Source organism: Eumetopias jubatus, unplaced genomic scaffold (genome assembly GCF_037043125.1).
Source record: "Eumetopias jubatus isolate StellerSeaLion01/CBP00866 unplaced genomic scaffold, mEumJub1_p1.0 scaffold_10, whole genome shotgun sequence".
Classification (NCBI taxonomy): domain Eukaryota; kingdom Metazoa; phylum Chordata; class Mammalia; order Carnivora; family Otariidae; genus Eumetopias; species Eumetopias jubatus.
In genome coordinates, this window is record NW_028274816.1 from 62,009,607 (window position 1) to 62,134,206 (window position 124,600).

Sequence of the window (124,600 nt, forward strand, 5' to 3'; positions counted from 1 at the left end):
CAGCGGCTGCTACGGACCCCGCACACACACGGACGCCCCGCCTCCTGTCCCCAGCTCCGCCGTCTGAGACCCCCCTCCTTTCCTCACGGCAGGCCTGCCCTCCTCCCACGTGTCAGGCCCTTACCACTCCCCTCACTACGGAAACACCAGGAGGTAGGACGGGGCCTAGAAAGGAGAACATGACCGGGAATGAAAGCCCGCCCCCTCCTCCGACCCAGCCCCACCCCCCCGTGCCGGCACCGGACTGAAGAGCTCCTACCATCCCAGTCCTGTTTCCAGAAAAGCCAAAACTCTAGGGTTTTTAAAAATGAATGACCCCAAATTTTACATGTTGGCAACTGGCTCAAATTTGTTTCAAAAGCACTGGGTAAGAGCTGAGCTCCAAGCCTGACAGGAGCCCTGGCCTCTGAGCCAGCTGACCGTTCCTGCCCAGCCCCAGGCTACTCAGGGACCAGGGGGACCTTGTCAGCCCTGGTTCGGGGCCACGGCTCCAGCTGGCCACGGCCCTGAAAGCCTTCCCCCCGCAACCCCCTGGCACCCCACCCCCACGGACGAGCACAGATGAACACGGAAGCGCTGCCCCCCCGCCCCCGCCAGGGACACAGTCACTGTGTGGCAACTTCACGACTTTTATTTGTGGTGCCTGTGCTTTGTCTCGAAAATATCTTCTCCCCCTGCCCCTGACAGTGGGCGGGGAGGGGGCAGCAAAAAATAGAGACATCCCTCCCTATTGCACACGGACCCTATATACAGGCCCACCTGGCCGAGGTGGGCGGGACTCTTGGCACATTCTCGGATCCCTGTTCAGGAACGGGAGGGGTGATGGGGGGTGGCATCACACGTGAGAGGGGGACCTCCGGCGGCCACTCTGGTCCTGGCTACTGGTCCTGGCACTTCCTGGTCCTCTGTTCCTCCCTGGTCCCACCTCCAGCCCCGAGCCCCCCCTCAGCAACATCTCCCTCCCTGGCTCGGGCTCTCGTCTCCCTCCCTGGCCTCAGGGGGCCCCCCTTGGCTCCTGGGGACTCTGTACTCCCCTCACAGTCTGGAGGCCCCGGAGGGAGGCTATGGCTTCTCCGAGCGCCCCTGGGAGCCCTGTCACTCGTGCTCGCACCGGGGAAGGGATGCGTGTGGCAGAAGCAGCTGTATAAATACGGGTACGGGGGAAGGTCCTCCTCCAGAGTCACTTAGAGAGTTTGCTGATGACACGGATCAGGGCTGCGTTCTCATCCTTGAGCCTCTGGTTGTCAGCCCGGAGGTCGGCCAGGGCCTGTGGGAGGGGAGGGGACGGGATGGGTCAGCCGGGCAGCCCTGGGCCCGTGGAAGCCCCTGCCCACAGCGCCCCCCTAAGTATTCACCTTGAGCTCCTCCTCGAGCTCGGCTGCCTTTCGCTCCAGGGCCCTGCGCTCCTGGAATGAATGGGAGATGTGAGGCCCAGGGGCTGGGGGCGGGGGGGGGGCGGGGGGGGCAGCAGTCATGTAAGGCTGGGAAGGGTGGGGGGAGGGCAGAGGGCCTTCTTCAGACCCACATGGGTATGTACGGCTGGGGACACATGGGCCCCCACCCCAGGCGCTCCTACTCACGAATCTCTCCAGCTCCAGAAGGGCTGGTCTCTCGGCAAAGCGCTCCTGTCTCTGGTGAGAACAAGAGGAAACACAAGGCTCAAACGCCCAAACCACAAAGACCAGGAGGGAGGACACCGGCACAGGGAGAGGGACAGCCGTCCAGGCCCTTGGGCCCTACCTCTCAGCATCCAGCCCCACCCCCACGGGTCCCAGCACGCCCCGCAGGCCCTGCCCCCCACCCCTGTTGCTCTCACCCCCCAGCCCAGCGGTCCTGAGCCCCCGCACAGGCACACCTGGGCCAGCGCGGGAAAACCTCCGGGGCCTCAGCACCTCACCTGCGTGGCGCGCTCTAGCTCCACCTTGAGCTGTGCCAAGCGCAGCGTGGTCTCGGTCAGGGCCTCCCGAAGCCTCTCATTCTCACTGCGCAGCTCTGAGTACAGCTGGGGGGCGGGGGGGGCAGGGGGAAGGGGGCACAGGGTCAGGCTTGCCAGCCACACGCAGCTCAGCGACCCACACGCAGCTCAGGGAGGCCGCCGGGAAGGGCGGGTGTGGGGATGCGGCAGGCGGAACCACAGACAGAGGGCGGAAGGGCAGGCGGACAGGCCGACTGCTGGTCAGCTGGATCGATGGTGGGGTGGAGCTGCGAACCTTCCTGAAGCCTCCATCAGGTTCATCCGATGCCGGCTCCGGGTCCCGCTGCCTGTGAGGTGAGGGGCCGCCCTCCGAAGTGCTGGGGTGGAGGCGGGCGGGGCGTCAGCGGGGCTCTCTGTGGCCCGGCAGACAAGCCCAAACCCTTCCCGGCCCACCCTGTACCTGGACTCTGGGCTGCGGTCGGCCAGCTCCGCCTCCTCCCCCTGCGGGCGGAGGTGGGGTTCAGCCTGATGCCGGGAGGGGAGTCTGGCCCACCACCCTGCCTCCAAGGCCCACCCATAGCCCAGCTCACCCCGCCCGGACCTGGAACCCACCCCTCACCTCCGCAAGCCCCCTCCACTCCTTGCCGACTCTGCGATGCTCCCTGGCGGCCTGTGGTCCCTGACCCTGCCCGTCAGGCGCCTCTGCTGGGGGGAGGGGCAGGAATCAGCCCAGAAACCTCGGGAGGGGGCCCTCCCTGCGGTGTCAGGACCCCTAGCCCAACCCCCAGGAAAACAGTGCAGCAGGAGAGATGGGGAGGCCAGAGCAGGAGGACCACGTCCCAGAGACCAGACCTCACCTCTCTGGGCAGGGCCATCAGAGTTCTCCACCCCAGGGATTCGGGGTCGCGCAGATGGGTCCTGGGGGAGAAGGGCAGGGAGGTCAGAGGGGTCAGAAGACACGGGCGTCTTATACCACCCACCACCTGCTCACCTGATCCCTCTCACCAGGCTCTGTAGGCTCGACTTCTCTGGCTCTGGGGCCTTCCCTGCTACCTTCTCTGCTTCCTTCAGGTCGGTCAGAGTCACACCCTGCAGCGCGGGGGCAGTGAGGGGTCCCCGAGCTCAGGGCCCAGCCCCTCAGGACTGAGTTCAAGCCCTCGGGCCCTCCTCCCTCAGACCCAGGAGTCCAGACCCCAGCCCCCTCCTCCCTCAGACCCAGGAGTCCAGGCCCCCAGCCTCTCCTCCCTCAGACCCAGGAGTCCAGGCCCCCAGCCCTCTCCTCCCCCAGACCCAGGAGTCAGGACCCTCAGCCCCTCCTCCCTCAGACCCAGGAGTCCAGACCCCAGGCCCTCCTCCCTCAGACCCAGGAGTCCAGGCCCCCAGCCCCCTCCTCCCTCAGACCCAGGAGTCCAGGCACCCAGCCTCTCCTTCCCAGACCCACAAGAGTTCGAGCCCCAACCCCCTTTTCCCAGGATCCAGGAGCCCAGGCCCCAGCCCACGCCCACACCTGTGTGGACCTCCGAGACTGGCGCATGAGGCGAGAGCGAGCTTTCCGCTGGGATTCAGATTCCTCATCCCGCACAGGCATCTGGTAGGACCTGAGTGAGAGGTCCCAACTTCAGGGAGGGTTCCTTTGAGCCCTGTTCCCGTTCCATGGCTGACACCCTTCAGGGAAGGTAAGTTCTGCCAGAGGACTGTCAACTCACAGCGGACCCTGGGACAAACTCCCCCCTAGGGAGTGCCTGCCGGGGGCCCTGAGGACCCAGACCTGGGCCATGTGGTTTTTCCCAGCTGGGGAGAAAGAGCTTCCCACCCCCTGCCTCTTCACCTCCGCCGTTCCCGGGAGTCAGCCGGGGGTACTGTAGAAGCTACAGGGACATTGGGCTTCACTGGGGATTCAGGCTCCGGAATCCTGGAGGGAGGAGTGGAGTTATCCAAGGGAGAGCGCCTGGAGATCTCAAACCTGTGTGAATTCATTCATCCAATTATTACTCAAGCTCGAGTTCCGTGGCAGGTGCTGGAGATGCAGCAGTGAGCAGAAAAAAATTATCTCTGCCCCGAAGAGTCAAGTATGAACAGAAAAGGTGCAGAACAAACAAGCGTAAAAAAAAATGTGTACACCACATAATGCACCAGAAGGCTAAAGGACTTTGAAAAGCAGAGCGCTGACAGGAGGTGGGAGGGTGTGCATGTGCAGACACTGCAGTAGCATGAGCAGGGGGTCAGAGTGGGCCTCACCCAGACGGTGACACACAGAGACCTGAGGAAGGGCAGGAGCATGCCTGTGTCAGAAAGGGGGGGTGGGAGGTGCAGACAGAGGCAACAGGAGGTAACGTCATTGTGACCTTTCGAGCTTAACTGTAAGCTTTTCCTGGACGCACCAGAAGGAAAATGGAGGCAAAGAGTGGTCGGGGCAGAGACCCCACAGTGCAAAGGGACTGAACAGGTTGTAACCCAGCCCTGCCTCCCAACCTGACAGGCCCAGGCCCTGGGTTGGTACTCACGGGGCAGAGGGCTCCGGCACCTTACGGGAGGGTGTAGGTGTAATTCTGGCAAGACGGGGCTCCTTGGCCTGTGCAGAGAGACAAATATCGGAGAGGACCTTCTCCTCGACTAGGCAGGGCCTGGTCCCCTGCCCCTCACCCCACTCACCTGAACAGACGTCCCTTCCAGCCGAGAGGAGGAAGCTGAGCGTTGCAGCCCAGCCCCAGGGGTGCTCGAGGCCTCCCGCCCGTCTGTGGGACCCAGGGCACCAGAGCTTCCCGTCTTCTGGAGGCCAAAGCGCCTGGAGAAAGGGGCCCCTTCTGGGGGCTGGGGAAGAGAAAGGTCTCAGTTACGGAGAAAGGATCCTTCCCATAGACTTCAAGTGTTACCCCAGAGGGACCACACAAACTGCAATTCCCATCAGCCCCTGGAGGGTGCGGCCAGAAAAAACAACTCAGCTGGTCCGGGGGACTCTGGAAACTGTAATCTTCATCCTACATACCCTGAAAAGGGGTTGCGGGCTCCTGGCATCCCTCCCTGCCCTCCCAAAACAGCATGACCGTCCAGGGCATCCAGACTCACCATGGGGCCCTGAGGGCTACGGGGAGGTGGGGAAGACACTCCATTGACAGTTCTGGATTCTGGAGGAGGTGGCTCTGTGGAGTAGGAAAAGGGAGACACCAGCTGCCTCTCAGAACCAGCCCCTCCTCCCTCAGACCCGGGAGCCCAGGCCCCCAGCCCCTCCTCCCTCAGACCCAGGAGTCCAGGCCCCAGCCCCTCCTCCCTCAGACCCAGGAGTCCAGGCCCCCAGCCCCCTCCTCCCTCAGACCCAGGAGTCCAGGCCCCCAGCCCCCTCCTCCCTCACACCCAGGAGTCCAGGCCCCCAACCCCCTCCTCCCTCAGACCCAGGAGTCCAGGCCCCAGCCCCTCCTCCCTCAGACCCAGGAGTCCAGGCCCCCAGCCCCCTCTTCCCTCAGACCCAGGAGTCCAGGCCCCCAGCCCCCTCCTCCCTCACACCCAGGAGTCCAGGCCCCCAACCCCCTCCTCCCTCAGACCCAGGAGTCCAGGCCCCCAGCCCCTCCTCCCTCAGACCCAGGAGTCCAGGCCCCAGCCCCTCCTCCCTCAGATCCAGGAGTCCAGGCCCCAGCCCCTCCTCCCTCAGACCCAGGAGTCCAGGCCCCCAGCCCCTCCTCCCTCAGATCCAGGAGTCCAGGCCCCAGCCCCTCCACCCTCAGACCCAGGAGTCCAGGCCCCCAGCCCCTCCTCCCTCAGATCCAGGAGTCCAGACCCCCAGCCCCCTCCACCCTCAGACCCAGGAGTCCAGGCCCCCCAGCCCCTCCTTCCCCAACTCCAGGAGTCCAGGCTCCAGCTTCCTCTTCCTAGATTCAGAAACCCAGACCTGGCCCCTCACCTGTGAGGCCTTCTTCTCCCTCATCCTCATCCTGTATTGGGGGCCCCCCTGCACCCCCAGGCCGGCGTTCCTTGGACAGGTCCTGGAGGGAGATCTTCTCCCGGCTGCTCAGACGACACACAGAGCTTCTGGTGGGAAGGGGCGGGTGTTGTGGTCCAAGCCCTGGGAGACTCCAGCCCACCCACCCATGTGCCCGCCTACTACCTTCGGTGTTTGCTGCTAGAAGGCACCTGGGGCTCCTGGCTTCTGCTCTGGGAGGCCTCCTTCTGGTTCCGCAGCTGCAAGGGAGAAAGCAGGCTGCTGCGAGGGCCCCACAGCCCTCCAGGGCCAGCACACACAGCTCTGCTCATCTAAGCTCGAGGATGCTCCAGCTGCAGTGCACTCCACTCCAGTGGTGGGCATGGAGGGTCTGCGGGCTCCTCGGAGCGAGTTGCAGATGGCTGTGCGGCATGTGGCCCCTCGAGCTCTCACATCCACCTCTGTTCTCATCCCCTCTTACCTCCCAGGGTGCCCTGCTCACCAGGGACACTGGCCTGGTGCTCAGACCCAGGAGCCCCTGCCTCCTCTCTACGGCTTGCCGGGCACTGGCCCAGCCTCTGCACAACAGTTCCTTCCTTAGAACAGCCAGTCATTCCCCGCCCCCACCTGGCCTATCCAGCAGGCCCCACGTGCGGGAGGATTCCCCTCCAGGATGGAGACGCACATACAGATCTTTCTCCTCCTCCCTGAGGGCTGTCTCACCCTCTACAAACCCCACTGTGGCCCCATCATGTTCACCTTCAGCCTCACGCTGCTCCTCAGCCTGACATTCAAGGTCCTTCGGGTGTGCCCGTCCCAGGGCCCCGCTGCCTCAGGCTCCCACCCCCCAGGCTTGGCACATGCTGTTCCCTCAAACCCGAGCACGTGCCCTGGGTCTGAGAAGCTGACCACCAAGCCAGAACCATGACCAACCTTTAAACAGAGGGATCTGTGTCCATCTACCTGCCACTCACGGGAAGCTCCAGGCTAGGGCCTGGCCCCCAGGACATGCTGCTTGCTACCAACAGGGCTTACCATCTGCCGAGCAGCGTTCTAAATGTCCTTGTTCAGTAACGTACATACTCCTCATAGGATAGCATATACCCACACAACTCCTCATAAAAGTGCACACACCATTATCCCCATTTTACAGATGAGGAAACGGAGGCTCAGAGGGATTAAGTGACCAGCCCGAGCTCACACAGCAAATCCATATGGCAAAGCCGGGATTCAGAGCCCAGATTCCAGGCCATTCATCCCTTCACTCTGCATTTTTCCAGCAACAAGGCCTGGCTCCATGCTGGTTGGGCTGCATCCCAGGGCTGATGAGGCACAGCCCGAGCCTGGGACAGATAATCGTCATCTGTATCCCAAGGCGCGACTGGGCCCCAGACCCCTTCCCCTCCGCTCAACTCCTCTTCCTGACTGTCGCCAGCTGGGGAGGAGCAAGGAGGCCTCCCTCGGCGGGCTGACAGGAGGGAGGGCGCCCCTGAGACTCACATCCTCCTGCTTCCGGGCCAGCTCCTCCAACAGACTCAGCACCTCTTCATCAGCCAGGTCACAGGGACGCTGCCCCTGACGGAGAGGAAGGAAGAGAGGGGGCAGAGGATGAAGGAGGTGAGGGGGCCCCCCACCCTCACTCTCCCCAGTCCCCAAGCAGCCTGGCCCTCACCGCGTGGGTCAGCGAATCCATGCCCCCACCGTGCTCAGCCAGCAGGCGGCAGGCGTCCTCCACACCCCAGTGGGCCGCTGCATGCAGGGGGGTCCAGCCGTCCCCATCCCGGAGCTCCGGGTCATAGCCAGCCTGGAGGAGCAGCCTGGGGGCCAGGAAGGCTTATAGTCAAGGACCAAGACAGGGGTTCTGCACCAAGGGCTGACACGGGCTCGCGGCGCTGTGACCCATGACAGCACTGAACCGGTCCCGGGCAGGTGGTGAAGAGCCCCTCCCCCGGCCAGCAGGTGGCCTCTAGAACCCTGCTCCTTGTACCTGCAGACCTACACTCTCTGGACTGTCACCCCCGGTTGTGGGACAGACAGCCCCAGAGCCTGTGAAAAACCTGAGGCCCCAGAAGGGGCAGCCTCGGGGCAGTACTGTTCCAGGAACCCGCCAGCTGAGGGTGCGGTTCTCAGCCAAGGCGATACGGCCCGCCAGGGCCATCTGGCAATGTCTGGAGACGTTGCTAGTTGTCACAACTTGGGGGTGCACGCCAGGGATGCTACCAACATCCTACAGTGCAGAGGATGGCCCCACAGCAAAGGTTGATCTGGTCCAGAACGCCACGAGTGGTGAGGCTGAGGAAGCCTGGCTTCGATGGGTCTACGATAACCAGCATCTCAGAGCACAGGTTTTGGGGGAAGGCAGGGTTACAGGCCCAGGGCAATTCTGCACAGCTGATATCAGGCTCTGTGTCAGTGGGAAAGAGCTAATGCAAGGTGAGAGGATGGAGAGAGAAGATATTTAATAAGGAGTCTTTTCAAATCAAAGCACTCCTGTGTGGCCCTGCTGACCTCGCCACTCACCTTCCCGGAGCTCACTTGCTGCAGCCACACTGGGTGCCCGCTATCTCCCCAAGGATGCCCCCCTTCTGTCTGGGGGTGGAGGCTCACGTGGTCGGTCACCAGCTGTCCCCAGGCCAGAGCTCATGCCATTCACTCCTCCCACCACCCTATTTATATCCTTCTAGGCCCGTGGTTTCAACCAGGGACCGTGCTGGCTGCCCGGGGGCACTCGGCGATGCCCAGATATGGCTGGTTGTCATGACTGTGGTGGGGGTGCTCCTGGCACCCAGCGTAGAGCCCAGGGATGCCGCTCAATGACGTACAATGAACCTGGAGTCATCCAGCCCCAGGTCACCAGCGTGGAGAATGGCAGACCCTCCATGCACTCAGGGCCCTCGGATCTGGCCTGCTTCCTTGCTCACCTGTCCCCCCAGCGAAGCCGGGGGCTGCACATGGGCGCAGACCTGTCCCATTGGCCAGTGCACCCCCCGCCCTAAAAGACGGCCTGGCATACAGCAGGTGCTCAGTAAGTCAGTGTTGAGTAAGTCACATCAAATAGCTGCACAGTGCTGTCATTCATCTCCAATGAGGAGAATATCAGTTACATTGTCTCCTAAAAATGCAGTTGATGGGTTTAGTTGTAAATAGAAGCCATTCTGAGGGGCAGTAATGAAATGAGACTCAAAGAATATGTCTGCATCGAAAGCATTTCAGTTCTGGGGCAGAGAGTGAGGCTGCCCCCAAACAGGGACTCTCCCCCTGTTAGTAACAATGTCGACTCTCGGCTGGCCACACTGTCACCTGACTGGAGAAATGTCCCATCTCCCTGGCAGCTGTGAGTGGCCAGGTGAGTAACTGGGATGGTGGTAATACCAGCTAAATGCCAGGTGGTCTGGCAAATGGGCTGTCAGCGTTAAGTGTGCATGTCCCTTCTGGACTGTTCTTCTAAAAGGAAACTGACATCTGCTCCTTTTGCCCTCGCCTCCTTCCTGCCGTCTGGGATACAGATGCGATGGCAGGAGGTGAAGCAGCCACCTGAGACGCAGGGGTGGAAGCCATAGGCAGAACAGGGAGGGGCTGAGCGCACGACCGGGCCTGCCCATTTACAGTATCCCATCCCCCTTGCCACAGGGACTAGCTCTGAGACGGGCAAGTGCCCGACGCGGTCCGCAAGCATCACATCAGATCTTCTGCTGCAAGTATGGAGGACAAAGCGTTGTACTTTCAGAGCAGGCGAGTAACTAGGACATGGGCCTGGAGCTACTCCTCACTAGAAGACCTGCCTAAAAGTCCAACACAGAAGTGAGCAGAGATGAGGGATTCATCTCTACTCCACTTTCAGACTAAAAATAAAGTATAAATCACAGAGAGAAGAGGGAGTCTGAGGATGACAACTGGAACCAACCACCCCAAAATAAGGGGGTGAGGCAGCCAAACACAGACGAGGCCCAGCTGAGGAGCATGCGCCGTTTGACGACGTGCAACGTGAAATACACACGTGCCAGAGAGCCTGGCCTGGAAATACGGGAACAGAGACTGCCGGAACTACAAGGGTGAACAAGCAAAATCCACAAGCCTAATGGGAAATTTTGGGAGATGCCGGCTGGCTCAGTCGTACAGCATGCGACTCAGTCTCAGGGTTGTAAATCTGAGCCCCACACTGGGTGCAGAGATTACTTAAAAATAAAATCTTAAAAAAAAAAAATTTTTTTTTTTACGCCTCCCGTAGTAACTGACAGAGCAGGCAGATGGAAAAAAACCCACTAAGCGTACAGAGGACTTAAATAGCACAACTACAAAGCTGGCCTAATAACCTATATAGAACGCTATACCTGACAGCACGGCTCTTTTCCAACTCACACACACTGGGGTATAAAGCAAACCTCAGAGGATTTCAGAAATCTGGAATCATACAGAACCCGCTGTCTAAGCACAGTGCGAGCAAGCCAGGAAACGAGTAATGAAACGATGACTAGAAAATCCCGTGCATCTGAAATTAACGACATACTCCCAGATAATCCATGGGTCACAGAGAAAAAAGACCACAAGCTGGAAATGTTTTAAACTGAATGACAGCGAAGAGCCTACACATCAGGACTTGTGGACGTGGCAAAGCTGTATGTAAAGGGAAATACTCAGCCTACATACGTAACTTAAACAATCCACAGTAAGGTGTGAGGCTGAGAGAAGGGACACACGGGCCCAAGGCAAAGAGCAGGGAAGAGGGAGGACCACGCCAGCCCAGCTCACCGCATCACTTCGATGTAGCCCTTAGCAGCGGCCACGTGCAGGGCAGAGGCCCCCGTTCGGGGGTGCCGGGCCTCTGGCATGGCGCCCCCGTTCAGCCAGCACCTGGTGTCATGAAGCAGTAATTCCTCCTCGGCCCGTTTGGCCGCCTCCACATCCACACCTGGGAGGACGAGAAGGGGCGTTAGGTAGGACGCGCACCTCCAGCTCCAGGAGGCACGGGGCCGGGGCCCTGCCCGGCTCCTCTGGGACTCGGAAGACCTGGATCTCCCCGCCTGGTTCCAGGTCGTCGCTGGAGGCGGGGACAATGGAGATGGCAGGCCTTCTCCCATTTCAACCCAAGTGCCACCTTTATCATTAAGTATAAAACCTCAAGTTTATAGAGCAAGCCCAGCGTCTGATGACATCTGACTCTCCCTAGCATCACCAGTAAAATCCTTAGCCCTGCATCTTCACGCACTTTGTCGCGACCATTTCTGTCACCCGTGAGTAGGGCAAACCAAGGCAGGAGCCACCAGAGGGTCTGTGTCACTGAGGCAACAGCTTCTTTCCTCCCCAGGAGCTGACTCCTGTTCACAGCTGTGCTGTCACCTAGGACAAGCTGGTGAGAGGCCAGCATGCTTCTTCATCAGTCATTTTGACCATTTCCTTTGGTTTCGTGGAAAAGTTGTACTGTATTTGTGGATGCAAAAGGCAAGTTATGACTTTGCATGTCAGTGGATTTTGGATCAAAACAGGCAGCCTTGTTGAAGCTGGAATAGTATCTGCTGACCATCACTGAGAACCCGCAGTGTGCACAGTATAAACCATTGAGACACGAGTCAAACAGGGTCATTTCCAGGGAATGTTTGATCTTTCTCCTGCAAGTTTACTGGTGTCTACTGCTTTTCCAACTGAGATATCTCACACTCAACGAAGTGCTGCATGGAGCTCAGCCATCCTGCTCAACAGCCGTCAGCCACACACAGCTACTGAGCACATGAACCGTAGCTAGTCCAAACTCAGATGTGTTATGAATGTAAAGCACACACTGGATTTCGATGTGTGTGGGGGGGAAAGAGTGTGCAACAACCCATGAATAGATTTTTCTTTTTTGTTTTTTAGAGCGCGAGCGAGGAGAGCGCAAGCCCAGTAGAGGGGCAGAGGGAGAGGGAGAAAGAGAATCTCAAGCAGGCTCCACACCTGGCACAGAGCCCACCATGGGGCTCGACCTCACAACCCCAAGATCAAGACCTGAGCCGACATCATGAGCTGGATGCTTAACCGACTGAGCCACCCAGGCGCCCCCTGAATAGTTTTCTTTATACTGATTAATGCTGATATGATAACATCTTGGGCATGTAGAGTTAAAGAAAATATATTATTAAAATTAATTTTACCTGTTTCTTTTTACTTTTTTAACTGCACCTACTTAAAAAATTTCATTTATGCTTGTGGCTTACACTGGCTTTCCACTGGACAACACTGGCAAAAAAACCCCAGGGTACCACCACTTGGGTTGAAAACGTTAAAATAGGACAGAGACAACACATACCCTTGTGTGCCCTCAGCAATCTCGCCTGCTCCCTGTGGCCCCCGAGGTCACCACCATCACAAACTTGCCCTCATGAACATGCATTTGGCTTTATCCTTACTATATACGCTGTAAACTTCTGCCCTAGGTCTACATACGGGATCCCAAAGGGCCCTCCCCCACTGCAGCAGGAAGCCATGGAGCTCTGGCGGCACGGCTGCGCCACCTGCTGGCTCCTGGGCACTCGGGCCTTACCTCCAATGCAGGCACCTCTGGGTTTGGCAGGGACTCGGCTGCCGTTCAAGGAATGTTTGGTTGGTGAGGGCCCACCTGGAGGCCTCCAGGCCGGGGTGGAGAGGCCAGGCGAGTGCTGGGCACTCAGGGACACTCCTCATCCCACAACTTCCTTAAAGGGAATCCCCTTCAATCCTATTATAGACACGTGTGCCTTACTTGGGCAGGGAAGGGTGGGGCTCGCTGACCTTTAACTCAACCGTTAGTATCCTTCAGCATGTTCATACACATCCTTCTGCAATTTGTCTTGGTGAGATCTGCCTGTGTTTTTTTTGTTTGTTTAAGATTTTATTTATTTATTTGAGAGAGAGAGAATGAGAGATAGAGAGCATGAGAGGGAAGAGGGTCAGAGGGAGAAGCAGACTCCCTGCTGAGCGGGGAGCCCGATGCGGGACTCGATCGCGGGACTCCAGGATCATGACCTGAGCCGAAGGCAGTCGCTTAACCAACTGAGCCACCCAGGCGCCCTGCCTGTGTTTATTGATGGAGCTCTTGACCAGGGTTGGCGAACCTGTTTGGTTTTTTACTTTGTTACAGCGATGGCAAGATAAAGGTAACATAAAACGGGCCAATTTTGCTATTTTAAACTGCAATTCAGTGGCATTTAGGAGATTCACAATGTGCAACCATCGACCCCCATCCATTTCCAGAACTTTCCCCTCATCCCAAGAGGAAACCTCGTACCTGCAAAGCAGTCATTCCCTGTACCTCCCACCCCCAGCCCCTGGCAACCACAGATCTACCTCCTGTCACTGAGATCTGCTGATTGTGGGGGCACCTGGGTGGCTCAGTCCGTTAGGCGGCTGCCTTCGGCTCAGGTCATGATCCTGGGGTCTTGGGACCGAACCCTACATCCAGCTCCCCGCTCAGCGGAGAGCCTGCTTCTCCCTCTCCATCTGCCTGCCACTCTGCCTACTTGTGCTCTCCCTCTCTCTGTCAAATAAATAAATAAAATCTTAAAAAAAAAATAAAGATCTGCTGATTGTGGAAGCCATCTGTGTTTATAAATAAAGTTTTAATGGAACACAGCCATGCCCACCACCTACATATCGTCCCTAGCTGTAGTGGGGAAAGCAGCCACGGGGGACAGTGGCAACACGATGGTACCTCCCACGATGTCTCAAATGTTTCCTGTGTGGTCCTTCACAGAAAAAGCTTGCCAGCCCTGCTCAGATCATGCATTTACCAATTAGTGATTTATTCATTCTTCCTTTGGTGCTGGCCCCCGCCTCTCACGCCTGCTAACAAGATTCTCATCCCAGAGCGGGAGGGCCTGCCAGACGCTCCCCTCCTGCCCAGTCCTGTGTCCCCGTGGGCAAAGTGGCCGGAGGGTGCTGTGTGCACAGGACACGGTGGCTGGACTGTGTCCCCGAGGCCTGGCCTGTGGCTGGGGGCAGCATCCGCAGCATGGCGGGGCTGCTGCTGGCCTTGCTGGTATCTACTCTCCCTGCTTTGTTACGTCTTCACTATCCTCACCCTGCGTCCACCCCACACAGCTCCAATGTGACTGCGCCCACGGCGGGGCTCCATAGGTGGCCACGTCACCAGACCTAACCACCCATCCCTCTTGCCCCAGTGACTGGCACAGGGCTGGCTCAGACCGAGGGTGGTGGCTCAGACAACTGAGGAGGCCTAGTTCTGGTTCAGCTGGAGTATCAGCCTGAGCTGTTGGAAGCTGTGCTACGTACCCAGTTGAGAGAATCTGCCTATGAGGTCAATGCAGAGTCCAGTGCAGTGATAGTTTTGACTTTGTACCCCTGGATCAAACCATGCCTGAAGCCAGCCTAATTCCTGGACTTCAGTTACATAGCCCATAAATTTTTTTTTTTTAAGATTTATTTATTTGAGAGAGCGAGAATGAGAGAGAGAGAGCACATGAGAGGGGGGGAGGGTCAGAGGGAGAAGGAGGCTCCTCACTGAGCAGGGAGCCCAATGCAGGACTCGATCCCGGGACTCCGGGATCATGACCTGAGCCGAAGGCAGTCGCTTAACCAACTGAGCCACCCAGGCACCCAATTCCTTTTTTTTTTGACCATGGTAAAAATACACATAGAAGTTACCATCTTAATCCCTCTTTAAATGCACAGTTCAGTGGTATTAAATATGTTCACATTGTTGTACAACCACCACCACCATCCTTCTCCAGAACACTTATCTAGCAAAACTGAAACTCAGTCCCCACTAAACAGCAACTCCCCATTTCCCCCTCCGCCAGCTCCTGGCACCCCCTGTTCTACTTTTTGTCTCTACAGATGTAACCGCTTTAGTCACATTCCTCACGTAAGTGGAATCATACGGGACTTGTACTTTTTGTGCCTGACTTACGTCACTGAGCATAATGTTCTGAAGGTTCGTTCACATTGTAGCATGTGTCAGAATCTCTTGCCTTTTTAAGGCTGAATACTATTCCACTGTATGCACATACCACAAATTGTTTATCCATTTGTCCGCTGATGGACACTTGGGCTGCATCCACCTTTTCGCTACTGTGAACAATGCTGCTGTGCACGCGGCCGTCCAAATGCCTCGTCAGCCTGAGCCAGGCTGCGGGGGCTCCCATAGCAGCCGTCACCAAGCACTGCCCTGCAGACTACTTCTAATCACAAAGGAAGGAAGATGCCTCCACAGTGGAGTCACCTGGCCAATGCCCCTCCATGGGGTTCAAGGCTAACGTCAACAGGAATGGGGCAGACACACAGCGCCTGTCTCCCGGAGTGACGCCCTGAGGAAGTTCCTGCCAAAAATGCAGACCTGAATCTCCTGGAGAAGCAGCTGCCCGGTGCAGGCTGAGGGACACGCTGTGTAAACGAGGCAGGGTGAGGAAGGCAAGGGGAAGCCCAGGGACATGAAGACCAAGGGCAGGCAGGGCATGGCTCCAGGAGAGCCCTGAATGGGAGGGGAGGCCACCAGTAGCAAGTAAGAGCACAGCCTCAAGGTCCCAAGGCCCACAGAGGAGTAACAATGTGACACCCCGCGTCCTTGTTGGAGGAGACACCAGCTCCCACGGCAGGATGGGGACACGTCTGCGACATGTTCTCAAGATGGCTGGGAAAGAAGAGGGAGGCAGCCAGGAAGGGAAGAAAACGGGAAGGGAGGAAGGGGGGGGAAGCTATTTATGTAGAGTGGGGGGAGGGGAAGAGGCAGAGCGACTGCAGATGTGCCAAAATGAGACAAACCGATCAATCTGTACCGCGTGATTCCATTTGTACGAAACACCCAAGACCGGCAAGCGCATGGGGACAGAGAGCTCAGTGGTCTTCCAGGGCCGGAGGGCAGTGGGGTGATGACTGAAACCCTCTAAAGCAACGTGCTGACGGACGCACCACACTGAACGTGCTGAAAGACCAGCGGACTGCACGCTTGCACAGAGAACCGTACGGGCTACGCTCATCTCCACAGAGCTGCTAAAACCCCCGGCGAAGCCCAGTGAGGGTCACGTGGGCACTCCCCAAAGACTGCCCCAACCTTTCTCCAAGTTTAAAGCTTTGGGATGCTCATCTCTGCCTCAGCTTTGCACACTCCCCTTCTAAGCAAAGCAGGGCACCCTGACCCCAGACGCCCACCCCACGGGGTGTTCCCTCAACCTGCCCAAGCCAAGCCAGGGATCTGGGCGTTACCTTCAACGCCCCAATGCCTGCCCTACAGCAGCCTCCCTGAACCTGCAACATGGCCGTCCAGACCCCCGGACCCTGCACTCAAGCCTCAAAGGCTGCCTCGCTGAACCTGGACCACACCCCACCACGTGTATTCTCTGCTTCCAGATCCATCAGGCCACAGCCTTCCCCATACACCCCACGCATCAGCTGGTCCCAGACGGCTGTTCTGGGGGGAGTACATTTGGTCACAAGCCCCTCTGAGAACATGCTAGAAACAACACATGTTCTCTCTAGAAATATGAACGTGGCCATATGCAGAGTTTCGGGGAGTCCTGGGCCCATATTAAAGACCACCGGGGTGCAGGGGGCACCTGGGTGGCTCAGATGGTTAAGCGTCTGCCTTCAGCTCGGGTCATGATCCCAGGGTCCTGGGATCGAGCCCCACATCGGGCTCCTGGCTCGGCGAGGAGCCTGCTTCTCCCTCTCCCTCTGCCTCTCTCCCTGCTCATGTTCTCTCTCTCTCTCTATCTTTGTGTCTCAAAGGAATAAATAAAATCTTAAAAAAAAAAAAAAAGACCACCGGGGTGCAGCGACCCTGTGCATGGGAAAACCAATTCCCCCAGGACCCCTGCACGCCTCCACTCCCCCTCAAGAAGACAATCTCACCTAAGGGACCCCTGGACAAACCTCACCTCATTTCCTCACCTACTCAAGGGGTAAAGTGACAACTGGGGTCACTAGCAGGTTGGGCTCTTATTCTGTGCCCAGCGGTGGCACAAACACTGTATATACTCACTCACTCATGCCCCAAGCCTGCGGACAGGACTCAGTACCACTGCACAGGAAACAGAAGCACAGACTCAGAGAATCCTAGCACACGGAGGGACCGGCCTCTGAGCCCCAGCTGTCTGCTCCCCGTGCCCACAGTCAGCACCCAGGGCCCACCTCGGTAGGCGATCTCTGCCTTCAGCAGCCCCTCCATGGCATCTGACTCGGCCAAGTCCAGGGGCAGGTCCCCATCGCTGTTGACAGCAGCAATGTTGGCCCCATGGCTCAGGAGGTACCTGGGGGCAGCGGTGGGGTAGGAAGGTCAGGGCGGAGGGGGCTGAGCTCCGGCCCCCATGGGATCCCACGTACCCACCCCTGCCTTACCTAGCGATGTCCAGATAACCACAGGAGGCAGCCACATGCAGGGGCGTCCAGCCCTCGTTGTCTGCCTGGTTCACCGTGGCACCCTGCTCCACCAGGAAGCGCACCACCTCCAGGTTCTCATCGATGCAGGCCTGGGGTGCAGAGGACACGGCAGTCAGCCCTTGCTTCACCCACACACCTTGTGCCCAGCAAGGCAGGACTCCCGTAGGGGCCATGAGACAGATTCAGGGGACAAGCAGTTGTGACACTCAATGGAAAGACCCTGATGTCCCTGGGACAGAGCCTGGAAAGCACCGGCCCTACCCCTGCAGGCACCTTCACCTACCCAGCTACTTATGACACCCCTGGCTTCCCAAAGGTTAGGTCGTCAGCTGGGCATCTGGAGCTCAGCAGAGACCATGACAACAGGACACCCAAATTCCTACAAACAGGAATTGGATAAAGAGAGGGGAACTTTTATCCAGGTGTAGAAATCCTGAATGGTGCTTTGTTAGATATGATATACCCCAGTCACCATCAACAGGACGGGGCTCCCAGTAATGGATCCCTCCGCCCTCAGACCCAGGAGTCCAGCCCCCAGCCCCTCCTCCCTCAGACCAGGAGTCCAGGCCCCAGCCCCTCCTCCCTCAGACCCAGGAGTCCAGCCCCCAGCCTCCTCCCTCAGACCAGGAGTCCAGGCCCCCAGCCCCTCCTCCCTCAGACCCGGGAGTCCAGCCCCCAGCCCCTCCTCCCTCAGACCCAGGAGTCCAGCCCCCAGCCCCTCCTCCCTCAGACCAGGAGTCCAGGCCCCCAGCCCCTCCTCCCTCAGACCCGGGAGTCCAGCCCCCAGCCCCTCCTCCCTCAGACCCAGGAGTCCAGGCCCCCAGCCCCTCCTCCCTCAGACCCAGGAGTCCAGGCCCCCAGCCCCTCCTCCCTCGGACCCAGGAGTCCAGGCCCCCAGTCCCCTCCTCCCTCAGACCCGGGAGTCCAGCCCCCAGCCCCTCCTCCCTCAGACCAGGAGTCCAGGCCCCAGCCCCTCCTCCCTCAGACCCAGGAGTCCAGCCCCCAGCCTCCTCCCTCAGACCAGGAGTCCAGGCCCCCAGCCCCTCCTCCCTCAGACCCGGGAGTCCAGCCCCCAGCCCCTCCTCCCTCAGACCCAGGAGTCCAGGCCCCCAGCCCCTCCTCCCTCAGACCCAGGAGTCCAGCCCCCAGCCCCTCCTCCCTCAGACCCAGGAGCCAGGCCCCCAGCCCCTCCTCCCTCAGACCCAGGGCTCTAGGCCCCCAGCCCCTCTTCCCTCAGACCCGGGAATCCAGGCCCCCAGCCCATTCTCCCTCAGACTCGGGAGTCCAGGCCCCCAACCCCCTCCTCCTCTCTCAGATGCGGGGCTCTAGGCCCCCAGCCCCTCTTCCCTCAGACCCAGGAGTCCAGACCCCCAGGCCCTCCTCCCTCAGACCCAGGAGCCCAGGGTCCCCGCACCTCCTCCCTCAGACCCAGGAGTCCAGGACCCCAGCCCCTCCTCCCTCAGACCCAGGAGCCAGGCCCCCAGCCCCTCCTCCCTCAGACCCAGGAGTCCAGGACCCCAGCCCATCCTTGCACAGGCCCTGGAGATACACTCCAGGAACTGACCATGGCGCTGACCTTCACCTTGAGGCGAGAGGCCAGGCCCCTGGGGCCCAAAGCTGTGCAGGGCTGGTAAAGTCACCAAGTCCCTGGGAAGGCGGGGCAGAATGAGGGTCCGGGACCAGACCCCTAAAGGGATAAGAGATGGCTGAGCTAGCATGTGCCTAGAGCCTGGGGCCCAAGACGCAGCTCCCACACACTGAGGGCCTACTATGCATGGAGTACTGTGCCAAAAGGTCCACACTTGGGAAGATCCTCCCTGATCTTCCTGCTGTCAGGGCTCCATAGAGCAGAGCAAGAAATCAGTCTCAGGGAGACAAGAGCCCTGGCCCAAATAGGCACAGCAAGTGGGGACAGAGAAGGGACTTACAGCCCAGGGCACATGCAAACACGGGGTGGGCGCTGGGACCTGCGCTAGGTCAAGGGAAGGGGTGGGCCTGGATTCCTGGGTTCTCAGGGTAAATTAACCCCCCAACTCCCTCATCTCTCCAAAACCGCCCATCTGGAGAAGGGGGAGGAGGCCATGAGGGCCAAGAGCATGAAGTCATGGAAACTCGGGCCATGAAAGGGGGGCCACACGTGCCCTGGGAACGGGATGAACTCGGCTCCGTTTATTTCCACCCGGTTGTCATGGTGATGGGGGGGGTTGTCGAGGAGGGAGATGGGCCTTTCCCTTTCAAGGACCTGGCCAGGCACAGGAATCCATGTGAAAGATGCCCGAGGCCTGGGCACCAGGGATTCAAGAATCCAGACGACACCCCCCCCAACCCAGACCCAGGAGTCCAACCCCCACCCCCACCCAGACCCAGGAGACCGAGCTTGTACCCTCCCTATTCAGACCTAAGAACTGTGGCTCCCAATCCCTTCTACTCCAGACCCCAGACCTAGCCACTAATTCACAAGGCAATTTTGTAGAGAGGGGAGAATCTATCAGCTTTACCAAGTGATTAACGAACCCACCTGAAGCAGGCACTGGGATTTGAGAACTCCTAGGCACACAACCAGGGCAGGGGCCTGATGCCTGGGGACCCACTCCAAGGAGGAGTCAGAAAGGAAACCACGGCCCCAGGACTCACCCAGACAAGGCCCAGGAGTCTGGGACAGGGGTTGCCTGAGACCTAGAACTTTCACTGCTAAAACCAGACCAGTCTCATGCGAACCACCATGAGTTGGTCACCCCATGTGAGGCCTGACCCAACCCCAGCTCTCCTGCTTGTTGGCCACATGACCTGAGGCGGGAACTTCCCCTCTCTGAACCTCCAAAGCCCTAACCCTTCACGCCTCCTGCAAAGTGAGTTTACCAAGTGCTTGCCTGGAGAGGCGAAAAGATTTCACCTGAAAAGGCAGCCTGATAGGCAAGGTCAGAGTGGCCTTTTGCAAGGGTCCAGGCCCAGGCGGATGCCGGAGAAGGGGGACTCAGCCTGAAGAGAGGACTAAGAGCCCCTGAGGGAAAGTCCAGGAGAGCCAAGGCGTGGATGATGGCGGAGGAAGGGGGACACGGGAGCCTGAGGCCTCTCTCCTGGGTTTGCCAAGTACTCTGAGAACTTAGAAGGCCTCGGGGAAGCAGGACCCTCGTCTGGGTGGAAGAAAAGTTCCCAGATAGCTCTAGGGACTCTTTAGGGGACGGGTCCGGGGATTGGGAAAGAGAAAAAGGGGAGGGTTGGCGCTTAGACCAGGTGGCAGGAACTCCCCAGCCAAACGCCTACTCTACTTCCTGAAGGGATTTCCACACATGCAATCTCCCTCCTTTGCAAGAGCCCTGCCAGGGAGGGGCAGACCACTAGCCCTGCTGCACAGAAAAGGAAACTGAGGCACAAAATGGGCGTGAACTCGAGGCCACAAAGCTGAGGAACTGGGATTAGACTTTAGGACTAATTCTGTTCTTCCTCAACTGCTGCCCTCCTCTTTGTGGAGACCCGAGAAGTGGACCTCTCCCAACATCCCTGCTTCCCCCACCAGCCTGTCCTTCCCAGGGTCTTCTCTTTCCATCAATTACCAAACCCTGTGGGTTCCGGCAGGGAGGGGAGGACTGCAGACTGACCCAGGAAGGAGATGGCCTCAGGGATGACACAAGGGGTGGAGACTCTTCCGTGGCCAGCCCTGTCCCTGGTGGTGCTACTGTGGGGGAACAGACAAATGCATCCAAAGCCAGGGAGAATCCTGGGGCACAGGTGGCCCCAGTCCTGGGGCACAGAAACACTGGCGGCAACAATCAGTGAGTCTTGGAAAGGCACGGGGGCCAGGCTGTGGGCAAGAGGACCAGCAGGGTTCTAGAAGCCTTGTGGAGGTGACATGTGAGCGCCAGAGATCACAGTGTGTGGGGGAGAAGCTGCTCAAATGCACAGGAGAAGGCACCAGGCAGAGAAAGCAAGATGACCAAGGACAGACAGGTGGGCGCTTCGAGCTTCCCCAGAAAAAGGACAAGGATGCGGGCCTGCCCAACGGAAGGGGCAGGAGGACGAGGAGGCGCCTGGAGAAGGGCGAAGACCCCCCACACCAGGCCCACTGTGGGAGACAAGAGGTGGAACGGCCTCCGGAGAGGAAATGCAGACGGTATCGGAGTGGAGATCGAAGGAGGTGACCCAGACAAGGAAACCCAGCCTAGAAGAAAGGGGCTCAAGAAACAGCATCCTCACCCAGCAACTGATGGCACTGCCCAAAGGTGGGAAGGAGCACGAGTCAGAGCGCGGCAACACGGAAGACCTGGGCCTAGCCAAAGAGGTGGCCCGGGGTAGGGACCAGGGGAGGAAGCCCCAGAGGCGCCAGAGAGGAGGATGCTGCTCAGTGACAGTGGTACCTGCCTGGAAAGGGGAAGGTCAGTGGCCTAGAGCGGGTAGACGAGACTAGCAAAGCGCGCTCAGGGTCGGGAGAAGGCGGCGCGACGTGACAACGACAAGGACCGGCGGCGTGCAGCAGACTGAGGCTGTCAGCAGTGGCTGGGGTCCAGAGAGTGGGCGGCGCAGGGTAGCAAAGACCAGGGCCGGTTGAAGAGACTCAAGACTGGAAGCGGGGAGCTCGAGGTGGGTGGAAGGGGAAGGGGGGGGCCCAGACCAGGACTGGCAACCGTGACTCAGGCTGGGACGATGCCCGAGCAGGCTCGGACCCAGGGCGGGCCAGGGGCCGGAAGGGGCCGGGGCGCTGACCTGGTGCAGGGCGCTGATGCCGTCGGCGTTGGTGGAGTCGAGCACGGCGCGGGCGGGCGGCGGGGCGGCGGGGTCGAGCTCGGCGCCGGGGCCGGGGTCCGCCGCACGCAGCATCAGGCGCGCCTCGTCCAGGTCGCCGCCCGCGCAGGCCGCCAGGAACTCGGCGGCGCGCTCGAAGCGCACGGTGCGGGCGCGCCGCTCCCCGGGGCCCGGCTCGGCGCCCGCCCGCGCCCCCCACTGCCGCAGCTGCTCCCGCCGCCGCTCGCGGGCCGCGGCCGCGGCCGCCCCCGGGCCCGCCCCCGGGCCGTCCTCGCCGGACATCGCGCCGCCCGCCCGCCCGGGGAGCGAGCGAGCGAGCGAGCGCCTAGCCCCGAGGAGCCGGAGCCGCCGCCGCCACCCCCGTCGCCGCCGCCGCCGCCGCCGCCCGCCAGGGGCCGCCGGGAACTGCCGCTGGCTCCGCGCCGCCCGAGGATCTGTCTGTCCCCGCCCAGCGCGCCTACGTCAATACGCTGCCCCAGGGCGCGCTGGGTAATGGAGTCCGCCAGCGGAAGTTGCTAATGGCAACTGGCCTCGCTGCGCCCCGAGGCGCACTGGGAAGTCAGCCGCTCGGAAGCGACGGCTGAAGGGTTGGAGTGGGGGCGCGCTGGGAAATGCAGTGCTCGGTTCCACGGGACCCGGGAGTCGGGACAGCTATAATGCTCATTTTCCCATGTCATTCTTTATTGTGCGCTCTTTGGTCTGCTCCCTTCAACTAGAAATACGCGGCCGGAGAACAAGGACGTTTGTCTTCTGCGCGCACTCCTTATTCCCAGCGCCCAGAATGCAACCAAATAGTGCGCGACCGAAGTGAGTTTTTGCAAGAATAAATGAATCAATGGATACCCGAGGTCACGGGAAACACCAGGGCGCCCCGCAGCCCAGAGATCCTTCAGGACAATTCAACACCCTGCTTCCCCGGGTGACCGCCCGGGTCATGATGGGAGACAAAGGGGGAAGAGGTCACGGCCTTCGGCCCACAGCCCCAACGCACGCCGGGAAATGTAGTCCTCAGGGCCGCGCCCCTAGAGGCACAGTAGGTCCTAGGCAGAACCCACAAGCACCCAAAAAATCCAGGCCCAAGGGCAAGGGAAGTCCAAAGTCCCTCACGGCAACCTCCTAGATCACATCGGTAAAAGTGCCCAAGGGGCGGGGTCCACAGTGGCAGCGCCCCCAGAACCCTCATGAGCCCGCCCTTCTCCCGCTCGCACCCTGGGACGTGGAGCCCGCTGGGAAATGTAGTCCAAGCTCTACATCCTCGCAAGTCTTGCTGGAATTTGTAGTCCTGGGTGAGGCGTTCCACGTAGCCTTTTAAAGCACGAAATGATCCTCTTTTTAAGTGTCCTGCACCTACATCCTGGCTAGGAGAGATACAGGCAGTTTGAGATCGGATCAAAGAGCGGGAAAAATAGTCAGGAAGGCGCTGAAATCTGGATAGAGGCAATAGCCTTTTTTCCCAAGGGCTGTTGGAGGGGCCTACCCACTCCAAAGTCCCTAGGCCTGTAGGAAGAAATAAACTACAAATCCCATGAGGCCGTGAGAACGCTGGCCATAGATATAAAGGGAATGGGCGCCCCTGTGGTTCTTGGGATGTGTAGTCCCTGAACCCCACGTTTCCCACGCCGGTCCACACCCAGCCTCCTTTACCAGAGAGCTTAAATGAAAATTAGTAGGTCATCCGTACGTTGTTACGTGTGGTTGTGTGTGTTTCAGTGCCTGTGCACAACTGTGACACCTTATAACAACCGTACTTGCGATCCGGGTGTATGCTATTTATAGGGGCTCGTGTTTATTACGTCTGTAAGTGTCGGTGTAAATATGTCCCTATGTCTTTGTGACTGTGTTTATCTCGGGTATCTGCTCAACCCACACAACAAAGTGTGAGACGCGTTCCCACCGTCAGCTCAATTAGCAATCTTTACACTGACTGCAGAATTTAGACTTTAGCCTCTATTTTAAAATTCTATTCTGCTGCAATGGTGAAGAATTCCAGATCTGATTTAAGCAGTCATGCGTTTGACACTTTGTTTCTGCCCACTTCGCTGCGGGGCCTCGGGCTACTCTCTGCCTCCTGGAGTTGTCCAGAGTGTACGTAAGGTATCTGATAGGCTGTATGCAGACATTTTCTTATACCACTCATTAAAACTCTCTTCTTCCCTTTGCTTTTCCATGGCGAACGTTTTTTCACTTCCCAGGCCTGTTTTCTCTCAGTGCTAACACTGGAATTGCAACACTTAACCTTAGAACAGCAGGCAGAGCAGCAAATGGTGGGCATTGCTTCGACACTGAGAGTGGATCCTCCTCCGTGTGCCACTTGACATTGTTTTGTTTGGGTTGGTTTTACATTTTAAAATTCAGATTGGATGGGGAGGGCACATTCTGCATGGAGCACTGGGTGTTATATGCAAACAATGAATCATGGAACACTACATCAAAAACTAATGATGTAATGTATGGTGATTAACATAATAAAAAATTTTAAAAAATAAAATTCAGATTTGATTCACACCAAAAAAAAAAAAAAAAAGCCTGTTTAAAGTGTATAGTTCAGGGGGTGCGTGGCAGGCTCTGTTGGTAGAGCATGCAACTCGATCTCAGGATTGTGAGTTCGAGCCCCAAGACGGGCGTAGAGATCACTTAAAAAATAAAAGCTTTTTTAAAAAGTGTACAGGGGGCGCCTGGATGGCTCAGTTGGTTAAGCGGCTGCGCTCAGCTCAGGTCACGATCCCAGGGTCCGGGGCTCGAGCCACCCTGATGGGTTCCCGGCTCAGCAGGGAGTCTGCCTCTCCCTCTGCCTGCCGCTCCCCCTGCTTGTGCTATCTCCCAAATAAATACAATCTTTTTTTTAAAAAAAGGGGGTACAGTTGAATGGCTTTTTATATTCACAAGGTTGCGCGTACCACCATCACTAGGAATTCCAAGCATTTTCAGCACCCCCATTCTGCCCTCCCCCAGCCCCTGGAAGCCACCGATCTCCTTCCTGCCTCCATGGATTTGCCCTCTGGACAATTCGCATACATGAAATCACACAATCTGTGGCCTTCTGTGTCTGGCTTCATTCAGCGAGCCCCATGATTCTTTGAGATTCGTGGACATCACAGCGCCTCGCCCCTTTTTATGGCGGAGGAACATCGCCTGGTATCCACCCGCCAGTTGGTGGACATTTGGGCTGTTTCCACCTTTTGGCTGCCTTGAGTAATGTTGCTGCCAACATCTGCACCCAGCGTGCATGTGGACTGACCTATGTTCTCACTTGTGGCAGGCAGATACGCGGGAGTGGAATTACCGGGCCCTACAGTAACTCTGCACTTAGCTTTTTGAGGAACTACCAGACTGGTTTCCAAAGTGGCCGCACCGTGTTGCGTTCCCTGCGGCGGAGGGTTCAACGTTACCTGCCACCGCAGTGACTATTAGGGCTCTCCAGGCACTAAGTCAGATGAAGCCCGGAGGCTAGTAGTAATGACCACCAGAGAACTTAGCAGGTGTCTGCAGGGGGCGCGTTTATTTCAACCACAGAGGGGACCCACACTCCAGCACCTCAGGGCACGCACAGCCCCAGGTCCTCACTTCCAGCGTCCTCCAACACGGCGCTTCCCTGCCCCCTTCCGGCTGTAGGAGAAGAGGGAGAGGGTGTCAGGAAGGAGGGGCTCCCCAACCTCTGAGATGGGACCTGCCCTCAATTCAGAAGTCCGCCCCCCTCCAAATTCCCCTTCGCCCTGCCCAGAAGAAGGGGCAGGCAAATGCGTCCTCTGTTGACCGGCTGGGATGGTGTGGTTGATGATCTGCGGCCAGCTCCCACCCATCTGTGGGAGCTGATGTTGGGAGGTGAGCTCAGGGTGTTCCCGTGGGTGCTGATGGACGTTTAGGAGGACGGGCTGGGGGGAAGGGAGGGATGGGTGACGGAGAGTGGGTAGCATGGAAGAGGGGCCAAGGCTGGGGTGAAAGAGGCGGAAAGTGGGAGACAGAGATAGATGAACAGCGAGCAGGAGAAAGGGAGCAGGGAGAGGCAGAGCAAGAAACAGAAGTGACGCGGGGTTCTCAGCCTGTTGACATTTGGGGCAGGGGCTGTCCTGGACACTGCACGGTGTGGAGGGGTGAGGGGAGCCACAGGGAAGGAGAGACAAACCCCAGAGTCAGAGGAGGAACACTTACAACTTCTGGGCGTGGCTGATGCGGTTGTACAGCACGTTGATCTGCGCGGGAAAGAGGGAGATGCTGGGAAGACAGCCACGGGGACACGCCCGCCCCTGCCCTGCGCCCGCCCCTGCCCTGCGCCGCCGTCCTCCCTGGGAGATGGGTCTCACCTCATACTTCTGCTGCTTCAGCTTCTCCATCAGGTCAAACTTCTCGGACTCCAGCTGGTGGATCCAGTCGGACAGTTCCTGGGCCTTCTCCCTGGTAGGGCAGACGGACTGTCAGGGAGGGGGCCGGCCTCCCTCAGCCCAGAGAGAACTGCCCAAAGCCATAGGGCCAGACTCGGAGTGGGGCATCACTGCTGCCATTTCATTAATATCCGAGGCCAAAATATTCAAAGTGAATGGAAGAAAAGGGTTTTTAATCTCTGCCCACTGTCTCCACATTCAAAATTCCTATGTCCCTAAGGGAGAACGATGTAATGGTTAAGGACCCACGCTCTGGAGTCAGGAAGCCCTGTTTCAAACCCCAGGTTTGCCATTCTCTGGTTTGTGACTTTTGCCAAGTAAGAGGATCCTGTCTCCCTCTCCGTAAAACTGTGGCTGCCTGCTCTATACCTCTTCTCCCGTTCTTCCTTAGAAACATTTTGTGATAGGCCCAGTTAAAAAGCCACTGCCGCAAATCTCCTGTGCAGGTAGGGTGGCCAATGGGATGAAAACAGGTCTCTGGGTAGGGCTTCCCAGAAAGCCTTTTGTGGCTCTTTCCATGCAACTTCTTCCTGCTTCTTGGATGTGTTGGCTGGAGCCCCAGCAGCCCTATTGGACCACGAGGTTATTTTGAGGATGGAAATATCGGGCTAAGTGTGGTGGAGCAGAGAAACAGGAGTCTGGGTCTCCATTGATTTTCTAGAGTTTCATACCAATTAGTCTCACATTTCTCCTCTGTGAGAAAATAAGCCTCTATATTTTAGGCTGCTATGGACAGGTGTCTTCACTAGAGGCCAAACTTAACTGATAAAAATCTATCACAAAACTGTTATAGGATGTATAATGTAACATAGTAAACACTAAAGTCAGTGTTACTGTTCACTTTATTATTATTAGCGTTGCTTTTTTGTCTTGCTAGCTACCAGCTTTCCACTGCCCTCTCTTCTGGGGCACATTTTTATTTGAAAAATGTTATAGACCCACATATGACCTTTACTAATGAATAAAATTGAGGTAACCGGACCTAAAAATTAGTGGACTCAAGTTACGGGTGGGTGTGTGGGGGAGAACAGAGAAATAAAAGGAAAAGGGGGGAATGAGCACCAGCCACATGTTACTTTATGCGGGGCCCTGTGATAACGTGCTCAGAAGGGGGAGCACATAGCGAGCTGGGGGCTAGAGCCTTGCAAACGCCTCCACAAGCTGACCCTGACTGTGTGCATCTTTTCTTGGGAGCAGCCTCTCACACTGGTAGTTTCAAATCCACATGGTGGGAATAGTTACATCATGGAAACTAGCAAATGCTACAGTCAGTTTTTCTGCCCCTGGAGAGTTGGCTGTTAAACATCTACCATCACACCTCTTTATAACACAGGCTGCTGCACCAGACTTCTCCAGGGTTCAAATCCCAGCTCTTACACTTGCAAAGTTGTGCAACCCTGGCAAGGTTACTTAACCTCTCTGTGCCTCAGGTCCCTCATCTTTAAGAGGAGGATAATCATAGTATCTACCTCACAGGGTTGTAAGCCCTCCATAGGGCACGGCTGCTGCAGCCGCCACCACCGCCACCACCGCCACCACCACCACCACCACCATCACCATCATCACCAACATCAGCATCACCATCAATTATCATCACCTCACTGACCTTTCACAGGAGTGTGAGGTAGACTTTGTTTTCATCATCATCATCACCTCCCTGACCTTTCACAGGTATGAGGTAGATTTTCTTTTCATTATCATCATCACCTCACTGACCTTTCACAGGTGTATGAGGTAGACTTTTGTTATCCCAGCCTCATCTTACCAGTAAGGAAAATGAGGCTCAGAAAAATTACATAACGTGCCTAAGATCACACAGCTGGTGGAGTGACGGAGCAGGCACTGAGCTTCGGTCCCCCTCACTGTGCTGCCTCTGGGGCAGTGGGGGTTTCTGACTTTATGAGTCATGCCCAGACCAGAGAACATCAAGCTACCAATGAGAACCCAGAAGGAAAAGCCCTCTGCACCCTTCCCTCTAGCAGCGTATCACAAGACATGGGCTGTCCTGTGAATGGGAGGTAAAGGGGCAGATAGAGTCCCATGGGGTAGAGACTTGGCTGGAAAGTTCTCACCAGCATGTCTGGCTTTAATTCACATAAAGATGGGGCCTTCCCGAGTTTCCAAGGGACATCAATAGGTCAACATAATCTCCTCACTTTTGGTGAGCCATCTTCTCTGGCTTCCCACCATATTACCTCCCAGACTCTGCAGGTCATGGTACCCACAAAAAGTGGGTCTTATATCAGTGACATGTTTCCCAGGGAAGACAACAGAGGCCCAGAGAGGGGGACACACTTGTCCAAAGTCACATAGCACCAGGGCTCAGACCTGGGCTTCTGCCCTCCCAGAGCTGGGTAAGAGTCCCCTTATCTCGCCGTCTTTCAACGGCCCCCTCCCACCCTGAGCCCCGATCCCACCTACCGGAGCTGGTCTTCTCCCATGTGGTCGATGTTCAGAGGCTTTTTACGCTCACTCAGGATGCGCACTTTCATCTCCCGACCTGTCTGGCGCTTACCGCGTTTTTGTTCTGCCTGAGGGTAGGGAAAGGGACACACTGAACTGTGGGCTAGATCAGAAGCCAGGGGGTTCCTCCCCACCTTGTCCCTACACCCAGGAGTCCAGACCCCAACCCCTCCTCCCTCAGACCCTGGAGTCCAGGCCCCCAGCCCCTCCTCCCTCAGACCCAGGAGCCCAGACCCCAGCCCCTCCTCCCTCAGACCCGGGAGTCCAGGCCCCCAGCCCCTCCTCCCTCAGACCCGGGAGTCCAGGCCCCCAGCCCCTCCTCCCTCAGACCCGGGAGTCCAGCCCCCAGCCCCTCCTCCCTCAGACCCGGGAGTCCAGCCCCCAGCCCCCACCTCCATCAGGAAACAGAAATCTAGGTCCTCTGTTGCTTCCTCCCTGGGAACATAGACCTTAGATCCCAGTGGGCTGAACTCACCTTGACCAGGTAACCCCCAAAATGGGCTCCCATATTGGATAGAACCTTCTTCTTTTTGGCATCATCCTCAGCCCGCTTCTTGGCCTCCTCTTCCTCCTTCCGCATCTTCTCCTCCTGAGGGAAGAAGGGTGTTAAACCCAAGGCCTGTCGCAGCCCTGCAGGGAAGGAGTCTGAGATGGGGATGTGGGAGCTGAGTGAAGCAGGGGTCTGTCGACCCGGTGCGTGAGACAAAGGTCATGTCCAAACAGGCAAAAACGCAGACATTCTGCTCCTGGCCCTTCCAGGCCTGGCTGTGTGACCACCTGCAAGCCCCTTCTCCTCCCTGAGCCTTAACATCCCCCAAGCAGAACTTTCAAAATGGGAAAGGGGTATTCCTGCTTTTTTCTGCATTCCTCTAATCTGAGTGGCCAATGCTGAGCGCTGCTGTGCGGCCTCAGTGCAGATACTCCCCCTCTCTGGGCCTTCGTCTGCTTTATTCTCATGTGACAATAACGGTGTCAGAGGATGCAGGAGGGTGACTGGCGATGGGGGTGGGGGCCTTGGAGCACTGAAGAGGCTGCTGGCCTTGAGTCTGAGGACGAGGTTCCAGATGTCTACTGAGGGCAGCCCCATGTTCCAGAAGCAGCGGCTTGTCCAGACCAACTCCTCTCCCCACCGAAAGGGCTGGTGAGGTGGGTATGACGGCTCTGGCATGTCCAGCATGCCCCATCTGAATTAATCTCCTGTCGCTGCTGAAATCTGCAAATTTAATGGCTTAAAACAGCACAAGTTCGGGGCGCCTGGGTGGCTCAGTTGGTTAAACATCTGCCTTCAGCTTGGGTCCTGATCCCACGGTCCTGGGATGGAGTCTCATGTTCAAGTCCCTGCTCAGCGGGAACCTGCTTCTCCCTCTCCCTCTGCCACTCCCCCCACTTGTGCTCTCTCTTTCTCTCTCAATCTGTGTCAAATAAATAAATAAATACATAAATAAATAAATACATAAATAAATAAATATCTTTAAAAAATAGCACAAGTTTATCGCCTTACAGTTCTGCAGGTCAGAAGTCTAAAATGGGTCTTCTGAGCTAAAATCAAGGAGTGACTAGGGCTGGTTCCTTGTGGAGGCTCTAGGAGAGAATTCACTCTCTTGCCCTCACTTCTAGGGGCTGCCTGCCTCCCTTGGCTCCTGGCCCCTTCCTCCCTCTTCTAAGCTAGCAGAAAAGTATCTTCAAACGTCTCTGACTCTGACCCTACAGCCTCCCTCTTGCAAGGACCCTTGTGATAACATGAGGTCCATCTGGATAATCCAGAATCATCTCCCACCTCATGATCCTTAACTTAATCACAGGCACCATCTTTTGCCATGCAAGGCACCATATTCATAGACTCTGGGAATTAGGATGTGAACATCTTTGGGAGACCAGTACGATGCCTACCATGTCACCCAACTCCTAATCTTTAAAAGTGATTCAAGTGTGGCACTCCTCGATGCCAAGGCAGATCTTGTTTCCAAAGCCTACACCAATGGGAGCATTCTCACGAATCTCCTACAGCTAGCCGGCAATTCGCTACAAGATGGACAGGTGACCAATCTGAACTCATCCTAGAATGATGTAGAAGACAGATAAAAGAGGAGTGATAGCCAGAGTTGCTGGTGGTCACTTGCCACCCCTGCCTGAGAAGAAGGTGTCCGGTAGGGTGACTGACCATCTGGTTCACCTGGGACTGATGAGATACAGCATTTTCAGGGCTCAGACCAGGAACATCCCGGGCAAGCTCCTGAGGACCTCATCACCCCAGTGTCCACAGAAAGATGGGCCCAGGGCTAGGAAGAGAAAAGCTGGGTCTTTGTAATCTTATTGGAGTTCCTTGATCCAGCCATACCTGAAGCAAGTCACACTCTACACTTTTTTAGTTATATGAGCACATAAAATGCTCTTTCTGCTGAATCCAGTTTGGGCTGGGGTTTCTGTCCCTTCCAACTGAGAGATCCTTGAATAATACAGCGCAAGTACTTTCTCAGGACCGCAGAAAAGATCATGAATGGGAAATAGAGCATCCCACTGAAGAAGAAACACTTGGTCTCTCAGGGCAGGGGAGGCACCCACCGCCAGTTTGGCCTGACGCTCGCGCTCCTTCTCGGTTCGGAAGCGCTGCTGTTCAGCTCTCTCAGCCCGGCGCCGCTCCTGCGGGGGTGAGGGGGGAGAGAAGAATGAGGAGGTGCAGGGACGCCCCCTCCCCAAGCAGGTCAAGAGCAGAGATGAGCAAGTTTGAGTGTGGTCACCGACTTGGACAAGTTCCCAAATGATTCAGCCTCAGGTCTGCACTGGACAGGAACCATTGCCAGACCCAGGACGGCACGGGGTGAGGGAGGAATCTGCAGAACCCCGCCTCCCTCCACTCACAATGCGCTCTTTCAGCGCAATGAGCTCCTCTTCCTCTTTCTTCCGCTGTTCAAAATGTACGTCAATGAGCGTCTGCAGCTCCAGCAGATCTTTCTCCATGCGCTTCCGGTGGATGTCCTGCAGGACCGAGGGTGGGGGCCGCGTCATTCGCAGGCGGTGCGGGGGACCAGGCCCCCACCTGTGAGCGCCTCTGAGACACGTCGTGGCAGGGCCCTTGACTGCAAAGACCGGCTTGGACCGTTTAGGGGACAGGGGCCACTGTTCGCGATGTTCCCAGCAGGTGGCACTAGCGGCCCATGCGGTCCATTTTAGGGTACTCCAAAAGAAGGGAGAAGCCAGGGGCACCTCTTCCTAATTTGCACGAAGGCACCTGGGGACTGGGTGTCCTTTACTTACATCGAAGTCCACACGTTCCCCTTCTGGGATCTTCGGGGGAATCAGAGGAGGGACCACAGGCCTGATGGGTGGAAAGGGGAAAAGACTGAGCAGCCTGAGCACCCTGATGGAGCGCTGTCCAGTGTGGCAGCCAGCTTCGGGCACCTGACAGGGGACTGGTCCGAATCGAGATTCTATGGGCTGTCTGTGAAACATGCTGGATTTCAAACCCTTGGTTCAAACAGAAAAATGTAATATATTTCACAAATAATGTCTCCTATCAATTACATGTTGAAATGGTGACATTTCAGATATAACGGGTTGAATTAAGAAAATGCTATGAAGATTAATTTTTACCTGTTTTGTTTTACTTTTTAAAGTGCAGCTTGTAAAAATACAGATATTTTTACATATGTGGCTTGCATGAAATTTGTATTGGGTGTTGCTGCCCTAGGGGTCGGCCTGCCGCCCACACCTATATTCGAATTCTCTGCTTTTTAAGACGGCACCGTCCATCGCCTGATTTGCTTCCGACTCCTCTGGCTGCCCCATCTCTGTCTCCTTGTCCCCAGAAAGCCCTTTAAAGAGTTTCGCCCTTTTATTCATGCATAGGAAACTCTCACGATCCACGTCATTCGCTCGGGTGACTTCGATTATCGTCAATTACCGAGGATTCACCACCTCTGTCTCCAGCCCAGACTCTCTCCGAGATCCCAGACTCAGGTTTACGGGTGCTTCCTGAACGTTTCCGGCATTCTCACACACCATGCCTCCACCGAGCCCATCAACTTCCCCAAGATGGAGTGGTGGCTGCACCACCCCTCGGGTTCTCAGCCCAGACCCTCACCTCCTCCCTCCCCTTGCCCCAACAGCAAGTCCTGGCCTCTTCACCTTGGCGTGTCCCCAGTCTGTTCCCCCTGTCCCACCCACGCCCCCTGCCCAGCTCAGGCCTCAGTCCCTCCCCTGTGAACCTTCATACCAGCCTCCTCCTGGCCTCCCAGACTCCAGCTGTCCACCTTCAGTTCATCTTCCTTCATGACTTTAGCTCAGAGCTCACCCTTAAGACAAAGTCCAAGCAACTCAGCATTCAAAGCCCTTCTCTATCTGGCCCCAGTCAACTCCTCCAGCAACTTCTCTCCTCCCTCACAGACACACACCACATCTCATGGTTCCCTGGCTATGCCATGTGCCTTTGCACCCCTGGGCCTTTGCATGCTGTTCCCTGGCCTGTAATGCCCTTCTCCTGATATACTGCATCCCCAGGGGCCTTGCCGCCTCCAACAAGCCTTCCCTGATCCCCCTTGCTCTCTCTCAGATCTGATCCAATGCCTCCTCTGCTCAAAACCCTGTGCGGACCTACCCCTTCTTCCACTCTATGCTCTAGCCACAATGAAATTGGCACCACTGCCCATATCAACCCACAGAACTCTGCTTCTAGGTTTTTTTCTCATGCTCACATTGCTGCCTCCTTGCCTCTTCAAGCTTTGGCCCCAGTGTCACCTCCTCCAGGACCCTCTGCCCCCGCAAGCTCTCATGGCCTCCACAGATCTGCCTAGTATAGGACCTCCATCATCAGAATGACCTGTGTCTGTATCTGCTCCCCGAAAGAGTGGTCTAGATCCAGCCACTGCACCGTGCGTGCTCTCCACAGCTTTCTCCTCTACACTATCCCTCCCACTTCCTTCAGCTAGTGAACTCCTCATCCCTCAGGACTCTGGCATCACCTCCCCTGGGAAGCCTTCTGTGACTGCCTAGGGCAAACATAGGGCCCTCTTGTGTGCTACCATCACTGTATCTGGGTCTGTTTCACCAACAGAGCAGATGGGATCTGACTCACCAAATGCCATGGAAAGTTCTGTGGACCATTTGCTGAAAGAAGAAATCACTGTCCTTTCCTGTTTCAAGTGCCCCACTCTGCTTTTCTGCCTTTCTCACACCCTATCTCTGGGGGTAGGGGATATATTTAGGAGGATGTGATTGGGACCCTCCCCCCAGCCCTCCAGGATCTTACCTTGGTTTGGGGCGCTCCTCTTCTAGTGGGGAGATACAAAGAGATAATTAGCAAGAGTTCATGGGGGTGGGCCTGACACACCCAGAGGAGGGAACCCCCCCTCCAAGCCACAGCCCCCAGGAGCAGCTCTGGGGGAGAGGCATGAGTGGGGGGAGAAGAGGGGAGAAGGGAAATCAGGTAGGCTGTAAAGGCGGAAGAGGGTCACACGCATCAGATATACATTCAGAGCTGGTGTGGGGATCCCCCTCCCACTTCTCTGGGAACCCAGGGGTCCAAACCCCCCAGACCTTCCTCTTTCTACATACCCAGAGCTCCTGCTCTTCTCCATTTACACCTAGCACTGCAGGGTGTCCCCAGCCCCTCCCCTCTGGGGACACAGGAATCCAGACCCTCAGGGAGAGCCCCTTCTGCAACTCAGGCCCCAACGTTTGAATGTATATGGAGGGAAAAAAATGACAGGGTCGGGGGCGAAGATGGGGGCGGGGTGCCTGTCCGCAAACATCCAACCCTTCTACAAGTATTCCTCCAGGTTGGGGAAGAAGGCTTGGGTGTCGGTCTCTTTAAGAAAGAAGGGAAAGGGTTAAAGCCTCAGCGAGGCGATTTCCCTTCGTGGACACCAGAGGGCGCGCGAGCTCTCCGGGGCTTAAAGGACCGGGCCTGGGCGGGTTGCGGGGGCGCAGGGGGTCCTCGCAGGGGTCAGTGCCGGTGGAAATCCAGCTCGAGAAGCGAAGCAGCCGCGGTTACCTGGCTCTGCCACCGGCTCCGGCTCCTCGGCGGCTGGGGAGGAGGAGGCAGGGGGAGAAGCGAGGATGGGGGAGCGAGGGGGAGCGGCCAGGCCGGGGTGTGGGGGGCAGAGAGGAAAGAGAGGGGAGAGGCTGTTAAAGGACCTGAAGCCGGAGCGGTCGGGAGCCCAGTGCCGGCCGGCCCCGCGCCCCCCCCGCCCCCCCGGCCCCGCGGTGCTGCGTCCGGCTGCAGACCTGCGGGGGTCAGGCCTCACCTTCCTCCTCCTCTTCCGCAGCCTCCTCTTCTGGAAAGGGGGGCGGGGGCAGAGAAGGCAGGGTGAGGAGCCCCGCGGGGGGGCCGCCGGCCGTGCGGAGAGCCCACGCAAAGGGCGCCGCAACCCCGGAGGGTGGGCGCGGGGGCGGCGGGTGACCCCGCTGTCCCCTCGCCTCCCGCGTGCGTGTCCCCAGGACGCCGAGCCCCGCCCACTGCCCACTCACCTTCGGGCTGCTCCCTGAGGGCAGGGGTGGGAAGGAAAGGGCGAGAGGCAGGGTTAGACGTGTTGGAGGTGGGAGAGTGTCCCCCCTCTCCACGCCCCCAGCCCTCCCGCCAGCGCCACTCACTCCTCATATTCCTGCTCTTCGGTGTCCGACATCCTGTGTGACCTGAGGACCAGAGAACACGCGAGTGAGGTGCGGTCCCGGTGGAGGAGGGGCTGGGGGCCAGAGTCCCGGGTCTGAGGGAGGAAGGACTGGGGTTTGGACTCCTGGGTCTGAGGGAGGAGGGGCTGGGGGCCTGGACTCCTGGGTCTGAGGGAGGAGGGGCTGGGGGCTGGGACTCCTGGGTCTGAGGGAGGAGGGGGCGGGGGGTCTGGACTCTTGGGTCTGAGGGAGGAGGGGCCAGGGTCTGGACTCCTGGGTCTGAGGGAGGAGGGGGCTGGGGGCCTGGACTCCTGGGTCTGAGGGAGGAGGGGGTTGGAGTCTGGACTCCTGGGTCTGAGGGAGGAGGGGCTGGGGTCTGGACTCCTGGGTCTGAGGGAGGAGGGGGTTGGGGTCTGGACTCCTGGGTCTGAGGGAGGAGGGGCTGGGGGCCCGGATTCCTGGGTCTGAGGGAGGAGGGGGTTGGGGTCTGGACCCCTGGGTCTGAGGGAGGAGGGGGCTGGGGGCCTGGACCCCTGGGTCTGAGGGAGGAGGTGGCTGGGGGCCTGGATTCCTGGGTCTGGGGGAGGAGGGGTTAGGGGAGGAGGGGCTGGGGGTCTGGACTCCTGGGTCTGAGGGAGGAGGGGGCTGGGGGCCTGGACCCCTGGGTCTGAGGGAGGAGGGGGCTGGGGGCCTGGACCCCTGGGTCTGAGGGAGGAGGTGGCTGGGGGCCTGGACTCCTGGGTCTGACGGAGGAGGGGGTTGGGGACCTGGACCCCTGGGTCTGAGGGAGGAGGGGCTGGGGTTCCTGGACTCCTGGGTCCGAGGGAGGAGGGGCTGGGGGCCCTGACAGGGAAGGGCTCTGGGAGGTGTGGGGGGGCACAGCCCCAAAGCTGCACTCCTGCCCCTCCACCACCACAGCTGTCCTCTTTTGTCTTATGACATGTACATGGGAACCTGATCTGAGTGGGGATTAGGAGAAGGTATTTGGGAAGGGACTGTGGCCTGAAGACAATAGCCGCCCCACCCCCCAAAGGCTATTTCGGGGGGGATGTCGTACATGGTGAAACAGAGGACATTTCCTAAGAAGGGATTCAAGGGGGGGAGGCTCCTGGGAGAATTAGTCACACCCGCTCCCTCTCACACACACTCCCCCCCCATTATCTTGCCATCTGTCCCCTCCTCGCCCCACCACCCACAGCCTTGGAGGAGGTTGGACTCATCAAGAGCAGCCCTGTCCATAGACCTCATCCTGACCCCTACATAGACAGCACCCCATCTTTGAGATCCCCCAGGACCCACAGTATCCAGGTTAAGAGCACCCCCAAATCCTGAGACCCCAGTTGATGATGCCCCTGGTTTCATGTCTCCAGATTCTGAGACCCCAGTTCCTGAGACTCCAGACTCTGGGCTGAGACATCCTCAGATCTTGATGCCCTAGGTCTTGACACCTACATTCTGAAGCCTCAAAATCTTGAGACCCCAAAACCAGATGCCCAAGCTCAGAGGTGCATTCACGATGCCCCAAATTTTGACACCTCCAGTCATAAGGCCTCAGACCTGGAGACCTCAATTCTCAAATCCCCAGAAGCTCCCTGTCCTGACCCCCAGACCATCAAACATCCAAACCCAGCAACCCCCAATTCCTGAGATTCCCTCAGATCTCACACCTCTTAGGTCTGAAGGTGTTATATTCTGGGACACCCCAATCTTGGCACCCCAGACTCTGTAACTCCCAAATCCTAATACCTCAGTCCTCAGTCCCCGTGAAGTCTGAGTTTCCCCGGAATTCAAGCCTTCATTTTGTGCCCTGTCCACCTCCATGGTCCTTCACACCCCTCCTGTCCTCTCCCCCAAGTACAAAGTCCCTGGGACCATTACCTAAGGCTGGGTCTGCAGAGTCAGCGAGCGGCGGGACAGAGCCTTGCGGACCGCGCTGAAGCACCCCCGAAGCACCCTGGGGTTTATAGCGGAGCCTCAGCCCCGCCCCCCAGGGGCGGGGAGGGCCAGAGAATTCCTTTCTCCAACCTAGAGTCCCAGCTCTGAGGCTGCCCTGCCCCAACTCTGGCTCCACATTCAGGATCCTGGCACCTCCTGGCTGCTTGGGGACCCCTCCACCCCATCAGCACTGCCTTGAACCCAGGCTGGGTCAGGTGACCTCCAACCTCTGGGCGCCCCACTCCCTTCCAGCAGGCTGCACTCTATGCTTTGAAGTCCCTGTGCTCCGCACACAGTAGGTCCTTGGAGAATATTTATTGACAGAAGGAGTAGAAGGGGTGCTTTCTCTTATATGGCTCTGGTTCCGGTCTCTCTGTCTCTCTGACACTGTCCTTCTTTCCTTTGTCTCTGACTTTCCATCTGTGTGTCTCTGTCTCCCCCCTCCCCACCCCCACCCCTTTGTCTGCCACCAGGATTCCACCCTGGTGACAACAGGCGCTAAAGCGGGGAAGCAGGTGTGGGTCGGGGGAGGGGAGAGGGTGTGGTGTCAGGCCTGCGCGACCTCACACTCCCCCACCTCCATCTGACACTGATCTGTTTTGGGATTCCTCCCCACCCTTTCCCTGCCACGCCATGACCTTGAACTCTAGCGGAGCCAGCCACCCCTCCTGCCTCTCTGTGTCTCTGTCTCTCACTGTCTGCCATCTCTGTGTCTATTTCTGGGCATTTCTCTGGGGGTTCTCTCTGGGTCTGTTTCAGGCTTTGTCTGCAACTCTCCACGTCTGTGTCTTTCACTCCCCTTGTCTCCCCGTGCATTTTTGTCTCTGCATTTCTGTGGGTGTCTCTGTGAATCGGCCCCTCTCAGTATGTATCGGTATCTGCCTGTGACCCCATTTCTGTCTCTCTTTGTCTCTGGATTCGTGTCTCTATCTTTCTAGCTCTTTCGAGGGCGTCCTTCCCCATGTCTCTGCCATTCTCCCTCTGGGTCCCTATTTCTTTCTTTCAGTGGTCTCTGGGCTTTGTGGTATACATCTGCTTCTCCATTGTCCCTTTCTTTGCACATCTTTCTAGGAATCTGTGTCTTTACTCCCTCTCTGTGGGTCTCTGGGTCTCTCTGTGTCTTTGGGCCTTGGTCTGAGCCTCTCTGCACCCCAGGTGCAGCAGAAGAGCTGAGAACGCACCAGCTCTGCTCCTGCGGTGTGGTGTGGCTTGGGGGGCCCTGCCCTCTGTCCCCTCGTCACCCTCACACCTCACCCCCCACCCCCCAGGCAGCAGACATGCAGCCACTCCTAGCTCAGAAAGAAGCTTTATTCCTCCGGGACACCTTCAGGGCTAGGGCAGGGGGCAGGCCGGCTCAGCCTTCAAACTTTTTCTTGCGGCCCTCCATTCCACTCAGCGCATCGATGTTCTTACGCCAGTCTCCCACCTCCCGGTTTTCCTGGAGGAATGGGGTGAAGGGTTAGGGTCTCTCCCTGGTCTACAGTCTCTCAAATATCCTCCGCCCACCCTCCAGCCTGCTGGGCCACTGTGTTTTGGATGTCCATCCCGGGATCTGGTTCTGGAACACTTCCCGTCCCCTCAGGCAATCCCGTCAAATTTGCCCCCATGCACATCCTGTCTAACACATGCACTGAGGGCCTCCTTGCTTACGTCTCTTCCTAGGAGCCTCTGCGTCTTCCCCTTCTTTTCTCCCCCATGCACTATTTTTCTCTCTCATGGACTTCCTGTAGACCTCACACACTCCCTGACTCCTTGCTACTTCCTTTCTCCCTCATGCACTTCCTGGCTTCCCCTTCCAGTTTCTGTCTTCCTCTTGCACTTCCTATGCCCCTGCTACAGTTCCCACTGAGGACCCCTTACCAGATTCTTCTCCCCATAACTCCAACTATCATCTGCCCTGAGTGTAGGCCCTAGGACTGTTGTGCCCCACACCCTCTCCTCTGAGCACCCCCTTCCCTGGCCCGAGCCACACTCACCTTCTCTGTGTCCTCCTTCTTCACCTGCTTGAGGTGGGCCCGCAGGTCTAAGGTCTCCTTAGCCCTGGCGCCCAGCAATGCCTGCATCATGGCATCCGCAGAGATCCTCACCCTCCGCAGGGTGGGCCGCTTAAATTTGCCCCGAAGGTCAAAGATCTTCTGGGTCAGATCTGCGATCTGGGAGCAGCCATAAGAGGAGGTGGAGACCTCCCCACTCCACCTCCTCCGGCCCCATGCTTTCACCCTACATTTCCCTCCTATCTCTCTCCAAGCCTATGTAGGCCTCATCCAGGCTCAGCTCCCACCGCCTTCGGGAAAAATTCCAAGGGCCTCATCCAATAACTCTAAGTCCCCCCCCCCCCGCGATCTGTCCAGTCTCCTCTTTGCAAAACACTGACACATCCCGGTGCAGCTGTGTGCATCCCACAATTCCCTGAGCCATGCCTGAGCTCACTCATCAACACTCGATGCTCCGGCTACACATTTCCACAGACACATCTTCGCTTTTTCATCTCCTGGCTTTTGCATGCTGTTCCGTCTGCCTGGAACAGCTTTCCCTAACCACTCTACACTCATTCTTCTGCCCCGTCCCTTCCAGCCCCACAGAGCTATCCTGGGTCTCCTGGCGTCTGCAACCACACACAGCTGCAAGGGGACAGGCACCAGACCCTACCCTGAAGAGACCGAGACTGCCCAATACTCCCCACCTCCGTGATGTTCTTGGTGACTTTCGCCTCCACGTCGTATCTCTCTTCATCCACTTTGTCCACGCGGGCGTGGAGTTGTCGGCACAAGTCCTGGTCAAGGAGTGGTGGTATATGTGGTGGGAGGGGGACCCCGAGTCCTGAGTCTGAAAGAGGAGGGGCTGGGGGTCTGGACATCTGGTCCTGGAGGAATAGTTTGAAGCTGGACTCTGGGGCAGCTCGAAGAAAGGGTGCTAGGAGCCAGGAGTCCAGAGAATCTGATGGAACTGGGACTAGAGAAATCAACCTCTGGATTTTGAGACTGTAGGCAGCTGCAGGCCATATTCCTGAACTCCTGAGGGTAAGGATTGGGAGACTGGACCCCAAGGTCCCCAGCAGAAGTGGGGCATAGTGACTAGACCCGTGAGTCCCAAGGATGCAAGACCGGACATTAGGAACCTTGGATCCCCAGCTGGGCAGGAGTCCCTCTGAGAGCGGGTACCTGCAGCTCCGCGAAGCCCAGCCCGGCCAGCTCCAGGGGCTGGCACCGCGTGCTCAGAGCGCGCCCCTTCTCTCCGCGCCGCTCCTCCGCCTCCCGCTCCAGCTCTTGCTTCGCAATCTGCAGCATCAGGGTCTGCGGAGGGGAGGCCAAGGGCCGCAGCCCTCCCCCGGGATAGCGGATGAGGGCCGCGCCGCACCGGGGAAGCCGCCCTGGCCGGGACAGCCCACTCTCTAGTCCCAGGCCCGGTCAGCGGTCCCGCAGAGACACTCCCCCTCAAGGTCGGGTCCATCGTTCCAAAGCGGCTTGCCACAAGCCCCGCCCGCTCGCCACGGAGGCCCCGCCCCCCATGCACCCAACCCCCAAGCTCTGCCCCCTGAGGACACCTAGGAGCCCCCTCCAGGCCCGTCGGCACCTTCAGCTGCAGTTTCCTCGAGGCGGAGATCTTGGACTTCTTCTGCCGGGGTGGAATGGAGCAAGGGACAATCAGGGCGGGGAATGGAAGACGGACGGTGCGGGGCGGGGGGGGGGGCTCACAGCCACTCCCTCACGCCTGGTCCAGCTTTGGGCCTGCCTCCAGCTCCAGCCACGACTCTACGGGAAGCCACGCCCCTCATCCCCATTCACCAATCCTGGCCCCTGACTGGTTAGGCACCGCCCTCTCTACCCTAAGCAGTCGCAGTTCCCACGGGCAACGGAACTCCGCCCATAGGCAGGTCTCACCAATCCGAGCCCTCCCTCTGCAAAACCCCGCCCTTGAAGCGCGGCATCCTCCTAGGCTCCGCCCGCGACCAAAGCCCCGCCCCATCTGAGGCTCTGGCCCCGCCCCCACCCCTAGGTGCCGCCCACCTCTGTGGACTCGGAACTGAGACCCGCGCAGCCCCGCCCTCACCTTGGCGTGCGGCTCCGTGGCGTACGCGCGGTAGTTGGCCGAGGACCGTCGTCGGATCGGGGTGGGAGCGGGGGGCGGGCACTCCGCCTGGGGTTGGGGGAACGGAGCCGCGTCACCGCCGGGCCCCCCCAGCCCCCCACCACGCGGTGTCCTGGGGTTGCAGACTCCTGCCCCAGGCCCCTTTCTGCTGCGCCCCCCCCCGTTGGTCGCCCCCGGCCGGTGCCCCCTCTCACCGCATCGCTGCTCCTGGAGGGAGAGACAGGGAGGGGGGATTAATGAGGGGGCTGTGTCCGTCCAGTCTAAGGGACTCCGGCCCACCAGCTCCCCCATCCTTGGGTCCTAGGGGGTCTGAGTCCCAAACTCTTCCCTCGTGCAGACACCCAGGGATCCCGTCCCCACCTCCCTTCTCAGGCCCTGTGTCCACCTCCCACCGCCTCAGGCCTCGGGAGTCCGAGTTACCCAGCTGCACTCACTCGTCCGCCATGCTGAGACTCAGGCCAGGGGTTGCAGGAGGCAGAGAAAGGGCAAGGGGCGCTTGGAGGGTCAGTGAGGGCACGTCCGGGCTGACCTTGAAGGCCCCTGGGGCTTCGTTCTCCTCCGGGCTGCTCAAACTTGACTGAGGACACTGAGACAAGTGGCGTGGACTGAGACTAAATATACTGCTGTCACCTCCTCCCCCTGCCCAGGATGCGAGATAACTGGGGCGCGTGAGGGATGGGGTGGGCCAGGCAGTGCTCCAGCTGGATCACCCTTCCACCTTGGCGGCCTGGGAACTCAGACCCAGGAGTCCAGGCCCCCAGCCCCCTCCTCCCTCAGACCCAGGAGTCCAGGCCCCCAGCCCCCTCCTCCCTCAGACCCAGGAGTCAGGACCCCCAGCCCCTCCTCCCTCAGACCCAGGAGTCCAGGCCCCAGGCCCTCCTCCCTCAAACCGAGGAGCCTAGGCCCCCAGCCGCTCCTCCCTCAGACCCAGGAGTCCAGGCCCCCAGGCCCTCCTCCCTCAGACCCAGGAGTCCAGGCCCCCAGCCCCCTCCTCCCTCCGACCCAGGAGTCCAGGCCCCCAGCCCCTCCTCTTTCAGACCCAGGAGTCCAGGCCCCCAGCCCCCTCCTCCCTCAGACCCAGGAGTCCAGGCCCCCAGCCCCCTCCTCCCTCAGACCCAGGAGTCAGGACCCCCAGCCCCTCCTCCCTCAGACCCAGGAGTCCAGGCCCCCGGCCCCTCCTCCCTCAGACCCAGGAGTCAGGACCCCCAGCCCCTCCTCCCTCAGACCCAGGAGTCCAGGCCCCAGGCCCTCCTCCCTCAAACCGAGGAGCCTAGGCCCCCAGCCGCTCCTCCCTCAGACCCAGGAGTCCAGGCCCCCAGGCCCTCCTCCCTCAGACCCAGGAGTCCAGGCCCCCAGCCCCCTCCTCCCTCAGACCCAGGAGTCCAGGCCCCCAGCCCCCTCCTCCCTCAGACCCAGGAGTCCAGGCCCCCAGCCCCCTCCTCCCTCAGACCCAGGAGTCCAGGCCCCCGGCCCCTCCTCCCTCAGACCCAGGAGTCCAGGCCCCCGGCCCCTCCTCCCTCAGACCCAGGAGTCCAGGCCCCCGGCCCCTCCTCCCTCAGACTCAGGAATCCAGGCCCCCGGCCCCATCCTCCTCCCTCAGACTCAGGAGTCCAGGAACCCCAGCCCCTTCTCCTCCCTCAGACCCAGGAGTCCAGCCCCCATTCCCCTCCTCCCTGAGACCCAGGAGTCTGGGCCTCATCCCCACACTAAACTGCAATCTTCATATGAACTATGGTCAGTTTCTGTATCCCAAACCTGTTAGCCACTCAATAAATTTTGTTGATTTATTTGAGGATCCACGTATGGCCCAGACTCTCAGGCAACAAAAGCATGGAGAAATCCACCTCTAGCTCACTAGGAACTAGGTCGCCTCTCTTGACCGCCCTAGCACAGCCCCTCTCCCAGCCCTGGAGACAAGACTGAAGCCTGGAAAGACACATGGGCACACGAAGAGGACCCTGCTCTCTTTACTGGGACAGTGTGGGTGTTGAGCGGCCGGGAGAGCAGATTCCCCCAATCCCCAGGAGGCCACACAGAGGGCCTAAGACTCAGGGCCGGATCTCTGTAGACGGTGTTTAGAGTCTCAAGAGTGGAACGCGTAACTCTGAAAGAACAATGTATTTTTTTTTAAAGATTTATTTATCTGAGAGAGCGAGAATGAGAGAGAGAGAGAGTACATGAGAGGGGAGAGGGTCAGAGGGAGAAGCAGGCTCCTCGCCGAGCAGGGAGCCCGATGCGGGACTCGATCCCAGGACTCCAGGATCATGACCTGAGCCGAAGGCAGTCGCTTAACCAACTGAGCCACCCAGGCGCCCTGAAAGAACAATCTAGAATTCTAGGAACAGAATATAGAATCCCAGGAAAGTAATCTGAAATTCTAGCAGCACCTCTGGAGCTGCCTAAGACTGCTGAGAATACAACTGAGTATTCTAGAGGTGGGCTCTAATTCCAGGACCTGACTTTACAAGTCAGCGATGGGGGACCGGGCATCTGGGGGTGTAGTCAGACTCTCTGGTGTTGGGGTCTGACTCTCTGTGGGTGGAGCTGGAGACTCTGAGGGCTGCTTGAGGAGCCCAGAGGGTGGGGTCCGGCGTTCCAGAGGCTGGCCCTGGTCCTCAAGGGGCGGGACCAGGACCTCAGGGGGCGGAGTCACGGAGCCCACAGCTGCATCAGGGCGGTGGCAAGCCGAGTCCGGGGCCTTGTAGAAGCGTGCGAAGGTCTCTGAGGGCCTGGCTTGGGGCCAGGGGGTGAACCCAGCCGCCCGAGCTAGCTCCCCGACCCGGGTGGCAAACCCCTGCAGCTGCTCCTGCCGCAGGTCCACCAGGTACCTGAAACCAGGAAGGGGCCCGTTAGAGGTCCCGGCTTTCAGCCCTCAGCCTGGACGTTCCCTGCTCTGCCCTCCGCTGGCTCACCGGGCTAACTCCACCACCAGGCGTCCTCCAGGGACCACGCAGGCCCCGAGATCTGGGCTGAGAAGATGCACCATCCTGTGCAGAGGAAAGGGAGGGCCAAGGCTGAGACTTTCAGGTCCTGAGGGAGGAGTGGGGCTAGGGGATCCAGACACTGATTAAGGAGGGGCTGGGGGCCAGGATTCCTGGGTGTCAGGGAGGAGGAGCTGGGGGAAGGAAGTCTGGGAACCTCTCTCTTACCCACAGGCCACATAGAGAAGCTGGAACCGTTCCTTGTAGCAGCTCCTGTGGTGAAGGGTCTGGGCAGAGCCCAGAGGTAGGAAGTGCACAGTGAAGAATTCCAGGGCAGGGACAGCTGGGGAAGAACTGGCAGAGTTAGGCAGACACACAAAGCTTGGAGAGAACACTCCTTGCCTGTCCTGAAGCCCTTTCTCGTAGATGGATTCCTGGAAAACTCTGGGAAGGTCAGCCCGGCAAGCAGAGACCCATTTTACAGACTAGGCAACTGAGACTCGAGAGAGGAAAAGAGGGGCGCCTGGGTGGCTCAGTCGTTAAGCGTCTGCCTTCGGCTCAGGTCGTGATCCCGGGCTCCCTGCTCCGCGGGAAGCCTGCTTCTCCCTCCCCCACTCCCCCTGCGTGTGTTCCCTCTCTCGCTGTTAAATACATACGTACATACATACATAAGGAGTGGGAGGCCCAGGGCCATACAGGGTATCCAGATACCCAGGAAGAGCCAGCTTGAGGGATGGTTACAAGTCAGGCACGACCAGAATGGGGGGCGGGGAGTCTCCCAAAAGTGAGCTGGGACCTAGCACCTTGCTAGAATGTTCTGTCTCTTAGACTTCTGCAGGTAGGATTAGAATTCTACTGTTGGACTTCAGAATGATAACATGGTGTCAGGATTTAGGAAAGGGAGAGAAATACAAAGAAACAAGAACACAACGTCAGGAACAGGAGACCACTTAGGCAGGCATTGGAAACCATACTGGTAAGCACTTGCACATTAAATACCTGAAGCCCAGGATGGGGGTCTGGGTCCCACTCTTCCCCAGAGGAGGATGTGCCCACTTCACCACCCAACTCCCATTTCAAGGGGGTGAGCTGACGCCGACGCTTACCCTCTGGGCTTCCATCCCCGTCTTGGTGCACCTCCTTGGGGTTTCCAAGGGTTTTTCTCGGGCGCCCCCAGGCGGCCACCTCTCGGAACAGCTCCGTCACGTTGTGCTGAGTGATCTCACCAGCGGTCTGGGGAGAGAAGGGGCGCAGCCAGGGTGACAAGGCAGGGCCTAGGGCAGGGCCTCCCCCCAATGCCCAGTGCTAGCTTGGATTTCCAGACTGGGTTTAGAAAGTACAGAGAGGCGGGACCTCCCCCAGGCCCAGCACCTCCAGTCACACACCTTGACTGGCTGTCCGTTGCTGGTCCGTAGGAGGCTGTCATCATCCGCTTCGATGCCAAATGCCACGAATGGCCCCGTGGCGATGTCCCCCCAGTACCCGCGCGCTGCGACACGCTCTCCGTGCTGGGAAAGCCGGGAGAGAAAAGGCAGGGGAGGTCAGTGTTGGAGACCCCGGTTCCTGTGTCCTTGGAAAGGACTGGCTAGGGCAGCGAGTGGACACGCACATGACTCAGAAGGCGACCAGACGCAAGGGTCCGGTTTGGCACATGGTAGGCGCTGGAGTCTCTGAGCTCAAAGGCGACGCCCGTGTCCCTCCATCGCCGGAACTCGCGAGTGTGGATGACTCGGGCCTGGGTAGGAGAAGGAATGGACAGAGATCTAAGCAAATCTGGTATATGGGCCCCCAGCCCCTCCTCCCTTAGTCCCAGGAGTCTGGGCCCCCAGCCCCTCTCCCAGGCCCCTCACCCCACGGTCGTGCAGCTTCATGTGCAAGTCCCAGTCGCTGACACCGCGCCGGGCGTCGTAACGGGAGCCCAGGTAGTGACGCAGCCTGGAGTCCCAGAGGCGGCTCATGGGGAAGGCCTCGGGCCCCTTCTCCCCGCCGGCCCAGAAGCGGAACATAGCTTCCAGGGCGTCGCGCTCGCGGAACTGCACGGCCAGCATGCGTGGGGACACAGCGAGGGAGAGAGGGCTGCAGGGAGAGCTGTTTCTCCCGCTTTACCCTCCCTTCCATCCCAGGGTGTGGGAACCATTCTCCCATTTCTCAGATGAAGAAACTGAAGTTCAGAGAGGAGAAGCCACCCCCTAGGTCACATCCCACACTGGGAGCCGGGGAGCTGGGGCTCGAACTCCATCAACGAACACCCTTTGGGGCTGCCCATTTCCATTCTTCCCGTGGCCATCCAGATCCTGGGCGGTGACGGCACCTTGAGGGCATCCAGGCTGAGCCAGGGCAGCTGCTCCGCCAGGCGGTCGGGCTCCGGGACCAGGTGCGCCAGGCGGTTGGCCTGGGCGCGTACGAAGGCGGCCACCTGGGGGCGCAGCAGCGCGTTCCCCCACACCTCCAGGAAGGTCTCGCTCCTCTCTGGGGGGGAAGGGGGATTAGTGGGGGGAGCAGAGGAAGGAACCCAGAAATGAGACCCGTGTGGATGACGCATACCCTCTTTATAGTAATCTTATTATGTCATAGTCATGGGAGCATTAGGGACCCCGGCCAGCTCCTCACCCATCCCTCAAACACAAAGAATAACTTATACCTAACCTAGGCCTCCTTCTAGTCTTCCCCACCCTCCAGATGAGCCCAATTCTGAATTTCAAGGTCAAATTTTCCTTGCCTTAAAAAAGAAAGAGTTATATATAGATACGGACGGAAATGGAGGTTGATGCGTGTTAAAATAGTACAGTGTTAAATTGTTCCATTTTAGTTAGGAATCTTACAAGAGAACTATATACCTTTAGTTGTATATACATATACATCTATATCGATGTATCTCTATCAATATGTAAATTGTTTCATTTAGTGGTTTAAGGATCGTATAGAGCTATATACCTTTAGTTAGACAGATCTAGTTGTTTCAGAGCCTTTTACAAGGTGCGCTGTGAAATGTGTGCAGCGTATTCCGAATGCTCTGGGCTATTAACGACAACTACCATCCATACTCGTGATAACAATAATCATCACTAAGAGGTACTGAGTCTGCATCACAATCCAGGAGCTATGCTTTTTTTTTTTTTTTAATTGAATCCTCTCAAGAACTCTATGGGAAAAGAACTTTTAGGATCTCCATTTTATCAATGTAAGAACAACATAGGCCCAGAAAGAGGCAGATACCAGCCCCAGGTCACTCAGCAAGCAGAGCCTGAATTTGAACAGACTGTCTCAGTCCAGACTTCGCTCGAGGCGTTAAGCCGAAGTCATTGTCACTGAGAAATCATCATCCCTGCGTCCCTGCCCAAATCCTCCTCCTCCTTCCAGGGCTGCCTCCTCCAGGCAGACTCTCTGGGATTCATGCCTCTAACTGAGGATACTCAGGCCTGTGGGGAGGCTCTGCAAAGGACTGAGTTCAGCTCAGCCAAACCCGCCCCACCTCTGGGGGACTCACTACCTCTTAAGAAGTCCTTTCATCTCTCTTGGCCCTCTGGTGTGGTAGGAGGCTTTGAATGCTTACCCTGTGGCATGCACTGGGCTGAGAATTTATGTGGATTTTCTCCTGGGATTCTCTCAATGGCTCTAGGAGATAGTATATTTTTGTACAGGTGGGAACAATGACCAAAACGTTTCATTGTACCATTGAAATGCCAGAATCCCTCCTACCACACCAGAGGGCCAAAAGAGATGAAAGGACTTCTTAAGAGGTAGTGAGTCCCCCAGAGGTGGGGAGGGTTTGGCTGAGCTGAACTCAGTCCTTTGCAGAGCCTCCCCACAGGCCTGAGTATCCTCAGTTAGAGGCATGAATCCCAGAGAGTCTGCCTGGAGGAGGCAGCCCTGGAAGGAGGAGGAGGATTTGGGCAGGGACGCAGGGATGATGATTTCTCAGTGACAATGACTTCGGCTTAACGCCTCGAGCGAAGTCTGGACTGAGACAGTCTGTTCAAATTCAGGCTCTGCTTGCTGAGTGACCTGGGGCTGGTATCTGCCTCTTTCTGGGCCTACGTAGGGGGAAGAGGCTGGGGGCCAGAATGTCTGGGTCCTTGCAACTGACCTTGCAACCCCATCTTCTCAGGTTCCTCCAAAGCTAGGCTGAAGATCAGCATATGTCGGGCCACAGCTTCCAGATTATTCTCTAGCACATAGAACTGGAAGGACAGACAGAGCAAAACGATTCTGAGATTTGTGTCCCTGGCTCCTAGGAGACCCAGGAAAGGAAGACCTCAGCCTCCAACCCACAGGATCCAGGCATCCTGTACACCGGACCCCTTCCTTCAAACACGGGAGTCTGGGCACTCAGAACCCTCCTCCCCACCGTCACTCAGGAGACGCAGTCTTTAGGCTCTCCCTCCCACTTGAACCCAAGAGTCCCCAGCCCAGGAGTTTGGGTTCCCAGCTTCTACCTCCCTCGGACCTAGCAGTCCAGGCCTCCAGCTCCCTTCTCCCTCAAGGACTTAGGAATCTGGGCTCTCCTCCTCATCCTCCTCCCTCCACGACCCCAGAATCCCAGCTCACATGCAACCTCTTGCGAGGCCAGAGCGCCGCCCGGGCCAGGGTCCGAAGCAGGTGCCGCCCATCCACGGAGCCCAGCAGCAGTACATCTAGCTCGGGGGTCCTGGGCTCTGTACCGCCCCTGGAGTCCACAGGAGGACCTGGCAAGATGACGCAGGCTGGGGTAGTGGCCTGGAGAGCGCCCCCTGCAGCCTCCTCAGAACGATGGACTACAACTTCCAGCAGGACTCGCACTCCTGGCCTAGATTCTCAAGGGATCTGTGCCTCTAAGCATTCTGGGACTTGTAGTCCGCAGGGGTCACGTGGGCTGCCCAGTGAGGGGCGGCTCCACCGTTGGAGCCTCGGGGAACGTTAGCGCGCCGCCTGCCAGGCTGGGAAGGCAGCCGCCCGGTCAGATGTGGTCCTGGGTGGGGACTCACTCTCAGCCTGCAGGTCCAGCGCCGGGGACAGGCCCCACCAGGACACGGAGCCGAAGCCTGCTCCCGAACCTGCCGGTGTGGTCATGGCCCTGCAGAACAGACATCCTGGGGTCCCCCAACCATCGTCTCTGCGTCGCTCACCCATGCCCCTCTCACCGCCCCTCCCTTCTCGCCCCTCTCCTCCATGTGACACCCCCTCACCTCTATCCTTCCAGAGACTCCGGGACGCCCCCTCCTTCCCTCCCTGCTCGGTGCGGCGCCGCTGTTCTGCACCCCCTACACGCAACTGCCCAGAGCCCCCTTCCTTTTCGACCAATCAGCCAATGGGAGTACGCGGGTTGGCACCGGCGCGATCAACTGACCAATGGAGCGAGGGGGACCTGCCTGCTACGAACTTTTGGCCAATGGGAGCGCTCGCGGGTGTGGAGGGCGTGTGGACGCGGTTGTCATGACGACGGCGCTGGAGGAGAAGGGGCGGGGCCTGGGGCGATCCACATTTCTGGGATGGGGAAGGTATGAGCCGACTCAAGTTGACCTAGAACGGAACAGAATCTTGATTAATTCAAATTAAAGTGACGCCACCTAGACCTCTGGGTCCCCTTACCTCTCACACCGTGGTCCTACCACCCAGGCGGGAAACGCAGCGAAGGGCTGGGGCTAGCTAGCACTAGCCCCCTGTTGTTCAAGTGTCAGTAATTCTGCGACCTGGTTGTTACGCACAGTCATTACTAAAAATTAAACTCTTTCACTAATTACTAAAATTAAATTCAAGTTAAATGCATTACGTTAAAATAAAGGTAATACATACTCAAAACTCATCACTTCTTATTTTACTATACTTTCCTGTTGTTGATGGTCTTAAGGTTTTTTACATCAATTGTCATACCCAAATGAAGGAAATAATATTTTAACGTAATAACTAAAAAAATCAAATTGGCAAACTACGACCACTGACTGTCTATTTTTCTACGTAAAATTTTATGAGAAATAGGGCCAGGATTGGGATGAAGCAGAGTGGTCCAAGTGCAGGGTCAGACTCTGTCTTTAAAATTTTTATATTTCATCCATCATGGATCTCTCTCTCTCTTTTTTAAAAGATTTTATTTATTTATTTGACAGAGAGAGACACAGCGAGAGAGGGAACAGAAGCAGGGGGAGTGGTAGAGGGAGAAGCAGGCTTCCCGCGGAGCAGGGAGCTCGGCGCGGGGCTTGATCCCAGGACTGTGGGATCATGACCTCATCCGAAGGCAGACGCTTAACAGGACTGAGCCACCCAGGTGCCCCAGGATCTCTCTCTCTCTCTCTCTTTTTTTTTTTTTGCCTTAATTTTAATTTTTAAAAATGTTGCATTAAAACACTATTTATCTTGGTGACTGGTAGTTTTGTTTCGTCGGCTTTGCCTTAAATTTTGGAACCTCTGTCCTGACCCTGGGAAATACTATTTTACTATATGATAGTATACTAATAAGCATCTCCTCTCGACTCCATATGCAGTGACTTCACACTGGTGGCTTGAAATCAGCCACAGTGGGGGCATTTACGCCATGGAAATAGGCAGACTACACAACAGGGCTTCAGAAAGCTGGTAACGGAGGTGGGGGGCGCCTGGGTGGCTAAGTCGGTTAAGCGACTGCCTTTCGCCGATGTCATGACTTCAGGGTCCTGGGATTGAGTCCCACGTTGGGTTACCTGCTCAGCGGGGAGTCTGCTTCTCCCTCTATGCCTCCCCCCACCGTTTGTGATCTCACGCTCTCTCTCTCAAATAAATAAATAAAATCTTAAAAACAAAACAAAAAACTGTTGGTAATGGCACACACCAAGTCCTCTCTGGCCTCTGCATCTGAATTCGTTGAGCAGTTCCCTCCTCCAATTTCTGCTCCCTCCCCATCCCCCACCTCCGCCACTGCCCCTGGAAATGTCCAAGTCCAGCAGGGGATCTTCCTCCCAGTTCTGCTCCTGCCTTCCCAGCAGAATGGCCACAGCAGTCCACACCCTGTGACTCTCTGTACTTTATATTCAGACCAGATGGCAGGATGCTTAAGAATGTGGCTTTTGGTGTCAGATATGCCTGGCTTTCTGTCTTGCCTTCACCTGCTGGCTGAGAGACCTCCACCAGGTGACTTAACCTGTCTTCGAGGTCCATAAGGGCAGGGACTTGAGTGAGGCACATCTCCAGATCAGCCCCAGCACCCAGCACAGGGTGTGACACCCAAGGAGCCTTGGCTCTCTGCCTCACCTCCTCCAGCTATGCAACCTTAGACAACCAGTCACCCTTTCTGTGCCTCAGTTTTCTGCTCTGTAGATTGGGAATGGTAACATGCAGCTAGCAGTGCTGTGATGGATTGAAGGGGGGGGTCCATCCCCCTTCTGAGGACAATTCTGGGCCCTGGAGAGTGAAGCTGATGTCTCGGGACATCCTGCAGGACTCACTGGCCTCCTGACTCTTTTTTTTTTTTTTTTTTTATTGAGAGAGAGAGTGATAGAGAGAGACCATGAGAGGGGGAGAGTCAGAGGGAGAAGCAGACTCCCTGCCGAGCAGGGAGCCCGATGTGGGACTCGATCCCGGGACTCCAGGATCATGACCTGAGCCGAAGGCAGTCGCTTAACCAACTGAGCCACCCAGGCGCCCTGGCCTCCTGACTCTTTGGGGAACACACCAAGCCTATTCCTGCCCCAGGGCCTTTGCAACTTAGGGTTCCTTCTGCCTGGAAGTCTCTTCCCCTTCATCTTTGCTTATTTTTATTGTGGTAAAATACACACAACATAAAGTTTAATGACATTTAGTACATTGACAATGTTGGGCAACCATCACCACTATCTAGTTCCAGAACTTTCTCATCATTCCATAAGGAAGTCCTGTACTCATTAATCAGTTTCTCCCCATTTCTCCCTCTCTCTAGTCTTGCAAACCACAAATCTACCTTTTCCCCCCCTCTATGGATTGCCTATTCTGGCTATTTCACACAGATTGAATCATACAATATGTGGCTTTTTGTGTCTGGCTTCTTTCATTTATAATCTTGCTTTCAAGGTTCATCATGCCATAGCATGAATCAGTGTAAACATTCCTTTTTATGACTGAATAATATTCCAGTGTATTTCCCCCTCATCTTTGCCAGCCTCGTTCCATCTTGTCCTTCAAAGCACAGCTCAAACATTACCTCTTTAGGTAAGTTGTCCTTGACTGCCCTGATCTCAGCTCTCACTAGCTTACTGCCCAGCACACACCACCATTTGTAATGATTTTATTCTTCTCATTTGTCGGCTCTCTTGTTGACACGGAACCAGGGACCCCAATGTCATCATCTAACTCAGAACAGATTCGATCCCAGGATTTTTTTTTTTTTTTTCGATCCCAGGATTTAAAGACAGATTTCCTGGCTGTATGATCCTAGGCAGGTCATGTTACTTCTCTGAAGCACAGTTTCCTCATTTGTCAACTGGGAATAATAATCATGTCTATTTCATGGGGTGGTTGTGAGGATTACTGTTAGCAGGAGTAGCAGTAATAGTAATACCACGGGCCGTTTTCATAAAGACATCCCCTCACGCACTCACACATGAGAAATTACCACATCCCTTTGAAGAAATTTGTTAAATCGCATAGACATTACAACCTGTGTAACTGATCAGATTTCCCTTTTCCCATTGGCTACCAGGAAGCTCAGTGCAGGTTAATACTCAGCCCTTTCTTTAGTACATGGGGGAACCTGTTGCCTCATTTTCCACTTAACCTCCTGGTCAGAGAGCTCTCTTCCCAAATTTCATGGACCTTTGTCTACCACCTGAAATCCTGTCTGGGATGAGAGGAGGGAGAAGCCAAGGAAATGATTGTCTTTCCTAGACACGGATTAGGAGGGAGCATTTGTTGAAGGAAGGAAGAGGTAGAACCATTAGTTTTACCCTGCGTAACTCTGTCCTTTCTCCCAATCTCTGGGAATCTCATTCCCAGACTCTACAGGTCTACTTTGTTTCTGTGATGAGAGTAAGTCGCTTGGGGGTAAAGTTTGGATCTGCATCAACTTAGGGTTCCAGCATCCAACAGAAGCTGCCCACTGAAGACCTCAGGGAAGATAGAATGGATCAATTGTGGAAGAAAGAAGGGAAGGGAGGGAAATATGGGTATGAAAATCTATGGAAGTCATGGGTGCGGGAGCAGATTAAATTTGTGAGCAAGTACGTGATTCTCACAGACTCTTCATAGCAAACATACAGGAGGTATTGTTATGACCACAATCTTTTCAGGTGAAGAAACCCAGGCTCGGAGGGGTGCATGAACAAACAAATGAATACGTGGGTGGTGGGTGGGTGGGCTAGTTTCCCTCAGTGTGTTTCCAGGATGGGCAGCCCTATCCTTGCCCCTGGGTGATCCCACCCTCTTGGGCCCCTGGCCCCTGCACTGCCCACCCCATCAGTAAGCACAGGCCGGGCCACCAAAGTTACTGAGTATTTATTTGGTCCCAGGAGCGGTGCAGGAATCTGACTAGGGCCAGGAGGGGGTGGTCCTGTGCAGGAAGAGGGGCACTGGGAGTGAAGGGGGTAGAAGGCTGGGTCACTGATTGTCAAAGCAGAGAGTGGCAGGCTGGGGTTGGGGGAGGCCAGGTTGCTCCTCTCCCCCAGGGGTCCCTGGGGCTTCTGGGTGTGTGCTTGGTGGGAGAGTTGGCAAGTCACCATGACTGGTATAACGGGGGGTGGGAAGGCAGGAATGGGTCCGTTTGGGGTGGGGTGGGGGTGGCTAGTGGTCCGAGAAGGCTTAAAGGTAGGCCTGGGTGTGGCTTTGGCCAGGCGTCTGAGGTCAGGGGCCGAGTCCAGGCTTGGCAAGGGGCTTGAAGTGGGGATCAGGGTGCAGGCAGCGGCCTCACTCGGTCAGGCGGCCGCAGCGAGTGCCACTGGGCAATGGGCCGCCGGGGGTTGGCCAGCATGTCCGCCCAGTGCCGCAGGCCAGCTCCCCCGGCCGCAGCCCCTACGGCCACCCTCCCGATGGCCTCGTTCTTGCCCAGCTTGTCATAGTCCAGCACGGTCAGCTCCACCTGGACCTTCTGGAGAGAGGGAGGGCAGGGGAAGAGACGAGAGCTCGTGAAGGAGGCATGGCGGGGAGCGGCTCGGGTATCGTTGCCAAGGAGACCCTCTCCCTAGCGACCAGAGTTCTAGGGGGACTTGTTAGCACCCTGCGCTAAGGCCTCTCAGGGGGACTCCAACGGTACAGGGGGTGGAAGGGGAGAGAGGGGAGAGCCTCTGTTAGAGGGATGTTCTGGAGTCTTTCTGTCTCTGCGATCAGATTTCAAAGGAGATAAACAATCAGGACCCCGTTGGTAAGGGGTTGTTAAGAGCCTCCTTAGGGAACAGCCTCCTAAGGGGGACAAACCTTTAGGACTCTGAAATGTGTGGAGGGGCCAGGCCTGAGTCCTGGCTAGGCCAAGTTCCTGAAGGGTTGTGGGGAAATCTTTTCCTTAGTACCCATAATTCCTGAGGGAGGGGGGGAGCCCTGGTCTTGCTTGGGGGTGGGGCATCCTGGTCTTGCTTGGGGGCGGGGCGCCCTGGTCCTCATAAGAGGAAACTGACTTTGGAAACACAACCTCAGGCCCCCAGGACCTGGCTTCTAAAGGTTGCTAAGGAGTCTCCCTTCCCCTAGCAACGGGGACTTTTAAGGGCCTGGGGCTCTGGGGGAAGGGCTGCTCTGACAGAGGCTTTGGGTAGGTCTGAGCTCACCTGCACCTGGTCACAGGGCACCTCGAAACTGAAGGCCTCATTGTAGTAGGGGTTCAGAGTGTTCTTCTTGATGGTCGTTTTCTTCTTACGCACCTTTTTGCCACCCTGCAGCAGGTGGACCTTGACATACGGATCTGGGAGGAGAAAGGAGTCTTACAGCCCCGACTGCTGAGTGCAGGGCATCATGTTGACGAGGATGCATGAGAAGCTTCTTTGGAACAGCACAGAGACACTTTGTGCACCCCTCAAGTCTCTCTCTCTGCCCAAAGCAAATCTATATCCTCCATGGCAGGCTGGGCCTCCCTCTCCACCAAGGGACTCTCGGGATCCAGAAACTGCCAGAACCTTTGCTGCAGAGCCTCCCCCTTGCCCCCCCCCACCATTTCCTTGCTTCCCACACACCTGAGAGCCCTCCTACGTCCATCTTCTTCAGGTTCTTAGCCTCCAGGACGATGACAGTGAGCTTCCCGGCCGTAGGAACATAGCGGAGGGAGAAGCAGATGTCACCTAGTTTTTCCTGCTAAAAGACAGAGAGGGATCCCTCTCACATCCATCCCCTCTCGGACCCTTCTCCGCGTCCCCCCCCCGCCTTAGAATGGAATGGTCCAGTGAGGACCACAGTGGTACAATCCAAGGAGGAGTGGAGATGTGGACCTACCAGGAGAGCCCCTGAGACTAGCACTCTGCAGCAGGTGGACCGGCTGGAGCCCTGAGGGTCCAAGAGGACTGTGATCTGATTGGCCCAGGATTGCAGGGGGCGGGCCCAGCCGTGGGGGCGTGGCCACGCGTGCTCACCTCCTCCCGCGGAGCAGCCTGCAGCTCGCGCCAGGCCAGCACTGGCCGCCCCAAGTCCACGGAGCTCATGGGGACCCGCACCTCCCCAATGGCATCGTTGCGGGAGAAGCGATCGAAGTCGTATACCGCCATGACCAGTACCCTGCCCCCCAGCTCCACGTAGGGTACCTAGATGAGGGGACCGCAGAGAAGAGAGCACAAGGTGGAGAGTAGGAAGTCAGAGAGACAGGAAGTGGGGCACAGCACATCCTGGTAGAAGGCGGCGAGTTGGACAGCAAGGGTTCAAGGAACAGCTGTGCAGAAGTCTCTGGAACCCAAATGGAACAAAGCAAGAGCCCAGGGGTCAGCAGTGCCCGACGGCGACAATCTAGGGTCCAGTGTGATAGTCCCCAGAGCTGTAGCTGCTACCTGAGTGGGGCTGCCTCCAGAAAAAGCTGAAGGAGTCGCTCCCCAGTGTTCCAGGGACTGGGGCAGGTTGCCAAGCCTGGGGCACGGAGGCCAGGAGCTCACCTTGAAGGCAAAGTTCTCCCCAAAGTGTGGGTTCAGCGTCTGCCGATGCACCTTGGTCTCATGCCGCCTCCGCTTGTCTGGCAGCAGGTAGACCCGCACGTAGGGGTCGGAGGAGCCCCCCAGGTCCAAGGCTGCCAATCCCTCAGCTTGCAGGATGCCCACCAGCAGCTGAAAGGTGATGAGGGGACTCTAGTCTTAGCTTCCTTTTTGGAGCGTCCTCTAGAAAGGGGCTAGAACCCTCGGACCCGCCCCTCCACACCACCCCCCTCCTCCACCCACCTGGCCACTCTGGAAATCATAATCGAGTGAGTACTGCAGTCGTCCAAGCTCATGCTTCTCGGCCACCTGCGACCCTGGCCCAGACGGTGCTGGCTCCAACTCCTCCACCTCCGGCTGCACCTTAGGGAGCCAGGAGCAAGGGCAGGTGAACCCTCCCCCTGATAGGGGTATCCTCCAGGCCCAGAAGCCAAGGGAGAGTCACTGGTCCCTCAGGCTACCCCTGAGCACTTGCAGGCTAAACAGAGTCAGAGTTTGACTAGTGGCGTCTGCCACAGATGCAGTACTTAGTCAAAGCTTGATTAATTATGTCTGCTATGGGGGAGAACAGACACACATGCAGTGTGTTTGTCCCGCCTAGACTAGAAAAACAGGTGCTGATAGCACCTTGTTGCCCACAAGAAGGATGCAGAAGCTTTTATTTCACGTGCAAATGGAGGTACTGGGGTTGTTGTCCAAATTGACATGTTGACTAGTGATCTCGCCCCAGAAAAACATGGAGGAGGAACAATATCTTTACCCTGTATTTGCCATTCTAAGCTAGAACAAGAGTTCTCCTTAACCTGAGCCACCAATTTTCCAAAATTCAACGTGAATCAGAATTCCCCTGAGAAATGCGGTGAAATGCCTTCACTTCAGAGATTCTGATTCGTTAGGCCTGGTACAAGGCCCAGAACTTGTGTTTCCATGAGAACCTGAGGTGAGTCTGATGCAGGTGGTCTTTGGATGTCGCTGGCTTGAGGGATAGGGATGGGGGCTGGATACCAGGACCCTAAAGGTCCTGCCTGATGGGCGATCATTACAACAGCTATTTGTTGACAAGGGAGGAGGAGAAATGCTGGTTAGAGACCACACACTTGAGGCTCAGAGAAGGATAGTGAATTCCCCCAGGTCACGGAGCTGGGGAATGTTTCCTCTGGGTTGGAAACCTAGGACTTCCTGGCTTCCAGGTGAGCACCACTCCACTCTGCAGTCACACCCTGACACCTGTAAGCTTTCACTTTCCATTCCAGTGGCCTCTTCTAACTCACGTTTCTTTCCTTCTCTTGAGGTTGCTACACCAGCCTCCTCCCTGGCCTCCTTGCTGCAAATCCATCCTCCACATGGGTTCCAGAGGATTCATTCCAACACCCATGTGACCCTGTTCCTCCGCTGCGCACGAATCTTCTATGGTTCTCAATTGCCCTCGTGACATGAGTACTACTGAGCTCTTCGGACACCCACTCTAGAGTGCAGGATATTTGCCATCTGTGCTCCAGCTATTGTGAAATGCCTCAGAGTCTGGATTCCAGGCCCCAGTACATGTCCTTCCCTCAAACGACAATGTCCTTCTCTCCGTTCTGGGTGAATCTGTGTGTTCTTTGGGTCTCAACACAAAAGATACCTCTACTGGGACGCATCCTTGGACTGCCCAGGCTACAGGTGGTTTCTCTGCACCCCCATAGGCTTTGGTCTGCCCCTAACGTGGCACATACCACCTTGGCTTGTGAACGTCTGTGTGAGTGTCTGACTTCCCCACCAGACTGGTTCTCGCGAACAGGGACTAGATCCGGCCCGTCTCGAGATCCCTAGGGTCCAGGTGGGAGATGAGCCAATAAGGTGGGCATAGGAGGGAAAAGAGCAGGGACTGAGGCTGCTGGGCCAAGGGTGCGGGTCGGGGCAGGGCTGAGGGGCTGGGCCAGGCCACACCTTGTCTATGTAACTCCGGCCTAGCTCCTTCACTTCCTGAAGGTGGACCTGGGCTTGGGCCTGGCTCTTCTTGCCCAGCCGCCTCCGACAACGCTTCCGGTAGACACAGAAACAACAGCCGAAGACGAGGAGGCCTGAGACCAGAACGATTGCGGCCAGGGCCCAGGGGGGTACTGCAGAGGGCATAAGACAACACTCATTGAGGCCCTAGGAAGCAAGCCGGCTGATCCAGTCCCAATTACACGTGGAAGCTGGAATTCTGGCTTGTTTTCCCTCCGGCCTTTTCCATTCCGTTTTATTGCCGTGTTTTCCTTCCAACTGCTCTCACCTATAAAGCGATCCGGTGCCCTATTCTAGGCAGACAATCTGACACCCAGATTGTCTCGCCTGTTAATTCCATCCCCCCTGCCACCCCCATTCTAATTTCTGCTCAACCCCTGACGCGTTTGGAAGCCATGCCTCAATTTCCCTATCTTTAACAGAAGGCAGAGGTGGACAGTCCAAGATCCCATTCCATTCCACACTCTTTGACCTGGTTCTCGATTTTCTTGTCCATTTCACTTAAGAGTCAAGCCCAGGATTCCCACTGCGATGCCGCCCGGATTTGCCCGCCCGCCGGCCAAGTACACCCGCCCGAATCCCGCCCCTGAGAATCCCAGCCGGGCTTTCCCTTCGCTCTGGCCCCCGAGGCTCGCTCACCAGGGCCGTGGTCGATGCGACTGGAGTCAGGAGGCGTGTCGGGCGCTGGAGGCCCTGGGGTTGGGGGCTCCGAGAACATGTCGGCGGGGTCTTACGGTCCTTTCTGCGGAGGCACCCAAGAGCCCTAGTCCCCCACGCCCACCCGGTGCGTTCTGCGAAGCCGCCGAACAACCAAGAACTCCAATTCCCATCGGCACCCTGGGCGGCCGGCCGCATAGGAATCAGCCAGCAGCCGCGAGGCATGCTGGGGGTTGTAGTGTCAGCCTCCCCGCGACGGAGGGCGGGCGCCAGGGGTAGGTAACAGGACCTAGTTCCATCCCACAGGGACGCCCCCGCTCTCCAAGGCCCCCCAGGAATCCCGCCGACTTCTACCCCTTCCGTGCCCGTCCTCGCGGGCCTGAACCGGAAGTAGGCGAAGGCGGGCGTGAGAACCGGGGCCCTGGGTTGCCCCGAGCAACGGGTGGCTGGTTCGGGCTGGGCGGGAGCAACGATGGTTGCCCTGGCAACGGGCTGTTGCCAAGACAACGGGTGGGGCTGACGTACAGGCAGAGTCCCCGCGCGGCAGGCTCGCACCTCGCGGGGTCAGGACCCCAGCCCCTGACCCCGCGCCGAGCGAGCGTGGGGAGAGGGCGGCCTCGCCCGTCGGCCCACGCGCCCTCGGCAGGCTCCTCCCTGCACATCTGGCCCTGCGGGCAGAGACTCGGGCTCCCCGCCCTCTCCCGCTCGGGCTGAGGCCGAGGGCTGCCTGCTGCCACTGCCGGGGCGGGGGGGGGGGATGGGAGGGGGTCTGTGGGGGCGCACATCCTTCCCGGCCTGCTGTCTCTCCCACGCATCCCGAGCTCTGTCTTTACACCTGCCCTCGTGACCGCCTCGGCCTCCACACCTCTCTCCACTCCCTATTTCTATCCATTCCCCCACCCGCCTCTCGCCGCGCCCCTGTGTCTCCCTTGTCCTCCGCCTGTGGTCTGTTCTGTGACTCCAAGGGTCTCCCACTCCCGCCCCCTGCCTGCTCCTCCCTCCCCTCTGCTTTTTGTCTCCACACCTTTCTCTAAATCCCAATCTCCCCATTTCAGGCTCCAGTCCTCCCACTCCCTCGGTCGGTCCCTCCCCAGTGCCCCTCCTCGCCCCCCAAACACACACCACGGCTCTCTAGGGATGGGGATGAGGAGGGGGCTTAGGGAGGGCCTCCCAGAGGCTCCTACCTGCTCGGCCGCTAGACAGGACCCTCGCAGGAGACACCCAGGCGCGGGCCGTGCCCGGACCCCGCCCCCGCACGCGGGCCGGTGGCGCTGTCCTGGGTGCTGATCGCGGCGCTCGGTGGGGCGGGGGCGCGGCAGAGCGGAGCCGGCTGGTGAGTGCGTGCGTGTGCGTGTGTGCGCGCGCGCGCGCGCGCGCGTGTGTGTGTGTGTGCGCGCGCGCGCGTGCGTGTTAGGTCCCGGGTACAGGGAGAGCCCCGTCCCGCCTCTCGTCCCGCCCCCAGCCAGGAACCACTAGGGTTGCCCACGGATATTTATCCTGGTTCCCGAAGATTTTCTGCTTTCTAGTCCAGCTGTCTGGCAACCAGGCCCCCCTCCCCCACCCCCACCCCCACCCTCGCCAGGATACCCAGTCCGAGGACTCCGAAGCCTCTCTCCAGAGACCCAAGCGGTCAGATATCCAGACACAAGACTCAGCCTGAAATTCTCCAGTGAAGCCGCCCCAGACCTCACCCCACCCTCTAGGTTCCCCCCGCACCAGGCCCAGGAAGCAAGCCCCTATGCTCCTAGCTTCAGCAAACGGCGTCCACACTGCCCAGACCCTGGACACAAGTATGGACCTCCAACCCTCTCTGAGAGACTCAACCATCCAAACACTTTTTTCAGTTGCAAAATTGTGGGTCCTTCTAGCTTCTCTCCCAGGACATTAACCTCAGGACCTGAACATCAGGAATCCAGCCCCATTCCCACCCCAAACCCAGAAATCCACTATAGCGTCTCTGGGGAGAATAGTGATTTAATAAATTATGGGATAGAAAAAAAAAGATATGTACAAGCAGTGGGGCGCAGGGAAATCTCAGATCCTAGGAGGCTGATTTGGTTTCTGGAGTAAAACATGGCATGGATCCTGCCTGCCCTCACTCCTGGGGTAGTTAGAATTCCAGACTCCGATTTCTTCCTTCCTCAGGATCTAGCTTCTTTAAGACCCTGCAGCCTGAGCCCCCAGCCTTCTCCTCCCTCAAAGAGTGAGAAATCCTAGCTCCCATCCCTCCCTCCTTGGAGGAACCAGGAGTTCAGGATACCTGCTCCCACCTGCCCTCTCTCTTCCAGGGAAACAGTTTAGGCTGCCGGGCCCCTGCAAGACCCTGGAGTCTGGGACCCCAGCCCTCTGCTGTCCCAGGGCTCCAGGAGTCTGAGCTGAAGTGGGGATCCAGAGTTCGAGTCTAGCTGGGCTGGGGTCTCAGCCCTCCTGGGGCTCAGACATTCTCATACAGCGGGTTCTCATATGCAGCCCTGTTGTCTGTTGGGGCTCGGCCTGACTGCCAGAGAAATCTCAGGATGCACTGGTGCAGGAACACATACTGGGCCTGGGGAGGGGCATGGGGTAGGGGGTGAGCCTTGGCCTGCTTCCCCCCTCTCCCAGAGCCCCCCACCCTGTGCTCTCAGGAGCCCCATCACCTCAGTCTGCACCATCAGAGGCCGGCTTTCCCTCATCTTCTGCACATAGCTGAAGGGCCCCACACATCGATCCTGTTCCAGCTGCCTCAGCAGGACGTCCAAGGCAATGAGGGTGCCCGTGTGGCCCACGCCAGCACTAGACAGGAACAAGAAAGGGTCAGGTCACAGGAAGGGGGAGTCTTGGCTGATAGGAGGGAGCTGTGTTTGGAGCACCCAGGATCAGGGTATTGTTCAGCAAGATAGCATTCTGGGGGATACAGTGTTAAGGGGGGGTTATTTAATGGAGTGAAGAGCCACTGCGTGGGACTATACCTGGGGTTCCTCCTGTCTGCTAGGCCCTGCCTCAAGGGCCCGACATGCCCTTTACTCTTTCCCCGGCCTTGAGAAGTTGGAGCTGCTGGCACGCCCATTTTAGAGACGGGGAAATGGAGGCTGAGTGACATGAGGTCACTTGTCTGTCCTGGGTACTTGGAGAGTGAACCACAGAGCTGGAGTTCACACTTGAGAAAAGGAACTCCCAAGCTGATTGTTCCAAAAAATAATGTTTAAACATCAAACTAACCATTTTAAAGAAAACAATTCAGTGGCATTTAGGACATTCACAATGCTGTGTGCCCACCAGGTCTAACTAGTTCCCAGACAGTTCTATCTCCCCAGAAGGAGACCCTGTGCCCATGAAGCAGTACCTCTCCCTGTCCCCAGCCCCTGGTGGCCATCGAGCTGTTTTCTGGCTCCGTGGATCTTCCTATCCTGGACATCTCCTGCAAATGGGATCACACCACGTGGGACCTTTCGTGTCTGGCTTCGTTCACTCAGCATCATGTTTTCAAAGTCTTCCACATCCTCGAATGAATCAGTACTTCACTCCTTTTTACAGTTCAAGTTAATCCTCCTAACCACTCTGCAAGAGTCCCTTCTGTGCTTGCAGGGGAGGGATGACCCCTTGCTGGGGACACCTCCAGGGGGAGCTATCTGGGGACAGGGCAGGTGTTAGGGCACACTTCAGCAGAGAGCTTAAGAGTGCCACCACGGGCATCAGTTCGGCCACTTGCTAGCAGCCTTGAACCCAAGACTTCAGCTTTCTGACTGGGTTTCCCCAGCTCTGCAGTGGGGAGGAAACCTCTTTGGTCCTGAGGCTGCCCTGCAGACCAGGGAGGCAGAGGCTGTCCCTGCAGCCTGAGCCCCATTTCAGAGGCGGTCCGCCCCTCTGGAGCAGGCTCCTTGATTCCCCGCCCAGAACCTCACCTGCAGAGGTGTCAGGATCAATATCAGGAGAATGGTGGACGGGGTGAGGTCCGGGGCACGCGTTGGAGGTGTTTCAAATGCTTCTCAAAACCTCTGGCTGCTTGTCCCTCCTGCCCTTCACCCCTCCCTCCCTTCTTCCCACCACTGCATTCCCCTCCTTGACCTTTCCCGTCTCGTCACCCCATCTTCACGTCCCTCTGCCTCGCTGCCCCTTTGCCTTCTGCCTCCACATCCTCCATCTGCTCCTCCTCTCTTCCATCTCCTGCAGAGATGCCCAAGGACCCACTAACCCAGGTTCCTGAGTCCCACAGGGGCAGTGCCCTCACTATGAGGGGGTCCTCACCTGCAGTGCACAATGGGGGGCCTCCCCCCACGGTCTTGTCCAGCCACTGCTGCAGCATCTTCCAGAAGGCCAGCATGGGGTCTGGGGAGTGGGGGACACCATGGTCTGGCCAGGTCACGTAATGGAACTGACGCACCAGTAGTGTTTTCTGCTCTTGCATCTAGAGGGAGGGTGGATTGGGGAGGGAGAGCTCAGGACCCCCGGGGGGGCTGGTTTCTGAGTGGCAGGGGGCATCCCTGGGCACACTGTGGTCCCCTGGGAGAGTGACAGAAGGCTCAGCTTCGGGACGGGTTTGGAGGCGCGGAACCTGGGGGATGGGGCCGGCTGAGTACCGTGGACTCACGTGCTGGCGCTTCAGGTCTCAGACTGTCCAGTCCTCCAGCACCTCCTCACCCTCCAGCGTCACTTGTAGGTGCCCACGTGTGCAGGGCTTGGCCTCAAGAGGCCAGTAATGCTCACACTTCACCTGGGGGCAAACTGGGAGGTCAGAGAACAGGAGGCCCCAGACAACCCGTCCTGGTGCCCGTCTACACTGTGGCGCTTGCATTCAGCGCCTAGTGAGGAGGCAAGACCCCGGGGCAGCCAGGTTACATTCATCCCAGCCAGGGGGACCCCTCCTTCCCCAGGTCATCGGGTTATATGGACCAAGGGATGGGCTGGGGCGACTGGAGGAGGCTGGGGTTGTATGGGAGGGAATCAGCGAGGTCTGGGTCAGGGCGGACGGTGGGATCCATGTCCCGGGCATGGTCGTGGGTGGGTTGGAGCTCAGGGGTCAACACCGAGGCCCCTGCAGGGCTCTCACCTGGCCGGATTCCACACAGTTGGTCAGCATGACCAGGGTGCTGCTCTGCTGCTCCCACACCAGGCGCCAGAAATCACCTACCGTCTTGGGCAGGGGGCCCTGGGCTGCAATGAACTCCTGGGGCTTCTCAAGACCCTGGGTGGAGGGAAACACCTGGCTCCTGGCTCCTGACCGCAACCTTACAGGCATGAAGCTGGCGTTGATGTAGTCTGAGTCTGGCTCCTCCTGGAGGGGCTTCAGGGGCACACGGGACCAGTCATCTGGGGGAGGAGGCCAGCCTCAGTGAAGCGGGCGGGGGAGGACCCAGGGACAGAAGCCACGCGGAGGGCAGGCAGGCACTGGGAGCTCCAGGAGGGGCCAGCAGTGCCCACCTCTCGGGGGCAGGAGCTTTGTGTCTCCTAGGGGATGGGGACCCGGGATGAGGTGTTGACAAAGTCACGGCTGGGGATGAGGTCAGCAGAGGCTTAGTAAGACACAGGGCAGCAGGTTCCTGTAACGGTTCTTGGTGCTGTTTTCCAGAGCCGAGGCCACCGTTGGAGACCGGCCGGGGCTCTCCAGAGCCAATTGCTGGGGGCAGAGGCCGAAGGGGAGGTGCACAGGCACTGGAATTTCTCTACCTTCCCCAGAGGGTACCCCCGTTCAGCACCACCCCACTCACCCCCACGCCCCGGAATTCTGTAGCACCCACAAAAATAAAGCATGTGTACCCCCAACCCCGCAGGGCACTTGGGAGGGTTTGGGGCACAGTGGGGGCTGGAGAGGTAGGAGAGAGAAGAGGCATCAGGGAAAAACCAAGGTGTTTCTTCAGCACTGACCTGAAGGCGGGTCATAGGGTCAGATTCCCAGGAGGCCAAAAAAAGAATCTCTTGTTTGCATAAGCAAACGAAACAGGTGGCCCTGCTTTAGTTTAATCCGAAAAGGTGTGTGTGTGGGGGGGAGGTCCGGCGTGGGCACGTGGGGCTCAGCTCCACCCCTCTGCTCCCCGCCCACCTGGGACTCCTCGAAACCACAGTGGCTGTCTTTCTTGTTTTTTCCTGACGTGGTCAGCAAAGTCTTCCACCAGGATGTCCTCTGAGAAGCTGAGGGAAAGGGGCAGAATTAAACCTCCCGCAGTCCTGTGCTCTTGGGATGAGAGAAAAGCCTTCCCCGCACACACCCCTCCGCGCCAGTTGTTGTTAAGTGTTTCTTAGCATCCCCAGGACCTATTCGTCTTCTAACTGGAAGCTTACACCCTCTGATCCCCTTCACCAAATTCACCAGCCCTCCTCCCTTTGCCTCTGGTCTCGGTTTCTACGAACTCAGTTTTTTTTTAAGCTTCAAATACAAGTGATGTCATGCAGCATTTCTCTTTCTCTGTCTGACTTATCTCACTTAGTATCATGTCCTCAAGATCTGCACACCGTGTCCCCAATGTCAGGATTTCCTTTTTTTTTAATAGTTCATATTTAATGTCATTTTCGATTAATCTTCAGTATTTCAGAAAATATGCCCACCATACTATTTTACACACTATATATAAAATATACATATTTAAAAAATATTTGACCAACTACATTTTTAATATTTATAAGCTATTTACGAGTCATGAATATACATTTTGTCAGCTTTATAAAAGGATTGCATATTCCTTTTTCTTGTAAACAAAGATGGAAGTTTCTTGTGGTCCACATATGACCATACAGATATTTTGAGTACTATATAGTTTGTGCTATTACTTGACATACTTTTCCTAGAGAACCCCTGAGTAGGAAAATGCTTAACCTCAAAGCTTTTCTTTTATTTTATTTTAAGGCTGCATCATACTCCATTACATATACACCACATTTTCCTGATGTACTCACCCATCAGTGGCTGCTTCGGTGTCTCCGAATCTTGGCCATCACACATAACGCTGCAGTGAATGTGGGGGCGCACATACCTTGTCAAGATAGCGATCGCATTTCCTGCACGTAAATACTCCGGAGGGGACTTGCTGGATCAAAACGGCGTGTCTGATTTACCCGTTCCACTCCGGAGCGGAGAGCAGGGTGTCGAAGAGACAAGTGTGCACCCATGTTCGTAACAGCACTATTCAAAGAGTAAAGGTGGGAGCAAGCAGTCCAGCGCCCAGCATCCTTCATCCACCATTCACTCCCTCGTCACTGTGTTCATCGGTGGAACACGGATGAACAAAATGTGGTCTGTGCAATGGAATATTATCCTGCCTTTAAAAGGAAGGACACTCTGGGGGCGCCTGGGTGGCTCAGTTGGTTAAGCGTCTGCCTTCAGCTTTGGTTATGATCCCGGGGTCCTGGGATCGAGCCCTGCGTCGGGCTCCCTGCTCAGCAGGGGGAGTCTGCTTCCCCCTCTGCCTGCCGCTCCCCCTGCTTGTGCTCTCTCACGCTTTCTCTCAAATAAATAAATAAAATCTTAAAAAAAAAAAAAAAGGAAGGATATTCTGACACAGGCTACACCATGGATGAACCTGGAGAACATTATGCCGAGTGAGAGAAGCCAGTCACAGAGGGACAAATACTGATGAATCACTTGGATGAGGTTCCTAGAGCAGCCAGATTCATAGCGACAGAAAACAGACGGTGGACCCAGGGGCTGGGGGGTGGGGGGGTGGGGAGAGGGCGTTTGGTGGGGTCGGAGTTTCAGTTCTGTGAGATGAAAAGTTCTGTGGATGGACGGGGGTGATGGTCGCACGACAGCGTGAATGTACTTAATGCCACGGAATTGGACACCTAGAAATGGGTACGATGGTCAATGCTATGTGTATTTGACCACAATCAAGGTTTCTTTGATTATAAGAAGGAAAAAAGGTGCTTCTCCCATTTAGGGCCACTCTGCTTCCCCCGGGCTCCAATTCCTTCCACCCTCTCCAGCATCAGTTCCTCCTTCTATTCCGCATCTCCACCCTCTCCTCTGTGCCTTTAGCAGGTAAACACGCTGATAATCTCTCTTCTATATGAAAAAAGGGCTTTTAACTCATGGATCTCCAGCTCCAACCCCTTCTTGCTCCTCTCCTTGTAAGACAGCTTTATGAACACTGTCTTGACCCAGTTTTGAGGCACCGGCTAGAGGCCAGTGTGTCCCACATCTTGAGCCGTGGTTAAACCCCTCCTCCGCCCCCAACATACCACCTCCCCCATGGGGGTCTCACGCTCTGGGCCACTGTGCACCTGCCCTCAGCCCCCAGGGGCAGCCCCTATACCCACCGAAGTGATTCCCACTAAGCCTGTTGGCCTGGTGTTGCCCATTCCTTCCCACAGAAACCATAATCGAGGGTCTTGCCCACATTTCCCCCACCTCCCCAACCTCCCAACTGAGCCTGGTGCTTCCCCATGTTGCCCTGAGGGCTATACTGTGTCCCCCTTTCTTGGGATCTGCGAGTATAATGAACTATGTTTTCAGTGGCGGTCATCTCTCGACCTTTGGCTTTATCACACATAAACAGCAACAAAACGTGTTCAAACACCTATGCATGTTCAAACTTCTCACGCAGACTGGTTTTCTCTGCTGCTTTTCTAAGCACTTCACCAAGGCCTGGTGTGGGAAGGACATCTTTTCCCAGAGTCCCCGGATCTTATTTGCCTCCTTCCCTCCAATTCCAAAGGCCACCTCTCAGTCCGTCCGTGGCATGACTGCTCAGCAGCATGTAGCCCCACCCACCACCCCTCCCTTCTTCCTGGACCCCCTCCCCGACTGGCCCCACCACCATGCCCCTGGCCACTGCGTCTCCGTCTCCTCCACGGGCCCCTCTTCCTGCAGACACAAGACAAGGTGGACGTTCCTGAGAGTCCACCTCAAGCCTGTCTTCTCACTACGCATGCACTTCTTACGGGGTTTGGTCCACTCCTGTGGCTTCTCTTTCGAGCTCTACACCTCTGATTCCAAAATCCCATCACTACTTCCTCCTGCTCACTCTCCTGAGCTTTGGGTTGATGTGCCCCCACCCCCGCCTCCTGGAACCTGCACCTGACATCCCAGGGGGTTATCATGAGGACATCCGGACACAGATATGGAAGTTGCAGATGGCAAAGCGCTCAACATAGAGAGAGGGCCAGGCTTGGAATCCAATGAATGCATGGATTCATGATTTGTCGCAGATGCTGTAGAGGGCAGGTGGGCTCAGAGATTCGATGATTATTTTCGACCCAACCTAAAGAAGACTCAGAGCCATGAAGACATATGCACAGCACTTCTCTTGAACTGTTCATCCAGCTGCCCCATCGGAAGCATCTCTGCGTGGATGTCGCATAAGCATCCCAAACGTAATGTGTCCACAAGCTGAGCTGCTGATACTTTCGCCCAAACCTGCCCCCCAAGAGTCATTCCATCTCAAGCAATGGTGATTCCAATCTTCCTGCTGCTCAGGCTGAATTCCTTGGGCTCACCCTTGAGCCCCCTCTGACTCCCACCACATGCCCATTCTTTAGCCAGACCTGTTGTGTAATAAACACTCAAACCATATCTAGAATGTGACTACCTCTAACCATTTCCTGGTCCCAAACAATCGTCTCTTGTTTGGATTATTACATACCACTTCCTCTGTGTCTCTATTCTTTCTTGCCTTTGCTTCTTAAATAGGTGAGATTGGGTCACTGAGTCTATTCCAAACCCTCCAAAAACTCCCAACTCAGAACAAACTCAAACTCCTTACTTGTATCTGCGAGGCCTCTACCTGATCTGGTCCCACCTGATACTCTTCCGACCTCATTCCCTACCCTACCTTCCTCATCCACTCTGCTCAGTCTCACAGATACCAACATTCTCAAAATACTGCAAGTATGCCCCTGCCTCAGGGCCTTTGCTCTTGCTGGTCCCTCTGCCTGGAATGCCCTTTCCCAAGACATTCACATGAGTCTGTGCACAAATGACTTCCTCTTAGTCGTCTTCTTAGTCTGGGTTTCCCTGGACACCTGTCTATAATGTTCTCTAATTTTTAACACCCAATCTAAAATATTATTTTACCCTTTCTATCCCTACCTCTTCCTCTATTGCCTGTTGTAAGCATCACAACCACTAGGACCTTGTTTATTAAGGACTGCTTGTGCTCGAATGTAAGCTCCATGAGGGCCGGAATTTTTGTTTGATTCACTGTGTCCTCTGCACCTAGAACAGTGCCTGACACATAACAGGTGCTCAATGAATATGTTGTTGGATGCATAAAGTCCCAGAGCTGGAACTGGGCCTGACTCCGAAGCCACTGGCCCAGGTTGTGGGGAGCATGGAAGGCTTGTGATCCTTGGGGCAGAGGGCATTGTGTGGGGCGTTCAGTGAGCCCACCCTCTGACCTATCCAGTGACCAGCAAACACCCCTTGATCTGACCTGACAGCGATTCTTCCAGATGCTCCCCAATACCTTCTGCTTACCTGAAGACCAGAGCCCTGGGTGCTGGTTCCCTCTGGCTTTTCTTGCACCTGGAAAAAAGACATTGCAATGGAAGACCCAGGGGTCAGGCTGGAACCAGGGATCCTTAGGTTCCCCCTGGTCTGCCCTCCAGGTGGTCCCATGGGTGGTCCCCCCCATGCAGAGTCCCATCTCTTCTTCAGGAAGAAAATCAGCAGACCCACCGGGATGAGAAACAGAATGACACCAACAATGGCTCCAGCAATGACCCCTGGGGGAGGAGGCATGGGGACCTGTTAGAGTCAGCCTCATCCACTGGCGACCTCTCTCTCCTACTTCCGTCCTTGCCTGGACTGTGACCAGAGGGCCTACAGGGCAGATGCGGGAGCAGAGAGGGAGAGGAGAAAGCCTCTGGACAGAGCCCCACCTCCCACCCAACCTTCCCTCGGAACCTGGTCCAAAGACATCATTTGCTCAGGTAGCCTGGTTACCAGAGTGACTCCGCCCCTTCTTGGCCTACACTAATGGTTCTTAATGTGGGCGATTTTGCCCCCGTAGGGCACATCACCAATGTCTGGAGATATCTGGGGTTGTCACCCCTGGAGGGGTGGTACACTAGCATCGAGCAGGTGGAGGCCAGGGGTACTGCTCCACATCCTACAATGTACAAGACAGCCCCCACAGTAAAGAATGATCCATCCCCAAAAGGCAATAGTGCCAAGGTCGAGAAGCCACTATCTGGTATTGATGGTTTTCCCCAGAATGGAGGCCTATCTTCTCAAAGGTCTTGCTTGCTAGCAGAAGGGCTCCCCCCGCAATGGTGGTGCCAAAGATCTGGTCCCAGGCTCTAACAGACAGATCTCCCAGGATCTGTCCTTAGACACCTGGTCTCGGGGCCGACTCCAGCCCACAGCCCGCCTCCATCAGCTGTGGTGGCCCTAGACTGCAGCTTCCCAAGAGTCTCAGTGACTAGGACGTGTCAATAGGCTCTGGTAGGGTCTGACACAGCCTGGTGGGGAGGCCATTCCCCTCATGGAGCGGGTCCCCCAGGGACCTTGCTTGCTAAGCAAGAGACCCACCCAAGCAGTAGGATCCAGAGAAACCCAGTTGGAAGTAGCATCCATTTATCACTGCCCCAACCCGTCGTCTCTCTCCAGATCAGAGACCCAATCTAATAAGGGGTCCTGATTCATAGGAAGTGACTGAGGGGGCCCAGTAAAGACTATGACCACAGTCAAAGGTATATGATCAGAGATTTCCTGAGTATGAGGCTCAAACATCTCCAAAATACCCCACTGATGAGCAGAAAAATAGTGTAGCCACCTCGGAAAAAATTTTGGCAGTGCTTCAAAGGATAAACACAGAGTTGCCCATTTGATCCCACAATGCCACTCCTGAGTATATATACCCAAGAGAAATAAAGACATGTGTCTGTACAGAATCATGTACATGAACATTCATAGCAGCATTACTCATAATGGCCAAAAATGTGGAAACCACCCAACTGATCCATTCACAGACAGATGGATAAACAAAATGTGGTCTCTCCATACAAAAGAAAGGAACAGATCACCGACACATCCTGTAACATCCATGGACCTTAGAGACGTTATACCAAGTGAGAGAAGCCAGCCACAGAAGACCACATATCGTTTGATTGTGTTTTTAGGAAATGTCCAAAATGGGCAAATCTATAGAGACAGAAGGTAAGTTTGAGATTCCCTAGGCCAGGTTGGTGGGGAAGTGGGAAAATTAGGGGGTGATGGCTTAAGGAGGTGACATTTCTTTGGTGGGTAAGGACAATGTTCTATGTGAAGGTAATGGGGTGACATGGTACTGTGGATGTTTTGGCGCCATTAGTCGTATACTTTACGTGGGTGCATTGTATGATAGGTGAATTATATCTCAATAAAGCTATTTTAAAGGAGGCAGAAAACAAAGCAAACAGACAAACACACAGGACCCCTTGGGTAAGCAAGACTGCCTCCCAACAAAGCCTGATGGGGCCCCCATAGTTCCGTCCCCGTGGGGCTCTGCTCACCTGTGTTCTCGGTGTGGCAGGTCACAGAGGCAGACGGCACCCTCATTCCATCCCAGATGGTCGTGACGGTGGCTGGGTAGGACTGGGCCGGCCAGAGACCCGGCACAGGCACCCTCCTCCCACAGGAGGACCTGTGCTGGGCATCCTGCTGTCCACCCACCTGCAGCTCAAGGGCCTCGTAGCCTCCCCAGGGGCAGGACCGGGTCAAGATGCCCCCGTGGCCCCCAGAGGTGCTGATGCAGGAGGTGATGGTGACCGGGCTCGGGGCTGGGTAGACAGGACGGGAGGAGTCAGTAGGAGCCACACAGGGTGGCTGTCCATCCCCCCACCCACCCCTACTTCCCACTCGTGGCGCCAATTCTCTGAGAACTAGTCCATCCTTTCCTTCTCAAAACCAAAACCCCTCTTCATCTCTCATATTCTGTCCTCCCCAAATGGACAAACAACAGACCCCTTCAAACTACAACTCCCATGAGCCCTTGGACGCTCTGTATCACTGCAGCTTATGAAGTCATGACCCCATGGCCTGATGGGATTTGGAGTCCACTCACCTCCCACTGCCCCCAGGTCCGACCTAAGCCCCCACCAGGTAGAAGGGGGCCCATCTCACCTGTGGATGCAAGAAGGCTCTGTGCAGAACTGGCCATGTTGTTCCTCTCTTCCCACACGCTGAAGCTGTACGAGGTCCCGGGTTCCAGAGTCTACACCTCATAGCAAGTCTCATTGGGCCTGCCTGTCTAGTTGGCCTGATGTCCTCGGGGGTCTTGCTTTCCCTGGGGATGTCCCCCAGGGGCCCACTGGATCCAGTATGTGTGGGTCTGAGAGGGGGGTCTGTGGGGGCCTTCCACCCCAGGGTGATTGAGTTGTTGGTCTGAGTTTCTTTGTGCAGATCCGTGACCCTGTTGGGAGCTGACAAGTGAGGAGGGATTGTTGGAAATGCCCCCCACTCAACACCCGCTCTGCCCCAGAGCACCTGTAGGCGTCCACACTTGGCGAGGGGGTACAGTGTCTCAGCCTCCCAGGTCCCTGTCCTCCAGTGTCCATGATGTTGGGTCTCCTACCTGTCACATCCTGCCAGCCCAGGAGACCCAGGACATGAGAGGTAGGCCAAAACACAGAGCTAGCCAACCGAGCCCGAACACCAGAAGCTTGGACTCGGATACTTTTTTTTTTTTAAGTTTTTATTTATTTATTTATTTATTTATTTATTTATTTATTAGAGAGCGAGAGAGAAACAGCATGAGAGGGGAGAGGGTCAGAGGAAGAAGCAGGCTCCCTGCTGAGCTGGCAGCCCGATGCGGGACTCGATCCCAGGACTCCAAGATCATGACCTGAGCCGAAGGCAGTCGCTTAACCAACTGAGCCACCCAGGCGCCTGGACTCAGATACTTCAGGGTATTTCTTGTCTGCTGAAGCTCTAACTCTCAAAGGTAGGTCAGGAAAATGAGGTGATTGCACACCCCCGTTGCTAAGGAGAGACACTCCCTAACAACAGGGCTCCATCCTTTGAGAACACTCCAGTTCCTAGGAAAGATCTCAGAGGCCCAGACCAGCCCTTTCTTATAACCCTGGAATAGGCATGAGTCTCACCTGTGGGCACATCAAAGACTTGGGTATTGCTGCTGGCTCTGCTCCTTCTCATCCAGATGGTGAAGGGGTACAGGGCCCCACTTCCCAGACCCTCCTCCATGACCCATGTTCCTGAGATGTTCAGGGTCTCACTGGTGAAACCTGCCTCCCACCATTGGATCCAGTAGGTGTCAGGTGGGTGGTCTGGGCCCAGGGGAGCTGTCCAGGTCAGGGTGACAGAACTCATGCTGCGTCCTGAATCTCCAGGTTTGTCACCAGATTGGGCACGAAGAGAGGGAGCAGGGTCAGTATTTCCACATCCCTAGGTACCTGCACCACACCTGGACAGACCTGGTTGCTAAGGAGGGTGTTCCCTAGAAATAGGGCCCGGAAGCTAGAAGTCTAGGATGGGGTGTCAGTCTGGGGCCCCACATCCCTGATCTTGGAGCCCCAGGCTCCATGGACCTCATTTCCTCTTCTCCTCCTTAGAGTCAGCTTCAGGGGTGACCACATCTCAAATGTGGACACTGCCTATCTGTCTCAACAAGGCCATGGGAGTGTGGGCTCCCACAGAGCTCGATTGGAGCACTGTCTTTACTAACCAGCTCCTACTGTTGCCTCGAAGCTGGGAGTTATCTTGGCTAATCCTCACCTCTGTGACTGCTGTGGGTTGCATTGTGTCCCTCAGAAAGATATGTCCACATCCTAACCCCTGCTGCCCGGGAATGTGACCTTGTTTGAAGACAGGGTCTTCGTGGATGTACTCAAGGGAAGATGAGTTCACATGGAGTAGAACAAGCCCTAAATCCAATGACTGGTGTCCTTAGAAGGAGAGGGAAATTTGGACACAAACAGGAAGAATATCATGGGAAGCTGGAGGCAGAGATTGGCGTGATGCATCTTCAAACCAAGGAATGCCAAAGATTGCCAGCAATCACCAGAAGCTGGAAGAGGTGAGAAAAGATTCTTGAGGCTCCAAAGAGAGCATGACAGCACCTCGATTTTGGAATTCCAGCCTCCAGAACTGTGAAACAACATGTGTCTCTTGCTTTAAGCCCCTCATTTGGTGGTCCTTTGCTATGGCAGCCTCGAGACTCAAATGCAATGACCTTTCTCTTTCTCTTCGGTAGGGTCATCCCTAGGGAGGGTCATTTGTCACCTGTAGACATGCAGAGGGTCTCCCTGGGGCTGCTCCCTCTGTCCTTTTCAGCCCACACTAAGAATTCACACAAAGTTGGGGTTCAAGTGCATCCACCACAATCCAGGTGTCTGGGGGTGCTGTGAGGATCACCTGGGATGCTCTCCCTAGACCACTGGATCCCCTAGAGGTACAGCTGAGGGCCTGGGCCCTCGGGGACCTCCCTTCTCAGGGCGATGGAACTGGTGGGCTGAGCCTCTACCTTTAGGCTTCTGACTGGGTTGGGGGCTGGAAGGGGGAAGATAGGCCTGTTAGGGGCAGGACATCAGACAGTGCCCTGCTCCTTCATCTACCCCAAGCTCATCCACAAGTCCCAGAATGTGCGGTTCCTATCAGCTCTACAAAGAACCCCCAGGAGGCTCAGGGGGAGAGCAGTCCAAACTCCTTTGTCAGCAGTGTGGATGGAGGAGTGGGGGGCCATCAGTGAGGCTCGGGACAACTCATCATCAGCTGGTGAGTAATTTTCTACTGTGTGTATGTATACAAGACAGTCCCCATTTTGTTTATTCACTCATGCGTCGATGGACACTGGGTTGCTCCCACCTCTTGGATATTGTGAATAACACTGCTTTGAGCATGGGTGTACAAATATGTCTTTGGGACCCTGCTTTCAATTATTTTCAATTATCCCAGTGTGTGGGCTCCACATATGGTAATTCTACATTTAATTATTTTGGGAACAGCCGTGCTGTTTCCCACGGTGGCTGTTGCATGTTACATCCCCATCAACAGTGCCCAAAGGCTCCCATTTCTCCACATCCTCGCCAACACCTCTGACTTTCTTTTTGACCGTCACCATCCTAATGAGCGTGAGGTGGTCCCTCCTGGTTTTGATTTGCATTTCCTTAATGACCAACGATATTGGCCATTTATTCATGTGTAACTCACTCACTTTTTCTCTCCGTATTATTAACGCCTTTCTCTGATAGGGTACGTCTAGCTGGCATAGACTTGATAAACGTATTTCTACGAGCAAGCCTCCTATATATGATCTGTTTCCTTTTCCACCACCCGCTCCTCACCCATGCGAAGACCCTTCTCATCTGCTCAATCTCTCTGACTCCGCGCACAGAACTGCCCACCCCATGAACACCCTCCCCACCCTGCTTCACCCTGACGCCCCACGATGAACCCCTGCCTGTTCCCACCCCCCCACCACCGTGGACGCCTATGTGGCTCATTCCCACTGAATGGCTTTAGGACTGAAATGTCCCAAAAGGGAAGGGGAGGGGAGGAAGGAGGAAGAGAAATACTTCATCCTTGGTGGGTTTTGGTTTGTTTTTTGATGAACAAAGTTCTACATTTTCTTAAACATTTTATTTTGAAATTATTGGAGACTCCCAGGAAGTTGCAAAAAATAGTACACGGGGCCCCATGTGAGCTTTGTTTCCACTAACCCCCGTGGTAACATCTCACACACAGAAAATACAGCATCAAAAGCAGGAAATCGATAGTGATACAATACTGTTAACTGGACTCCAGACCTCATTTCTCAGGTTTCACTGTTCTTTTTTAAGCATTTGTGTGTATGTGTGTGTGTGTGTGTGTGTGTAGTGCTGTGCAATTTTAATCTAGGTAAAGAATTGTGTAGCCACCATGACAGTCAAGATATAGGCCTGCCCCAACACTGAGGAATTACCTTGAGCTACCCCCTTTTAGATTTGACTATCCCTAATCTTTATCTCCCAACAACCACGGGTCTGTCCTCCATTTTTAAAAGTCTGCCATCTCTCTCTCTTTTTTTTTAAGATTTATTTATTTATTTTGAGAGAGAGAGAGAGAGAGAGCGCGCGGGGTGGAGGGACAGAGGGAGAGAGAGAGCATGGAGCTGGACGCGGGGCTCGATCCCAGGACCCCAAGATCATGACCTGAGCCGCAGTCAAGAGTCCGTCGCTCAACCGAGTGAGCCACCCCGGTGCCCCAAGTCCACCGTTTCAAGAATGAGATATGCATGGAATCACACAGCAGGAACCGACCCTACCAACACCTCGATCCGGGACTTCTGGCCTCCAGAACCAGGAGACCACAGAGTTCTGGTGTTTCAGCCACTCCTTCTCCGGCCTCCCGTGGCCATCCCCTTTCTGGCCCCCACCAGCCGCCAACCTTGTCCCCCTCCGCCACCAGTCCCTGACCCCCTTCCATCTACCCCGAGTTTCTCTCCAGTTTTATTGTTCTGTGGCTGGTAGCCCCTCTGCTCCATGCTAACCTCTCCCTGTATGGCTCCTTCAGGAACTAAATCCATACTCGTTTACCATCTGGAACCAATCCCCTTAGTTACCCAACATCTGCAGGTTCCTGCAGCCTGACCACAGGCCGGCCACGAACTCAGTAGGCAAACAGGGTCTTCTGGTCCTGGCCAAGGGCGCGTCACCGAGGAGGCGGTCGGGGAAGGGGACCCCAGTGTAAGATGAATGGGCCATGACCAGGGTAGCGCCGGGCATGGCGGGGGCGCCGGGGCGGTGTCTGCCCCCCAGCAGGAGGCGCCCCAGGGCTGAGTCTCCATACTGGAGTAGGACTTGGTGAGTAGAGAATGGTGTTGGGAAGGGGGCATGGGCAGAGGAGGGCAGGTGTCCAGGGGGCGAGCTGGGACGACTCAGGGGACCTGAGAGTACTTTGGTGTGGCCAGAGCTCTGTGTGGAATGGGGACGGGAGGGAGTGACCCTGAGCTGGGGGTCAGGTTTGCGGGGCCCCAGCCTAGTCTGGACTTAACATCGGCGTGCCAGGTCGGCGAGCACCTGGAGGTGCAGGGAGAGGCCATGGGAGCCCCACGCGCTTCCCCCCCCCCAGCACCCCGCACCTGGCCACGAGCACCTCTTCCAACTGGCTCTTCCTGAGTCGTATTCTTCCGCCCCAGGCCGGCGATCTGGTAAGTGAAAGGCTTTCCTGAGTTCCGTGAGCTGCTCTAGCACGTTCATCAAACCCAAGGAGGGGCTCGTGGGAACCTCTCATCCGTATCCGGTGGGCCAGAAGCTCGGGTGACAATGAGCACTTGGATTAGCCGGGGGTGGGGGGCAGTCCTGTGGGACGGGTAGACGGTGCCAGAGCGGACTTGAACAGTAGGAGCCCAGCTGGGGTCGGAGAATCGCTTGTTCGTGTTGGGGAGCCCACACACTGGAATGGAATAGAATCGTCATCACGTATCATTGAGAAATGCTGACAACAACCCGAATCCCAAATGATCGGGAACACGTTTAAAGATGAGTTATGCTGCTGGTTGCCCTGGGCTGGAGGGCAGGAGTGGTCGGGCAGGTGAGGCTGGAAGGCACGGGGCCTCTTCTTGGGGTGATGAAGGCTCTAACATTGATGGTGGTGATGGTTGCCCAACTCTGTGAATATACCATAAACGCCTAACGTCCATACTTTTCTTTTTTCTTTTTTTTCTTTTTTTTTTTTTTTAAAGATTTTATTTATTTATTCGACAGATAGAGAGACAGCACAAACAGGCAGAGTGGCAGGCAGAGGGAGAGGGAGAAGCAGGCTCTCCGCCGAGCAGGGAGCCAGACGTGGGGCTCGATCCCAGGACCCTGGGATCATGACCTGAGCCGAAGGCAGCCGCTTAACCGACTGAGCCACCCAGGCGCCCCTCTTTTTTTTTTTTTTTTCAAGTAGGCTCCTCACCCAACGTGGGGCTTGAACTCACCACCCTGAGGTCATGAGTGGCAGGGTCCACCCACTGAGCCCGCCAGGCGCCCCGCCCCGCGCACACCTTGGGTGGGCAGTTGGACGGAATGTGAAGAGTGTCTCAGCAAAGCCGCGGCCAGAACGTTTTTTTCCGGGATTGAGTAGAAACGACCTCACACAGAACATGGTCGCAGCACAGCAATGACTGCCAACGACGCCGGATTGGAAAGTTCATAGTTGTTAGGAGGCCGGACCTCCTTGTTCCCACCGCACACACGAACGCTCACAAGGTTCTATGTCAAGCGCATCTCAGTTAAAAAAAAAAAAAAAAAAAGGAAGATGTTCTTCAGACAGATGGAGGCAGGAAATTTCCCTCCACGGTCCTTTCCATGGGGCTGGGAGGTGGTGCTGGGGGGCGCTCTAGGAGGGACAGGAAGGGCAGGTGCTCACTTCACACCCCTGCCCCCCTTAGTGTTTCGTGAGCCCCCGGTTCCTGACGGCTGACAGAGCACTCAGGACCTGGGTGGCGGAGCCCGCAAGCATGACCACACGCGTGGGCACGAGGCAGGGGTGCGCAGAAGGCGGCGCTGGGCCTCTGAGGTTGGGAGGAGCAGGGCGCACCCCCCACCCAGGACACTCGCCCCTGCCCGAGGTTGTACCCCAGCTTCTGTGCCTCACCTGGCCCAACGCCTTCCTACACGGTGGCCTGAAGTTGGGGCAGGGATTGAAAAGCAGGGGTGAGCTCAAAGGACACAAAAGCACAGACTCAAAGGGACCTACAGGTCCACTGACCGACGAGAAGGGAAAGGTGTGGTGTATATGGAATACGACTCAGCCATCACAGAATGAGATCTTGCCGTTTGCGATGTCGTGGATGGAGCTAGATGGTGCTATGCTGTGTGAAATAAGTCAGAGAGAGACAAACACCCTATGATTCCCCTCGTATGTGGGATTTAAGACACAAAACAAACGAGCGCGGGGAAACGAGAGAGAGGCAAACCACACAACAGACTCTTAACTACGGAGAACAAACCACTGGCGACCAGAGGGGAGGTGGAGCCAGGTGATGCAGATGAAGAAAGCGCATGTCGTCATGAGCACGGGTAACGTATGGAAGTGCTAAGTCACTATCTTGTGCACCTGAAACTAGTATTACATTAAATTAAATTAAAATTTAAGTATTAAATTAAAATAAACACTTAAAAAAAACAGGAGTGGGCTCTGGGGGTCCCTAAGAGCACAACGTGGATGTAGAAGTCCCCCCTCTGCTGTAAGAGTCCCTAAGAGCACAACGTGGATGTAGAAGTCCCCCCTCTGCTGTAAGAGTCCCTAAGAGCACAACGTGGATGTAGAAGTCCCCCCTCTGCTGTAAGAGTCCCTAAGAGCACAACGTGGATGTAGAAGTCCCCTCTCTGCTGTAAGAGTCCCTAAGAGCACAACGTGGATGTAGAAGTCCCCCCTCTGCTGTAAGAGTCCCTAAGAGCACAACGTGGATGTAGAAGTCCCCCCTCTGCTGTAAGAGTCCCTAAACGCACAACGGTGGACATAAGCTTCATTAGCATAACGTACGTGTGTATAGGCATGTTTTCTGAGTGCTTGTGGGCAACTTCATGCTTGCTTAGCACAGGTGATGGTGACTCCCCCTCTCAATCTTCCTCCCAAACCCTAAAACTCACCCCTATCCGGGGAGTCCTGGCTTTGCACATCACTCCCTGTGATCTCCGGATTTGTACACTCGAAGATGACCTTGTGAGGTGCAGAAGTCACTGAGGGCTGGACCCACTCTGACCCGGGAACACTGGGAGGACTCCACGTTCCCCAAGCCCGGGGCACCAGGCCTGAGCGTAGTATGCTGCATCAGACTCGTACAAATGGGTTTCCAGCTCACAGTGTGGTTACCGCAGGAAAGACCATATAAAACAGATGCAGCGTGTCACTCTGTGGATGTACTTCATGTCACTGAATCATGCGTGTAAAAATAGTTCAAACGGTCCTTTGCTGCTTCAGAAAACAAAAGTAGGGGCGCCTGGGTGGCTCAGTCAGTTAATCAAACTCTTGATTGCGGCTCAGGTCATGATCTCAGGGTTGTGAGATGGAGCCCCGCGTCAGGCTCAGCGCGGAATCTACTTGAGAGTCTCTCCCTCTGCCCCTCCCCCTGCTGGCTCCCTAAATAAATAAATAAATAAATAAATAAAAGTTTTTTTAAAAAAATTTTAAAAAAAGATAGGGACGCCTGGCTGGCTCAGTCGGTTAAGCGTCTGCCTTCGGTTCAGGTCGTGATCTCAGGGTCCTGGGATCGAGCCCCGCACTGGGCTCCCTGCTCAGTGAGAAGCCTGCTTCCCCCTCTGCCTCTGCCGCTCCCCCTGCCTGTGCGCTCTCTCTTTCTCAAATAAATAAATAAAATCCTTTAAAAAAATTAAAATTAAAAAAACAAAAGAAAAAACGATTTGCTGAGATTGTGAGCACCTCTCCCCCAAGGCCCCTCCCCAAATAATGGAGCTGTCGCCGTTTCAGTGTCCACTTTACTTGGGCATGAAATAGATTAGGGCCGCAGGGAAGGGGGCGGGTGCACAGGAGGGTAGGCTGGGATCATGGAGGCAGGCGGTGGATGTGCGTGTCCACAGACAGCTGTCCTGTGGCTCCAGCCGCACGGGCACCTGCAGACAGGAGTCCAGAAGCCTGGGCTTCCCCTCCAATCTGGTGGGGCCTCGCTGGAGGGCAGGGGGTGCCCGGGTCTGTCCGGGCCCCTGGTCAGTTGGTCTTGAGCCTGGGGCTCTGGAAGGCTGACAGGGTGATGAGGAACTGGGCAGCATAGTAGGTGGTCATGACCAGCAGGCGGGCGTGGGGCAGCGGCTGGGCGAAGGTGTCCCAGGCCAGCACCATGTCCGAGAATGTGAAGAGCAGGACCCCCCAGCGGATGCTCCCGCCCCTGGCCAGGCCACGCCACAGCACGGAGGCCAGGACCAGGGAGTAGGCTGCCAGGGCCAGGGCCATGCCGGTGGGGAGGTGGGGTAGCAGGATGCTGGAATACAGCACGCAGACCAGCGCGATGGGCAGCAGGAGGCCTGGCCGCAGGGGAGTGAGGCCAAAGGCCCAGAGGTAGAGCAGGTGGGCCACGGCGAAGGCAGCCATGCCTAGAGGAGACAGGACCTGTTGCTCCCACGGGGCCACCCCGCAGCTCAGAGCCTGAGGGCAAGGACTGCCCCGAGCAGCAGTGTCCACCCTGGCTACACCGCCCGCATCGGCTGGGATTACCGTACCGGCCTCCCTGGGGCAGGCTCCCCTGTCCCTGCCCTTGGCACCAGAGTGACCTTAAAAGGCACACTGCATTCCATCCTTACTCGGCTTACAACTCCCCATTTTGCTCTGTTCCCCACTTGGCTCCACCCACCCACCCGTGCTGACTACCCCCGGGCCTTTGCACTTGCTGGCTCCCTGCCTGGACCGTCCCTCCTCCCATGGCTCCTGCACTTTCTTCAAGACGTTACCTCCTTGGTGAGGCCATCCTTGACCAGCTACTCAAGACTGCGACACCCGAAAGCCCCCCTTCCTGTCCCTCCACGCCACTCACACCCTCTAAGGCTCTGCCGCCCAACCCCCCCAGGGGAAGGAGGGCTCTGTGAGAGCGGGGGTCCCCGTCCGGGTGGGGGTCCACAAGCGACCATGCATCTCTGCTCACCATGGAGGAAGGCGTCGGGCCAGATGAGGCAGGCATCCCCCACAGCCGAGCACAGAAGGGCCCCCTGCAGGAGTGTACAGTAAAGTCTGCCCCAGCGCTCGACCTGCAGGGACGCCGCCAGGCACACCACCGGCAGGCACTTGACCAGGGCGCTGACCCAGGACGGCTGGTCTTGAGGGATCCAGAGGAGGAAGTAGACGGCACAGGTGAGGAAGAAGGGGCTCAACCGCCAGCACAGGCGCAGCTGCTTTGGGAGACAAGGGGGTCACCGAGTCCCTGGAGCCCAGCCAGCTCCCGGCCCCTGGGGGGCAGGCGCCACGCGGCCAGGACTCAGGTCGTGGGGCTTCCACTGCACCCCCACCCGGGAACCTGACTCACTGTCCGCGGGGAACCCAGCCTCCTGAGGGCAGGGCCCCCAGTTCTGGCAGGCTGCTCAGGTTCCCTGGAGCGCAGGCCTAAACCCCTCCCACACCCGGCGTCTCTCACTTGGGCTGAGAAGCAAGGCTTTCCGGGCAGACCCTCTTCCCAGGCATCCATGTCGGCCTCTGACCCCCCAGAGTGGCACGTATGTGGGCACGGGTGGCTTTGGGAGTGGAGGGGAAAGCGTGTGGTTACACGTTAACCCGAGGAGCGTCCTGTGGACTCTGGGGCTGATAACAGGGCCTGGGGAGATGGCCCTGGGGATGGCCCCGCCTGACACCACTGATAAGGTGCCCCATGGGGACACAGGGGTCCCCCCTTCCTCACGGCACCCTGCCCCCGCCCCCCAGACCTGGCTTCCCCCTGGCTGCCAGGGGATGTGTGGCCATAAATGCCCCTGCCAGTGTCCCATGCCCAGCCAACCAGGAGGGACCCGGTGCAGGAGTCCTACAACCCTCCCCTGCGCCTGGGACTCTGGGAGAGAGGAGCGCCATCAGCCCCGGGCTCAGGTCAGCAGCAGGACCACCGGGCCGGAGTGCGGGAAAGGATGGAAACTCCCCAGGCCCCTGCCCACCCACTGTCCCCCCAGCAGGTTGCCTGGGGGTCCTTCCTGTGACCTGGCCCTGCTGTCCTCAGCTCTGGCCATCACTCACTCCCCAAGGCGGCCTCCACGGACCCTCCTGAGGGAAAACGTGCCAGTGCTGAGTCGTACAAGGGCCTCACTGCGCACTGGCCGCGGCTTTGCAAGCACATCCTGCAAGCGCACTCAGCCCGTCTGTAACTCCTGGTTTAGCAGGAAAGGGTTTACCAAGTGCCCAACTATACTGGTGGGCTGGCCACCCCCAGGCACCCAGTGCTCCACCACCACGGGAGACGAGGCTCAGGGGACATCACTTCTGCAAGGTTGCCCAGCCATGAAACCCTCCCCAAGACTGGAGGCTGGCCTGCCACCTCCTGGAGGGTGTATGGACCTGGGACACATAGGGCTGAGGGCACAAAAGGGACCTCAGGAAACAGCTCGTGGGGACCAGGCCCCAGACAAGACTGGGCAGGAGCTGCTCCTCCACCCAGGACATCCTTTCCTGGTCTGAGCACAAGCGACCCACCCTCAGCAGAGCACGGAGATCCAGGAGCCTAAGAGCTCTCTGAGGGCCACACACAGAGGCTGAGGAGCCCCGAGGCCAGGGTGCAGGGACAGCTCAGGCCCCCATCCCCACGTCCCAGAACTCAAAGCCCAAGGCCAGGGAGCAGGGACAGCTCGGGACCCCAGCCCCAGGTCCCAGAACTCAAGGACGCAGGAAAGGGTGCATGGGCAGCTGAGGTCCCCAGCCCCAGGTCCCAGAACTCAAGGCCCGAGGAGGCCAGGGTGCAGGGACAGCTCGGGACCCCAGGCCCATGTCCCAGAACTCAAGGCCCGAGGCCCCAGTGCATGGGCAGCTAGGGCCCCCTGACCCTCGTCCCAGAACTCAAGGACCCAGGCCAGGGTACAAGAGCAGCTCAGGTCCCCAGCCCCAGGTCCCGGGTATCAAGGCGTGAAGCCAGGGTGCAGGGACAGCTCAGATCCCAGGCCCAGGTCCCAGAGCTCAAGGTCCAAGGCCAGGGTGCAAGAGCAGCTCAGGCCTCCGGGCCATGCCCCAGAATTCAAGGCCTGAGGAGTCCAGGGTGCAAGGACAGCTCAGGTCCCCACACCAGGTCCCAGAACTGATGGCCCAAGGCCACAGTGCATGGGCAGCTCAGGTCCCCATTCCCAGATCCCATTATTCAAAGCCCGAAGCCTGGGTACAGGCACAGCTCAAACCCCAGCTCCATGTTGAAGAACAGAAGGCCCTAGGAAGCCAGGGTGCAGGGACAGCTCAGGCACCCAGACCCAGGTCCCAGAACTAAAGACCCGAGGAGTCCGGGGTGCAGGGACAGCTCAGGTACCCATCCCCAGGTCCCAGAAATCAAGGTTGGAGGAGGCCAGAGTGCAGGGAGAGCTGACCCTAGCCACAACCCAGAAATCAAGGCCTGAAGAGGCCAGCATGGAGAGACAGATCTAGCCCCCAGCCCCATGTTCTAGACTTAAAGGCCCGAGGCCATGGTACAGGGACAGCTCAGGCCCCCAGCCCCAGGTGCCAGAACTCAAGGCCTGAGGCCAGGGTGCACGGATACCTCAGGCCCACACTCCCACGAACCAGAACTCAAGGACCAAGGAGTTCATGGTGTAAGGACAAGTCAGGGCCCTAGCCCCACTTCCCAGTCCCATGGCCCGAGGCCCAGGTGCAGGGGCAGCTCAGGACCCAGCCCCAGGTCCCAGAACGCAAGGCCCAAAGCCAGGGTGCAAGGACAGCTCAGGCCCCAGTCCCAGGTCCAAGAACTTAAGACCGGGGTAGGCCAGGGTGAAGGGAAATCTCAGGCCTCCAGCCTCAGGTCCCAGATCTCAAAGGCCGAGGAGGCTAGGGTGCAGGAACAGCACAGGCCCCCAGCCCCAGGTCCCAGATGTCAAGGTCGAAGGAGTCAGGGTGCAGGGACAGCTCAGGTCCCCAGTCCCAGGTCCCAGAACTCAAGGCCGGAGGAGTCCATGCTATAAGGACATCTCAGGCCCCTAGCCCCAGGTCCGGAACTCATGGCCTGAGGCCAGGGTGCAGGGACAACTCAGGCCCCCCAGCCCCATGTCCCAGACTCAAGGCCCAGGCCAGGGAGCAAGGACAGCTCAGGCCCCCATCCCCAGGTCCCAGAATTCAAGGCCCAAGGCCACAGTGCATGGGCAGCTAGGGCCCCCAAACCCACATGCCGGAACTCAGGACCCAGGCCAGGGTGCATGGGCAGCTCAAGGCCCAGCCCAGATCCCATTATTCATAGCCGGAAGCCAGGGTGCAGGGATAGCTCAAATCCCAGCCACAGGTCCCAGAACTCAAGGTCGGAGTGGCCAGGGTGCAAGGACATTTCAGGCCCCGAGCCCGTTTCCAGAACTCGAGCCCAAGGCGGCCAGGGTGCAAGGACAGCTCAGGCCCCCAGCCCCAAGTCCAAGAAAGCAAGGCTCGAGGGGGCCAGGGTGCAGGGACAGCCCAGACCTGCAGTCTCAGGTCCCAAACTCAAGGCCCGAGGGCAGGGTATAGGGACAGCTCAAGCGCCCATCCCCAGGTCCCAGAACTCAAGGCCCGAGGAGGCCAGGGTGCAGGGACAGCTCAGGTCCCCAACCCCAGGTCCCAGAATTGAAGGCCCGAGGAGGCCAAGGTGCAGGGACAGCTCAGGTCCCCAACCCCAGGTCCCAGAACTCAAGGCCCAAGGCCAGGGTGCAGGGACAGCTCAGGCCCAGAACTCCAGGTCCCAGAACTCAAAGCCCCAGGGACCCAGGGTACAGGGTCAGCTCAGCCTCCCAGCCCCAGGTCCCAGAACTCAAGGCCCGAGGAGGCCATGATGCAGGGACAGCTCAGGCCCCCAGCCCCAGGACCCAGAACTCACAGTCTGAGCAGGAATCTTAAACGGTCTTTATTTATTTATATTTGCAATATGAAATAGAAGCTCGGCACGAACACACGCACACTCACACCAGCCTGGGGAGAGGGAGCTGGGACAAGGTCACTTGGCAGCTGGGCTGGACCCCAGATCCTTGGGCATGGGAAGGGGACCCCAGCCGGACCCTTGCCAACCCCCCGCCCCGGGGTCCGTGGGAAGTGCGGGGGGTGGGGGGGCGGTCTCAGTGAGTGCATCGGGGCCTCATGGGAATGTCACCTGGGAGACCCCCTTGGACGGGGACCGCCAGCTCCCATAGAGCCAACAGGGCCAGGCAGAGGGTCCTTTATCTCCCAGCCTGGGTCAAAGTGCAGGGTCCAGGGCAAGGGTTTGGGCAAAGGCACGGCCCGCACTCGAGCCCTCCCCGGAGGTGGGCCTGGGCCGAGTGTGGGTGTGGGCATCTGCACCGGAGGCTGGGGGCATGGTGGGAGGGGAGGGCAGACAATGACCTTGGGACCCCAACACAGCCCCCACCGAGATGGGATGAAGGTCCCACCTGCTGCCTGCCCGGCCGGGCCTCCTCCTGGCTCTCCACCCACCCGCTCTCGCTCGCTCTCTCTAATATATAATATAGGTCTCTCTCTCTCTCTCCTTTCTCTCTATTCAATTCTGTTTCTTTATTTTAGGAGACAAAACTCCATAATTTCTTTTCTCAGTGCAAATGGGGGTGGGTAGGGGCCGGACTCCCTGGCACCTGGCTCCTGGGAGTCCAGAGGAGAGAACGTGGGGGCAGACAGGGTGGGGATGCGGTGATGGGGCAACAGGGCCATCGTGGGACCCGCCCTGCCCCCACTCGGGCAGGGTCCACGTGGAGTATGGAGGATTTAGCCGCCACCACCAGGACCAGGCAGTTACCTGGGAACCGAGAGGAAGACTCACGTGAGGAACCTGCTGCCCCGAGGCCCCCCACCTGCTCAGCCCCAGCCCACCTGCTACCCACCCAGCCCTTGCCACTCACTGGGAGCCCAGGGGTGCTGGCCCTCCCGGGGCAGAGCCGTTGGGCATCGGAGGCAGCTCGAGGGCCTGGGCACTGTCAGGGGAGAGGGACACAAAAAGTTCAGGGCCTCCGCCACAGGACACCAGCTGCCCTGGAAGGCCACCCTGCGCTCACCTCTGGCTCTGGGGGAGCCCCGAGGGCTCTGGGCTCTTCTCCCCCTCTGTGGTCCGCGGGTGCTGGCAGGCCCCGGGGGCTGGGACAGAGGTAGCAGGGTCTCTGGTTGCACTGCGGGGGGGGGGGGGGTGCAGGGTTATCGGCACCGACACCCTCCTCACCCCTACGCCCCCTCGTGCCCGCAGGGAAGAGTGCTTGGCCCAGGACGGTCCGTCCCATCAGAGACCCCGGGAGCCACCGCAGGCAGGAGGAGCTCACGGTGGGCTGGGAGGCGGGCTCCACATACCGCCTGCCCATTTCTGGAAGCCTTTCTGCCCCCGGGGCTGAGCAGAGAGCCCTGAGCTCCAGGGGCCTCCAGGGCAACCCACACGTGGGGGGCGTGGGCACGGCACCGGACCCTCGGCTGCCATGAAGTGCCGAGGCAGTGGTGCAGACCGGGGAGGGGCGGGGGGGGGGGGTCCCACCTGGGCCCCACAGAGCAGCTGTGAGGCCGGGCCCACCAAGGGATCCCCTAGAACAGCTGCTCCCCAGCTGGTCACCTGTCCAAGGAGCTGGGGTTGGAGCGCGTCCCTCTGAGTGTGGCCTGGAGGTTCCCAATGCCGACCAAAGCCTGGCAGGGGGCTGTGCAGAGAGAGGCCAGGAGACACGAGGCTCAGCGAGCGCGGTGCTGGCCTGGCGCCTTCTGCGGGCGCACGGCAGGCGCGCCACGGGGCGAGCGGGCGGGGCTGGGTGGCGGCACTCACCCGAGGGCTCTGCTACTTGGCTGCCGTCTGAGGCTTCCTGAGGTGCTGACGGGGATGCGGGGTCCTGAGACCTGGGGGGAGAGAGGCAGCCCCGAGGGCCCGCTGGGGTCCGCGCTCCAGCCCGAGGGACCCGGGCCCGGGCGCGCCCGCCAGCGGCCTCACCTGAGCTGCAGGGCGGTGCGGGCCGCAGGGCCGGCCGGGCTCAGGGCGGGGAAGCCCTGGGGTACGCCGAGGGACCCCTGTGGGGCGAGGAGCCTGGGGCTCGGCTCCTTCTCCCCAGAGTCTCGGGGGCCGGTCAGGGCGTCTGTAGGCACTGGGTCAAAGGTGGCTGTCCAGCTGGGGCCTGGCGGGGGCGGGGGGGTGAGCACAGGGGGCAGACGGCCTGCGTGCACCCCGCCGCGGCCCGCCCTGCGCCTTCACCCACCCGGAGGCTGCGGGCCGGGGCCAGGGGGAGAGGGGGACCCGCTCCCCGCACCAGCCGCGCGGCCATCGCCGTCATCGTCATCGTCGTCCTCGTCCTCGTCCTCGCCCTCGCTGTCTGTGCTGCCTCCGCTCCTGCCGGGAACCGCCCTCAGCGGCTATTCCGACCCAGGGATGGGGGGGCGGGCGGGGGGGGGCCCCTGCCTGGGCCGGGCTGTGGGAGGGCGGGTGGGGAGCCCTGCCCCGCCCCAGAGGCCCCTCCGGGGGGCCGACCCGACCCTCCACCCGGCGCTCGCCCTCTGCTGCGGGTGGCCCGAGGGCCACGTCCAGCGCGAGCAGGTGCTCTGCCCCCACGGCCCGAACGTGGACTAACGCGCGGCCCGAGCCCGTGGGGAAGGTCCGTCTGGCCCACACGCCCACCAAGCGGGGAGCGGCCGAGCGAACCACGTGGCTGCTGGGAGCCGGCCGCCGGCCGCCGGCCGCTGTCTCTATGGTCACTGACGGGAGAGGCACCCGCGTGCACGCCGCTGAGCACGGTGGACGATTCACAAGGACACTCGGCAGACGGGGGGGGAGACAAGGGGCATCTCCCCAACCCACAACCCACAGCACGTTAGTGCTGGAAGACCCGCTGTCCCCCCAAGGTCAGGAGCAAGACGGCGGCCTCCTCTGCTCGGGACACAAAAACACGACGTGGAGAGCCTCCGGACCCGAACAGAAGGGGTGAAACCCTGTTCGCAGATGGCCTGACTACAGACAGGACACCTCAAGGAATCCGTTAACTGTTACGGTGAGTGAGTCTGCAAGGCCCAACGTCGACGTACAAACATCCACCGTATTTCTGTACGCTTGGGAAATCTCAAAGTTCCACTTGCGTAAACAACGCAGGAAAAACTTGAACAAAGGAAGCACAAAGCTTGTTCTCTAAAGCTCATTCTCTAAAAAAAAGACCTAAGTAAATGGAAAGACGTTCCCCGCTCAGGGACTGGAAGATGGAATGCGGTTCCCGGGCCCCCGGGCTGACGACGCAGGTTCAGGGCAGGCCCTCCCGAGCCCAGCCAGCTTCCTTGCTGAAATTAACCAGCCGATCCTGACAGTCCCACGGACTCTCGAGGGGCCCGAGCAGACGACCACGTTGGAGGACCCACTTCCCAATTTCAAGCCTTACTACGACACTCGTCGAGACGGGGGTGGGGTGGGGGTGGGGGTGGGGTGGCGGGTGGTCCCAGAGAGGCCAGAAGCCGAGCCGCACTCGTGCAGCCAAGTGCTTCCGGCCAGGGCACCAAGTGCACTTGGTGGGGAGAGGCTGGTGTGTGTCCAACTAGAGAGGCCGGGACGGCGGCATTTGCACCTGCAGGGGGAAGCCGGACCCCACCTCACACCACACACAAGACCTTAGCTCAAGACGAGACCGAGAAGCGAAAAACAAGAACGAGCACTATCACGCTCTCGGAAGAGAACACAGGGCGAACCGCGGCCTTGGGCTCACCGGCTGGGCCACCCAGCAGATGGGACACACGCGCACAGGTGCCCGGGCAGTGGACTCACGAGTGGAACAGGTCAGGCCCACGCCAGCCTCAGGGGCACAGCGGCCAGGTGCCAGCATGGGACGGGGGGGGTGGGGGGTGTAGGATGCAGACACCTGGGTCCCGGGGGCAGAGGCCCTGAGCACTGAGTGGGTGGCTGTGGGGCCAGCTCACCCACACTCAGCCCGGCTCCCCCGTTACTGGCACGAAGGCACAGAGGGTGGACGGGAAGACCTGAGTGCGAGCTGACCGGTGACAGCAGAGGGGATGGACGGATGCACACCTGGGCTGGCCGCACAAGGACCTACCGGCTTCCCGGCCCCACGCGGGCTGTCGGGCCCTGCCCCTCACAGCTGAACTCCCCCGAGTGACACACACACTCCCTCACTTTCCCCCTCCACCCGGGCTCGCAGACTCACCGCACAGCCGAGGGCTGGCCCCGGCGGGCCCCCCGGGCCCCAAGCTGGCCGCCCTGCCAGGCACCGTCCTCGTCGTCAGACCCCCCGGAGCCCTGGCCCTCGTCCTCCTCGTCCTCGTCGTCAAACTGCTGGATGCGGTCCTTGTAGCAGATCTCCAGCAGGTTGGCGTTGGGCTGTGGGGTGCGGGGGTGGGTGGGGTGGGCAGCACCGTCTGCGGCGCGGCTCCCCCCCGCCACCAGGGACGGGCAGCACTCACGTTCTCGTCGTCGGCGTTGAGGGAGAAGGTGATGTTGGCTGTCTTGTCGAAAGGCGCGCTACGAGAGAGGCGCAGGGCGGTGAGGTGGTGCGCCCGTGGCCGGCTTCTCCTGCGTCCGCTCGACGCACCCTCGCCGCCCGCCCTCCTGCACCTGCGAGTCCACCTACTAGCTACAGTTCATCTGTGGCCTCACATCAGCGCCGGCGCCCACTCCGGCCATCTGCGCAGCTGCCGACTGGCAGCAAGCAGCTGAGGGCACCCACCTGCCCCAGCCCTCCCACGGATGCCCCGAACGGACGGGAGCCTCAGCCCGGCGCAGCCGTTGGGGTGGCCCCAGGCGGGCCACGGAGCATGTCGCGTCTCAACCTGGTTCTCTCCGCGCTAAGACAGAGACAGCATCTACCTGGACAAACCGCCGTTGGGACTTAAGGCCACCATCCAGGTGCCCACCTCCACCAGGAGCAAGAGTTCAGGGCTCACCGGGCCTCCACCCATCGGGGCGGCAGCCGGGAAGTAAGCCAGAGGCGTGTGCAGCTCAGCAGCCTGTGCCTGCCTCTGTTCTGCACTGCCCTAGGCCCCCAGGCCTTCAAGTCCAAGAAACAACACTGAAGGAGACGCCGGCCACGGCCGGGGTGTGGCCGTCACCCTGCCCGTCTCCAGCAGAGCCTGCAGCGCCGCACACCCAGACACTGTCTCTGGTCCACGAAAACCCCTCCAAGCGCAGGGCCACACAGCCCGCCCCAGCCCAGATACCCAGTCTGCAGCTGGGATCCTGGACTCGAGGCCCCCCGAGGGCAGGGGCGTCCCCCGTCTTCCACTGAGGCCAACAACACCCCCTCCCTTGACTCCACCGTCTTTCGGAAAGCACAATTCCTGCGCTAACTACGGACAGGAACTGCTGATAACCGCCTGCTTCATACTCCTTTCACGGCCTGTGACCTGTGTCCTTTGCCCACTTTTCCTCCGGGGCTGTCAGTCTGTCTGTATGGGGGTCCGCACTCTGTCCCCATGTTCTATCATTTGTCTGGTTCAGGAAATGCTTGGCCACAAAGGGCCACGGACGGAGGGGAGTCCACAAGCTGAGTGCTGCCTCAGCGTCTGCGCCGTGCAGACAAGCTCGCGCACGGCGTCCTCTCGACCTCTCCTGCCAGAACGCGCAGAGCCGGGCAGAGCGGGGCCGGAGCCCAAGCGCGGCCCCCGGGGTCAGGGCGGGGCAGCCGACCCTGGCAACACGAGTCCTGCGGGGCAGTATCTTCAGCCCCAGGGCTATAAAAATACTCATCTCCTTTCCGTTCTAGAACGCTTCATGGCTTTCACGGTTTTTATAAAGTTTTTAACCCCACCGGGAATTACGTGATAAAGGAGACAACACCGTTTCGTCCACAAGGACAGCTGGCTGTGCCAACACCATCCATCGAGCGGTCGGTCCGTCCTCCCTTGGGCGGGGTCTGCTCTAGGGCCCCGACCTTCCAGGCACTGGGCACAGACACAGATCTCACGTCTGCCCCCAAAGGGACCTCTATCCAGCAGGACAGGCTGGCAGCTGACCAGAGCCCGTCACGGTGCCCTCCCACTGAGCTACACAGGGGCGATCCCGCTCCCACACCAACCAGCGCATGCCTCAGTCTCCCCAGCTGTAAAGAGGCTCCTCAGCCCTGAGCACAGGGTGATGGTGGGCACACGATGGGAAGATGCCTGAGCTGTGCCCGGCGCACAAGCACTGTGATGAAGCGGACGGGGACCCCAGGGGCAGCTGAGGCCCCTCTTGCCTGTCCCCGGGCCCCAGCCCGCCCTTAAGGGGCCAGCTGGGCCCCTCTCCACCGGCTTCCTGCACCATCAGACTAGGAACACTCCTGTCCTGCCCTCCGGTGGTCCTTCCGCTTTCCCTCAGAACGTCACAAACTCCTTCAGAGTGACATCTTCTGCTCTGATGGCTCTCCCCTTAGCGGCCTCGCAGGGTGAGCTCCCTCCCAGACCATGACCTGGCCACCTCGCTCTCACTCCAGGCCCTCAGCCACTGCCCCGCAAGGAGGGGGCAGAGGAGCCAGGACTGGCCCCCGTCCAGGCTGAGCGCAGACGCTAGGGCCGGCAGGCCAGCCACGCGTGGGAGCAGGGAGGACAAGGCAAGGCGGGCGGGAGAAGCCGCAGGGCGGCGCTCCGACCTGCTGTCTCGAGCCCCCGCCCTCCCACAGCAGGCCGCACTCACTTCACACTCTCCTCCTGCTCCCCAAACTCCTCGTCATTGAAGCCGAAGTGGTCGATGAAGGCCGAGGTCATGCGCTGCATCTGGAAGTCCATGAAGGCCTGCGGAGGGGCGGCGGTCAGGGGCGGGTGGGGCCGGGAAGCCAGGGCAGGGCAGGCCCCCAGCGCCTGCTGCGCAGCCCACCTGCTGCAGCACCGCCTCCTCAGGGAAGTTGAACTCCTTGAGCCGGTCGTCCTCGTCGTCGCTGGAGGAGTGCAGGTGGTGGGTGCTCACCTGGGGCGGGGGGCGGGCGGGGGTGAGGGCCGGGATGGGCAGGGGATGGCTGTGGGGGGTGCGGGCAGAGGAGAGACCCCACGACACAGGGCGGAGGTGCCTCACCAGATCCACGGCGTTCTTCTTGTTGGTCTCTGCCAAGGGGCCAGACACGAAGGCCTCCCACCGCTCCTGCTGCTCTCCCGGCAGCTCTGCTCAGTGGGGAGGAGACAGGGCGTGAGGGCCCCTGGCCTGCACCCCTGCCCCCCCCCTGCCCGCAGCCCTGGCCCTCACCCTTCAGCAGCCGCCCCAGCTGCTCGGCGTTGGGCCCCTTCTCCGTGTTCTGCACCACAGCGTTGGCCAGTCTCGTCAGGTGGCCCATGTAGCCTTTGCGGGGGCCCCCGGCAGACCTGGGTGACATCAGAGGCCACAGCTGGATCGGCCCGTGCGCCTGGGCCCCCCCCCCCCCCCGCACAGGCGGTCCCGGGTGCTCACTGCACGAGGTCATTCTCCTCCCAGGAGGTCAGGATGCGCTCCACCAGGCGGCACTGCTGCAGCAGCTGAGGGAGCAGAGGGGCCATGGGGGCAGGGCCGGGCACGCCCCTCCCAGACTGCCTGCGCCTCCCCTGCACCCCCAGGACACGTCCCCCGGGCCGCTCGGTCTGTTCGGCTCCCACTCTACCTCCACCCTCCACGTACACGGCAAACCTGAAGTCACCCCCCCCCCCGCCGCCTCCCACCAGTGACGGCCACGGATGCCCAAGCGGCCGTGCTGCTCAACAGCTCCTCCCCGAGGCCCTGGGCTCCATCCCAGGAGACACCTCCCCTGACCTGGCGGCCGTCACCCCAGAGGATACCCACTGCCTCCCAAGGGCGCCCCTACCTGCACTACCTGCTCAGCACCCTCCGTCTCGCCCAGACGGACCTAAGGACAAGGCTGAGCCCCTGGCCCCCGCCCATGAAGCTGCCTAGCAAGCACCGGCAGGGGGACCCGGGGACAGAGAGGGGGGGCCCGGGAGCCCCAGCTCACGTGTTTCAGGACGGGGCTCGGGGCAAGTATCTCAAGGCCACTGTCGGAGGGAGGTGCAGTGCTCAGCAGGGCACTCACACACAACTCCACTTGGGCATGCAGGAAGTTGTTGAACATATAGTGGAAGAAGAGGTCCTGGGTGGGGGCACCGCAGGCTGGCACCGAGAGGCCCCTCCACCCAGCCCACCCTCTGCACCCCACCCAGGGGCCGCCCTGTGCCCCCGACCCTCCCCACCCCCCCTCTCCCCACCCAGGGCCCCCTGCACCCCGCACCCCTCCGCACCAGCATGGTGTTGGGCACGTCCAGCGCCAGGAGCTCCTGGGTCAAGGCCGCATCGTTGGCGCTCAGAGCACTGGCCAGCAGCTTGACCACATGCAGCCGGGTGTTGCCCAGCGGCGGGGCCAGGCTGCCCCACGTAGTTCGCAGCGGCTCCAGCTATGGGCACAGGGATGGCTCAGCACTGCCCAGAACCATGGGCCACCCTCCCTGACACCCTGCCTCCTTGGCCTCCCGGCCCACCTCGGGGGGCTCAAGCAGGAGCTGGTGGAAATGGCCGAGCCGTGGGCGCAGGGCGTGCAGGACGCCCACACTGGACGTGGTGCTGTCCAGGGTCGCCTGGGCCAGGAGCTCCAGCTGCCCATCCACGCTGCTAAAGAAGTTGTTCACGGTCACAGACTCGGACCTGCAGGAGGGAACAGGAGGCAGGGCCTGTGTGCCTGATACGCACTCGTGCGGCACATCAGGAAGGGACACGCTGCTCCCCAGCAAAGTGCAGCGCAAGGCCCCATCGTTTCAGGCAACAACCGGCCTGAAGGGCCCTGGATTCAGCCAGCTCAAAGCTACAGGCGGTATACGTAGCCTCAGACAGGAACAGAGGACTCCTCTCCCAGGACCGAGTGACCACCAAGGACGAGAGACCACTTGCAGAGGCTGTGTCCCCACGACCTTCACCTCTGAATGGAAGGGCAGGGCTCCAAGGGATGGCACGGCCACCCGGGGAGGCTGGCCCCCCTCACCTTGGCCTTCTGGGCTCCAGCAGGGTCAGCAGCACCTGGATCCCGCTCACAATGACAGACTGGCTCTGCTCCCCCTCCAGCATGTTGCTCAGGAGCTGCTCGATCGTCTCCTGCCTGGGACAGGGGTCAGGACAAGGGATAAGGGCGGGGTCGGCATGGGGGCCACGCTGAAGGGCCCTGGACAGCTTCCCGCCCTGGGTCTCGGAACCGCAAACCCACTTCTCCAGGGTGGCCAACAGCTGGTCGGGCTCCGGGCTGTCCTGGACCTGGATCATCTGCTCCCGGCTCAGGCGGATGATGTCGCACAGGGACTGGGATGCATTGGAATGTTGCTGCGCAGGCAAAGAGAGAGCTGAGGACACCAGCCGAGCTGCTGGGCCCTCCGTGTCCTGCTTTCGAGACTCCTCGGGAGCTGACACCTGGCCCTCAGGACCGAGAGGAGGGTCACACAGACAGGGACACGGGTGCCGAGGGAATGGACACAAGGTACCAAACACTGGAAGAGGACACGGCGAGGAACTGAGAGAGCCCGGAAAACTTTCTGCAGAAGAGGGCATCCCACACCCCACACCATCTGCTGCAGCCCCGGGGCGGGGAACGACCCCAACGTCCACCGACTGGTGAGCAGACAAGCTACTGTGAACACCCCTCAGCCTCAGGATGGGAGAAGCACACGGATGAACATGGACACCTGGTGCTGAGGCAGAGGCCAGACATGCAGACCAGGTACAGTGTGACCGCGTTCACGCGACAAGTCCAGCAAACGCAAGCCCAGAGACAGAACACTGCCTGGGGTGAGAGGGGGGCCACAAGCGCAACAGTGACAGCTGAAGGGCACAGGCTTTCCTTTCTGGAGAAATGAAAAAATACTCCCAGATCCACGCGGTAATAACGGGACAATTTTGTGAATACGCTAAAAGCCGCCGTGTACTATACTTTAAACAGCTGACCCCCATGGTACGTAATCCCTATCTGGATAAAGCTGTTCCAGGAAAAACCAAGAAAAAATTTGAGCAGGACTCCAAGTCTAACCCAACAGGCAGCTACCAGCGCCCACCTGCGCAGACCCCAGACCCGTCCAGACCCCACGGGCCGCACTTCAGAGCCCGTCACGGATGCCCCCGGCCCCCTGTCCCTGGGCCTGCGTGGTCCTCACCCTGCTGGCTGCATGCCTGGGGTACCTACCCGCACCCGTGGAGCTCTGCTCTGTAAGCCAGCAGCCCAGGAAGACAAGGTGAGACCCCCCGGGCTGCAGCGAGAACGTGGGGCCTCTGCATGGACTCGCTCAAGGACAAGCAGGGTGTGCCCAGCAACAAGAGACTCAAGAAGCTGCCAGGTCCCAGTCAGCAAAGGAGTGGGGAGCAGGGAAGGGGCCCCTGGAAGGCTGGCATCAAGGGGGCCAGGCTGGACCCTGGAGTCTGGAGACCCTGGCCAGACCCCTGACCCATCAGGAGACGCTGGGCCAAGCTCCTGGCTCACGAGACACGCTCCCCGTGCGCGGCAGGAGCCCTGTCAGTGAGAGACTGGAAGGATGCGCACACAGCACCAATCGCTTCCTTCCTCGACAGTTCACCTTCCAGAGAGGGAGGAAGGGGTGAGGCTGGCGTGAAGCACAGACGTGGGGTAAGAGGCCGGGCCACAGCTGGGCGAGCAGACAAGGAGAGGACACTCACATTGTCATCCTTTGACGGGTGGATCTGTTCTATGAGCCGCTGCACAATCTTCTCCTCATTGAGCCACTGCGGGTGAGAAGGAAAGTGGGTGTCCACTCACAGCCCGCCCTCCCCGGCAACCCCCCCAGCCCAGGGCCCTCCTCTGGCCCTCCCTGCCCCCCCATAGCCCCACGCTCACGTTGACCACATCCTGCCTCAGCTGTGGACGCTCCACGCAGGTGAGGAGACGCAGCAGGAGATCCATGATGGCCGAGGTGCCGATATGCTGCAGGAGCAGGTCCACGAAGTCGTCCTTCTTCCGCAGGAAGGACACGAGCTAGGGACAGAGGAACAGCACACGTCACATGGCGGGGCCCGGGGCCTGTGCCCGCCTGCTCACCTGCCTGCACACCGGCCGGGGCCTCGGGTCAGCGGTACCTGGTCCGTCTTGCGGTTGATAAGGATGCCCATGACCTTGCTGAAGAAGCTGGCCAGCAGGGGGTTGAGGCTGCTTCTACTCTGCAGGAAGCCGTAGAGCCGGTTCAGGAGGGACTCGTCAGCGCCCAGCGCGTCGTTGATCTGGGGCACGTCTGAGGTCAGGATCTCACAGGCCACGCTGGGGTACCTGGCGGGGGGGGGGGGGGGCGCGGTTCACATCCAGAAAGGGTGGCCGATGCCAGGGAAGCAGTCTGCCCATGCCCACCGCCCCCCACGCCCTCCTGTTGGAACCCACACGTGGCTCCCACGGCCCCCAGGGCTCCAGCCGACCTTCCCTGAAACCCCACTTCATCCCTCGCCACCCCTCCTGCACCCGCACAGGCCCAGCAGCCCACCCGGGAGGCACCAGGAGCAGCAGGCCGGGGCAGCCCTGGGGGCCGAACAGGCAGGGGCTCACTTGTAGCGCAGCCGCTCCTCGCCACTGGCCGGCGGCTCCTGGGTGACCCAGGCCACCATGGCCTGCAGGTGCGGCGGCTGCAGCAGGAAGTCCAGTAGCTTCCGGTTGACGACCTTGCACTCCTGCAGCACGTCCTCCTCGTCCAGGAGCTCGGGCAGGCTCAGGTCCTCCCGCTCCAGAAGTGTGTCCAGGTGTGAGCTCGTGTGCAGGTCAAACTTCCAAAACATGGCGCCCTGAGGGCAGGGCTGCCAGTCACACGCTGGGCTGGGCCCCGCCTGCCCCACACCCTCCACCTCAGCCACCGCCCGCCTGGACGACCGTGACAGCCTGCCAGGCCACCCTGGAGTCCAGGGGTCACTTCACAGCACAGGCCAGTTGCCCTGACCACCCCTCGGCCCCCAGGCCCCACAAAGGAGAGCCCTGTGCAGAGCCATCGTGACCCTGTTCCCCGTCTGGGCAGCGACCCCCAGGGGCGGGGCTGGAGCCGTGTTCTCCTGAAGCCTCCGGCATCGGACTCACTGAACAAACTCAAACGCCCCATGGCCGCCAGCCCGCGGCTGCTGTCCAGCCCAGCAAATCACCATGCCACATGCAGGGCGTGGGGCAGGGGCAGAGGGAAGTCTAAGATGTCCCCAGGCTGTGGCCGTTGCCTGGATGCTGCATACACACACAAACACACCCAACCCCCCACCCAGCGGCTGGACAAGGAAGAGCACAAGTGGGGGAGGAGGGCCTTTCGGAAGAGCCACTGATGGGGGCCCAAAGAAACCAGGACAGTCAGTGACTCGCTGGGGAGGAGGACAGGGCTGTCTCGCAGCACCTGCAGAACGGCACCCTGGTCCCCAGCCGGCACTGGGACCCTGCGTGCCCGGCCGTGGCGCTGCCCCGACCGACCCACCCCAGCACAGGTGGCTCGCTGCCGTCAGGAGCACCACACCACGAGCAACCACCAGGTGCCCCCTCTGCACACGCGCTCAGCCGCTCCTCTGAGGGGCCTACAGGCGCCCCGTCCACACCAGCGCGAGGCCTGCCCTGCACATGCCACCAAGCTCCCCGCCCATTCGTTCCCACTCCCTCCGTCCAACCCGCAGAGCACCCACATGCCCCTCGGAGGGGCTGTGGCCGCCCCACTGCAAGGGAAGTCGGGGGCTCCCAGCACCACACAGGCGCGGGCCAGAGCTGACATGTGTCACCTGCCTTGCGGAGACCACTGGAGGCAGAAGCCACGGAGGACAGACTGAGAGGCCCCCGGGCACCTCCCGGACCCACAGATGGCAGTGCCCCTCCTACGTGCCGTCCCTCGCCCTGTCTGCCCACAGCCCCCCCAACCACAGAAAGCTCGTCAGCCACAGAAGGAGCACCAGCCCGGAGCAGAGCACAGCTCTCGCCTGACTCAGGAAGCAGCCAGGACTTAAAGCCAGGGGAGAGCGGGGCCCGTGTGGCCTCGGGCAGGACGGGCCTTCTGAGCCTCGGTCCCTTCAAGACACCGCCTCCAGCACCAGCCCTTCCTCCCAGCCTCCGCAGGAGAAACTCACCTCCCAGCGTCCTCCTCACCCTCCGTGACCGGGAGCAAGTGGCTCTAAATCTGCAGTGACCCCGGATCCTGGCCCGGGATGGCTGCAGGTGGAGCGGAGGACTCGTGGTCAGGGAAGACAGCAGCAAGCGCCAGGCGCCAGTGGGGGCAGTGGGGACATCCCACAGGCTTCCACGCCCCGTCCCACAGAGACTTGCTCCTTAGCCCTACGCCCTTCACCCACGTTGGCCACTTTCCTGAAACACAAACTGGAGTGCCTGATGTTCACTCCTGGCCAAAAGCCCAAAAGGGCTCCTTAGGTCTCCACATTCGAGACCCCAGGGCCCGTCCAGCCTCCACTTGGACCTCCAGCTCCGCGGCGTTCACTGTCACACGCCTGCCGGCCAAGTCGGCCGGGTGTGCACACCTGCCTGACCCCTCGACAGGCCTGCCTCCCCTGGAACCACTCCCTCCCTGAGCAAGCTACAGCCTGGCTCCTCCCACGTCGTCCTGCGGTGCCATCTTGGGGTGCGCCACCCCAGCCTAGGCCTCTCCTGAGGAGGTCCCTGCGTGCGCCACGCTGGGCATCCAGGCCTCCCGGCATCACTCAACTGTGATGCCAGACGTGAGGGCCACACGCGGCGCTGGCCGCAGTGCTGACGGCGCTCTCAGGATCGGCTTAGCTCAGCCCACTCACAGCCACCCCCGAGGAAGGCACGGACGGCCCCATCTTACAGGTGAGGAAGCTGAGGCTCACCAAGGCAGCTGCCCGCCCAGGCCCAAGTCTGTGCAGGGTTCTGGGCCCAGGCCCCCACAGCCCTGCTGTGCCAGCACCCCCGCCCATCACTCGGCCACTGGAAATCTCAGGGCTTCTCTCCACCTGCTCAGCCCTCCCCCCGACAGGCCCCGTCACCTCTCCGGCCTGCCCTGGGCTCTCCACATTCCACTGCACAGGCTTCCAGGCAGAGCTGGCTTCGATGGGACCTGACCACGTCCGGTCTGTGCTCAGGCGCCCAGGGGCTTCCCTCCACAGTCAAATGCCGCCAAATTCTGCCCTGGCTGTCCTCACCTGCACCGACACACTGGCCTTTCTGGTTGCAGAGTACACCACACCTGGGTTCTTCTCAGCAACTGTGCTCTTGCCGTCTCGCCTGCACGGGACGCCCCAGTATCGGGCTCCTCCTCCTCCTCCTCCTCAGGGTCTCCTGCCAAGCACGTACCCGGGGGGGTGGGGGGGGCGGCGCAGGGCAAACAGTCCTGCGGCCCCACCTCCATCCACCTACACGACAGGTACGCCGGTACACAGCACACGTGCCCTGACCAGACAACGGTCCACACAGGCACCACTGTCCTTGCTAGGCCGACAACCTCATATGCAGTTCTTGCTCGGAAACACCAGCAGAAAAGCACCCCCTCTGCACCACCACGTGTTATCAGGCCCCTGCCCCTCTGAGGCAGCAGGTGACATTCCTGCCAGGACATCAATCCCACCCAGTCACCCCCCCAGCCATCTTTAAGCCACCGTCACACGGGCGGGGGGGGGGCAGGGAGCACTGGAAGCAAACATCATCCCCCCAACCCTGAGGTGCTCAGCGACCTTCCTTTGCAAGCCGGCTACTCCCTCCTTTTGCCCAGTTCCCAGCTCTTCTCCAGGAACCCTTCCACAGCTAATGGACATCCTCCCTCCCTTGATGACAAGGCCGTGACAGGGCTCATGCCACAGGTGAGAAAACGAAGGTCCAGCCCCACGGCACTGGTGGCCTGCGCGGGCACATGTCCTGAGCTGCAGGAAGCTGGGACGAGAACCGCCTCAACGAGCAGCCACCACCCAGGGCCACAAGGAGCTCTGTGGGGTGAGCACTCCACCTCTTCCCACATAGGACACTTTCATGCCCGACGAGGAGGCCAGAGGGTTCAAAAGGCCACCTGTGCAGAGTGAACGAAGCCAGTCACCAAGGACCACACGTTGCAGGACTCCATTTACAAGCACTGTCCGGAAGACGCAAATCCATAGACAAAAACAGGAGCTGGGGAAGCCGGGGGGCGGGGGGGAATGCCTCCTAACAGGTAAGGGATTTTCTTCTGGGAAAAGCATGTTTAAAATAAAAACAACCAGGGCGCCTGGGTGGCTCAGTTGTTAAGCGTCTGCCTTCGGCTCAGGTCATGGTCCCAGGGTCCTGGGATCGAGCCCTGCACCAGGCTCCCTGCTCAGCCAGGAGCCTGCTTCTCCCTCTCCCTCTCCCCCTGCTTGTGTTCCCTCTCTCGCTGTCTCTCTCTGTCAAATAAATAAAATCTTTTAAAAAATAAAATAAAAACAACCAAAAGTTCTGAAATTGATTGTCCACGTTTTTCTTAATTATACCTCAGTGAAAATAACCCACTACGGTGACGGCTGCACAGTTCTGAATATACCAGAAACCACTGACTTGTGCACTTTAAGTAGATGAATCACACGACATATAAATTACATCTCAACAAAAACCATGACCAAAAACAAAACCACAGTTGCCCAAGGCTGCGGTGACAGGGCTGGGCCCAGGCCTTGTTGTGTGTCCAAGTCACCGGGAGCTCCTACAAGACAAGACAGCAGCCTCCAACCAGAAGAGCAGAGGCACAGAAAGTGTGCCTAGGTTCCCCTCCCCGCCCTGTCAGTGTCCCGGAGCTAAGTGGGGGAGGGGGGCCCCCACAGCTGAGGGGCAGCGTGGGGACAGGGCCCAGCCCATGTCTCCTAAAACCCTGTGCACCCACACGGGCTCCCTGTCTCCACGCCAAGACAAGGAGGTGAAGCGTGATCATGATTCCCACTCGAGAGCCCCAGGGACGGAGCCAAGGCCACTGAGAGGCAGAAACAGGACTCGCCTGCCCTACTCTCCTGACTACAGGTGGAACTTCTTGACCCGCCCGCTTCCAAAGCACCTAGTTAGAGGGCCCGGGCTCCGGGCACCACCCCCAAACCTCCACAGCAGGTCCGCTTGGTACGGCAGGGAGGGCTTCCTTCCCCAAGCGGGCTTTCCAGAGAACTGGTGTGTGTGAGGGGGGGTGATGGGTGGGGCCACTCACAGTAAGACAGGAGGGTGCTGGGTGGTGCGGGGTACTCAGACCCAGGCAGCCCCTCAGGTGGCTCCTCCAAAAATCAGAGGAGCCTGCAAGGTCCCGATGCAAGCAAGTGGTGGTGGGCACCCTACAGACATCACTTCGCAAGCCCTGCACAGAACAGAGATGCAGATACGCGAGAACTAAACACACACACACTCTCAAGTGCTGACGGCCAACCCCATCTTCCCACTTAGCAGAACCTGCTGGAAGCCCTGGGGATGGGACGGACACAGGAGAGGGGGTTCCACTCTCACTCTCTAACGGGGTGAACCCGGCACTTGGCATCCCCACCTGTGAAACGGGGCCACGCCGTCAAGACCACCAGCTCAGGCAGGGGTCCCTGACCGCGCGGAAGCCCAGACACCCCTAGCAGGAGGGAAGGAGCTGGCCACGAACCCGGGGTTGACAGCCCTAAACACAGAGAACCTGGAGAAAGACTGCCCCCCGGATCTGCCTGGGCGATCCAGGCCATTCAGACACTGGCAGGTGCACCCCCACCCCCACCCCCACCCGTGCAACTTTGAGCAACCCTCAAGAAAGCGGAAGTGACTAGCACTGACTCTCAGCGGCAGTTTGAAAACCCTGACTCTGGCTGCAAACGGAAGAAGGGGAAACCGTAAGCGAGAAAGGAAGCCATTAAACACGAGAACGATCTCTCCCTCCACCAGCCTGGCACCATCACCTCCGGTTTCTTGCTCTGCTGGGTCACTGTTAGGCTCTGACACCAGCTGCCCTTTCAAGAGCCTGCCGGCCCCTGCCCTGGCTCCAGCAGGGCCTGGGGGCAGCTCCCGGTGCGGCCGCAACCACCGCCTCTATCTGTCCAGACACAGCTCTGCCTGCCAGGGAGCCCATGGGCAGGTCCTTCATCTTCCACCCTTCCTCGCCTGCCCTGGCCCCGAAGCACCCGGAAGTGGAGGTCAAGGGCACAGAGGCCTCTGGGAGGCCTGAGCTGCCACCCTCAGCCATCACAGGCCCACAGGCCGCTGTGAGGAGACCCGGGCTACGTGAGCCCTACGAAGGGAGAGAACCCACTACCAAAAGGCCAGCCCCAGCCCCTTGCAGGGCTCCACAGGCCCAAGGACGGTGAGACCACCTCCCTCAAGTCCCCCCAGCCAACTGTCCGTTCTCTGCCAAGTCTGGAAAAGGGGCAGGGGACTTGGATTCCAAGAACAGGGCAACAGTAATGGCGACCCCATGACCTCTGAGGAGGACCCCGTGTGTGTGTGCTGGATGCAGAACCCAGCACAGATGTAGCAGGGTGGACAGCAGGACACCCACGTGGGACAAGGGGCGGGCCCGGCCAGAGCCGGAGAGGACGATGAGCTGGGACTTTCCCACGGCTTGGGAAAGCCTGGGAGGGATCCCCAGTTAGGGGACAGCCCAGAGCACAGTCTCCCAGGGGAGGTGGCCACTCTGGTCCAACCCCGGGGATAGAATAATTAGGAAACAAAATGTAGACCCCAGGCCACGGGCCGAGGGGACTGAGAGCTCACATTCAGGACCATCTCCTGGATCAGTTACGGGTTCCCAGGAGGAAAAGAAAAGAACTAATAGACTCTGAAATAGCACTTGGAACACAAGGAGGAGCAGACTCGGTGTGCCAGGGTGATCCAAAGTCAGAAAAGCCTAGGCTCCAATCCTGCCTCTCCAAATTTAATCCCTGTGGCCTTGGACCAGGTCCTACCAGCACCGAGCCTCAGTCTCCTCACTTGGGAGACACCTCACAGTGACTAGAGGACCGCACCACCCACGGAAAAACCCATAAAACAGTGTTCAAAGAGAACACCGAGCTTTGGCCTGGAAAGGAGGGCGTGTCCCCACTCCCCACGTGCTGAGCCTGCCCTAGAGAGCTGGTGAGCCCGGGGATGCCAGGAAGGCCCTCTCTCTCACCAGAGCTCCCAGGCCTCTCTCACCTCATCTCTTGCGGCAACCCGCATGGCGCTCAACACTCCCGCCACACCTGACTGCTCGGAGGCACCCTCGCCTCTGCCCTGGCTGGCTGCTCCCTCTGCCTCCCCTCCAGCTCTCGGAGCCTGAATAGCTCCTCCTGGGTCCTTCAGGCTTCAGCACAGACACCACTTCCTCCAGGAAGCCTCCCCTGACTGCGTTAGGGGCCTGCTCCACGCTTCCACAGCTTCCGTGGTCACCCTATGACAGCGTCTGAGCGCTCTGTGACAGGATTCGCCTCTCCTGTCACCTGCCTCCCTCTGCAGAAGGCCAGACCGACAGCTAGAAACACTTGTTGAATTAATAAAAAACCGAAATCCAGAAGGGGAAAGTGACCGGCTCAAGTCACTTTCCACAGATCCTGGAAAAAACTGTTGGTGTTGGGGGGAGGGGGGGAACCAGCAGGTTCTCCTCTGATGCAGAAAAACAGTAGGGGACCCAACAAAAATCACCAAAAACACGAAAGTAAATCAAAATACACAGCTTGGAACACACAGCCGCTGACGGGTGGCAATAGGGCAGGTAAGACAAAAAACTACACGATGCCCAAGCAAGAGAGCAGGGTTTCTCCCCCGAAGCACTAAGGACATTCGGGGCTGGAAGATCCTCCTGTGGGGGGAGGGGGGGCGCTGTCCCGTGCACTGGGTGATGGCGAGCAGCATCCCTGGCTTCTACCCACCGGGTACCCAGGACCACCCCCCTCGTTGTTAACCACCGCCGACTCCTGCCATCGCCAAATGTCCCCTGGGGGACACAATCGTCCCTGAGGACCACTGCAATGGATGATCCCAAACCTAGTAATCGTTGTCAAAGCTACTGCCTTGCATTCCGCTACAGGCTTCCAGACAGTCCGCTGAACCCCCAGAGCCACCGAACGAGAAGGGCCCTGACGTCAGCACCAGTCTACACCCCACTCAAGTTTCTTTACAACTCTGAACCCCGCACCACACCTAACACAGCTTCCCTTGCAGAAACCTCTTGCCTTTCAGGCCGGTGTTCCTGTCGCCTCTGTGGCCTCTGCGAAGACACTGGGGTGTACAGGAGCGCACAAGAAAGGGCCCTAACCCGGAGGTCACGTTCAAGGGCCTGGACAGGCAGCGGCACCAAGGTCCTCCCCCTCCCCACACTCCTGCCGACCAGTCCCGGGCCCCCACCTTCATAGACTTGCACGTGCTGCTCCTTCCACCCGGAAGGCCCCTCTTCCCACTCTCCATCTGTCAAGCCCTCCTGGCCCTCCCAAACAGCAAGCGCCGGCGCTGAGCCAGCCTCACCGGCCCCTCCTCGGCCGCCCGCAGGCCCTGAGCTACCTCCATCACAACACCACTAATTGTGACCGGCCGGCCGGGCCTTTGTGTCCCCTCCCTCCGCCGCCTGCCCTCACAGAAATGGGGCCGCTTCCCAGGCCCTCCGCACACGTTCAGCCGGGCAGGGGGCAGGGAGCGCCCTACTGCTCCGGTGGGGCCGGAGCCCGGGTCGGGGAGGCTGAGAGCAGGAAGGGGGTGCTCCAGGGGAGGGGGCCGGGGAGGAAACGGTGGAGACGTCCCAGGGCTGTGGGGCTGGGTCCGAGGAGGGGAAGTTGGACTGAAAGAGAGACTGGGGAGGTGGGCTGCTGCGAGGAGACTAAGGAACTTGGGGCGAGGCGGGGAAGAGGTGTCCCGCGGACTGAGAGGGAGCAGGTGCGGGAGGGGTGGGGGGCCCGCGGCGGCCGCTCACCTGCGCGGGGGGGCGGCGGCTCCTCGCACTCGGGGCTCATCGGGGCGCCCCCCCCGCCCCGCCGCCGGAGGCTCCGGCCCCTGCTCAGGGGCCCGGTATAAGGGGGCGGGGGGCGGCGGCGGGGGCTCACGCTCGCGCACGCGCTTTCGGGCCTAGGGGAGACCCCCGGCGCGCCGAGCCGCGGGCTTCGGGGGGCGGCGCCGGCTGCGAGCGGACGGAGGCGGAGGTTCGGGGCCCGCCGGCGGCCGGGGGGCGCGGGGAGGTCAGCGCGGTCGCGAGGCCCGCGGAGGCCCTCGGCGGGGAAGTCGCCCCGGCTGGCCCGGGCCGGCCCGGCGCCGCGCGGGAAAGCAAAGGCCGGTCAGGGAAGACGCCTCCCTGCGCAGTCCGGACAGGCCGCGGCGCTGAGCAGCGGCCAACGGAAGCCGAGGCCCACTTCCCTGGCCGCCCCTTTCCCCAAACCGGCTGGGTCTCCGGGCTCTGCAGTCCGCTCGGGGCCTCCGACGCCCGGCTCCGTCCGCCACTATCCCACAATCCCCCAGCGCAGGGGCACGCAGGAAGCCCCGCCCACCCGCCGCCGTCCCGGTGCGCGGAGGCCGCGCGCCCGGGCCCGGCAGTGCGCGTGCGCGCGGAGGCCCGGCCGCTCCCCACCGGCCCAGCCGGCGCAGGGCGCAGATGCGCTTGCGCTGGTTTGGGCCAACGGTCTCTCCCCGAATAAACCCAGAATAAACCCAGGCGACCCAATGCGCAAGCGCCGTTGCACGCCGCCGGCGTTTCTCTACGACTCCGTTCCAAAGTGCAGAGTGAATCCTGCTCCAGGATTTCTCTTCCCGCTCGCTCCTTTTGGAAATCCATTCGCTACTCCGTCTCGTCCAATTATAGTCCTGCTTTGGCTCCAGGGTCCAGCTCCTGGGTAATCCACATCGGGTTTTCTCTCCAGCCAAGGCTGGGTGCTCCGATACCGCGCGGTTCTTGACGCCTTTTCGGCTGCAGGCTGACTTCGGTCCCACCTGCGTGCCTTTGCCCGGGCCGTGTCTTACTGTTGCTTCAGTGTCCCCACCTTTGATGTCCCCCATCCCCATGTTACAGGCCCACTGTAAGGATCAGACGAGCGAGTGCGTGTACTGAATCAACTTGCATCTTTCAACCACAGATTTACTTTTTTTTTAAATTTCAGAGACATTTTATTGAATCGTATGGTTGAGTACGTTTTCCTGTACTGGTTGTTTGTTCTCCGTTTCAAGGATGCCAACTATGCATTTGTCCTTCACATAGCTTCTCTCTCCTTTCTGTAACGATCTTTGTCATTTCCACATGTGTCCACTTATAATCACATGTCTCTTCTGGGCCTTGCTATTTCCACTGTATTTGTTGCATGGGACGTTTTTTGGTCCTTGTAACAGCTATCTACTGCCGTGTGACGGTCACCACCTGGGCAGCCTGGGTCAGGTTCACAACTTGGAGCTGCCATTGTGAAGGGTGGTGACAAGGCTGGTTCTGCAAGGCTGGTTCTGCTTCCCAGGTCTCTCATATTCTGGCACCATAGGCTACCGAGGCCACCATCTCCTAAGGAAAGGCAGAAGCACCTGAGGTCAAGCCCATCTTTTAGCACATTTCAAGTCCCTAGTTGTCTCACCTCGCTACCATCCGTTGGTCAAAGCAAGTCACACGATCAAGCCCAGAGTCGTGGGACAGGCATTTACACTGCACACCCCACGGGGTAGGAAAGTGTACCACTCTCACGGAGGTGGAATGGGAGGGAGCAAGTATTTCCTGAACAATCCACCACAGTCCTCTGTTTCCTTAGTTTTGCCAATCTTACCTTTTCATCTTTGAGGTTTTATTTTAAAATGGACCCAGGTTCCTATTGTTATTCAGCTTGAAGCAAGGGGGAGGCATTTCCTTCTGTTCCTTGAGTCATCTCTTCCTCTGTCACATTCTTTTATCTTTTACTCAGCATTTTGGGTTTTTTTCTGCCGATATGATTGCATAGTTGCCATATTATTTTAACACATAAGTTCAGGAACTGAGGGATGGGGGTGTAGCCATATTCAACCACCAAATGAAACCTGAGAAGTTGACATGGTCAGTCTGGAAGAACCGGGAAGCTGCAGAAGCTTTAAGGACTGAAATCTGTGTCTCCACCCTATCAGAACTCACAGGTTGACCATACTGTTATGTGCATTAGAACTGGAAGGGGCAGGGTGCCTGGGTGACTCAGTTAAGCGTGGGACTCGGTTTCAGCTCAGGTCATGATCTCGGGGTCATGGCATGGAGCCCTGGGTTGAGCTCTGTGCTCAGCGGGGAGTCTGCTTGAGATTCTCTCCCTCCCTCTCCTGACCCTCCCCTGCTTGCGTGGGCACACACTCTCTCTCAAATAAATCTTAAAAAAAAAAAAAAAAAAGAATTGGAAGCGGCTTCTTAAAGTGTCTGGTGCGAACACCCATTCCCCATTGTTCACATTTCCATATGGAGTAACTTCAACCGCTTAGTGTCTTTCTCCTGGCCTCTCCACCCCTCCCAGGGGCTGAGGAACAATTTGCCAGATTGGATGGGCATCGTGGCTCACTCCAGCTCTCCCTCTCTCAGAGGCAGCCTGCCCAGTGTCTGGCCTGCTGCACCCAAGGGAAGGCCTGTGCTTATCCAGTGCTGCCTGTGACCGGACAGGCAAGCATGTCTAATGCTGGGGTGTGGAAGCAGCAAGACTAAAGCCACTTCCTCTGATCGCTGCTAATAGTAATAAAGGTGATACTTGATCTCCAATTCTCGGATCCTGTAGCTACCTTTCGCTTTATCCTGAATTTGGGAAGAAGGGTGAAAATAATCTGTCCCTCCCAAATCCCAGGAGTACGAGTAAATTCCACACGAGAGGAATTCGTCTACATCAAATGGAGCTAGGAAACCCGAATAGGGGAGGAGGAGCACAGCTTTGTCTGAAACCTGGCTTTGTGAGCTTCTGCCCACGGTTCAAGCACCCCGGGCTCGGATTCCTCGTGTGAAAAACGGCACTGGCCAGGAGCCTGGGTTGCAAATGATAAAACCTCCTTTAGCTAAACTGACAAGGAATTTATGAAATGAAAGGAGGCCTGCCTCAACGCCCCAAACTCGGAGAAGGCTGGAGACGGCTCAGCGCTTTGGAGCGGGAACGAGGCCCCCGCTCAGGGCGCCTGCCCCCGCCGTCTCCCAGCACCAGCGCCCCGGAAGCCCCCGCGGTGGCCTCTGACCGGCCGACGTGAAGTCACACGACGCGCCTCTGCACGGACGCTGGGAAATGACATGGCTTCCGCCCCAGGGCAGGCAGCCTGCGTTCTTCAGATGGAGCAGCCGGAGACAACAGGTGAGCCAAAACGAAGGTCGGGTGTCCCTCACCCTCCCTGTCCAGGGAGGCTGAGAAGACGAGACACGAGGGCTCTGGACTGTAGAGAGCAGCACGGTTATGCCCGGGCTCCGCCCGCTGCCCTCTCCTCCACGGCGCCTAGGTCCCCTAAGGTCGTGCCCCTCCCCCCCAGGCACCCTCCAGGAGAGGTGATGAAGGCCGCAGCGAAGGAGTCGAAGGAGAAACACCTTTATTAGAAGAGCAGTGTGGACGCAGAAGGGGGAACGCAGCGAGAGCGTGAGGGGTGGGGTCCAGGGAGCCGGCGCCTTCCTCAGCGCCCCCGGCAGGGGCTGAGCAGAGACGGGCTGGCACGCCCTGGCCGCGCACCATCAAGGCCCTGCTCTCCCTTGGGAGGCAGGACGCCCGGGCTTCCCACGGAGAGGGGGTGATAAGCCACCAGGTTTCACCGATCCATGCTGTCATCCGTCGGGCTGGAGAAACAGGTCTGTAGCAGCTTCTCGCAGAACTCCAGCTCCTCCTGGATTGGGGGAACAAGGGTGGGAGCCCTGAGTGCGCAGCGGGCTCCTGCTTCCAGCATGCTCTGCACCCAGAGATGGCTTCTCCTCCCTCCTCACTGCCTGCCCCAGAAGCCTCCCAGGGTTCTCTGACTTCAGCTGAGGTCCATGGCTCACTTTCTCTTCTCACCTGTGCCTGGATTACCGAACCAGAACGGGGGTCTCCCAGCGGCCGTCTCACCCCACTGGTCTGTGCTCACCTCAGCCCCTTGGGCTCTACCTACCGGGTATGACCGACTCCTACTAATCCCCACTTAAAATCAAAACCCCTTCCATAGGTACAAACCCCAGAAACCAAGAAAGAAGCACTCACAGGTTGGACCGCATGAACATAAAAGGTTATCTGCATGGCAAAAAGATGCCAGAAACAAAAATTAAAGAAAAACAGTTTGGGGTGGAAAATGTGCAACTTGTTAGAAAAGGCTAACATATTTAATAGTTCAACAGCTTTAATAAATCAACTGCAAAAACCACCACCCCGTAGATAAATGGGCACAACATATGAATGAACAGTTCACAAGAAAGGAAAGCTGTCCAACTTTACTCATGGAAGAAACGCAAATGTAAACCGGACCAGAATACTACTTTTCACCAAACAGCTTGAGGGAAAAAAAAAAAGTCCAATGGCTTTAGGTCCCCTTGGGCATTCTCATGGTTGGAGTGACAACTGGTTCAACCTTTATAAAGAGCAACTTGGCAATACCTAGCAAAAAGGGCCCTTAACTCTGTAAGTTCACCTTTAACCTACCCAGCTTTTCCCTTTCTGGAAATTGCTCTATAGACATACTCACGCGTACAAAGAAACATAGGTAAAGGGTTATTCTTTTAGCAGAGCTGGTAGCAGCAACCAGAGTGTCCATTAAGGGGGTCATGACAAGAAAGAAGCGACCTACCTTGCAGCTATGAAAGGAAACAGGAAAAAGCCATGATGGCCAACACAAAACACGCTCCTTCTGTACCCCTTCCTGAGATGTTATGAAAGGGAATGAGGCAAGGTGGTCAGGACAGGCAGATTTTGCACAAAGGGGAGAGAGGAAAAGAGAAGAATTTATACGCACATTTGCCTGTGTGCCCAGACTACCTTGGGAAGGCCACGCACGGAACTGGGGGAGGTACTGGGTGGTTAGGGACGGGGGCAGCAGGGAGACTCATCACTGTTGACCCTCCTATGCATCTTGAATTTTGAACCACATGACCACAGGACCTTTTCACGAGAAAGCATTCATGAAATTTAATTCTTAAATTTACCTACAAAAATACAAAAGAGGACTACGTCATGAACAGAGTCACCTTACAGAATACCATGCCAACTGCATTATTCAATTATGCTAAAATTCAAGCAGACCTCGGGGCGCCTGGGTGGCTCAGTGGGTTAAGCGTCTGCCTTCAGCTCAGGTCATGATCCTGAGGTCCTGGGATCAAGCCCCGTGTCTGGCTCCCTGCTCAGCAGGGAGTCTGCTTCTCCCTCTCCTTTGGCTCCTCCCCCTTCCCCCGCTCATGCTTTCTCTCTCAAATAAATAAAAAATTTAAAAAAGAAAAAAATTAAAACAGACCTCTATTTAAGTATCTGGAAAGATTTCCAAGACACAGACACATAGGAAAGAAGGCCATGTGAAGAGACAGGAGTGGTGTATCGATAAGCCAAGGAATGCCAAGGATTGCCAGCTACTACTAGCGGCTGGAAGAGGAAGGATTCTCCCCCTAGAGCCTTCAGAGGGAGCAGCCCCTGCCGACAACCTGACTTCAGACTCCTGGTCCCCAGAACTGTGAGACAATGCGTTTCTTGCTAAGCCACCCAGTCTGTGGTAGAATTAGAGCAGCTGTTGGAAACGAACACAGCACCGTGTGGAAAAGACCACTGCCCAGCCTTCTCTGTCCCCTCATAGGTTGTCTCCTTCACCGTAGTCGTAACTTCCTGCTGTCACACTATGCAGAACGGAATGTTAAATTACACAGATGGAAATACTGCCTGTATCCTACATGCACGTATACACACACACTAGGTGTGTATTTGTAAATACGTCCTTCTGTGTGTTCGTCTACACGTTTCTCTGTCACCCCCCGGGCCCCGTGAGAACCAAGGATGGATCTTTTTGCTCCTCACCAAATCCCCGGCGCTCAGCTCAGGGCTTGGCGCGTGGGTGAGCCGCCCCTGACCAATGGAGGGATGGAAAGATGGGGTTTCCACAGATGTGTCCCCGTGTCTAAACTCACATGGCACACTTCCGGTAAGTGGAGTTTATTATATGACAATTATACCCCTAAGAAAGTTGTGAAAGTTTTTTTGAAAGAAAAAAAAACAAAACAAAAGGAGTGTTGGTCAGTTCGCATGAGGCCTCCCTCACCAGGTGGGTCCTGCCCAGGCTTTGGCACGCCAGTAGCTCAGGGAACGGATGCGCCAATACAGCAAGCAACAACGGACACGCTCCCCGGCTGAAACCCCCAGAACCCCATGGGCGCGTATGTCCATGTGTCCTTACGATGGGGTCAGGGCAAGCATCTGGGGGTGGGCAACGTGCCTCTCCTGGTCACCCTCACTCCTCACTCCCTGCAGCTCTCTGGAAACACTCGACAGTGTCACGGAGGAACGGACTGAGTAGAGCAGATGTCCTGGGAGGGGGGGCACCAACATCTGGGCAGTACTTTATCATCAGCCAGCTAACCCACTTAATCGTTTAGTAAACTAAACTATATGAATATTCAATCAGTCACTCTTTATCACATATGCGTTACTAATGATCTAATTATCTGAGTTATCACTTATTTGTTACTGATCTATCTAAATATCTAATGCGCTGCTATTTATCACTTGTTACTTATTATCTAATTAAACAGCTGAGTTGTTTATCTGTTACTCGTTATCTACTTAATTATTTTTAATTAAATATTTAATGGGTTGCCTTTTATCATTGATTTATCAAATAATTATTGAATATCTGATAGGAGGTAAATACTTATAAAATGTGAATAATAAATAAATGACTTTGTTAACCCCTTAAAACACGCCAAGCTCGTTCTCCTGCCGGCCTGTGGCGCTGGCATGGCACGAGGCACGCGGGAGGGGGCAAGAAGCACCTGCTGAACCAATGGCGGGAGAACACGTGAGCCAGGAGGCAGGGAGACAGACGCCTGACGCACAGGGCGCACGGGCCCCGCCGGCCTACCTGGTACTCCTCGTGCTGCTGCAGCAGCCGGCAGCGATGACGGAGGAGCTCCTCCAGGCCCAGCTCAGGCTCCCGGCACTCCCGCACGCCCTGGGGGAAGTCTGTCACCAGGCTGCGGGGACAGGAGAGCAGTCCTTGGGACCTCCCTCTGCACGGGGCTGCACCCCACCCCGGCCACTGCTCTCCCAGGAGCCCAGGCAAGACGGCTCCCCACACTGGGCTTCAGTTTCCCCATCTGCAATACAGGCCTCACGCGGTCCCCACCCTCCAAGGGCCTACGAGGAGACTTGTACAAAACAAGGCGCCTAGCACAGAGCCTGGCCTGGAGCCCACTCTGCACGCTGGAGCTGCCACCTGCTCGAGCAGCTGCTCCATTCTGTCATCTTCTCTGGATGCTAATCTGCTGGTCCTGTGTGCGGGTCAGAGAGACTCTCCCCCTCCTTCCAGGCTGCTGGGTCAGCCCCTGACACGTGAATAAACGAATGCTCAGGGAGCTCCAGCACAATGATTCCTGCCCCCTCCGAGGGAAAGGCCCAAAGTCCTGAATCCTAGAGGGAAGGAGGCTGGTGGGCTGGAGCCCAGGGGTGTCAGCCCGAGAGGTAGGGGCACCTGCCCCAGGGCCTCGTCCTCTCGGAGGCCCCAGCATACCTGCACAGGGCTCCAAGCACATGCTCATGGAAGGGGCTGTGTTCTGTCCGGATCAGGGCCACCAGCTGCTGGACCATCCCCATGGAGCACAGGGTCCCTGGGGGAAGGGTCTTGGGGGTCAGAGGGGCAGTCCACACCCCTCCCCCAGGCACTCCCCTCCTCCCCACCCTCCCTTGGGGATCGTCCCTGGGCCCCCTGCCCTGGCCGCCCCACCTTTGTGTTCGGGGTGGCCCACCAGCAGGTTCTGCAGCAGGAACGCTGACTTGACCTTGAGCTTTTGCACCTGCTGCTGCATGGCCCGCATTAAGACGGAGAAGCCATCCAGGCGAAGGAACTGCAGCAGCCCAGCCTCCTGCTCCCGGACCAGGCCTGGGGGGAGGCGAGAGAGAGGGAGGGGCCTCGAAGTCACCGTCACCACCCTCACCAGAATCATCACCACCTTCACCAAACTCACTATCAACTTCGACAGGCCTGTGCTTCATAAGCGTTAACTTTTAAGTATTTTTTTTATTGAGATATAATTAATGTCAGCTTTTGGAAGAAAACTCTGCCCCATCCCTCCCGCATCACTCTGGCTCTTGGTACCTCTGGGGAACGGAGTCTCTCTGTCTACCCTTTATGGCCGAGCCACCCGAGGTCTGTGTGTCCACCTGTCTCTCCAGTTTTGGACAGGACTTTCCAGATGCCACCCATTCCAGGACTCTTTCCCTCGCTCTTGCCAGAATTCCTTTGCAGCCTCCCTGTTCTTTTACCAGGGCCAGCATGACACGACAAATATGTATTTTGTCTCTGCCTCCATTCCTGACAGCAAGCTCTTAAAACCCGTTGGACTTCCTGAGTGATGGGAGCATCTTTTCTTCCAGTGAGGGGACTCTGGGTGGGCTCCTGGATGGGGTTTCCTTACAGAAATACCAAGCCATGATTAGAAGCTTGGAACTTCCAGCCCCATCTCCCAGCCTCCAGAGAGAGAAGAAGGACGGGGGTGGACTTAACGATCCATCATGCCTCCATGAGAAAGCCTCCATAAAAATCCCCGAACGGTGGGCTTCAGAGAGCTTCTGGGTTAGTGACACATGCGTGTGCCAGGACGATGGCGCACCCAACTCCTCAAGCACAGAAGCTCCTGCGCTCAGGACCCTTCTAGACCTCGCCCTGTGCACCTCTTCATCTGGCTGCTCATCTGTATCCTTTGTAATGGCCACTAAACACAGGTACTTCCCTGAGTTCTGTGAGCTATTCTAGCAAACTATCGAACCTGAGGAGGGGATCATGGGAACGCCTAATATACAGCCAGTAACTAGGAAGTACAGGAAGCCCAAACTTTCTTTTTTTTTTTTAAGTTAAACTCTACACCCAACATGGGCCTCGAACTCACGACCCTGAGATCAAGAGTTGCGCGGTGTACGGACTCAGCCAGCCAGACGCCCCCAGAAGGCCCAAACTTTCGACGGGTGTCTGAAACAGGGGCCATCTCGTAGAACTGAGCCCTTAACCTGTGGAGATGTGCCAACCCCAGGGAGTCAGCATCAGAATGGAAGAGAATGGGACTGTAGATCACCCGGCAGGCATCCAGAGAGTTGGAAAACTGGTCGTCTGTAAGCCCCACACACACATTCAGTGTCACAAATGTTGGGAGTGGAAGAAACGGGTTCTCCTCCAACTTCAAACAGAGAACCATGGGGCTGCCGTATTGCCCAGGAACTCCGACCCCAGGCGTGCACACCCAGGAGAAAGGAAAACACACGACCACGCAGAACCTTGTCCACGTGGTTCACGGCAGCACTATTCACACAGCCAGAGGCAGACACTGCCTGATGTCCCACTGAACAACTGATGAACGGGTAAACAAAACACGGCCCCTTCATAAATGACCTATTATTCAGCCATAAAAAGGCATGAGGCGTCAGTACAGGCTATAAATGCAGATGAACCCGGAGAACATGATGCTCAGTGAAAGAAGCCAGACACAAAAGGCCACATGGTGGACACGTCCAGGGCAGGCAAATCCATGGAGACAAGAAGCAGGCTGCTGGCTGCCAGGGCCTGGAGGGAGGGGGTGAGGAGGGACTGCTAACAGGAATGCGGCTTCTTCTGGGAGTGATGGAAATGTTCTGGAGTTAGACAGTGATCATCGCCACTGCACAAGCTAGTGAATGCACTGAACTTGAAAAGGATGAACAGCATAGCCTGTGAATTCTATCTCCATAAAGCTGATTTAAGGAGGAGGAAACAGTCCAGTGGGGGCCCCCAGGACGGCACACACACTGACAGGGGCCCAGCACATGGTTAAGAACATTGCCTGGGCTCAAACCCCACATCTGCATGACCTTGCAGGGTGCCCCGGGCTCTCGCCTAGGCGACCTGGCCTGGTCCCTCCTCCATGTAGATCCGGTCTCTCTACCTCAGAGTCTGTGTGTGTGGACTAACCAAGTTAACACACTCGCACAGGGCTTGGCGTGGGGCCTGGCATAGAGAGAGTGCCCCACAGGCGCTGGCATCATCCCCATCCCGGCATCTGACCCCCAGGAGGCAGCATGAGTGGGAGCCACTGGTATCTCTAATGGGTGGGGGCCGGGGTGCCGCTCAACACCCCACCATGCACAGGCCGGCCCCCTCCTCACCACGAGGAACATCGAAAGTGCGGAAGCCGAGGACCCTGATGTGCGTGAAGCACTGAAGCTGGGCGGTGCTCCTGCATCATCAGGATCTGACTGTCCGACTAGCGAGGGGTTGGCCAGCTTGCCACCCCGTCCCCGACACCCAGCACAGAGTCTTCACTGGCAATGGGAATAAATGAACCAACACGGCCCCTCTCCATCCGCCCCTCCCCGGCTGCCCCAGACACTCACAGGAGATGGCGAAGAGAGCCTTCACGCGCACCAAGTCGCAGGCGTCCCGGTCAAGCAGCCGCAGCAACTTGCGCAGGGCGCCCAGGCCCAGCACCTGCTCCTGGATGGCCGCCACGTTCTGGCTGCATGTGCCGATGAGCTGCGCTGCCCGCCACCGCAGCCCTGCGGGCCCCGCCTCCAGGTACCGGCCCACCAGCAGGTGCATGCCTGACAGTTGGCAGAAGTCTGTGCCAGAGAGTGGGGACATGAGAGTCCAGCTGGTATGGGCTGAGCTGTGCACCCCCCCAAAATTCGCATGTTGAAGGCCCAACCCCTCAAGTGCCTCAGGATGTGACTAGTTGGAGACAGGGCCTTTTAAGAGATCATCCAGGTAGGGGTGCCTGGGTGGCTCAGTCGTTGAGCGTCTGCCTTCGGGTCAGGTCATGATCCCAGGGTCCTGGGATCGAGCCCCGCATCAGGATCCCTGCTCTGCGGGAAATCTGCTTCTGCCTCTCCCACTCCCCCTGCTTGTGTTCCCTCTCTCGCTGTGTCTCTGTCAAATAAATAAATAAAATCTTAAAAAAAAAAAATCATCCAGGTAAAGTGAGGTCCTCAGGGTAAGTCCTAATCCTGGTGGTAAGACTGGTGTCCTTCTAAGAGGACATCAGGACACAGAGAGGCACACGGGGAAAACCACATGAGGACAGAGGGAGAAGGCAGCTGTCTGCAAACCAAGGAGACCAAGCCCAGGAGAAAACCAGCCCCGCCCACACCTGGATCTCAGACTTCCAGCCTCCAGAGCCCTGAGAAAATACATTTCTGTTTCAGCCCCTGAGGCTATGGCAGATGGCAGGCCTCACACACGAACACAGCAGGTGAGGCTGGAGGGGCAGGCTGGCTACGGGGGGGGGGGGGGGGGGGGGGGAGCCTGCCTCAAGTGCAGGCTCCATCAAGCGCCCAACCAGGGGTCCCTCCAAGGCCAGTATGTCTTGGGTGCCTGGGTGGCTCAGATGGTTAAGCGTCTGCCTTTGGCTCAGGTCATGATCCCAGGATCCTGGGATCGAGTCCCGCATCGGGCTCCCTGCTCAACGGGGAGCCTGCTTCTCCCTCTGCCTCTCTCTCTCTGTCTCTTATGAATAAATAAATAAAATCTTTAAAAAAATACAAGGCCAGCATGTCTCAAAAATGCCAGCATTTGGGGGGGTTAGGGTTCCAGACTCCAGCCCACTAGATGCTAGTACTGACCCCCAATCTTTGTGACAATCAGAACATCCCCTAGACCAGGGCTTGGCAAACTACGGCCCACCACCTGTTCTTATGAATAAAGTGGTACTGGTGAGCTCGGCAGTTCCTCAAAAAGTCAGACGCAGGGTTATCATAGGTCCACTGCTACGTAAATATCCCAAACCCTGGAAAGTGGGAACCAAGGCTCACAGCAGCATTATTCTCAGTAACCAAAGGGGGAAAGGACCCAAATGCCCATCAACTGAGAACGGATAAACGACATGTGGGGTATCAGCCGCCATATGAAGGAATAAAGCTCCGATACAGGCTACAACGTGGGAGAACCTCGAAAACATCAAACTCAGGGAAGCCAGTCACAAGAGCTCGCATATTCTATGATTCCACTTACATGAAACATCTAGAGAAGACACATCTACACCCTCAATGGCTATGTCACGTCGCTCCAAAAGAAAGAGGAATGCCGTCCTCCTATCAGCTCTTCGGCATTTAGAACAAAACCCACAGCGCCTGCTTCAACCTGCAAGGCCCTGCACACCCAGCGTCACCTCCTACCCCCAGCCTCTCACTCAGTGCACTCTGCCATGCTGGCCTTACCACTATTCCCGCACATACAAGGCAGGTTCCCACCTCAGGGCCTTTGCACTGGCCATTCCCTCTGCCTGGAATGCCTTCTTAAAATGAGATCCAGAGCTGATCTCATAACCTGCTCACTCGCTTCAGGTCTCCGATCAAATGGCACGCCTTGGGGAGGCCTTCTCTGACCATGCCGCCCAGAAGCACCTCCTCACTCATATTCTAGGGAGTGACAGTGCACTGCCAAGAGACTAGGGAGAAATGACCAGTTTTGGAGAACATCAGGGAGGTAGACCTGCTATCAGGTGGGTGGGGTGAGAGAAAGTCTCCTCCCGATGGCAAGAGGACCAAGCAGGAAGACAGGGCAGTCTTAGCTGGGGCCTCCGTTGGAGCCAGACTAGACAGGTAGAGGCTGGAGGTGGAAGGGTGGGGAAGAGGCTGATGGTGTGGTCCCCGAGAGAAAGGACAAGAGCTGAGCCACAGCAGGATGTGGGGCTAAGGTGGAGGAAAGAGACAGAGGAAGACCAAGGGGCAGCCGCGGGTGGGCCCAGGTGTACCTGCAGCATTGTCCATGTTTTCACACAGGTCGGCCAGCAGCTCCAGGGCCCCCTCGCGCTCCTGCTGGTCAGCGGCCAGGTCAGCCTCAGCAGCCAAGGAGGGTGTAGGCTGGGACAGTACTCGAAGGCAGTTCTTCATCTGCTCCACTTCCTCCTGCTGGCCCCGGAAGGCAGCTGACATAGCCTCCTGCAGCCACTGCCGCCTCTGGCGTATAACACAGGGCAGGAGGGTGGGGGAAAGAAGCAAACCTCCATCAGGAACGAATTCATGAATAACACTTGTTACTTATAACAGTCAACATCTGAGAACTCCCTGTTCCTTCAATCAACAGATGCCTACTGAGTGTCTTTCCCACTGACAATTTTCTAGGGACTAGATTTACGGAGAGACTGGCTATGGGGTGTGAGAGAAGGGACTCCCAGGTCTGTCCAGAGCAACCAGGAGATGGGGAAAACGGTACGAGAAGCAGGTGTGGAGCAAGAGGAGTAGAGATTAGAGCTCATTTTCCACCGTGTTAAGTTCAAGGGATCTATGACGCACCCAAGGTAAAATATTGAGTAGGCTGCCTGAAGCTCAGGGAGGAGGTCCAGCCTAGACCTGGCTTTCTCAACCCTGGCTCTACTGACACACTGAGCTGGAGAGTTCAGGGGTGGGGGGGAGGGGATGCCGCTGTCCTGCACACGGTAGGATGTTGAGCAGCATCCCTGGTCTCTACCCACTAAACGCCAGTAGCCCACCCCACCCCCCGACCCCGAGTGGGACAACGCAACATGTCTCCACGGGTCGCCAAATGTCCCGAGGGGAATCAAATCAGAACCACTGGTCTAGAGATATAAACTTCAGAGTCGTCGGCGTAAAGTCTCAACATGATATGAGATCACAAAGGAAGTGAGCGCAGGTAGGGATGAGAAGAGCCCTGGTGTGTGCCATCATTCAGAGGCTGGGGAATGAGGAAGAGCCGACAGAAGAAACGGGAAGGAGAGCCAGTGAGTGAGGATGAAAACCAGGACACTATGTTGTTCCAGAAACCAAATGAAGAAAGAAATCAAGGAGGTGGCCAGTAATCAAATGCTGCCTATTAGGTCAAGTAAGATGACAGCTGAGAGCTGGCCACTGAATTTTATTTTTTCTCCAGGCCTGTCAATGCAAATATGCGGGCTCTGTAGTCATAGTCCCGGAACAATTTGGGCAAGATGTTAATCTTTCTGTGCCTGTTCCTACCTTATTGCCCTAAAGCTTCAATGACATCATGGATGTCACTGGGTTAGCGTGATGTTTTATACAATGGAAACACCAATGCCAACTAAACATCACATATAACCGATATTGCTACTCATCTCCAAGACAACCCTCTGAGTGTTACTGTCATCCCCACTTCACAGACGAGAAAACTGAGGCCCAGAAAAGTTGTGACATGCCAAGGTCACACAGTCAGCCATCCACAAAGCCTGAAGTCACACCTAAGTCTTCATGAGAACAGCCTGCTGCCTCTGTACCTGGCACTGTCAGAAAAAAGCTATGAGGTACCACTACTCTCTTATTACCACCACCAGCTTGCAAATAAAGACCTTGCTCAGGGGCGCCTGGGTGGCTCAGTCAGTTAAGCGTCTGCCTTTGGCTCAGGTCATGATCCCAGGGTCCTGGGATGGAGCCCCACCTTGGGCTCTCTGCTCAGCGGGGTGTCTGCTTCTCCCTCTTCCTCTGCCCTTCCCCACCACTTGTGCACGCTCTATCTCAAATAAATAAATAGAATCTTCAAACAAACAAACAAACAAACAAACAAAAAGACCTTGCTGTTCATAGAGATGAAGCGATATGCCCACGGTCACACAGCTGGATATTGCTGAAACCAGGTCGGCCTGGCTCTGAGAACCCTCCCCTCCTTCTTTTTACCACGAAGCTACTGTGCATCCCAGCGCGGTGCTGGGATGCAGGAACCCGCCCTCCCAGACACTTGTGAGCTCTGGCCTTCGGTCTACAATAACCCACGCAGCACAAATACAGCCTACTGCTCTGCCTTCACCCCTGGACTCCGCCCCTGCCCAGGGCACCCCGCCCCCCACTGCGCCGGGTCCCCATCTTTACCTCCTCACTCATGGGTTCTGGAGGGGGGTCTGGTTCCTCGGAGCCCGCCGTGATAGCCAACTGCAGCAGGCCTTGGAGGTTTCTCGGGGGCGGGGGGTGGCCCGAGTTCCCCACCGACGAGCCGCCGCCCCCTGATGAGCAACCCTGGGAGGCTGAGGGCAGCGCCAGGGGGAGGCGGCTGCCCCCCGAGCCTTGGTCCGCCATGGGCTGTTTGTGAAGGGAAGGATGGGTTTGGGGTAGGGGGTGATCACCGCTGAGGTACCTCTGGCGTCCTGACGGGTCGACTCCTGAGGGTCTGCTGAGAAGGTGACGTTTTAGGGGAGCTCCGAGCCCCCCCATGACCCCAAACCACTCTGCCCGCACCCACCTTAACCACAGCCCCCTCTCCTTCCTCCATACCAACGGGACCCTTCCCCAAAGTCAAAGGCCTCTCCTTCCCCCCCCCCGCAACAGGCCCCACCCACTCCACCTAGCAACCAGCAACCCCCTCCCCCATCTCCACTAAATGCGTTCCCGTCTCTTAGCAACCCCACTGCCCGGCCTCCATAGCAACAAACCCTCCTTTCGGGCGTCTTAGCAACAAATCCCCCCCTTCCTCTCCAAAGAGGGGGAGCCCAAGCGGGGAGGACCTCACTTCCCCGGGCCTCACCTTCCCCGGGCCTCGAGTCGCCGCCGCTACTAAAGACAGAGTCGCCCACACCTGACTCTGGTGGGCGCCGCCATCTTGACCGGAAATGCGCAGGTCTCGCCCGGAAGTTACCGAAGCACCCTCCCAACCTGGGCCGTACCTGAGGCGGAGGCCGCGTGCGAGGCTCTGAAGCCTTAACCTGGTGGGAGACAGCGCTCGGCCCCGCCCACGCTAGGCCTAAGCTCCGCCCCCCGATCCGGATCCCGCCCCTTAATGAGCTCCGCCCCCTCGGCCTCCGTGCAAGCTCCACCCCCGCCTTGGCGCACGCTCCGCCCCCGCAGCCTGGCTCCTCCTCGGTTGGGCCACGCCCACACCTATGTCCCCGCCCCTCCCTGCTACCTCAGGCTCCGCCCCTGTTCTAGGCCTTTCGGCCTCTCCCAGCTGGACCCCGCCCCGCCCCGCCCCTAAGCCCCGCCCCGTGCTGGTGAGCGGGTCGCTCCCCGTTAGGCCCCACCCCTCCTTGCAGGTCGTGCGGGTCCCTCACCCTCTGGCCTTTTACCCTCCACTGGACCCCTAGCCCATCTTTGACTGGAGCTCTGGGTTCTCACCCCTCATATTTGATGTAAGCACCGTTGGCCCACCTCACCCCTCTCTTGGCCTCAGTTTCCCCAGTCGTCAAAGGGGGCTGCCTGGTTCCCGCTGCAGCTCCTCTGAGGACACTTATTACCACCCAGGCTCTCCCTCCCTCTTGGAATCCTCCCTGAGTCTTGCCTGGTGCAAGGGGGATTTTTTTTTTAATTAATTAATTTATTTATTTATTTGAGAGAGAGAGAGAGAGCACATGAGAGGGGGAGGGTCAGAGGGAGAAGCAGACTCCCCGCTGAGCAGGGAGCCGGATGCGGGATTTGGTCCCAGGACTCCAAGATCATGACTGGAGACAAAGGCAGTCGCTCAACCGACTGAGCCACCCAGGCGCCCAAGGGAGGGGATTCTTGAAGGTGGAGCTGAAGCAAAATGCCCAGACGAGGTGCTCCGGGAGGCTTACCGACTCTGTGCACGGCATATGGGGTTCAGGTTTGGGAATGGGTCTGGTCTGTAGAGGTGTTTGCCTTGAGCTGGGCTTAAAGAAACCCGGGTTCTAGTCTTCATTAGAGGCCCTGCCCCGCCAGGAGAAGATTGTACTCACCCTCAGGTGGATCCCACTGCTGGGCCTGGGGTGTGGCGGGTTATATTTGGGGCAGAAATAGGACGACAGTGTAAAAGCCGTTGTGCACGGTGGTCGGTGTTTGTAGCACTGACCAGAATAGCTCTCGGACAGGGGTCTGGGCTCCCACCCCCACCCCCTGTGCCCTATTGTATTAGTTTTCTTTCTTTTTTTCTTTAAGATTTGATTTATTTATTTGACAGAGAGAGACACAGCAAGAGAGGGAACACAAGCAGGGGGAGTGGGAGAGGGAGAAGCAGGCTTCCCGCCGAGCAGGGAGCCCGATGCGGGGCTCGATCCCAGGACCCTGGGATCATGACCTGAGCTGAAGGCAGATGCCTAATGACTGAGCCACCCAGGCGCCCTTTTATTGTATTAGTTTTCTATTGCTGCCTTTAAACTATGAAGAATTGGGTGGCTTAACACAGATTTATTATTTTACAGTTCTGGCGGTCAGAAGTCCAAAAGGGCTCTTCTGTGATGTGAGCAGGGCTGTGTTCCTTCTGGAAGCTCTGAGAGAATCTGCTTCCTGCCTCTTCTGGCTTCTAGAGGCCACCCATGCTCCTCGGATTGTGGCTGCATCACTTTGGCTTCTGCTTCCATCGTCATCCCATCTCCTGCTCTGACTCTCTGGCCTCCCCCTCAGAAGGGCCCTTGTGATTACATTTAGGGCCCACCCAGATAACCTGGATCCTCTTCCCCATCTCATGATCTTCAATTCAATCATGTCTGCAAAGTGCCCTTTGCCATATAAGGTGATATATGCACCGGTTCTGGGGATCAGGATGTGGGCATCTCTGGGGACTGTAATTCAGCCTACTATACGTACATACACCTACATACAAGTCCTTTTAGGTTATTTACCACATGGTACCATGCATAATACCATGTCATATGTGTGTGAGTCACGTGTAATTGTACGTAACATTATATATGTTAATGTATGTACGACATAACGGTGGTCCATATGAAAACTCCCCAGGTATCCTATAAAAGCCATAGTCCTTACAATGACCTTGTAAGTAGAGTGAGCATACAACTTTCCATGTATAGCAAGATACTTCAGAGTGCAAACAGACCCCATTAATAATTACAGAACACCAGGCCTCTCATTACCCTGCTTCTAAGGCCCTATATGATCTGCCTCTTCCCTTCATTTTCTCTCTCTCCTCCTCCCTTGCTCCCCTCCGGCCATACAGGCCCTTCAGTGGTCCCACAATACACCAGGCACCCTCCCACCACAGGGCCTTTGCACTTGCTGTCCCCTGCATGGAAGGTACTTTGTCCACACAGCCCTGACCCTCATTTTCCTTCAATGTTCCCTCACTGGAGAAGTCCTTCTTGGCATCGTATCAAAAATCACACTCCACCCAACCAATAATTCCTCTCTCCCTCCCTGCTTTAATTTGCTTTTTTTTTTTATTTAAGATTTTATTTATTTATTTGACAGAGAGAGACACAGCGAGAGAGGGAACACAAGCAGAGGGAGTGGGAGAGGGAGAAGCAGGCTTCCCGCTGAGCAGGGAGCCTGACGTGGGGCTCAATCCCAGGACCCTGGGACCATGACCTGAGCCGAAGGCAGACGCTTAACGACTGAGCCACCCAGGCGCCCTGCTTTAATCTGCTCTTTAGCACTGGCCTCGACTGTCAAACATACCGTATATTTTGCTTATCTTGCTTATCACCCACCTCATCCAGTGCCAGGAGAGCTCCACAGGGCAGGGATCTCTGTTGATTTGGTTCACTGCTGTCCCCTCATGACTTGGACATTGCCAGCTCAGATGTGGCACTCAATAAAGGTTTATGGAATGAAGGTGGTTGACTAGGAGACTAGAAGCTCTTGGGTCCACTTTATTTTTTTTTTTAAGATTTTATTTATTTATTTGACAGAGAGAGACACAGCGAGAGTGGGAACACAAGCAGTGGGAGTGAGAGAGGGAGAAGCAGGCCTCCCGCGGAGCAGGGAGCCCGATGCGGGGCTCGATCCCAGGACCCTGGGATCATGACCCGAGCCGAAGGCAGACGCTTAACGACTGAGCCACCCAGGCGCCCTGGGTCCACTTTAAAGGGGACTTGGAGATTAAAGGGGTGCCTAACACCTTTGGGTACCTCACACAGGGGAGTCCTGGATTATGTGGAGATCTATCTGAACACAGACCCATAGAGGGGAGGGGATGTATAATTATAGGGAGGCCCACATGAAGATGAAGGAGACCCTAGGATGGGCATAGAGAATAGTCAGGGGTCTAAAAAAAATACACAGGGACCTGAGAGAGGGGGTTCTGGAAGTTTCTCTGTAGGAGCATTGAGGATCCTAAATGGAGGTGTGGGACCAAGATGATCGGAGAAAGTGCGCCGTGGGCAGTGGGTGGATATGGATTCCCCTGATGCTAGTGGGACAGGGAGGCTTGGAGGCCTGGGGAAGCAGGTTTGAGTCTTGGTTCAGCAACTCCCAAATTCTCTCCCTTGCTCTGCTTGTCGCCCTCTTTCTCTGTCCCCATGTTCCCCAGCTTGTGCCTTGCACCTGTATGCACACCACTGTTCTCTTAAGGGCCCCCCTCGCCATGGCTCACTCTCTGTGCATCTCTCTTTCTCTCTCCCTCCACCTGTCTGTTCTTCCTGCCCCCATCCCTTTCCA

At 57.9% G+C, this 124,600-nt stretch overlaps 9 protein-coding genes across 24 annotated transcripts; all 9 read right to left on the reverse strand.

The window, feature by feature from the left end:
- Nucleotides 1–611: 611 nt before the first annotated feature.
- PPP1R12C (protein phosphatase 1 regulatory subunit 12C) lies at nucleotides 612–22,208 on the reverse strand. 4 transcript variants are annotated; one of them, XM_028095082.2, is made up of 22 exons: nucleotides 21,873–22,208; nucleotides 17,130–17,260; nucleotides 16,923–17,041; nucleotides 10,578–10,737; nucleotides 7,501–7,645; nucleotides 7,329–7,403; nucleotides 6,015–6,088; nucleotides 5,811–5,938; nucleotides 4,982–5,055; nucleotides 4,568–4,726; nucleotides 4,420–4,487; nucleotides 3,744–3,827; nucleotides 3,423–3,513; nucleotides 2,921–3,004; nucleotides 2,773–2,833; nucleotides 2,535–2,620; nucleotides 2,376–2,416; nucleotides 2,211–2,292; nucleotides 1,898–2,002; nucleotides 1,581–1,631; nucleotides 1,356–1,406; nucleotides 612–1,267 (listed from the first exon to the last, which is right to left on the reverse strand). In XM_028095082.2, the coding sequence occupies exons 1-22, from the start codon at nucleotides 22,191–22,193 to the stop codon at nucleotides 1,181–1,183; spliced, it is 2,277 nt and encodes a 758-aa protein (XP_027950883.1). In that variant the 5' UTR covers nucleotides 22,194–22,208; the 3' UTR covers nucleotides 612–1,180. The 4 variants fall into 4 exon arrangements, with proteins under 4 accessions (XP_027950883.1, XP_027950882.1, XP_027950881.1 ...); XM_028095081.2 differs by having other exon boundaries at nucleotides 2,535–2,617; nucleotides 3,744–3,878; XM_028095080.2 differs by having other exon boundaries at nucleotides 3,744–3,878.
- A 3,236-nt stretch (nucleotides 22,209–25,444) lies between these two features.
- On the reverse strand, nucleotides 25,445–35,373 carry TNNT1 (troponin T1, slow skeletal type). 8 transcript variants are annotated; one of them, XM_028095074.1, is made up of 13 exons: nucleotides 35,342–35,373; nucleotides 35,219–35,232; nucleotides 34,996–35,022; nucleotides 34,743–34,775; nucleotides 33,999–34,017; nucleotides 32,009–32,069; nucleotides 31,613–31,729; nucleotides 31,316–31,393; nucleotides 29,229–29,342; nucleotides 28,712–28,821; nucleotides 26,213–26,303; nucleotides 26,061–26,101; nucleotides 25,445–25,517 (listed from the first exon to the last, which is right to left on the reverse strand). In XM_028095074.1, the coding sequence occupies exons 1-13, from the start codon at nucleotides 35,371–35,373 to the stop codon at nucleotides 25,472–25,474; spliced, it is 783 nt and encodes a 260-aa protein (XP_027950875.1). In that variant the 3' UTR covers nucleotides 25,445–25,471. The 8 variants fall into 8 exon arrangements, with proteins under 8 accessions (XP_027950875.1, XP_027950873.1, XP_027950874.1 ...); XM_028095072.1 differs by having other exon boundaries at nucleotides 33,999–34,020; XM_028095073.1 differs by having other exon boundaries at nucleotides 34,996–35,025.
- Nucleotides 35,374–38,648: 3,275 nt separating this feature from the next.
- Nucleotides 38,649–41,828, reverse strand: TNNI3 (troponin I3, cardiac type). The gene is made up of 8 exons (XM_088027024.1): nucleotides 41,818–41,828; nucleotides 41,578–41,590; nucleotides 41,345–41,431; nucleotides 40,868–40,909; nucleotides 40,456–40,587; nucleotides 39,978–40,067; nucleotides 39,271–39,447; nucleotides 38,649–38,732 (listed from the first exon to the last, which is right to left on the reverse strand). Exons 1-8 carry the CDS (start codon nucleotides 41,826–41,828, stop codon nucleotides 38,649–38,651), a joined length of 636 nt encoding a protein of 211 aa, XP_087883150.1.
- A 1,705-nt stretch (nucleotides 41,829–43,533) lies between these two features.
- Nucleotides 43,534–49,536, reverse strand: DNAAF3 (dynein axonemal assembly factor 3). The gene is made up of 12 exons (XM_028095070.2): nucleotides 49,470–49,536; nucleotides 49,269–49,357; nucleotides 48,853–48,989; nucleotides 48,392–48,485; nucleotides 46,616–46,773; nucleotides 46,155–46,337; nucleotides 45,914–46,039; nucleotides 45,690–45,812; nucleotides 45,411–45,537; nucleotides 44,533–44,647; nucleotides 44,296–44,370; nucleotides 43,534–44,211 (listed from the first exon to the last, which is right to left on the reverse strand). The coding sequence occupies exons 2-12, from the start codon at nucleotides 49,351–49,353 to the stop codon at nucleotides 43,845–43,847; spliced, it is 1,590 nt and encodes a 529-aa protein (XP_027950871.2). The 5' UTR covers nucleotides 49,354–49,357; nucleotides 49,470–49,536; the 3' UTR covers nucleotides 43,534–43,844.
- Nucleotides 49,537–53,959: 4,423 nt separating this feature from the next.
- On the reverse strand, nucleotides 53,960–59,084 carry SYT5 (synaptotagmin 5). Its single transcript, XM_028095092.2, has 8 exons — nucleotides 58,947–59,084; nucleotides 58,248–58,420; nucleotides 56,562–56,681; nucleotides 56,283–56,450; nucleotides 55,773–55,940; nucleotides 55,380–55,497; nucleotides 54,978–55,111; nucleotides 53,960–54,307 (listed from the first exon to the last, which is right to left on the reverse strand). Exons 1-8 carry the CDS (start codon nucleotides 59,023–59,025, stop codon nucleotides 54,107–54,109), a joined length of 1,161 nt encoding a protein of 386 aa, XP_027950893.1. The 5' UTR covers nucleotides 59,026–59,084; the 3' UTR covers nucleotides 53,960–54,106.
- A 2,314-nt stretch (nucleotides 59,085–61,398) lies between these two features.
- Nucleotides 61,399–76,574, reverse strand: PTPRH (protein tyrosine phosphatase receptor type H). Its single transcript, XM_088027025.1, is given in 18 exon segments — nucleotides 61,399–61,509; nucleotides 61,601–61,736; nucleotides 63,189–63,201; nucleotides 63,204–63,348; nucleotides 63,532–63,654; nucleotides 63,991–64,125; nucleotides 64,174–64,250; nucleotides 64,467–64,557; nucleotides 64,981–65,022; nucleotides 65,024–65,069; nucleotides 69,349–69,389; nucleotides 69,508–69,596; nucleotides 71,367–71,633; nucleotides 71,977–72,192; nucleotides 72,195–72,275; nucleotides 72,957–73,187; nucleotides 73,190–73,309; nucleotides 76,412–76,574. Coding segments are annotated over 18 exon segments (2,127 nt in total).
- A 3,903-nt stretch (nucleotides 76,575–80,477) lies between these two features.
- On the reverse strand, nucleotides 80,478–81,970 carry TMEM86B (transmembrane protein 86B). The gene is made up of 3 exons (XM_028095015.2): nucleotides 81,920–81,970; nucleotides 81,434–81,680; nucleotides 80,478–80,888 (listed from the first exon to the last, which is right to left on the reverse strand). The coding sequence occupies exons 1-3, from the start codon at nucleotides 81,968–81,970 to the stop codon at nucleotides 80,506–80,508; spliced, it is 681 nt and encodes a 226-aa protein (XP_027950816.1). The 3' UTR covers nucleotides 80,478–80,505.
- Nucleotides 81,971–85,308: 3,338 nt separating this feature from the next.
- PPP6R1 (protein phosphatase 6 regulatory subunit 1) lies at nucleotides 85,309–105,686 on the reverse strand. Of its 4 annotated transcripts, none has more exons than XM_028095028.2 (24): nucleotides 105,142–105,686; nucleotides 96,873–97,105; nucleotides 96,416–96,602; nucleotides 96,177–96,314; nucleotides 95,999–96,064; nucleotides 94,545–94,657; nucleotides 94,326–94,439; nucleotides 93,829–93,991; nucleotides 93,592–93,744; nucleotides 93,309–93,443; nucleotides 92,774–92,838; nucleotides 92,573–92,688; nucleotides 92,405–92,490; nucleotides 92,210–92,299; nucleotides 92,030–92,127; nucleotides 89,824–89,881; nucleotides 89,568–89,740; nucleotides 87,627–87,757; nucleotides 87,365–87,545; nucleotides 87,203–87,273; nucleotides 86,999–87,080; nucleotides 86,460–86,570; nucleotides 86,307–86,378; nucleotides 85,309–86,203 (listed from the first exon to the last, which is right to left on the reverse strand). In XM_028095028.2, exons 2-24 carry the CDS (start codon nucleotides 97,097–97,099, stop codon nucleotides 86,200–86,202), a joined length of 2,634 nt encoding a protein of 877 aa, XP_027950829.1. In that variant the 5' UTR covers nucleotides 97,100–97,105; nucleotides 105,142–105,686; the 3' UTR covers nucleotides 85,309–86,199. The 4 variants fall into 4 exon arrangements, with proteins under 4 accessions (XP_027950829.1, XP_027950827.1, XP_027950830.1 ...); XM_028095026.2 differs by lacking the exon at nucleotides 105,142–105,686 and adding an exon at nucleotides 103,395–103,665; XM_028095029.2 differs by lacking the exon at nucleotides 105,142–105,686 and adding an exon at nucleotides 98,408–98,476.
- A 3,001-nt stretch (nucleotides 105,687–108,687) lies between these two features.
- On the reverse strand, nucleotides 108,688–120,970 carry HSPBP1 (HSPA (Hsp70) binding protein 1). 3 transcript variants are annotated; one of them, XM_028095038.2, is made up of 8 exons: nucleotides 120,780–120,970; nucleotides 120,131–120,425; nucleotides 118,045–118,249; nucleotides 115,691–115,915; nucleotides 113,055–113,210; nucleotides 112,842–112,938; nucleotides 112,194–112,305; nucleotides 108,688–108,992 (listed from the first exon to the last, which is right to left on the reverse strand). In XM_028095038.2, exons 2-8 carry the CDS (start codon nucleotides 120,332–120,334, stop codon nucleotides 108,918–108,920), a joined length of 1,074 nt encoding a protein of 357 aa, XP_027950839.1. In that variant the 5' UTR covers nucleotides 120,335–120,425; nucleotides 120,780–120,970; the 3' UTR covers nucleotides 108,688–108,917. The 3 variants fall into 3 exon arrangements, with proteins under 3 accessions (XP_027950839.1, XP_027950840.1, XP_027950838.1); XM_028095039.2 differs by having other exon boundaries at nucleotides 120,131–120,428; XM_028095037.1 differs by lacking the exon at nucleotides 120,780–120,970 and having other exon boundaries at nucleotides 120,131–120,469.
- Nucleotides 120,971–124,600: the final 3,630 nt, after the last annotated feature.

Coding starts and splice junctions, on each gene's coding strand:
- SYT5 (XM_028095092.2), bottom strand. CDS start 59,025: ATGTTCTCGGAGCCCCCAACCCCAGGGCCTCCAGCGCCCGACACGCCT. Junction 55,941..56,282: donor GGGAGAACTTTGCCTTCAAG/GTGAGCTCCTGG, acceptor CCCCTCATCTAG/GTACCCTACGTGGAGCTGGG. Junction 54,308..54,977: donor TGCCCTGTGACCAGGTGCAG/GTGAGCTCAGAC, acceptor CCCTCTCTCCAG/AAGGTCCAGGTGGAGCTGAC.
- PPP6R1 (XM_028095026.2), bottom strand. CDS start 103,418: ATGCGGGTTGCCGCAAGAGATGAG. Junction 87,274..87,364: donor CGCACCGCCCTGCAGCTCAG/GTGAGGCCGCTG, acceptor CTCTCCCCCCAG/GTCTCAGGACCCCGCATCCC. Junction 86,571..86,998: donor AACCCCAGCTCCTTGGACAG/GTGACCAGCTGG, acceptor CCCCCCCCGCAG/TGCAACCAGAGACCCTGCTA.
- TNNT1 (XM_028095071.1), bottom strand. CDS start 35,373: ATGTCGGACACCGAAGAGCAGGAATATGAGGA. Junction 31,394..31,612: donor TTGCGCTGAAAGAGCGCATT/GTGAGTGGAGGG, acceptor TCACCCCCGCAG/GAGCGGCGCCGGGCTGAGAG. Junction 25,518..26,060: donor ATCAGCCACGCCCAGAAGTT/GTAAGTGTTCCT, acceptor CTTCTCCTACAG/CCGGAAGGGGGCAGGGAAGC.
- PPP1R12C (XM_028095080.2), bottom strand. CDS start 22,193: ATGTCCGGCGAGGACGGCCCGGGGGCGGGCCCGGGGGCGGCCGCGGCC. Junction 1,632..1,897: donor AGCTAGAGCGCGCCACGCAG/GTGAGGTGCTGA, acceptor TGTTCTCACCAG/AGACAGGAGCGCTTTGCCGA. Junction 1,268..1,355: donor AGCTCGAGGAGGAGCTCAAG/GTGAATACTTAG, acceptor CCCCTCCCACAG/GCCCTGGCCGACCTCCGGGC.
- DNAAF3 (XM_028095070.2), bottom strand. CDS start 49,353: ATGACCACACCGGCAGGTTCGGGAGCAGGCTTCGGCTCCGTGTCCTGG. Junction 46,040..46,154: donor TGAAGCTGCACGACCGTGGG/GTGAGGGGCCTG, acceptor TCTCCTACCCAG/GCCCGAGTCATCCACACTCG. Junction 45,538..45,689: donor GCAACGGACAGCCAGTCAAG/GTGTGTGACTGG, acceptor TTCTCTCCCCAG/ACCGCTGGTGAGATCACTCA.
- HSPBP1 (XM_028095037.1), bottom strand. CDS start 120,469: ATGGGGGGGCTCGGAGCTCCCCTAAAACGTCACCTTCTCAGCAGACCC. Junction 112,939..113,054: donor GGGCCACCCCGAACACAAAG/GTGGGGCGGCCA, acceptor CCCTTCCCCCAG/GGACCCTGTGCTCCATGGGG. Junction 112,306..112,841: donor GTGCTTGGAGCCCTGTGCAG/GTATGCTGGGGC, acceptor CTGTCCCCGCAG/CCTGGTGACAGACTTCCCCC.
- TNNI3 (XM_088027024.1), bottom strand. Junction 40,068..40,455: donor TGGGCTTCGCGGAGCTGCAG/GTACCCGCTCTC, acceptor CTCCTTGACCAG/GACTTGTGCCGACAACTCCA. Junction 39,448..39,977: donor TCACCAAGAACATCACGGAG/GTGGGGAGTATT, acceptor GGCTGCTCCCAG/ATCGCAGATCTGACCCAGAA.
- TMEM86B (XM_028095015.2), bottom strand. CDS start 81,970: ATGGATGCCTGGGAAGAGGGTCTGCCCGGAAAGCCTTGCTTCTCAGCC. Junction 81,681..81,919: donor AGCCTTGCTTCTCAGCCCAA/GTGAGAGACGCC, acceptor TGTCTCCCAAAG/CAGCTGCGCCTGTGCTGGCG. Junction 80,889..81,433: donor GCCCGACGCCTTCCTCCATG/GTGAGCAGAGAT, acceptor TGTCTCCTCTAG/GCATGGCTGCCTTCGCCGTG.